The sequence below is a fragment of the Lonchura striata genome, chromosome 2 (assembly GCF_050655825.1).
Source record: "Lonchura striata isolate lonStrDom1 chromosome 2, ASM5065582v1, whole genome shotgun sequence".
In the NCBI taxonomy this organism is placed as follows: domain Eukaryota; kingdom Metazoa; phylum Chordata; class Aves; order Passeriformes; family Estrildidae; genus Lonchura; species Lonchura striata.
Genome location: NC_140704.1, coordinates 151885717 through 152029895, shown reverse-complemented (window position 1 = coordinate 152029895; position 144179 = coordinate 151885717). Strand labels below are relative to the sequence as shown.

The window sequence follows — 144179 nt, the reverse complement described above, 5'->3', positions numbered from 1 at the left end:
GAAAACCTGGGTAATCAAACATAAACACACTTGGATGCAATTAGAGCAGCAAATGATTGTGTACAGTAAATCTGTGTTTAACCTAAGCCATGCAATCACCTTCTGAACCCTTTCCAGTATCTTATTATTAACCTCTTGTCTATGGAAAAGCCCCTCTCAAAATGAAGGAGCAATTGGGAGCAGTTTTAATAGGAGGCTTTAGATCTTAGTTGGGCCTTTATTGTGTAGTCAGAGTTCACAGTGCAGCCCATAAGGCTTCCCAACACTGCCACTTCTGTATTACTCTTCTTTTTGAAAGTTTTGCCAGATTTTCATGCAGCCGTGGAATAGCTTTAATTGCCTTAACTGAAATACTGTGTCTGCCTATTTATGAGATATGTCTTTCTGGGTTATTTTGTTATTGTTGTTGTTGTTGTTTTTAATTATTATTTTGTTGGTTGGATTTTTAAAAAAAATATTATTTCTTTCCCCAAAAACCTGTGCCTGAATTTTAGCAAAAATTATTTGTCTGTAAGATACAAGGAGGAAATGGAAAAACTGCTTTTTTGCCCAGTTACCTGGGATTTGTTGGGAAGCAGAGCACCCAGATGTTCCGCAGTAGACATGATGTCCCCCTTGTGCCAGGAATGTGCCTTCTGCTATTGCTATTAAAATTCATCTCCATTAATTTTAATTATTAGCTGCTGAAATGTGTTTGCACATCCTCATGAGGGATGTGTTGGAATCTGCCTGCTACAATACCACCCACCCTCAGCATGTTCCTCTCTTGCACTGGGTGTAAAATCCCCTAAAATGCATGTGGCTAAATATGTTAATCTGCATTTCAGCCATTCCATCCCCACCTGAGCAAGCCCCTCATCCTCTGAAGGTAGTGCAGAGCTGTCCCATATTGTCAGTGGAGATCTGGACATGATAAATTTCACTATCCTTGGTGCAATGATCATCTTTGGTCAGAGCTATCCTGAACCCTGAGCTCTCCATGGGAGGTCAAACACTTGGGTGCAAACATCTACTCTGTGAACAGGAAAACTTAGTGGAAATGAATTTTGTCTGAATTTTGTAACTGATTAATCCAGTACTGGAGGGATTGAGCAGGAACGTGTCCTGGGAATCTGTCATGATGAAGTATTTAGAAGGAGAAATTTCTTGCCTGAACATTTGTTTAGCATCACTTCTGTGTGGAATTTTTGACATTATTTCTTCCCATATTAACTCAAGCTACTATGGACTTCAGGCCAATTCCAACTTTTTTAATGGAATGAGCAAAAGAAGACAGAAACTGCAAACCTCCAAAAGCATCATGCTAGCCAGATGCAGTGAAATGCCAGTGGAAAATTTATATTGTACAAGGATAAAGAGAAAAATATACAATGCTATATAAACTTAAACCTTTAAACAAGGACACATACTTCTGTGATAGAAAAAAATCTGTGATACATAAAAATTATCTCTCTCAAAAAAAGAAAGTATTTAAAAAAAAAAGCTAAGAGTTAAAATAGTTTGAGAATTCTCATAGAAATTGTTTCTAGGGGGAAATATAAGACTTAGAGTCACATAAACTCAGGTGGGATTGCCTATGGTTACAATAGATGTCTAAATGGAATATGACAACCAAATTCAAGTATCAGCTTATATTGTGACTCTGGACTTCCTAGATTCAAGTTCTGCTGATCCTCTTGTCGTGGTTTGACACAGAAAAAGAATTTTCTCGGAAGGAAGAGGTCAATCTTGATATTGACCAATTGAAGGTGGACACGCCTCTGAGAACACAGAGGGGTTAAAAGCAGAATTCCCAGGAGAACTGGCTCTCTTTGGTTCTGGTCAGTGGAGAGTGCAGACCTCCCCTGCCCGGCCGTGGCTGAGTGGGGAGGGGAAGCCCCATGGCCTGGATGAGGTGGGCCCAAGGGTGGAGGGACTGGAACCGGGCTGGCCCCTGTAGATGGAAGGGTGGAGAAAATCTGGGATGTCTCCGTTCCCCCCCAGAGTCTCTATCTCTCTCTCAACAGACAGCAGCAGTTTTGTCAGCAGTTCACCGCGGGGAAGGAGAAGAGCGAGGGGGCCACAAGGTGCCCAGCCGCCATGGGAGCTGGAGCCTGGGCAGCGAGCCATCCTTGGGAGTCAGGACTTTTAACCCTTCCTTGAGAAATGAAAGCTTTATGAAATTTTTCTCCTCCTCGGTTTGAAAGAGAGGAAGAGGGACACCTTGGACCCTGGGATGTTAGAAGGAGAAATTCTAGATGGGAGGGGGACAAGGAGTGGCTTTTGGCTAGACTTTTTCTTGGTAGCCACAGACTGAACAGATATTCTCCTCCAAGAGAAACTGTATTTTAGGAGGATGCCAGTGAGCCAAAGAGACCTGCTTCAGCTGGGAAAAGACAGAAGTGGAGTGAACAGAGAAGTTAGGGGGTTTGTGGTGGTGCCCCCTGTCTTCAGAGAAGAAGAAGAAAAGAAGATCTCTGTTCTTGGACCCTCGGCCCCAGGGGAAAATGGGGGGGGACTGTGGTCCCAAAAATGAAAAACTGAACTGTTGTGTTTTTTTCCCCTCTTGGCAGGGCATCCTTAAAAGGAAAAATCCTCAGAGCAGTCTGTCCATCCATGCATTATGGTGAGAGCACTGTGCATAGAAAGGAGAAGGGTCACCATGGCAAACTTCTCAAACTTCTTCTCTGGGCCGTGCCATGTGTGACATGGAAACACAGGATGTGGCATCTGTGTTTCTTGCGGGGTCTGTGGCACAGGAGGGACTCCTCTCTCCCTCGATGGACTGAGTATTGATTATCTGGAGGGTGGGAACCTGATGGGGGTCCAGGTTGTGTCTCGCTGTGGTTTGTTGGAGTTGGGTGGTGGGAGGAGGAATGCTTTGCAAGGTTTTAATTTTGAATTTTGTGTGTTTTTTCCCCTTTCTTTTTCTCTTTTATAGCAGTATAGTAGTAGTAGCTTAATAAAGTTTTTTTCCCTTGTTATTAAGCTTGGACCTGCTTTTGCTCTGTTCTCGATCGCATTTCACAGCATTCAATTGAGAGGTTGCATTTTCATGGTGGCACTGGCATCATGTGCCAGCATCAAACCATGACACCTCTGAACTACTAGGCTTGTTAAATTAACTTGGATGTGCCTTATTAGCAGCAGACAAGCCTGCAGGTAGCCATTCTCTGCATATGCACTGACCTTCCCTAGCCCATCTGCTTTCAGAGTGGGCATTACCCAGTGCTCAAAAGGCTGAAATGGCACTCCAGAGGTAATTGGTGAAGCACCAACTGTGTCTCAAGACTCTACATTATCCTTTCTCCCAAACCTGCTAAATTAAATTCAGTTCCTTCCCCAGTTTCTGTGAGCTCCAGAAAGAGTTAAGCGTGAGGATGATCCTCTCTTCTCCAACAGGCAGGGAAAGCAAGAACTGCTAGGTGCAGTTTGTTTAGAGGTGGACATACTCCTACCCCCTCAGCACAAGAAATAACTGTTATTGGATATTCCACTTAAAATCCAATGAAAGAGCAAAGGACAGTCAATCCACAGAGATACTTCTTAAAGATCTGCTAAGGACAACAATAAAAAATGGGTAGTTCTGTGAGTTTGTGAGAGGCTGAGGATGCAGATCCACAACCAGCAAATTCCCTGGTCTCCTTACACATGGCTTGTGCTCCCCTGTTGGTTTTCATCACTGCATTTCAGTGCTGGGGGACCTGGGCTCTCAATGAGCAGCATCTGCAGAGCAGGGAGAGCCTGGGAGAAGAGAGCTCTGCTGACAGACAGTGGTGCTGACCAAACTGGTAACCTGTGCTGCAGCCTCTGTGAACTGCTCATCCAGAAACTTCTCAGCTGTTTGTGTGCTGCTGTGCTTGGGAACATGACAACCCCTGGTGCTGCTGGAGAGTGTTTACTGCTGCAACCCTTAATTGGGTGCAGCATGGCTCTGATGCATGTTCTACCAGCCCTGACTGCAAAAGGGAGGAAGGGGAACCAAGGGGAAGGGCTTTGCTCCTTCTTCCTTTTCCCATTAGGATGGAGGGAAGGAGGGAAACAGTCTTCAGTTGTGAATAAATGCTGGGCTTCACCAATCCCTTCAATATCTCCACAGTTTGCCCCAAAAAAACAAATGAAAATTCTTGACTTAGGATTCAGTAGCACTGGCCAGTTCTAGGCATTTTCAGCAGTCTCAACAAGTTCATCACAGCTTTATAATGTTTGTCATTTGAATGTTGCTGCTTGTCATGATGCAAACAATCATCATGGCTTTGAGAGTTTGTGCAGGATGTCAAGGAAGTCAGGGAAAATATCTCCTCACGCATTTTATTTCGAGGTCCTTTCATCCATGGCGTTGTAAGCTTGGAAGCTTGAGGAAGAATTAAGACTGAAATGAACTGCTGCAGATGGTGAAAGATCTCATTTATTGATCACCACGAGTAAAGGATATGCCTCAGACTTCTGCTCTTCTCTACTGCACTTGCCTGCTCTCAGGTTCACGGGTAGAGGTGAAGATTGTTCATTTTTAAAGCTGAAAAAAATATGCTGAGGGGTTTCAGGGGAAGAAGAGTAATAGTTTTGACATGATTTCTACACAGGAAGACTTTGCAACCTGATTTAAATACAAAGCTCAGTAAGCAGAATGAAGAATAGGAGGAGGTGTACTCAGAATTTGTGGTGAGTTAGTTTGGTGATTGTGTGTGTGTCTGTGTGTTTATGTTACTCCTTCCTTCCTATCCATGAAACAGACATCCAAAACAAATGACTTTGGCTAGCCCAGGCTATATTCTTCATGCCTTTTGAAAAGGGAAGACAGTCCATGTCCAGAACAAGATAGTTCATTTGAAAGTAAAAATAACTGGTTTTGTCCATCCACAGGGAACAGAAATTATCTTAAAGTGTATCCTCTTCTCTAGCAGCCTAGAACTTGTTCCTTTATCTAACACTTGATCTTTCCTGTAGCTCTTTCTACTATTTTCCTCACTTTCACACTCTAAACTTTTCTTCATTACTTCACTGTCTCTCCCTATATCTCCTTTATCCTTTTTATTTTCCCCAGTAGCAACATCCTCCCCTAGCTCCTCTCACATGTTTTTCAGAGTTCACAAGACTCCACAATCCTCACACTGCCATGTCCTTACTGGTAGTTTCTGACAGGGATTTTTTGCAGGTCAATATAAAGATCATTGGGAGCTAGCAATGACCTTATAGGTGTAAGCAGGTGTGTTTTCTTGGGAAATGTAATTCAGATCCAAACTGCCAGCATAGCAATAAAATAATAAGCAACCCAGCCTGGATATGTGACATCCACACAGTACAACGTGTCTGTAGACTGATCTCACAGATTACCATTTGTGGCTCAAGTGCCTGAGGTTGTTCAGCTCTTCTGGTTCAGTTTAATCTAAAATTAAATAAATTTCAGGTGCAATTCCATTCTGTGTAGGGAAGTGCAGCAAGTGTGACTGAGAAATTCACTTTCAAGGCAAATCCTGATCTCCACTACAACTCTAATGTGGACAAATCCAGTATGACCATCTTTACTACTCTAGTACAAAGGTGATAGTCTCTAGTTATTTTATTATAAAAGGCATTGTAAAATGTGTTACGGGTCAGTCCTGAAGGTTTCAAGGAGCTGTAATTGCTGGAGTACATATTTTAAAACTATAAAACAGATTCTCTTGGCAATACATCACAAAGGTATCTCTTCTGTTTTGAAATTCAGGTGCCTTGTGGCCTGATGTTTCCCCCTTAGATAAGCTTCTTGTGATTGCTTTTATGAAACTTGATACGGTTCAGCTCAAGAGATGCTCCAGACTTTCCAAACCTGCAGCCAGATAAGTTTGCAGATATGGGCTGTTCGTCCCAGTTGCTTGGTCTTTAGGGCAGAAGCAGCCAAACAGAGCTACCATTTGCTGAGCTCTCAGCTTCTCTTTAGCTACCTACCCTTACTCTGGTGGGGGAACACAACCTAGTGGTCTCCTCTGTCTCCCCTCTTGGTAAGCTCTGCCTTTTGAGTAGTCTAAAGACCAGGGTCCAGAAGTAAACTGAGAGCTAAGTAATCTTCTGATGGCTCATCCACCCACCACTGACGCACATGTGAAAGGGAATTTTTGGAGCAGAAAATAAGAAATGAAGATGTTATAGGATTTTTTTTTTAAATTAAATATCTATAGGGCAGGGGAGAAAAACACCTTAGAAGTAATGATACTGTAATGGCAGATGTTTTACTTTTTACTAAGTTTTCTAATAGCTTCTTGTTGTTTGTCCAAAGTTTGTCCTAGTCTGCTTAAACTCTTAAAGAGCAACACAGTAATTCTGCACTGATCTGTTGTTGGTGAGTGGCTAAATGTAATTCAAATAAGTATTTCCAGGCCAATATATAAATGATATTTAACATATAAATGATAATTCAACATATAAATGATATTGATGCATTTTTTGGAAAAAAAAAGTAAGCATTTTTTTTTCTGCAGTCAAAAATATCTCTCTCAGAAGATTTGCAGAGATGTTACCTTGAGAATGAGGAAAAACTTGACCTAACCAACTTGGCTTTATCCTAGAATGTGCAATACCAGTGAGGAGAAGGGGTTCTCTCTAGCTGAGTGGGAAATTACAGCTCTGAAGAAAGTCACTGCATCATTCTTTTCCCTACTTTTGATTTGGCAGAAAAGATCTGCATAACTACTAAGCCTCACAGCCACCAATGTACCCACAGGGTTATTTTACAACCTAGGAAGTCCAGTTAGGTGGAAGATATTCCTTTGATTTATGACCCTGAGGTAGTCAGCTCATAAATTAATGTTTGCATTGGCAGCTTCAAGTTGCCTTTTGCATCTGAAGGCTGTGGGTAGCAGAGAGTGACAGGAAGGCATCAGACTAAGATGCATAAAACATACTGAAATTATGTTTATTTTCTGTGTTTCAAGTGAGAAGGCATTTCACTATGAGTGTTATACTGTGGCTCTTTAAATGCTTTCTTATTTGCAGACATGACTTGGAAATTATTGAAAGCAAGACTTCTGGGTAACAGGAGTGGGCGAGGAGAGGTAAACATGAAGAACAATGCAGTCAGACACAGAAGGTCTTAGATCATTTAAGTAATTGGGCAAAAAGGTGACAAATCCAGTTCAATGCAGATAAATGTAGAATAATGACTCTTGGAGCAAAGAAAATAAAGAAGAAAATGTTGAGCAGGAGATTGCAGCACCTTCCTGACTGGCAAAGAAACTGGGATAGCTAGGGGAGGGAAATCTCCTTAATGATTGGGATATAACTGCTTGTGAATGGGTGGAATTCAGTGGAATAAGAAAAAGGTCAAAAATTTAATTGTTCATAGACATAGAACTCTCTTAGGTTATCTTGTCCATCCTCTTGCATCAGCTGAGAGATATTTCTTTCTGCAAAGAACCCTATTATGTTGAATTATGAGGACTGTCAAGGTGATTTATAGGATAGATTTAGTTAGTGTGAACATTTTTGCTAGCTAACACAAAAAGCAGAATGTTTTGGATGAGATTCTGACTTCCCTGACAGATGTAAATAAAACCACCTGTAAAATCTTCAGCAGAATCTCTCATGCTCTATAGAAGTAAATGAACAATTATTCTTGCAACTGGAACTTTACTGCAGGGATTTGCAATACTAGGATTTTAGCTACAGCTGAAACAATGCACAATCCAGTGGAGATGGGTTTTTCTCCAGGGAAATTCATCAGACCTTTGAAGCCCAAGCTGACTTAAGGCTGTTGACTGGAATCCTACTTCACCTCTTCCATGGCTGCTGCCTGGTGATTCAGTTCAGAAGTTGATCTGAATAAAAGGTTATCTGCTCTCTCAGCAGACTCACTGATTTCAGAAGGTACTATTGGACAGTGAAGAGTTGGAGTTGATTCTTGCAGTAAATATATAAACATGGAAGGCAAGATTCCAAGCCCAAAATTATGAGCTTCAAATCCCATGCTCAACTCACCCCAAAACACACACATCTATCGGTGGCTATTTTACAGCAATGTTTTCCAGGTTCTGCTCTGCTGCTGGAATCTCACCAAAGTCCATCTGGGATCCAGATCTGGTTGTGATCTTCCTCCAAGGGCATATCACACACTTTACATTTAACAGGCACAGAGGCAGTGAGAGGAGCCCAGACCTCCCCTTTCCTCATGAAATGAGAGCAGACCAGTCCTCTTGTGCTTTTACACAGCAGGCCAATAAAGACTGTGCCTCCTCTTCTTTTGACAATAGGGGTGAAGACTTCTCCTTCTGAAGCTTGAAATTACAGACATAACACAAAGGGCAAGATACATGTTGCTTTGAGGAAAACACTGATCCCAACACCTGTATTAAAGAGCATGACATGTGTGAGAGCTCTAGCTTTGCTCTAAAATGGAAAGAGCCCCCTGTCCATGGCTTTTGGATGATGGACTATATTGCTTCTTCAGGGAGGGTTGGGGGGCTTCAAGGCTTTCAGTTCTGAGAAGACAGAAGAACCCCTCACCACCATGTGCTGAGTGAAGAACCAAAAAAAAAAACAAGGAATCAGTGCTGTCTGCTGGATCTGGGATCCTGAAAATCAGGCAGATATTTTGTTGCCTGAATTTTCATGAAAAATCCTGAGATTCACAAGTGACTTTAGTGCAAAACTAACAGGACTATCTAATCAGAGCACTGTCATTTTGTTAATTCAGCCTTGGAGAAACTTACCCCTAGGTAAGAAACAGCAGTAATATCCTTTTTTCATGTCAATGAGGTGCATATTCATCTGCACCATTTGCCTCTGCCAGTTCTTATTTCCAAACCTTGCTGAGGCACCAGAAATTGCTTATGCCGTTAAGTACCAGCAATTTAAGATGCTAGCACTCCACTAGAATTTGAGATGTTAATTAAATTTTGATTTTGCAACCTCTAGGGATTTTTTTTTTTTCTTCTTTTTGCATCAGTCTGTGCTGTACTTCTGAGGGGATAAAGATGAGGCTGGGTGAGGTAGAAATAAGCAGTGCACAGTGGGGTGGAAACAGGATGGCTGTGCTACACACATCACACTGTGGTGGGCCCAAATCACCTCCCTTTGTGTCAACAGGACTATTTTGACAATGATTATCAAATAGATGGACATGGAAAATGGAAAAGAGAAGATGCAGAAACATGGCAAACCTTTGATCCTCTTCAAGGTTTTCCATTACAAAGGTATTTCTGTTTCTATATCACTGTCTGTGAAACATATCCTCACACAAACACCATGTATACAGAGCCCTTCCCCATTTCCCAGAGCCAGGATAATGATAAATGCATTAAAATTTCTGTTTCTGAGAGCTTGCCCTTAAGAGCTGCTGTGACCCACCCCTGAAGGCAAGAGCAAGCCAGGTTCTTGTTAATAGGTCCTTGAGGTGGATTAGAGTGAAAAAACACTGAATGATTTGTGCTTGTAAGTATATGTATGTAGGGTTTATTTGGTTGGTTTAACAATTTGGTTGCAATGAAAATCAGTTATGTACCATTTTGTTATTATTATCTATAGTAATGTAGAAATATAAAAGCATAAAAATATCTCTTTAAGAAATGTATAAGGAATAGGAGCATCTCACTACCCATGGACCTCACAATGAGATTTGGTTGTTTCAGTTTCAGTGCCTGTTGGTCAAAGTGATGGTCACAGACTCAATCTGTCAGGGGTGGAGTAAACCAAGGGGACACTGAAGTTACATGGGTTATAAAAACTCAAGTTCAGGAAGGAATATCCAGGAATGCAGGGAATGCCAACTGGATGATGTAATGCTGTGGATCAGGGAACAATCCCTGAGTCTTTGAGGTCCCTGACACCCTCCAAGGTGCCACAGCTGCCTCTCAAGTCAGCAGAGTTTGAGGCAATGGGGGCCCATCAGAAGGGAGGAGAACCTTCAGGCTGGATGGAAGCTTTCACAGCTGAGCCATTTGTGTAAGGAATTTGGCATGATAAAAAGCATGTCCACCTTGAAGGATCTGCCTCTTATCAGCCTCTTCCCTTACCTTGCTCAACACCCAGCTGTAGCCTGAGGTGGGGCTGTGTCCTCTGCACCTGGGTGGTTACTTCATACTTCATTAGCAACCCCCTAATTGAGTGAGCCATCAGCATTCCAGTATTTCTCAGGAACCTCCAAAGCACCTGGGAGAGATTTTCAATTCTTTTTTTTAAGACACATGCTCTTTCAGTAAAATGTGTTGTTCAGGGGGAATCAGTAGACTTCCTGGAACCACCCGCAACTCTGATATTTTTGGAAAAATAATTTTATTTCTAATGAGTTACTGTCTTTCTCGGGCAGTGCCAACAAAATTCTATTTTATTTATTATTCTCATTTTCTTTCCAAGCTGGAGTTACTGTCAGTATCTACTAAAGCTGCTAATAAGCCTTTACAACAATTTTCTTCCTTCTGAGGCGTTGTTTGCAAGGCCTTTGAAAAGTGTGACATCACACTGGCTTTTCAACATATAAATGAAATATTTTTTGGTGCTCTTTGATCTGCTATAGCTTCCAAATGCCTTTATATTTTTATCAAATGGATGCCAGTGTTCAGCTACATGATTATCAGGTATTCATTTAACCTTTTTGACACACCAAAATGTCAAATGCTTCACAAATGCCTTTTTGAATACAAAAGGCTACAGAAGTTTCTTCTGAATTCTGACATGTCTTAACAACTCTGAGTTTCTGTTGTTTTAAATGCTATTTATGGCTTTAAAATTAAATCCTACCCTGCTTAGTACTACTCATAGAATCATATAATAATTGAATTGTTTGGGTTGGTATAGACATTAATGATCACCCATTTCCTACCCCAATGCCATAGAACACCTTCCACTAAACCAGGTTGCTCAGAACCCCATCCAACCTGGCCTTGAACAGTTCTAGGGATGAGGCACCTACAGCTTTTCTGGGCACCCTGTGCCAGGGCCTCACTATCCTCTGGGTAAAGAATTTCTTCCTGAAATTGAATTTAAATCTACTGTCTTTAGTATGAAGCCATTCCCCCTTGTCCTGTCACTGCATGCCCTGGTAAAAAGTCCCTCCCCATCTTTTCTTTTGGCTCCCTTCATGTACTGAAGCCTGAAATTAGGTCACCCTGAAAGCTTCTGTTCCAGGCTGAACAATCCCAACTCAACCAGTCTTTCCTCATGGCAGAGCTGCTCCATCCCTCTGATCATTCTGGTGGCCTCCTCTGGACTTGCTCCAACAGCTTCGTGTCCTGACAGGGGACATGAACAGGCTGTGAACCTTGGGTTTCTATGGGTATAGGAAATTACCTGATCTGATGAACAAAATGGAGCAATTCTCCATGAGGTTGTTGTTATTTACCATCTTGTCCATCAGTTAACCCTTTCTGCAGTGCTGCAGATAATGTTCCCCTTTTCAGAGGCGAGGTCCCAGCACAAACATAATCTCCAGTGCATGGTGATATTCACATAGTCACATCAAGATCACATCCCACCAGCTCAGACCCTGTCAGTTGAGAAAGAAATCCCACACCTGAAATACACAATAGGATCATCCTAAAAAAAAAAAAAAAAAAAAAGAAAAAAAAAGGTCTGATATGTCTCTGTAGGATGATATACTGTGCTGAGGGAGCAGGACCAAAAGGGAATTGAATACACAAGGATACACAAGATAGCAATATCTGCAAGATGGATGTTTGTCATGTGGCATATTTTACTGCAAACAAAAAAATGAATCTCCAGCAAGTAACTACTGTAGTTACAGTAACTACTGTACAGGAAAAATGGTGTCCTTTCACTTTGATTTTTTCAGTCAAGACTGGATATCTTCCTAAAAAGTATTGTTTATTTCAAAGAGGAAGAAGAAATTCAATGCAGTGTTTGCTGCCTGGAAATTATCAACTTGAGGGACTAACCCTCAACTTGAAATTCCTGGGTGAGGTCCTGGTTTCACTAGAACAGATGGATATGGGATTTTACTACATCAAGTGATGCCTTGTACATCCAGAAGATATAGAGGCACATATCTGCATTTTAGATTAAACCAAAATTTGAAACACAGTTAATTTGGTTTTTATGACTCAGTGCAGGGAGAAGTCCAGAATCAGCTGTAAGAGGCAAGTACAACCAGTATTTGATGGAAAGTTGTCTGCTATCATCCCAGATGGATAAAGATAGAAGTTGCTGAAATGCTGGAGTTGAGTCAGAAAGGCCAGAGGATAACATCCATGGGACTTGCTTCTGAACCTTGATAACAGGCTCAGAGTAGGACTCCAAGAAGAGCTGTTGTAGAGGAGGATCAACGTGGGCTGATTTTTGAAAAAAAATGGGCTGAGATCAGCTGCACCTCTGCTTTTAGTGTCAAAGCAAACCTCAGTCTGGGACTGTGGTAGGACATTATCATGCATCAGAATATTTACAGTCATGGAAATTGCTGTAGGCTTGAAGGAGAGTGAATAAAATGTGCTACAAATTTAGTTTGTGTATCTGTATGTATGTATGTATATATATATATATATATAAAAATATAAAATTTGGTTTGTATTGACTATCTGGTATGTTAAACACTGAATATGAAATGAATGTTACACGGGGCATTCAGACTTTTGCCTGTCTCATAGAAGAGTGCATGGTGCTCCAGTGAAAATGGGACTTAGATGGGAGGTAAATTCAGCAAAGGAGACCTGAATTCTCCTACAAGCTTTGTTCAGACAACCTGACCTATGGAAACACCTCAGACAAAGTGAGTGCAAGCCTGTGCCCATCATCTTTGCAATCGATAAAATGGGGACAGAGCAGCATGCTCAGTGAATGCAGCGAACTCCACTGTGACCAAACCTTGATGTCAAACTCAGAAGGGATTTATGGTGCATGGCCTTAAGGATGAGCAAAGGACACACTATTCACTCCAAAAAAGGATTTGAACCTTCTTGTGTCTTTTACTTCTCCAGCAGGACACTGCCATTGGTGAAGCCTCTGATTAAGAAGCAGTACTTGAGAGATAACAAATTTTCAGTGATTACCATGGGAACCACAAATGATTTCATAAGGGTGGAGAAATTATAAAAAGTTCTAATTGAGAGAGAGGATAAGGCTTAAAACAGTTTCTATGGAAACCAGAGGTGGCATCCAAAAAAAGTGTGTGTACTAATCTGATAGTTTGATTGGCAGGTAATTGGTGCAGTGCTGGAGTGAGGAAGCCTTGGGATGTGAGATGAAATGTCCATCACACAAATAGATAAAACAAACAGCCTTCTGAAGAAGAGCTGGAGCTTCAAACTCTTTCCCTCCCAGTAGAACAGACTCATCACTCAATGGTGATTCATTTTCATTCTTGTCCCTGTTCTGAGTGCATTTTTTTTTAATTACAGTATGAAGAACTTCAACAGAGCTGATGGATGGGGCTGCTCCCTCACCTTACCCAAACACTAGAAGTCATGAAGGTGCATTTATGCAGACATGACCTCCAGTCTGTTTCTTTTCTCAGGCAGAAGAGGGAAGTGAACACAGACTTCCAGTAAGCTCTTTGAATAGCTGGACAAGATACTGGCCTGAGCTTTCCAGGACTTCAGTTTCTCCTGGATGACTGGCTAATATCCAGCCAAGCTCATTTCACAGAATTCAGAATTTCTGCAATAATTTTACTTGTCAGATCCCAGTGGAAATTCCAAGGACACAAAGTCCAATATCACCTGTGAAGGAACTTCCAGGCATACATTAAACCAGATAACCAAGTATTTCTATCTACCAGAATTATTTGGTTTAGGGCAAGTGAAAAACTCTTGTCAAGAGTTTTGTGGAAGACATGGGATGAACAAATCCAATCTTTGCTCTCTTTCACAGGGCTGCAGCCCAAGTACATTATGATATCTTTCAGTTTGATGCCTAAAGAAGGAAAATATTACTGTTGTCAATAAATTAGCTAAATAACAGGCCTTGGCCAGCCGCAAGTTGCTGAAGTCCTCAGCAAATTCTTTGCCAGCTCAGGGGCTTGGAAGACACAGATTTTTTTCTCCAATATTCTCTGAGCTCACCAAATTGATTTCTCCATACATCAGATGCAGAAAGAAAACCTCACATTTAGAAATAGACAAACCCCACAAAACAGAAATATTTTGCGGATCTGAGGTATTTTGAAAGATGATAAGCCTTTATGTTGAAAGATCTAGAAGGCTGGTCTGCAATCTCTGTGACACTGAGATTCATGGCTCCCCAGTGTTATCCAAAATAATGATTTAAATGAAATATTGAAAATTATTAAGGGAAAAAAAAATAATCTTTTCACTTAGAAAATGTGCATTTAGAGAACTTTGCCCATTTCCTGATCACAGAACTACCAGTGCCAACATGATCTAGGCTGGAGCCATCTGCAGAATGTCCACACTCCCATGGTCGGTGGCAAATTCGTCTCCATAGTGGCTGCCATGTCATAACCTCTGCATACTCCAGCAAAAACTGGATTTGAAGAACAGTACACAAAGATAATCAAGGAGATCAGGAAGAATTCTAGTTCCACTTTTGTTCTGACAGTTTAGATGAAGTCTGGGTCAAGCACTAATCTATTTTGTATATAGGACTAAGGTTAGGTGAGTCTTATACATAACACACTTCTGCAAAACTTTGAAATGTCTGCCTGGGTAAGAAGCTTAAGATGTAACCTTTCAAGGATTCTATCTTTATAGTGTAATAAAAAAAAAAAATGTTTTCCATAGACTGAAAGGCTCAGAGATGCTCTGAAGAGATGGGTGACATGCATTTAAAGAAGGCTCAAAATTAACCACATTAATAGTTGTCATGTAACTGAAGGGGCTCTCAGGTGGTCACCTTGCTTTGTGGTTCACTGAATCCATCACTGCTTATACCACATCTTCTTTTTAGTAATATTTGACAAAAAAAAGAGGGCAGTGAACTAAACATAGTGGCTGAAGAAAATAACAGATGTAGCTGAGTTCAAGAGCATCCAGAGTTCCATTCTGCTCACTCAGCCTGGGTAGTGTTACTGTTGGTTTTTTCCTCACAAAAATTCTACACTTTTTAATTTTTACATATGTTTTCATTCCCACTGCTGCCATTGGGCAGGGAGACAGAGAAACAAACTTGACCTTGTTATACTTCTGGTTGGTTGCTTGCACATCTGCTTTTTCTGATTCTTTCATGGATGATGTTGGTCTGTGCCCTCTTTGTTATGTACCATACAGAATTCTGGCAACTGAATCATTAATCCATATTTCATTTATTTAATTTAGTTTATTTTCATTTCAGGTCTTGCAAGTGCACTTCTCAGAAATGTATGTCTATGTGGTGGATGGTATGCAATAACCTGATTTATACACATGTTCAATAAAGAGAAATAATATAAGTTTCTGGTTCAGGCAGTTGAACATTTCTCTGTGTGTTTTGCAGGTGGTATTCATCCTTTCCATTATAACATGCCAGTAAGTTTTAAGCCTTTCTGTGAAGCAGCACCTCTGGAAGCTTTCACTTTTTTCTATGCAAAGAAAATATTCCACTAACTACAGATATATCAGAGTTCTGTAGATGCAAAAAGGTAGCAATCAGCAATCCTCCACCACTGTGAACAGAACACGCAATTTACCTCCTTCAGCAGCTAAAGAGGACTAGCAGAAAAGCTGGAGAAGGATTTTTGACAGGGGCTTGCAGTGATAGGATGATGGCTTTAAACTAAAAGAGGGAATGTTTAGATTAGGAAGAAATTCTTTACTGTGAAGGTGGTGAGGCCCTGGCACAGGTTTCCCAGAGAAACTGTGGCTGCCCCACCCCTGGAAGTGTTCAAGGCCAGGCTGGATGGGACTCTGAGAAACCTGGGATAGTGGAAGGTGTCCCTGCCCATGGCAAGGGGGTTGGAACTGGATGATCTTTTAAACCCTTTCTAACCCAGACCATTCAGTGATTCTGTGATTATGGGGGATCAGCCTGCAGGAATAACCACTGGGTCAGGATTAGGATAACTAAGTGAAGGAAAGTTTGCAGGGCTTAGACAAAAAGTGATACAGAATTGTTTGAGCATGTGCAGAACAGTTGATTATTTCACTTAGAAGCAACATTTTGAGAGTAGAGGAAAACTTTGCATGAAAACATAATTGCGCTGCTCCACAAGGTCAAAAATACAAATCATGTGTTGGAAAAAGGAGTTGACATCCTAAAAGAGAACTTCATTGTACTAGTGTGACCCCACATTATTTAAATCCTGATGACTGTATGGGGTTGTGTCTCATCTATCTCAAAAAGGTGCAGTAGGCCTGAATTTCTTGGAAAGGGTGACACAGCAAGGGATAAATGTGTGAGGCATGATTAAAAGACTAAGAATCTTCTCCCTTAAAAGTGAACAGCAGAGGAGGAATTTTAAAGAGGCCTTTTAAAACCTGAGTGGTATGGAGAAAATTATAGTTTACTTCATGCTCTCTTTCAATACCAGAACTAGGGGATAATAATGAAACTACCAGGCTACAAGTTCAGAGCCAAAAACAAGAGGGTATTGTCCCTCGTGTAATATATAATTAGGCTGTGAAATTTCTTCCCATGGGATGCTCTTATAAGTTTATGTGGGTTCAAGAAACCACATTATGTGATTAGGCAGATTCATAGAAGAAAACATGCTAAGGACTATTAAATGTACACACACAATGCCTGTTGAGGAATTCCTGGATGAAAAGTCACAGAAGATGGGCAAATGTCAGCACATGCTGGCTCAGTTCTTTCTTAGGAATCCTCTTCTGTCCAGTGTCTGGAATGGTATAATGTGCAGAAGAAAATTTGGGTCCCACCTATAAAAGCTGCTGACTTCTGAAAAGAAATGGACTTGTACAGGGATCTAGCTGTGAGAGAGACAGGCTAAAAATGGAATGTGAAGCAGAAGGTACTAACATGGGATAACAATGACCCACTGATGAGAAATGCAGTTCAGGAGTACCAGATCAGCTATCAGAGTACTGCTTACTTCTGCTTGAGCTGGAAAACACAGAAACTGCACTGCGAGTCCCTCAGAATTCTTGGCAGAATTGTGAATGCACAGTCCAATAGATTAATGCTTTGCTGCAATTTTTGGAGCTCAGCTAAAGACATATTCAAAGACCCTGATGTTCAGATCGTGAGTGAATGATGAGAGAGAGAGGGAGAGCTCTCTGTTCAGTAATGTCATGAAGCTCAGGAATAACGAGGATCCTGCGAGGAAATTCTGTTGAAAAGAGCTTACATCCAGATGTTTGTCTGATCCATATATCCAATGAAGAAATTTTATTGAGTGTCTTCTTTTTTGACTGTATTTTCAGTTCTCCTTTAAATCACAGTGCAACCTATGTGTCCTAGGTAAAACTTCATTTTCTGCCAACATCAAAATCATAGAATCGAGTTTTGGAGGAAGGCAGAGTGAAGCAAAGTCCTCATGTATCTTGGCTTAGATAGAACAGATGCTCTTAAAGTGCAAATACAAAGTTGCCTATAGTTTTTTCTGAACTTAATTGTTATTTAGGCCTTAATGACCTAATGATTCCATTATAAATATTTGTCCAGACTTAAGTGAAAAGCAAATAATTTTGCTTTTTATTTAAAAAAAAAATAAAAGGCAAACACGTGTGCCCACAATCAAAGCAATGATAAATCAAATTTTAAATTAAACCATGCCAGTTCTATTTGCCAACATGCCAACAGTTATTTGAGAGTGAATTCAAATGCATGTTCTTGAAGATTGCTTACAGTGATCTGCTTGCAGAGTTTGCAAATACAATGATTTCCTCATTTGTTGAGTGACAGCTAACAATGTAGCCTGGCTAATATACATCAGCCTTCCTTTCTCCAATCTCTGAGGTAGGGTAACGCTAATGGAGGATATAAAACAGGCAGTTTTGGGAGAGCAAATTGCCATCAATAATTTCTCTGCTAATTGTTCCTTTCTCTTTTTTTTTCTTTTCTATACAAATTGTCGATTAATAGGTTATGACTAACATTATGTGCTGAAGCGGAACAATTTCTGCCACTGTGTCTATCATGAACTCTTTTCTATGAATGTGTGATTGACTAAGGTCAAGCAGCTTTGCCTACACACATATGTTATGTGCATTGTTTCTTTTCCATCATTGGTTGGCAGGAAATCTAAGAGTAAAATCTTCTGGAAAAACAGCTCTGAAACCAAATTCTGAGTCTGTCTGCTGATTGATTCAATTATATTTTGTTGTCTAAGCTTTTTGAAGTGCATTAAACGTTGCCTTCCAAAAGACATCATTCACAAGGAACCTGGTAACTCCTAATCTCAAAGACTGAAGAAAATAATGAGCTCAAATATAGAAGCCTTCAGATCCATCTTCCATGCCATTTAAAATTAGTATTGCTCTTGGCCTAAACACTCTGGACAATAAATTTTTCTTGTGAATATATGTTAGAATCAGGGGTTACTGTATATTAGGAAGTATCTCTGTAGACCTCTAGGTCAATCTCCTGCTCTATGCTCTAAGACTCATTTTATATCTGGGTCAGTTTGCTTGTGGGTTCCCTCTAAGAATGGAGAAATCACAGCCTGCCTGGACAACCCGTTCCAGTGCTTAGCTGGAACATTGTGAAAAATGCTTTCTTGCAAATAGCAGAATTTTTTCTTACTGCAACCTGTGTCTGATGCTTCTCATCTTTTCACTCTGCAGCCCTGAAAAGAATCTGTCTCTATCCTTTCTATAAGCACACACCAGAAGTTCATGAAGTCTTTGGCCTCAATAAGAGCAAATATGAAATATTGGAAGCAATACCTGTCTGGATAAAATTATGTCAGAATGAGAGCTACTTATAAAATTAATCACTGGAATATTATCCTAGCTTCCAATGGCAAAATTCGTCAGCACAGATACCATTGTGATAGGACACATGAAAACATAAAAGTAAAGAGAGTAAACAGACATATTTAATGCATGGTATAGTTTTGTCTCTAAAGCTTCTTCTTGCAGCAAAGTTATTCTCCTCTCCAAAATGCCACTACTGTGTGCATATGCAATCCTCACAGGACCTGTCTCAAATATCCTTGACTTTCTATAACTTCCAATACTACCATGGCATTAAAAGATTCCCATATAGACCATCACAGAGAAAGAAGCAAAACCCCACCCTGTCCCACTGAAACTGCAGTGCCTTTGTTCTGTGGGAAGCAAATCTTCTCCACAGGCCATAGCACAGGCAATGTGATAGCAGGATAATTTCAGAGGGGTTTTCTGTAGTCCCTACAATTCTTGTAATTGCCAAGGAGGATTTTTCAGATGAGATTAGCATAGACTTTGGGGATATACACTTACAGAGTTATGGGCTCTAATGGTGCCAGTGGTGCAGAGCACTCTGCCTGCTGGCTGACACTGGAGCCCTGGGGGACAGGGGCTGCTGATGCTGCTGTAGGGCACTGGGGTGGTAGTTTTCCATCCTCCTAAAGGCAGCTGAACACCAAATTTAGCTGTCCAAGGGACTTCTCAGCCTTCTGTCCCAGCTTCCCTTTCCCACACTGGGAACAGCAAGACCTCAATTTCATCATTAATATTCAGACTTGTTGGTGTAAAATTAGTTTTACACTTTATGGGCAATACTCAGAAAAGGACACTGAATGTCTCAGAAAGCACACTCAGCTCAGTTATTGCTATCAGTACTTAGATGTTAATTTCTGAAAAAAACAAGAATCAAGTGATTAATTTCTGCATAGGCAAAGATTAAAAAACCCTGTTAAATACCAAAGCCCTTATTCTCCTGTGTGTGCTAACCTAGCCTTTCAAGGAAATTTTTGGCACATGTGTGTCACTAATCAGACCCATTCTCATTAGAGTACAGCTGTTCTAGCATCTTTCTGTAACCCTCATGGATCTCTCCAAGGCACTGAGTCAATAAGTGATTTTAAATGGACTGCTCTATCCAGATCATGCATTAGGGGTCTGTGATGGGTCTCACAGGGAAAAGGAGGCCACAAGCAGAGCAGTGCTGGCCCTTCATGGACAGTTAGATCTCCATTACTGACATTTAATCTCTTTTAACCAACACTGTGAGCAGAAAAAGGACCACCACATGAACCGGGGTGGGGTGGAAAGTGGATTAAAGCAATCTTGGTTCGTATCATTTGTTGTGGTGAATTCAAGCATCTGGAACAGGAGCTAAGACAAATTGTGTTATGTTGTTGAATGGAGGCACTGGAATACTTGGCCCCAGAAACTAAACTCCAGCAACCAATGTAAAGCATTCTCTTCTGGGTCAGTGGTGACAAATTATTTCAGTTAGGTTCAGAGCTAACTGGTAACTATTCCAGCTGGCATGTGTTAAGTGCTAGGCACCTTCATTGCACTGCATGCTGATGTTAAATTATACTAAAAGAGGGGCTCTGTTAGCAGTCTGGCCATGGACTTTAATGAAATAGCTAATTTGATCATTGTAATTATGAGTTGAGGCAAAGCAAGAGCATAAATGTTAAAATATCATTTCATGTCAGTAGAGAAAGAAGTTGACATTTACTTTAACTAAGGACTAGATTGCTGAGAATGAAGGGAGAGATAATGAGCAAATGCAAAGGAAAATAGGAATGAAAAGGTGAGACAATCTGAAAGCTGACAAGACACTAGAAGGACATGACCTGGAGCTAGAAAGGGCTGGAAAAACCTTCAGGCTGGAAGAACATGAAAAGTTTAGTGAAAAGGTTCCATGTGCTTTTTTCAGTCAGGAAGAATCTCGGTGCTGAAAAATGGAGCCTCTATTTCCTGCAGTTCTGAAACAAAGCATTGGATATCATATAAACAACAATATCTCTGGATTCTCTTCTCAATGGAATTATTTCTGCATTTGTAAAGCTAAATTTGATCAAATTCCTACAGGAAGAGAGGCAGGCACACAGACTGTCTTTTTGTTGGTTGGTTTGTATAAATAAATAAAGCCATATTTTCACTGTGACAGGCAAACAGCTACAACAGGCTTCCAACACTGTTAGCAGAGAACAGGTTTCTAAGAAAGGAAAATAGGATTACACAGTCCCTTTAATACCAGAGGCAGGGCAGAATTTCCAAAGTACTGCAGTTGCAAACCATTGTGTCACCAAAGTACCACCTCCTCCCCAGGCTGAGCTCTTTGTCTGCTTTAGCCCTTTATGAGGTGTGTGAACTTTAAATTAATCATCTTAATTCCCTAAGTGAACCTGTGACATAGAAATTTTGACACTGGTCTCACTGAAGGTCAAAATGTTGGTGCCCAGACTCGGCAGGGGTGTCAATCACTCCCTGTTTGGTGCCCATTTAGAACTTGGGTGGACATGGGGCTGTGAGAAGCCTGGCAGTGTTTGGAGGTGGATGAACTTCTGCTTTATAAACCTTATGATAGAATCATATTTTCCAATATTTTTTTTCTTTTCAACCATTTTTTGTCTTTATTGTAAAGTAAGTTGACTGCAGTGAGCTGTGTCAACACCTTTACCCAAAAGCTGAGAGGTGCAAGTTATCATAAGAGCTGGGGCCTGGTGTTGCCATTCCATAGACAGACCTAACACGGGTCTGGGAAGGTTTCTGTTTATCAGCACCCTGATCAGGAGATCCTCAATGGTATCTGATGGGAATTCAGAGCTGGAGGAAAGTTTCTTCATCAGAAATTTCTCATGAGAACATGTTTCCTTATAAAAGAAATTCCCTGTTTCTAATAAATTTATTAGCAATATTACAAAAATAGTTGCCTCACATTAAGAATTTTTGTTCTTCCCAATCCAGCAGAGAGAAATTCCCCAAAATCTTACATTCTAGAGGACTGCTTTGCTCTTCCATTAAATGTATATAATATCTGACAATTTCAGTGGTTTATCGTCTGCGTAATTGGATGCAGTGAATGGATTGGGTCAAATTCCCAGCAGGTGTAAATGACACTGTTGCCAGCTTTGAGGCTTCATTTTCAAGCTTCTGTCAGCTAAACATTTTGGTTTGGCTTTGAGTTTATCACGTAGTTGTTTGAAATCTTGTTTGTGTGGGCCTGACTGGGGAAAAGTCTCACGGGAATCTGGTTCCCATAAGTGCTGGAGAGGTACTCCAGGAAGCAGATTTGGCCTTTGTGTCTGCATTGCTTTTGGTTGAGGCTTCTGATCTGCACACGTTTCCTGTGGGCAATGCTGTAATTTCTCTTAAGATGCAGTTTCCTGTCTGTAAGATGAGGGCAGTAATTCAGCACTGAATTTCTCCTCAGTCAAGTGATGCAAGGAGAAATCCATTAATGCAAGGCATTTGGGTAATAGGGTAATGGTGACTATGAGCATCATGAATACCTGGATTTAGTCCTGCAGAGATGCACTATTATATTTATAGGGAGATAAGAGCCATGATTTTCTATCTGTTACTGAACCATTTGACATTCTGTGTTGAAAAAGCACAAGACAGGGAAATAAATATCCTAATTGCAGTTCCACAGAAGAATCACGTGGAAATAAAGAATGGAAAATTAAAAAGTGCTGTTTTAACTTCTGTTGTCATTTGTTCTGCCAAGCTATGTGAAGGTTTTGAAAAATAAAAGTGCTATTTTGTAGCTCCTGCTCTCCCTCTGTAATCATCCCCTCTTCTCTAAAGCATCATGACAGTGTGTCAGTTAATAGTGATCTTACATAGAATTAAATCCTCCCTCTCTCCTTAAATCCCCTAGATTCAGCTCCAGGTCAGGCCTGGAGCTCCTACTCTTTTCCTTAACTGCAGAAGTTGTGCTAGGATGGATTTAATGACATATTCATAATAGATGCTTTGGGCTAAATGCTAAATGTCTTTTCATTCATTCCCAGTCTCTGCTCATGCAAACTGCCAGTGAAACCAGTCATTTGCACCAAACCCAGGCTTTGATTTTCCAGACTTCAAGACACACAGAAAGTCAAGGCCTGAGTCAGGTTGTAAAGTTCTTGTTCCCATAAATGAAGAGGCTGTAGCCCAGAGGAGTGCAGGGAGCTGTCCCCTGCTGCAGAGCCAGGAACACGGACCTCTGCTGGCACCCCACGAAGGTTGTCATGTTGTGTCATGACAGAAGTGAGGATTTGTGTGAGCTGGTGGCATCAGGGGTCAGCAGGCAAGCTGCATCCAGGCAAGTGAGAAGCATGGAAAGAGGCATGGAGTCAGGAGAGGAAGAGCAAGATAAACAGAGTACGAGGGCCAGAGTAACTGCGAGGTGGGAGGAGAAGCTGAACGATGGCGGAGGATGTGATAACAGATGAGGCTGCTATAAGAAGCCTTAACTATTAGTAGTGTACCAGTCTTCTGTTTTACTTAGCACTGTGCTGGAAATTGTGATTAATTCAATCTTGTGTAGCCTGTGGAGGGATGGTGCTGTGTACGTTTGAAATGCAGAACGTGCCACGGTCTGGAGTGTACCTCAGCCCCAGTTTTATCTTGCACACCTGACACTTGCTGCAGTAGGAAGTGGAGTGTGGTTTATTTCACAATATATGAAAAACATTCAATCATGTGCCCTGCTGTCTCATCCTCTTCTGTGCTAAGAGGATGAGATTGATAGTAAGTGGTCTTATGAAGCTATCAAGCAGCTTCATATTCAGAACTCAGATTTCTGTCTTTTCAGTCTGCTCAAAAAAGGCCTTTGCAAGACTTTCCAATCTGCCCAATGGGTCTTTTCAATCTGCCAGAAATTATTTAACCTTGCCAAGGCATGATCTTCAGAGAAAACCAAAAATTCCTGAGCCCCTCCTTCTCCATCTCCTTTTAATGACTCAGCAGGCCAGAAATATAATTTGCCATTGTCTCATAAACTTTTGACCTGCAACTCCTGTGGGTTATTTCTTGTGGCTTTAGAGCAGGTTCAGTGAGGAAGAACCCAGCAGTGCCCCAAGCACACACTGCAGAACCAGGGCCAGCACCAGTCAGGCTGTTTGGCCACCACTAACCACAAGCTTTTCACTGGCCAAGCAACATTGCTCCAGGGTGTGAGGAGGTGTGAGCAGTCACTGTCTAGCTCAGCTGGCACCAAGTCCTAAAAGCAGTGTGGCTATCCAGCAGAAGCTATGTCTGCAGTCAGACAGCTTGCTTTGCTGGTGGGGAAAAGCTCCTAAGCTTATGCAAAGCTCTGCTTTGCAGGCAGGCGTCTGCAGACACTTGCTTTTCCACTATAGTTTAGCAGTAGAGAAATGAATCCACTACAGACATAAAATTAATCTCAGGGAATGTCTGTTTAAACAGCAAATTTCCCTCCTAAACTGTCTTTTCAGGAGACTGGCTGGGAGGTGTTTTAGCTTTAATGCCCCTCAGATACTGGCACACACAAGAGTTCTTCAGCTGCACTAAGAGTGGGAACAGAAAACTGAAGAGCTGGTGGAGATCTGACTCTTTATTTTCTTCTCACATATCTTCTCTTGACACCCAAGCACAGGCAAAAGTCTCTGCAGTGTGATGTCCATGCAAGAAAAAAGCCTTAGCAAGAGATGTGCTCAGTAATCTTCAAGGCACACAGTTCAGGACAGAGTTTGAGCCTGAGAGTCCACTTTATTATGCCAGTATCATGCCAGTGAGAACTTCACTGGACATAATGTGCCTTTCCCAAAAATCCTCTGTGTTTGGAACATTGCATGACAGACTGCCTGTCCCCCTGAGGAAAATAAAATGCGGGTCCTATCTGTTCCCTCCTCTATTTTGTTGCCTTCAAGAAAAAATGCCAAGAGGATTCATCCAGAGTCTCCAGACAGCTGGAAAAGCTGCAGACACAGCTGAAGTGAACATTGATAAACATTTTCTGAGTTCTGACCACAATTTTTTTCTGCCCAGTGTCAAATGACTGATTGTACCATCTCCATCCTAGCCTCACATCCTCAGCATCCAATTTCTCTGTTCACTTCCCTCCTCAGTCTCCTACATCTCCATCCCAGTCTCCTTTTCCTCCCATCTAGGTTAGATTCCCTGTATGATGACCTTTGCTGTCATTCTTTTCACTCTCTTTGTGCATTCTGCCCTTATCACTGATCTTTTTTGTCTTGCACATCTATAGTGTGAGCCATCAGTGGCAGCCATCCCTCTTCTTGACTGCTCCTTCAGGATGGACTTACAGAGCCTGGCTGGCAGTTAAGCATTTCTAAACCTTCTAGTAGGCACAGTTTTTAAAGATCTATTTCAGTGACTTAAATGCATTACACAGAATCACAGAATCACCAAATCCCAGAATGGGTCAGGCTGGAAGGGACCACAGTGGCTCATCTGGTCCAGCCTCCCTGCTCAAGCAAAGCCATCCTAAAGCACAGGCAAAGATTGTGTCCAGAGAGTTCTGGAATATCCTCTGAGGGAGACCCCACACCCTCTCTGGGCAATCTGTTCAGTGCTTGGTCACTGCACAGGAAAGAAATTATTCCTTATGTCCAGGTGGAACTTCCTGAGCATCAGTTCCTGCCTTTCCTCTTGTCCCTTTGCTGGGCACACTGAGCAGAGCCTGGCCCTGCTCTGAGCTCTCCTTGCAGACACTGACAGACAGGGATGAGCTCCCCTCTCAGCTGGAGCTTCTTGAGGCTGAACAGCCCTGACTCCCTCAGCCTTTCCTCGTAAGAGAGTAATCATATTTTGTTGTTCTCCAGTGGCCCAGATCCAGGAGCTCCATGTCTCTCTTGTCCTGAGGAGCCCATAACTGGACACAGAACTCTGAATGTGCCTCACTAGGGCTGACTAGAGGGACAGGATCACCTCCTTGACCTGCTGGCAATGCTTTTCCCAATGTACCCCAGGATCCCATGGGCTTTCTTGTCCACAAGGGCCCTGTGGCTCAGGGACAGCTGTTGTCCACCAGGACCCCCAGGTTCTTCTCAGCAGAGTGGCTTTCCATCAGATCAGCTCTCAGCCTGTGCTGATTATTCCTTCCCAGGTGCAGGATCCATTTACCTCTGTTGAATTTCAGACAGTTCTTCCCTGCCCATCTCTCCCACCTGATGAGGTCTTTCTGCATGGCTGCACAGCTCTCTGGGTATTGGCCACTGCTCCCAGCTTTGTGTCATCAGAAAACCTGCTGAGGAGGCATCTGCCCCTTATCCAAGTATTTTAGGTTTAAGTTAAAAAATACCAAGCCCAGTATTAGAGCCTGGGGGTATTGTGGATTGTCAAAAAAACCATGGGTCTCAGGATGATGAGATGTGGCACCATGAAGATATAAAGGCAGCAGTACCGTGCTAAGCTGTCAACTTTTGTAGCCAAGAGACACAAAACCACAGAAATTCTTGCTGTGTTGTGAGCAGCCACAAGGAAGAAATGCTGTCCCAAAGCAGTGCTCTGTAATAATCAGGATATAGCAATCTGCATTTGGTTCATGCTCTGCCACTAATTCATTTGTTGGGCTTGTAGCAATATATAACAGCATATAACAATGCTGTGCTTCAGAGCAACCATCTGCAAACTGAGTGGAGTACTTACTGAATCACAGGCATGTTGTGAGGCTTCATCCATCAATTGTGGTTTTAAAAGGAATCTCAACTCCTAGCCCAAAAGTATAAATCATCATAATTTATATGCTTGTTAGATTTTTTTTATATAGGACTTCTTTTTCTATTCTTTTCTCATAACAAATATATACCAGGTCAATTCTCTGTGGGTTATTCCTGATTTAAATGTGTGTAAGAGAGCTAAGAAGGAAATCTCTCATCTTCAGACAGAGAAAGGCTCTCAATAATGTAGCCATTTACACACCCTCAAGAATGGAAGGTGTTTTAAAGCTTTGTTTGACTTCAGCAGCAGGAAAATATGCACAGCATCAATCCTTTTTAAAGCATATTGTGTGTTTACAAGCTGTCTTGAGCACTGAAATTGGTTTTAGATCTGGGCAGTTATTAAAGGTTCACTTTCCTTCCCTCCTCCAGTTTTAAACTAAGTGATAATACGAGGTGGTGGGAAATTGTCTCCATGAGCTGGTTCTGCCTTTTTGTCCTGACTCTGAGTTTCTCAGAAAAGGTTTCCACTGCAGTAAATATCCTGCCTGATCTCTACCAGTAACACTATAATCTTCCTTTCAAAGAAACAGTTCTGCTTTTTGTGTATATACAGGTTGGAATTTATTTTAGAAAATATCTGTAAGAGACCCTGGCACAGCTAAATGTAATTGAATTAGCTGAGGTTTAAGCTGCTGCTACGGTCTTACTTCCATTTCAACACAGTCACATACAGTAATAACAATGTTTAGCACCAGCTTTTTAATTGCTAGTCAGTCCAACCACTGTCTGAATTTGTAGAGATAAAGCTGGCACTTCCAGCATGTCTGTGGAGATGAGGGAAGAAGCTTTTCTTCCACTTGCTTTACAACAGATTGGCTTGGTTGGCCTTAAGGCATTCTAGGTAGAGTTCAAAGTAGCATCCACAGTTGGAGTATTCAGGGATTGGGTTGGAATATCCAGGCCATGGGCCACTGAAGCAGCTTGGCAAGAGCTGCAAGTGGAGGCAGAGGGACGCCCCACCAGGTGCCATGGAAGACTGTGTCAGATCTAGGCTGAGATTACTCAGCTGGGTACCCCAACTTCCACAGGCTTTCTGTGCAGCTTTGGTGAAACTCCCAGCTCCCCACCTCAACAATGGTATATGCAGGAGGAAAACGTTGGCTGGGAAAAGTGTTTCCATTACTGGGAGGCAGTCAGGTCATAAACGATGGGAATAGAGGCCAGAAAAAATGTTAGAACAAAATGCACTGTGGAAATTATGGAGGTAACTGAAGGGTGAGTGCATTCATGTGTCCTCAAATAGGAAAAAAAAAAAAATAGAAGGAGGTGTGGAAGACCCCACTCAATCTCTTCCAAATAAAAAGGATGAGTATACATCAACCATTTATTCCAAGGAGATAAAAGCTGGACTCTGTTGCACAAACAATCAAAAGAGAGAAGTAAAATAAACCAGAAAATTTAATTCACATTTCATTCAGCATTGTTCTAAACATTCTAAGCAATTTTTTTCTGGACAGAAAAGGACAATTCCACAGCAAATATACATGTCAGCTCTTATTTTGCCTTTACTGTGGCATTCCATTAGTAACAGTTGCAGCTTATTGCACTAGCTAGCAAGTCCTCTCCACAACTGCTTTCCTTCTTCAGTGGTGACTTTAATGAAATGCACATTTCCCACCAATTCATTCAGAAATTGTTGCACCAAAATACAGTACCCGTTGCTGCAGGAAGATGTCTCTCCCAGAGCTCTGCATCTTTGCAGCTCAGTTACCTCTGGTGACAACGGTGTGGGCTATACCTGTTCAGGGATCTTCCTTTTTACCTTGCCAGGGTTTTCCTCAAAGACTTATTCTCCATCAGGGCAGGTTTGCTATGGGAATTATTCATTTAAAATATGCATTAAATATCACATTGAGGCATCAGCTGCAGTAAATGCAAAAGTGACAGTCAAACTTGTGAGCATTTGGTAATCTACAAATAGACCTGGAAGTCACAGTGGCTCAGGAAACTTAGATGGAGTCGATTCAGTAACAAATGCATCCATACTCAACACCTTTGCTGCATTAATTTCTCCAAGCAGCTCACTCCTCTATAGTGTGCCTACAAGACGTGCATACATTACCGTCAGTGACTGATGCTGTCCCCGTGGCTGCTCATGTTTAATGAAAGCTTTGTGCCTATATATAAATTCTGTGCTTGAGTGAAATATCTTCCAAATCCCTCACAGCAGTTCTGGAAGAGACCTTTGGCTTGCACACTGAGAAGTGAACTCACCCTTTCTGCCACGCACAGGCTCTGCAGAATAAAAATGATACATGAGGATAAAAATAGAACAGAAGAGACTATTTAGGTTGGACCAGATGCTCACATTCCTGCCACCTAGGTGGATTTAATATTAGTGAATTCCCTGTGAAAAGAAACTAGTGTGGGAAAAATACGAAGCGTAGGTCTGATTCTTTTTTTTCTCCCACGTGTGAAGTTGCTCCACACAAGCACCCTCTCCCTAAGTCAATGAGACTCTTCGTGCATGTTTTCTGTCACTGCTGATTACTTTCAAGAGGACTGTCATGTTGCAGGCACAGGGGGGATGGAGGCAAGAATTAAAGCACCAGTCCCCTGTTCCACCTGCCTCTGCACAAACACTGCCTGGAGAAAGGAAGGCTGTTGGATCATGTGAGCCCTGCCCGAGTGTATCCAACAGAGGTTTCACTCCTTTGAACATCAATGGGAGGAAGGTACAAAGAATAAAATGAGAGCTGCACAGGGAAGGTTCCCTCCTCCATCATTTTCCCGAGCTACTGCTCTAAGGACACAGGTGCATTCACCCAGTAACCCGAGCTCAGCTTCCTCTTGCTCTCAGCTGACTGAGTCCATGGTCCACAAACACTTCAGTGACTGTGCAAATGCACACAGCTGGTGGAAGCAAAGGACACGAAGAGAGCCTGTGAAACTAAAGGGAAGTCTGACTCCTTACAATCCAGTCACTAATACTTGTCATCATAATCTTTGTATTCCTGAAAACAGCCTGATCCAAAGGCCACCAGAACTGATAGATATGGCTATGACAGGCTTTGAGTCAGGCACTGTATTTTTAACTGAGCCACTTCCCAGTTCTTAAATTTGCAATGTTTACTTCACTGCTGCAGCTGCATTGTAAAGGACAGACTTCATTCATGAGCAGATGATTTAATGAATGAATTTTGTAGATTGCAGGGAAGAATTTTTATGGGGGACCTCTGGTGAGTCTTAATGACTGAAATTGCAGTGCCCTTCTTATATATTGCCAGTCTCATTAGATCTTGGAATCGCTACGGATTTGCAGCCCTCCTCTCATGTGAACAGCATGGCAACAACTATTCTTCATGTGTGACCACCTTCCATGAATTACCACTTAAAACAACATCCACAGCAAAAATCAACACAGTGACTCTTTTATAGTAGTAATTCAAAGAAATCCCCCAAAGGGCCAGAGACATTTTATAGGGCAAAGTGAGCCAGGGCTACACCTCTGCCTTGCTCACCTGCACACATGGATACTCCTCCTCTTATATAATAGAGATGGAGATGTCATTTTATGGCTCTGCACTTGGAAAAGTGGCAAAAAATAGGGCTACCTTTTTGAACTTCAAAGTCTTTACCAAGCCCTGATGGCATGGAGAAAGCAGTGTGTTCTTTGTTCCAGCCTGGGGACCACTGAAGGAAGCTTGGACAAAACAGATAATAGGGAGCATTCTTCCTGCTCTGAATAACAGATTCATGTATCCATTCATCTTTGGGAAGGATAAGAATTTTTCATAGAATCATAGAATGGTTTGGGTTGGAAGGTGACCTTGAAGATCATCTCATTCCAACCCACTTGACATGGGCAGGGACATCTTCAATGAGACCAGAATGCTCAGAGCTTCATCCAACCTGCCCTTCTCTTGAATTTTGGCTGAGGAGGCATAAAGTTTCAGCTGGATTCAGGAAAAGGAAGGACAGCTTGGGAGAATGATCTGTCATGAGTCAATGGATAGAACAACTAAATGAGAACTCAGAAAACCCACTGATTTAAGGCAGTCTGAGGTTGGGACAGTATTTAAGGAGATGAAAAAGAACTGCACATACTTGATCCATTTGTGATTCTCCCTTGTGCCTGTACAGTCTCTATGGATGAGGGGCCTTTGGGCTCAATGAACCTTGGCCTGAATCAGAACTGCTGTTCTGGTCATCTTCATGCCACTATTTTCAGAGAAAGAAAATGGTTTCTTAATAACCTGTGTTGAAAAATAAAAGGTTAGGTATTTTTTCTAGTACTGATCATATTTTTCAGTTATTTTTCTTGTTTTGGGGGCTTTTTTCTTTTTCTGGTTTGTTGTGACTCCTGTGATTCATCTGGAAGATGCTTCATGGATTGGCAGCCTGTTCTTGCACAGAAACATTAGATTTCTCTCAAGGAGAACCTCTGTCAGGTCCAAAGGATGGACAGGAGAGCAACTCCCAATCCAAGAGCCTTGAGGCTGGCTCTTGCCTTTTTTGCAGAGTGAACTCAAGGTAAAACAGGAGAGAGGCTGTGACACAACAGCACCCATATCCTCTTACCTAAAACGTGGGAAATTTAAAATTTCACTTGGCTTTTTGTGGAGACAGTAGGTGCAACTTTGGGATAGCAGAGCTGTCAGCAGCCAGGCCATCCACTGCACATCTCAGAGCTGTCTTCCAATCTGTGTTCTCTCCCACAAATTAGACTTAAGCCAAGAGGAGCTAAGTTATGTGTTGTCCCTCTGAGTTAACTTTCCTTTTGGTGGCTAAACATAGTTTACTCCTTTGGTAGCTCCATCTACAGTAGAATAAAAGACGTTTTTTAAAATTTTCAAATCTTATGGAGAAAACTATTGTCCACAAATTTTTAGTCACTTCTGTCTGTATAAAAGAAAAGCTCTTCACTCACCACCTACCCCCCAGATCTTTTCCTGCCAGAGGTATTTTCTAGGTTCTTTACAGTTTCAGTTTCTTTTGGCCATAATGTACATCCCAGGTCCAAATCCTGCACTCAATCTGCAAATGAACTTTCTGTTCCTGGGTGTGTCTTTGCCTCTCATTTGGCTGAAATCTGCCACTTCAGCAGAGTCTGTAAGCTGAGCCATAGACCATCCTGCCCAACATCAATCCTTCTCTCTTGGAGTTTGCCTGACAGCTCTATTGTAGATGGAAGGATTGAAGGCCACTCCCCTTTGCAAGCTATTTTCTCTGTGGCTCAAATATGTATATGGTGTTGAGTCTGGATGAGGAAAGACTGGCCCTCAGAATGGTGGGTACTTCCTTGATAACAGGATCAGCAAAAAAGAAGAAAATTGCAGATTCTTATGGAAGTAAATAGATGTTCAAAAAAATGACTATTACTTTTCTCTAAGCAACGTTGAAACATTCATGAGTACACAGAACAGCATGCATTTTCTGTTCCAAAACCCCAGTAAAATGTCAATATTCAAACATTTCTCCAGAAAGCACGACACCAGTCAGCATCTTGTCACTGTCACCTGACCAAAGGAAGGCTCTGAGCTCCTGGCTGTGCCTGTACCCCCACAATGTCACACTGCTCTGTGCCCTAAGTCCCATGGAGCCCCCATCCCTTCCCAGCTGCCACAGGCCCCACTTTGGCCTCATGTTAACCATCACTTTCAGCTAAAGGTTAATTACTCCAGGGGACATTTCCATCCAAGCTGCTGCCTGCAGGTTGCAGTCCCTGCCTGAGTCCTATTTTTAGACCATCTCCTTCCTTGCTATTGATCCCAGTCACCCTCTGTTAATTAGATACACACAAACACACAGCATTTGCAACTCATTTATCAATTCTGTTCAGCACCTCCCTCCCCTGAGATGTAATTTGGAGCCCTCCTTGAATCATGCTATTGATCCTTCCCAGCAACTTTGCTATAGGATTCTGTGTGTTGCAAACTATTTATAGATTCCTCTTCCCCTGCTCTCCCTTGAGGAATCAGAAATGGGCAAAGGTAATCAGACTTCTATATTTAATGAGTTGATCGAAACCAGATATTTCCTCTTTTCTCCACCTTTCCCCTCCTTCCCTTTGTTGCTGATCTGTACACACTTCTTTTGGCAGGTGAGACCTTGCTCCATGATGTGCTGTAACAATTCTGGTAACTCTCAGGTGATGTGATTCAGAATTTGCCCTGGGTGAACTCTTGTTTGCTGAATTGATGAAATGAATTCTTCCTCCTCCCTGCATCCAGGACTCTCCCAAAGGGCCCTGTGACCAGTTTCATCCACTCAGCTTGGGGTGCACATTTCAGAGGGCTTCAGTCTTGGAGATTGACTTCTGACCTGATTCACCTACAAGGCACTACCCCCTCATATCTCAGGAAGGATATCCAAAGACTTTAGACAATGTATAGCCAGGAGTGAGACAGACAAAGTTGCTTTTATGGATTTTATGCTTTTATGAATTACAGTAATGAACCCTGTGGTCCTAAGATTTGAGAAAGACCTAAACCAAGGGAATGTAACCTGAGGCTCAGAGAAATCAGGACCAGCTCAGCCTTCATTGGTTAAGGCTGAAAAATTCTAATGCAGGAGGATGACTACAATTATGAGTGAGGCAACGCCAGCAGGGTCAGCTTTGTCTCAGGAAGGACATAAAAGCAGCCTCAGGCTCCTGTGGCAACACCTGCTGCTAGAAACCTGGTGAATGAGAGGCAGGATGTGGCTAGAGGACCTGAGGGATTGCAGCCTCCACAGGGTGGTGACTCAGGAGCCATGGGGCTGGAGATGGAACCCAGGCTGGCTCCTCTGAACCGTTGGGAACATTTTGCTGTGTGTATGTAGGTTGTATGCAATGAGCATAGAATCACGTCGTGGTTTCAGTTGGAAGGAACATTAAACATCATCCAGTTCCACCCCTGTGACACGGGTCTGAGTGCATGCCTGTGTTTTGGGGATACGCTGAGGCTGGGGAAGGGGCTTTGCTGTGTGGAGGGCTGTTGTGTGGGCAGATTTTGGAGTGCGTGATGCTGTGGCACATTTGGATGGGGACCTTGAGGGAGTTTTGATGTGTGGGGCTGTGGAATGTGTGGCTGTGGTGTGCCGAGGTCAGTGTGTCTGTGGGGTGCCGAAGGGGAACTGTAATGTGTGGATTTCTGTGTGCATGGAGTAATAGCACAGGATGTTCAGGTGTGGTGAGTGAATGTCGTGTGTGTGACTGTGGGGTGTGACACTCAGGGTGTGTAGGGCTGTGCAGCTGTGTGCATAGGGGCCATGGTGTGTGATGTTCAGGGTGTGCAGGGCTGTGCAGCTGTGTGCATAGGGGCCATGGTGTGTGATGTTCAGGGTGTGCAGGGCTGTGCAGCTGTGTGCATAGGGGCCATGGTGTGTGATGTTCAGGGTGTGTAGGGCTGTGCAGCTGTGTGCATGGGGGCCATGGTGTGTGATGTTCAGGGTGTGTAGGGCTGTGTGTGTGCGTGTTCGGGGGAGCACAACGCGGGATGTGCAGGGCGATGGTGTGTGAAGCTCGGGGTGTGCAGGGCTCTGCCTGTGTGTGTCGGAGGCGTGCGGGGCTGTACGTGGCGGTCTGTGGAGGGGCGGCGGTGCGCGGAGCCGCGGTGGAGCTGTGCGTGGGGCGGCGGAGGTGGCACAAACCCGTCCCGGCCGCTACGCGCGGCTCGGCTCGAGAGTGGGACCGGCTCCGGGCTGTCCCTGCCGGGACGGCACAACCCGCCCCGCCGCCACCCAGCCCCGCTCGGCGGCCGGGGCGTGGCCGAGCCCGGGGAAGCGGGGCGGGAGCCGCAGCCGCACCGGGGGAGCTCCGCGGCCGCTCCCTGCCGGGGCGGCGCCGAGGGGGTTAAGGCGCTCCCGCGGTGGGCCGGGGCGGGCTCCGCATCCCGCCTCCCGCATCCCGCCTCCCGCGCCGGAGCGGGCACGGGCACGGGCGCGGGCGCACACACACACACACACCCGCACACACACACCCGCACACACACGCGCAGGCGATGGCTGCGGGGCGCGGGCTCGCTTCTCCCCGAGATGATGTCAAGAGCCCGGGAGAAGGAGGAGGAGGACGGTTGCTCTTTTTCTTAACGGCTTTGTTCTAAAACCATCCTAAATAAAGCAGCCCCGGCCCCGACCGCCGGGGTAGCAGCCGTGAAAGTACCCTTTCCTTTTCCCCTCCTTTTCTTTTCTTTTTTTTTTTTTTTTTTTTTTTTTTTTTTTTTTTTTTTTGTGGTCTTATTTTTCTTCTCGCCTCCGTCTTTGTGTCCGCCTGGGGCCGAGCTGCCCTCACGCGCTCCCGGGGGAAGCCGCCGGCGATTCTCCTCTCCTCCCGGCAGTCCGCGGCCGGAGCCAGCGCCGGCCGCCGTCCCGCCCCGCCGCTGCCCCGGGCAGGTGCTCGGTCCGCGGCCGCCGCCGCCGCCTCCCCGCCCGCCGGCCGGGGCGGCTCCGCGCCGCTCCTCCCGCTCGCGGAGCGCCGGCTCCCCGCCGCCAGGGCCACGCCGCCGGCCCGGCGCCCCCGCCTCCCGCCCGAGCGGCGGCGCGGCCCGGCGAGCCCGGGGATGCTGCCCCCGGCCCCGCGCCCGCCGCCTGACACCGCCGCCGCCGCCCTCGCCGCGCCGGACGCCGCTCCGCTGCCCACGCCGCGGCCACCTGCAGCAGCAGCAGCAGCACAGGCAGCAGCAGCACAGGCAGCAGCTGCCCGGCTCCCCGCCGCCCTCCGCGCACCGCGGCGGAAGGAATAGAGCGCCCAGCCCGTCCCGACCCTCCCGGCCGGCGCTCCCGCAGGCAGCCGGGGCCGGGGCGGGTCGGGTCCCCGGCGGCCGGAGCCCGGGAGCCCTCCTCCCTTCGCCCCGCTCCTCCTCCGCGGATGGGCGCGCTGCCGCCGCCCGGCTCCCCCCGGCCCCGCCGCTCCGCCTGAAGAAACTTGGGACGGCGGCGGCCTCCGCCTCCCCGCCGCGCCCCGCCCGGGCTGCGGGCGACCCTTCCCCGCGCCGCCGCGCCAACTTCGCGGGGGGACCCGCCCGCCGCAGGACTCCGTGCCGGGGCCGCCGGCCCCTCGGCGGGGACCCCCTGCCCCTGGCCTCGGTGCTGGGGAGGAGCGGGGGGTGCCCTGGATGGCCCTGCGCACTGGGACGGCTTGGTTTGGGCAGGTCCTGCGCAGAGTTTCCCGCCTTCAGGGCACCTGGTCCCGGCGCTCCAGCAGCCTCCTGTGCCTCTCTTCTTCCCAGGAGCCCGAGCAGGCGGGCGGGGAGCGACCGCCGCCGCAGCACAAGCTGCCCCGGAGCAGCGGCAGCGGCGGCGGGCGCCGCCGGCCCCCCCGGCAGCTGCTCCCCTGCTGTAGCTGCTGCGGCCTGTCGGAACCCCGGGCGGCCAGGGGGGGACATGGTCCCCTCACTCGCCCCTTGCTGGCGGCCATGAAGAGGCAGAACGTGCGGACCTTGTCCCTCATCATCTGCACGTTCACCTACCTGCTGGTCGGGGCTGCCGTCTTTGATGCCCTGGAGTCCGACAACGAGATGCGGGAGGAGGAGAAACTCAAAGCCGAGGAGATCCGGCTCAAAGGAAAGTACAACATCACCAGCGAGGACTACCGGCAGCTGGAGTTGGTGATCATGCAGTCCGAGCCGCACCGCGCCGGAGTCCAGTGGAAATTCGCCGGCTCCTTCTACTTTGCCATCACGGTCATCACGACCATCGGTGAGTGACTCCCCTCGGGGAGGCCCTGTGAGGCCAGGGCCGGGGCAAAAACTTCCCGGGCTGGAAAAAAGGCAGAGGGGCAGGGAGGCTGTGGCATGCAAAGGTGTCTGTGCTGGACGAGTCTTTTTCTTCCCTCCCGTTTTACGTAATTTAATGCTCTTCTTGGGCACTTGTTGGACTTGATCGTGTCCTGCACCTCTCCTGGAGATGGATCCTCCATCTCTCGTGTGTGACTGGAGAAGAGTGGGGTTGGTTTGGCTAGGGGCATTGGCACTGGCCAGGTGGCTACCATGGTGCTGTGGCTTGCATGGAGAGGAAGAGGGAGGAAGAGGGAAGAGGCAGAGTGACACTCCTGGCGTTCCCCTCAGGAAGAAGGCCCTGTTGTTGCACTCCTTCTTCCACCTTAAGAGACACAAGAAAAGCTTAGGCAAAAAAGCAGCTGGAGGAGAATCAAAATGATGAGGGCATGGGAACTGGATCAGCTGGGAAAGCCCTTAATGTAGCCAGGCATGGATAGACCTGCTTTTGCAAACTTTGTTTTGGAGTTGGCAAGGGCAGTGGTGGTGGTTCCTACAGGTGTGCTTAAACCCTGGGCAGTGACAATGTGTTCCTGGAGTTTTTATTGCAACTGGAGCATCTGATGTGACAACAGGTCACAGTCTGCATTTCCCCTTTGTGGGCACATAGTCTGACAGGCAAAATGATGCCCGCTGTCACATCCATGCTGCCCAGCTTCCCAGATGTGCTGCTTCCCAGGACAGTTAAGGGGCAGTCAGTGGACACAGCCACAGGCTGTCATTTTGTACTTCCCTGCTTCCCGCAGCTAAAGGCGAGAATTTGTCACAAAGTTTGCTTTTCTGCCATAAAAATAAATACCACGGTGATTAGAGGCTGTGGAGTGCACACAGAACTGTGCTACAACTCTGGCTTTGGCTGGATGAGCAGGTTTACTCATGCTGGTTTTGTGTTCTTTAAGATGGGTTTACTATGGCAGTTAATAATGTTTTTCTCCCAGAACTTCTAATATCTGTGGAGGTCTGAAAAGACCCCTCTAACTCAGTGGCTGTTTGATAGTGCATTATACATAACAGGACATGAAATTAGCTCTCTTATTAATACAGAAGGACTTGGTCTTTTTGCCATGTAGGGATTGTTACAAGAAATTTTCACACTGCCACCAGAAGATACTGAGTTTTCAGCAGAACATGTTGCCCGCTGCCCTTTGAAAAGTGTCTGCTTATGTTTGTATTTGGCTATATTCTATCTGGGGCAGTAAAAAATTTCCTTTGAAAGACCATCTGACAGTATAAAGCCTATTAGCCCTTACAAAGATAAGATGTTTAAGGGTTAATTTCCTCTGCCTTTCTATTATTAGATATACTAATACAAATGCATATATTAACAGGTTATAGAATATAAAGTAGAATGCAACTTTGGCTGATGATTTATATTTCCCGCTGTTCGTTACAATGTCAGAACTTTCCTCCTTTGACCACTGAGTCTCTCTTCCTCAGCCCGTCTCTTGCCACTTGTGTGTGCTAAGTGAACACTGCTCTGTTGTGCTCCTCTGTGTTACAACAAGTCTTCCACACACATGCCTGTGTACTCATGGTGCCCTGCACTCCTGCCTAGGGGCTGCCTGCAATACTTGCTGCATTCTTAAGCTCTCTTGGTGACAGGTAGAAAGGGCTGTTTGTACAGCAGTTTTGATGGTATTGTACCCATAAACGAGTACAACCTGCATGGGAAGTTGGAGCATTTCTCCTTTAGAGGGCTGGGATTTCTTTAGGAAGCATGCAGAGGATAAAATGCATTTCTGTAGGCAGAGGTGCTTTGGGATGTATGAATTGTTTAAATTTAAAAATGTGTATAGCAACAGGGAACCACTGGGAGGAAGACTGATAATAAAGAATGGTGCAGAAAGTTACAGACATTCTGTAACAATTGTTCACTTGGGAAGCTGTGCTCTGGGAGGATATCTGATCCATCTTTCAAAAGTTTATTAATAGTTGCTCTCTGCATCTTGCCAAATGAAATTCTATTTTTTGTACCATCTCTTCAGTACTAAAGTGGCTTAATGATGTTATCTGATCTACTGCTAGTCTGTAAAAGTCAGCATGGAAGATTTTTCTTTAATTTTGCATTTATCCTAAACTAATTTGTCTCACGAATCGAAAAAAACCCTCAAAAAACGACTTCATTTAAGTTCTTAGAAAAATAAGAGTTCTTATCTATGTTTCTTTTACAGGAAAGTGATCTAAAATGTTCATATTAATATTTTATGCTGGTAATTTATTTTCAAATCTCTGTGTATGTTCTCATATACATCTTTCCCCCTCTAAAACCTTCTGGACTTCCAGAAGCACATACAGTGGGGTGTGCATTGGTGAACCTGCTGTACTCAGTACGTACTCCTGCAAAAGTGTGTCTTAAATATCATTGCAGGCTGACCTTTAAAAGAGAATGAACAAAAGACCTTGCCTAATCTGGAAGGGTACCTCTATCTCCACAAAACATCCCTTCAGACAAAACAGTGATAGGAATCGGCGGACCACAAAGTCGAGCAATATGCATATGGTTGCAGACTAATTTATGTCTAACTTAATCGTACTCTGTGATATTGCCAGGCTAGCAACATGTCTGGAGCGATTACCTCTTTGCTGTGCTGATTTCAACTACTGTGGCTTTAATTTAATCAAAGGTGTTTATGGTTGGCTATGGCCCATCAGTAGCCGGGAAGAGGCTGGCGCTTCCCTTCCAGTGCCGGGGACAGGTCCAGCAGTGTCCCCAGACCATGGAACAGGTGTCCCATTGCCCCTGAGACGTGGGGCTGAAGGGACAGCTCTGAACTCCGGCAGTGTCCCCAGTCTGTGGTGCTGAAGGGACAGCTCTGGTGCTGAAGGGACAACACCATCAGTGTCCCCAGTCTGTGGTGCTGAAGGGACAGCTCTGGTGCTGCAGTTACAGCTCCGGCAGTGTCCCCAGTCCGTGGTTCTGGAGGGACAGCTTCGGCAGTGTGCCCAGTCCATCATTCTGGAGGGACAGCCCCAGCAGTGTCCCCAGTCCGTGGTTTTGGAGGGACAGCTCCGGCAGTGTCCCCAGTCCGTGGTTCTGGAGGGACAGCCCCAGCAGTGTCCCTAGTACGTGGTTCCAGCACTGTCCCCGGTCCATCATTCTGGAGGGACAGCCCCAGCAGTGTCCCTAGTACGTGGTTCCAGCACTGTCCCCGGTCCATCATTCTGGAGGGACAGCTCCAGCACTGTCCCCAGTCCATCATTCTGGAGGGACAGCTCCGGCAGAGCCCTCGGGCAGTGCTGCTGACAGTTCGGCTCCCATCCGTCGCTGCAGCTCCGGACTCCCCTCCTTGGGCAAGCTCTGCAGCTTGTTGCTTCCCGTGGAAATGCATCATTAAACATCTGCTTGGAAGGGACCATGAAAACCTGAAAATATCCTGAGTGAGGCAAAGCACTGAGATTTGGTCAAGTCTCTCATTTCCTCTAATCTATGGTATTTAGGTTTTATTGGCGGGTGGTTGGGGGCTGTTGCTCACTTATTAAGCTGAGTATTAAATAAAACAGTGAGAGCTAATCAAGTATATGGAAACAGGTGGTTTTGTTTTTTTTTTAACCTGGGGCAAAACATGTGTTTCTATTCCTCAGGTGCAATGTTCTTGTTCTTTCTTTCTTTCCTTTTTTTTTTTTTTTTTTTCATTTTCTTTTTCTTGTAAACCAACATCACAATGGAAGGGTTGACAACAGCAGATGCTACAACACTTGATGAGTCTGCTCTTATAATCAATTAGCAGAAAATCCTCTCCCCCTCCCCTTCTTCTCCTCCAGCTTCTAGAAAGTTTTGGCTATGCTTGAATTGTGTAAAAGTTTTTAGGTGATTAAAAAAACCCCAGCTAATAAGCTCTTCTTGGCTGTCACCAGGTGCTGCATTCATTTCAGGATTGGTCTTGTTTCAGAGTGAGCTAGTATGAATTCATATCCATTTCCACTCACACAGTCAAAATGATGAAAAAGGGTGGTTTAATGAAGTTCTTCATACAGCTATTTGTCTTTTACAAGATAGGCTGTAGAATATGCCACAGAGTTCATCAAAAGGCTTGATACTATGAATGAAAACACAACCTTCCAAAAATAAAGGTTTATTTCTAGGATTTCTAGCAAGTTTTAATGCCCTTTTCTATAGGTCATTAAACTGCTTCTCTGTAGCAGGTGTCAACACTGTCAAAATGTGTTATTGGTATGATATCGCTTTATCATTTAGGCCTTAAAGGGTGATAGTTGTATTTGATTTAACATCACCAAACTCTAGTAAACACTCAATATTTCTGGAGGCTTGTGCAGAATGCAAAGAACTGAAAGCTGCTTGTGTCACCCTAAAATGAACTGAAACAACAAACAGATTGAAAATTTTTATTAATTTATTTTTTCCTGAGAAGTGACTGTAAGTGGAACAAAATTAAGACAGTCTGTATTGTGAATTATGAGTCTCTTTTTCTAGCTTTTAGGCCTCTGTTTTCAGAACCTACTATGAGCAGTGAGTGAACTATTCAGATAAAATACTTTTAAAAAGAATGTCGTGCAATACCTGTAATGGTGAATGGAACATCCACCTACTGACAGCTGGTTGGCTGCTGAGTAGCCAAACACTCAGGAGCTGTCTGCATCCAGATGAGGACATTTCATACTTCTGGCAGATGGTGTCCTGACAGGGAGTTTGAACTGCATTAATGAACTAAGCAAACACAAGCTTAAATCCATTTTGGGATAGCGGTTGAGTCTCTGTGTTCTTTCTCTGCATCATTTTACCCTTCCATAAAATGGGTGTAAAAACACCAACTTGGTAGGACAGTGATGTCTCTAATTTGGGTTAGAAAAAGATTGAAGTGTTCTCACAAGTGAATTATTTTGTCCGTTGCTCCTCTTTTAATACTGACCTCTGGTATTTTGAGTCTGCTGTTGTTTTTTGATGGATGGTAATATTTAGAGCCATTCCATTGAAAAGGTTTGAGTAGGGAATCGTGGCAGATGGACAACCTGCAATGGAAAGGAAGAAAATAAAGGAAGAATATAAGGCATGTAAGGGAAGCGATTAAGAGTAAAGACACAAATGTTTTGGTCAATTAACTGTGGCATTCATAACTTGTCAAGACCATGAAGGTCATATCTTGTTAAAAACCCAAACAAGCACAGAGTAGATTAAGCCAATCAATTATTAATGAATTCAGGTGAAAGCAGAGAGCAAGACTTTCTGGTGAGACAAATGCTTGTAGATACATTGAAGTACATTCATACCACCTGAAGCTTTAGTGGAGAATACTGGACCTGGATATCTGCTGGTGGTATCTCCAAAGCAAGAAGGAAGTCTGCTACAGTGAACCCCATGAAGATGGATTGTGTGTAGGATTTTTCTCCCCTGCAAAACTAGAATAGTCTGGAAGATTGTTTCATACTATATTCTTTGTCTGATGAAAATTAGAAAAAATCCTGAATAGTGTTCTGCCAACAAAGGAGACTTCGAAGCTACTTTGCTCATGTTTGTGGATAAAGTTCTTGAGTTCTTGAAAACTGGTTTTGCAATGATACCTCAGATTCCTGCCAGAGGCACTTTGGCAAAAGCTTTTTAAAAATCACTGATAAACTAGTAAACATTACAGCTCAGAATTATGTTGAGCTGTAACTTCCCACAGTACGGCTTATTGGCAGTGTAAACATAATAGTAAGAGATGGAAAACAGTTTGGGGAAATGTTGAGAAACCTCTGGCCACTGAGCTAGGTGTAGTTGTCTGAAGATTTCTTTAATGTAAAAACACTGGAGGAATTAGTCTCTTGTAGTTTTTTAGGATTTGGTGCTCTTTCACTTCCTCCTAAATACTCATAACTTCTTACTTTACCTGAAGCAAGTGAGATTTAGAGGAACCATGAAAAAACTCTTCCCTGCCATCAGGATGGTTGTGTGCAGGTAGAGACTGCCTAAGTTTTAAAAAGAGATAACACAAAAATTTCCCAGGAATGAATACGTTGCAGCTCCTTTTGCCTTTGGGAAAGAAAATGGACTGGCTGACCTCTTGAAATCGTTATCAGCCGTATATTCTATGATTTTCTGAATCGTTCTTTTCCCCCTACTTCTTGAGACCTAGTAGTTCTTGGGTTAACTTTTTTTTCTTGAGAAAAAACCCCAAAGGTATTTGAAATTCTTTGTCCACTTTATGTCCACTTTTTTGCTTATTGATGATTTTTCTAGCCAGTAAACCCATGATTTTTCTAGCCAGTAAACCTACTTGACCCTTGCAAGTGTCAGAATAGAAATATCTGTGTTTGCCCACAGTCAAGGTTAGAAGCTAGACATGTTGGTAAGTGTTTTGGGAAAGAAACTAGCTGAAGGAGAAGATGATCCTGCTGATAAAAGGACGGCAAGCAGAGGTTCACAGGGCAGAACTGGAAGTGAAAGAGGTATTTTTGACTAAGAATAAGGAAAGAAATTTAGCTGTTGGCAGTGGGCTTATGTCTGCTTCAAATAAAAATAATAAAAACATTTTGCTTTTTCTTGGGACAGCTTCACAGCTATGAGGCTTGACCAAAGGAAAACTGATTAATGGAGAGCTTCCCTGTTGGACACCATGAGTTTTGGGACAGATGGTGCTGGTCTGGCATGAAGGACAGCTGAGAATGCTGTTGTGTTTCCTCGAATGCCATGTGAGCTGAGGTGTTCAGTTCCTTCGGTGTTGGAGCATATAACCCCAAAAATGCTGAAATCCTTTCTCATGGCTTTGAGCTGGAGCTGCACAGAACTTTATATTCAGAATGCTGTACTGACATTAGGTGATTCATCTTCACAACACTTCTGTGTAAAAATTATCCTCAGTTTAGAAACAAGAGGAGAAAATGACTTTCTGAAGATTCAGGTTGGGAGCTATTTCTCATTGCCAAACTGCTCACTTCTCTCTCTTTTGGACAACATGGCATGAGTTTGCAGACAGATTGAACAGTGGAGATGAACCAAAGGCAGAGATCCATAAGGAGTTCAAGGTGATACTGGCAAAATCCTGCAGCCTAGATCTTCTGACATGCAGTAATAGCAGAACCTGGAGCTTTATTTCATGCAGGTTCATGTGCTATTCGGGCTAATTATCTCTGTTATTACTCTATGTCTTCTGTCAAAGGCTCTTTAGGCTATCAGGTATCTACTTGCTATGGATTTTACTGAAGATCCTTGGCTGGATATAGTTAGAGGTCACATGAAAGATCCCCTTCCCCTCTAACAGACATTAGCACATTAGCAAGGACATTTACTGGTGATGCAGAACTAACAAGTCCTTGATGTCTGTAAGTCAAACTAAGAGGTTACTGTGGACTTGCAACAGATATTTGCTGTGTGTAGCAGGCCCGTTCTCCTCTTTTTGGATAATTTGGATGAAGCTGTGGACTCCTTCAGAAATCTCACCCATGGGCATTGCTGCAATGCAAATTAGTTATAATTTGTTATTTTCTCAGGATTATAGTCCTTGGAATCTGCTGATTTTAGGTAGATTACCATGCTACCCATACCCACCAAGTATCTCTGACTTAATTAGCTACTACTAAAATTTATATTGTTGGTGTTGCAGCTAGGGCACTTCCTTTGATTAAAGTGAGAGTGTCTATGGACACCACCTCTATAAAAGAATATTTGGAAAAAAAAAAAAAAAAAGAAAAAAAAAAACAGATGGAAAACCCCAAACCCAGAAATAAAGGCCTGATCCAAGGTTTATTATAAGTAACAGAGAAAATATTTTGAGTCATCTTGTTTTGGATCAGGCCATTATTTGACAAGAATTCTCCAATGTAAGGAGCTACATTCTATAGCAAACCAACTTATGGAAAATATATTTTAAAACAGTTTAGAGATTTACTTATTTTTAGTAATGAAGTTGAAGTTGGACATTTATAGTGATTTGTGTATTTTTAATTGAAAGTGAAACGCTGAACTTACATGTCTACTGCATACCTCAAACTTGAGCAAAGAGAATTCTTGAGGAAGAATGTTGATGTTTTGATTCTAGTTTTTTTTGGTGGCGTGTGGTTCTTTTCTTGCTGTTTGTGTGTTTTCCTTACTTTCATGACTCCCAGACAATTAACAACTTCTTCTTGTCTATCATCTTCTGATCCACTGAGATGCTTCTTTTTTCCTTAACTATATGTAATGTGCAGTTACATTTTTTCTGTTTCAGGGGAAGAATCCCTGAAGTTTCTTAGCAGTATTTTTCTTTTTAAGGAGTTCATTGACTTTTTTTCATTAATACCTGGCCAATTGCCACAGGAGGCTTAGGCAGTTATCAGTTGGTTAAAGGGTTCAATATCCTCTTTAACTGCTTTCATTATGGAGGTGATTAGGGCATGCCAGTGAAAGGAATCTCTCTATTAAGGGCTCATGTATTTGTTACTTATTAGGATGATTAGGAGGGAGCAAACTGCTTTGTCCTTTCAATTCCCTGCACCAGAAAGAAAAAAGAGCTTCAGAGAAAAGCAAGGCAAGTAGTGGGGTTAAAATGTGTCTGATGGGAAGCTGATTGTCTCCTTGCTTTCCCATCATAGAAGAGGACCTTCCTTCTCAGGCAGAAAAATTTCACAGAGGGCTTGAGGGCACAGATTGATGAATGAAATCTGCTGCAGCTCTCTCTAATTGTGTAGTGCAGGAGATTAGCTCTAAGGAAATGCTCATAGACTTCCAATTTAGGGATATTCTTGACATATTGAAGGGAAGGTAGAAATACAGAGATCCACTCCCAAGGCAATTGGCAATGTCAGCAATTTCAGCTACCATTAACTCATTGCAGGGTGTTTTGGGTGGAGATAGAATATTTTATTTCTTCCACCCTCTTTTCTTTTGATGTCCTCTGGAGAGGATGACCTCCTCCTATGTTTAAACTAACACAGGCTATGGGAACTGTGTCAGAAATTAAATGTTGTAACAAACCTAAACTACTTGAGTGTTGATTTGTCACTGCTGCATTTCACATTCATAAGGAACTTCTCAGGACCAGGCACAGTAGGAAAAGGTGTCAAATATGCCTGATTCAAAGGTATATATCTCCATTACTTGAACTAATGAACAGTTGCTGTTAGTTGTTAGTAGTTTGAACTGTTATGGTGAAACAAGGCTGACTTCACTCAGTGCAAACAGTGTTTGCAGCAGTAATAATTTCTAAAAAATCTGCAGTTTGGTGCTTAATTTAACTTTGCTCTGGATACATACAAAATACTGTACTGCAGTAAAATGAATTCCAGCACCAGGAAGGACGTGGAGCCCTGACCATAAGGCTCTGCATGCAGGCTGTGTCATGTAAGATACTGCATCAAGAATATTTAAAAGCAGTTCATGAAATAAAGATGATTGAACTCTCCATTACAATCTTGCATCAGAAAAATATCTCATACTTGTAGAGGTGATTTGAAGTCTCAATGCTTGCTCACATTTTTTTCTGGCCTTTGGGGACTTCTTGGGCTTCCAGAGTAAACCATGAATTTTAGAAGAGTTCCTTACAGAATAAAACATATTGTATTTCCTGCTGAGAACTAGAACAGTAAAATGATGCTCTTTCAGCATTATTCAGGATCATCACATATACTAAGCTTTCAAAAAAAAAAAAAAAAGCCAAAAAAAGACTGCCAAAGAGGAAAAAACCCTGTATTTTGGGATGTGGTAGTCTGGAGACCAATATTTGGGGAGTGAAAGTATTTTCCAACAATTAAAGTTATCCACCCACCATGAGTTTTACATGTTTTCTAAAATAGTTCCTGATCTACTGTTTGTTTGCTTGTGGACACCAAATATGTCTTTTTTCTTTGGTTTGTGTGGGGTCTCTTCTCTTCTCTTCTCTTCTCTTCTCTTCTCTTCTCTTCTCTTCTCTTCTCTTCTCTTCTCTTCTCTTCTCTTCTCTTCTCTTCTCTTCTCTTCTCTTCTCTCCTCTCCTCTCCTCTCCTCTCCTCTCCTCTCCTCTCCTCTCCTCTCCTCTCCTCTCCTCTCCTCTCCTCTCCTCTCCTCTCCTCTCCTCTCCTCTCCTCTCCTCTCCTCTCCTCTCCTCTCCTCTCCTCTCCTCTCCTCTCCTCTCCTCTCCTCTCCTCTCCTCTCCTCTCCTCTCCTCTCCTCTCCTCTCCTCTCCTCTCCTCTCCTCTCCTCTCCTCTCCTCTCCTCTCCTCTCCTCTCCTCTCCTCTCCTCTCCTCTCCTCTCCTCTCCTCTCCTCTCCTCTCCTCTCCTCTCCTCTCCTCTCCTCTCCTCTCCTCTCCTCTCCTCTCCTCTCCTCTCCTCTCCTCTCCTCTCCTCTCCTCTCCTCTCCTCTCCTCTCCTCTCCTCTCCCCTCCCCTCCCCTCCCCTCCCCTCCCCTCCCCTCCCCTCCCCTCCCCTCCTCTCTTCCTCTTCTCTTCCTCTTCTCTTCCTCTTCTTCTCTTCCTTCTATTTTATTTCAGTACTACTTAAAAGTGTTAGAAATGACATAGAGCTGGTTCTGGGCAACTGATAGTTAAAACAGCAACACTGGATCTGTGCCATTGGAAGCACCAGGAAATCCCAGTGATTTGACCTGAACTCTTTAGTGACTTTTCAACTGATATGTTGATAATTCAATGATCTTTCCAACCTCTCTACTTAGGAGTTCCTCCCCTGTTTTGCTGTTCCATGCAGGGATGAAGATCCCAAGAAGAGGAAGGAGGTGCTTGCTGTTCAATCTGTACTGATGCCCTATCAGCTTTTTCATTCATTTCTGGTATTTTTCTCTGACAAACAATAAATTATTATCCAGTCTTTTGGCAACAAAGGCTTAATCTCTTAAAACACATCCTGCCTGGTAGTAAAACGCCTGTTATTTAAAGGGCACTTTTGAAAACAATTAGTACTTCAGCAGCAATGTGTTTGCCTTAATGAGTGCACTCTGGCAGTCAGAGGAAAGAGCACGAGCTGATACCTAGAGATGTAGGCTAACACAGGCAAATTAGCAGTGCTACAAGTCAGTTACTGAATGTACTGCCCATCTGAGAGGTTTACTTTTATGACTGAAAAGCACTAGGTATTATTCAGAATGGTTTACTTTTTCTTTTCTCCCCAGATATCCACCCCCTTTTATATCTTCTTTCAGAAGGTCTTGTACCACTCCTGTACTTGTAATAGTTTATGCTCTGTGGGTTGCATTCAGGTCTGGTTTGACTTGCTGGACTGGCACCAGAAACAATTTTTATAAAGTCTCAGACTTGCTTCATTGCTGTTGCTGTCTGATGTTTGAAATCAGTATCCTTATGATGTTGGTGTGCTGCTGGCATTTTAGTGTAACATAGATTTGTTTTTAATGGTTTGAGGAGGTTTTTCTTTTCCCAAGATGGATCACACACAGTAAGGCCTGGTGGTATTGAAGAGGAGGAGGCATGGGATGCAACCTTGGCTCTGAGTATCCAGCAATAGCTGTCATGGTGAAAGTTGCTGGCTCTTGGGCATGTGTGGTCCTGAACTGGATAACTAGATGGAACCTGACTGCAGGTGGGGTGTTGAGGAATTAAAAATTATTTTCGTGATCTCTTTGACAAGAATCCAGCCTGTGGACCATTTAAAATCTGATCAAAACTCCAAGTCTGTTCCTGAAGACCTTGGATGTGGCACAGTGAATAAGGAGAAATGTTAACAGCGAGGAAGCATTACAGTGGTGACAGAGAAAAAAGACCTTTCTAGCAGTGATACTTGTGAAACAGAAATGTGTTGATGGGGGGTGCCCTGGGCTCCTCTTTGCTAGGTCTTGCAGAACAGGATGGACAAGCATCTGTCAGGAATGACCCTGGCATTCTGTCCTGCCTTGCGGCAAGGTATGGACTGGCCTCCCTGTCCTGCATTTTTAATGGTTCCCTACACACACAGGCTGTTTGAAGTTTGCCTTGGATCTTGCTTGGGATCTATCTATGTTTATCTTGTCCTTTTTTTTTTTTTTTTTTTTTTTTGAAGATTTGGGCTTCCCTGAGGGACTATCCGTGCATTCTACAATTCTGTCTTCAGCTGAATATCAGGATAAGAATCAAACCTCTTTTCTAACAGCAACTGCTTGGTGTTAGCAGTGTCACCAGCTTTTTACGGCTGCTGTTTGAACAGCTCTACCAGTAGCAGTTGCAGGGAAAAACAAACATGCTGCCTATCTTTAAAAAAGGGACAGGAGAGAACATAGGCAGTTAATGCTCAGTCAGCCTAAATTTGATCTTCAGAAAGATATTTGACCAAGCTGTTAATCAGCATGAAAGTACCTAGGGGATAACAAGGGACAAGCTGGAACAACCCCAAGTTTTTCTTGAGTAACTCCCGCTGGACTTCTCTGGGTTGTTTTTATTCCAGCCGATAGCTGATGGAGGGGGAACCAGTTGGTTGTGACATTTATTACGTATATGGCATGATAATAACAATGGGTTCTCATAACTGCAGTAGAAAATCCTAGACTGGGTTGAGCTGCAAGGTGTATTCAAAATCTGGATGGACACACATGGTGGACCAGAGGCTGGACAGTAACTGGGCTTATTACATGTGTGAAAAACACATACACTATGCAGGTGTAAATGGGGCAGAAAATACAAACCCACAGATCTGCTAAATCTGCCACCAGATAATTTCACAGTAGGATAAAAATACAGAAATACTTATCACTAGTTTTCTGTCAGATTGGATGGACATAACATATGCAGTCATACAGGGGTCTGTCCTGTGGCTGGTACTATTCAAGTTTCCCATTAATGGCTTATCTGGTAGAACAGAGAGTACACACATTAATTGTGAGGGGTGGCTAGCACTGCAAGGGCAGGAGCAGAATACAAAATGATTTTTAGATTGAAGAAATGGTCTGGAATCAATATGATGAAATTCAATAAAGTCAAGTGCACAGAATTATACCGAAGAAGAAAATATCAAAGACACATAAAAAATGATATAAACTGACTAGATGCAAGTACTACAACATCATGCTGATAAAGTGGTAAGGCTTCAGCCTGGAAACTGAGTCCAGTTTTGGGCACACAGTGTTTTAAGGAAGGATGAGAAAAATCAAAATGCTGGAAGAAAAATTAACCTGTATTTAGTGTGAAATGGACAGAGATTGTTTAGCCTATATGAAATACATGAAGGAGGGGAATAATAACAACTTCAAACATGGGAAAGGTTGTTTTAAAGAGGACATTGATAAGTTTTTTTCTGCATACATACCCAGATGTATGTTGATCCTCAGCTGTGAAAACAGCTGTAACATGATCTGTAAGGGACCTCCTGAGTGCCAGTAGTGGTATATTTGTCAGAAGTGGTTAAACAATTGTCCAAAACACACAGGTTTGGTATACTTCAGCCTGACTCAGTTTTGAAAGGGCTCAGTTACCTTTTGAGGCCCTTCCAGCCATATGTTCCTAGGAATGGGTGGCTGAGAGCTGCTCTGCAGGAGCTGCCTGCTGAGTTGAGTAACCCCTAAGTGATGGATTGAGGATCTGAGCATCCTGCCACAGGTCAATGATTTATTGAGGTTTTTCCCAACCCTCAGCTTCTGGGATTATGCACTCAATGGATGTTTCTAAATGCTGTGCTGAATGTACAGCGACATTTACGGTCTGATAGTGGACTTTGTGATGGTCAATGCTGAATTTGGCTTTAAGAGAGCTGTTCTGCTAGGACAGGCATCAATATTCATCTTGCAGTCTCTGCTCACTTGGCACTTTGGGTTGAATATTCTGTAATGCTGAAACAAAGAGGTTCCTCCTCTTTCCCTAAATTCCATGCATACAAACTAGAAATTTCCATGGCACAGACAATCATCCAATCTGTTATCTTGGCAGACACCAATGCCTTTCTACTTTGGAGGAAGGAAATCTATCCCATAATACACCTGTGCAATATATGGCAATGGCGATTTTGTTGCTAACCCCCGCAGCAATCAGTTTATGCCCTCAAGCATGAGATTTGATTATCCTTGTCATTATCTAAGCTACAAATGTTATTAGCAGCCATAAAATTGTCCATTAAAGTGAGAGGAATTACTTGCCTGCACCAGGGGGAGAACAGATAATTTACCATACATATTTCAGCCCAAATGCACTTTTTTCCCCAGAAGAACCCTCTAAGCCTTTGTACAGCCTCTATTTTTGCATTTCAAAATCTGTTTCCCCCTCCATGGCCTTCAAGTCTGGGTCTTTTACCATAAGAGTGGCATAGATACCTGCTGTTGAGATAACCTCAGAGATAATGACCACGTATTTCTTCTATCTTCCACAGCTTGGAATGAATGCTTTCCTAGTTCTGGAAGTGCAGATGCCCAAACTTTTGTTGGGTTCCATATTTTCTAGACTTCATCACTGGGCTGAACTTCATTTACACAGAAGCATTCTGGACGCCTTGGGTTGACTTGGCACTCATGGAGTGACTGTGCACCACTGGCTGGTGTAGGATCAGTTGATTTGCTCCTAGCAGGGCCATTTTCATAGGTTTTCTTGATCCTGCAATACTAGGTTTTTGTGAGAGGAAGAAGTGATATATCACAGGGGCCAAGAAAAGATGCTGTGTCTGAGTGGGTGAGATCCAGGGTAGTGTCTGAAAAATTTCTTTGTCTTCCCTGGGACTGGCTGATTCATCCCCTTCCCACCACCCTGTTAATTCCTGTTCATATATCAGTTCACCGTAAAGCTGCTTTTTTATTCCCATGTGGTATTGTGTTCCCACCCCCTTCCAACAACAGAGAGTGGGAGAGAACACCCACAGCTTTCCCAACAGACAAAAAATGGTGGATCCTGACAGACTGGAACAGATTACAATCAGTTTTTCTCTGTAAACTCTGCAAAACTTGGTTGTTTTGGTGTATTTGTTGACTTTAAACGAAGATAAATGTGTGCAGAATATGGTCTGGAGAGCCTGTATTTTGAAGGAAGCATCTCCTCCTACTCACCCAACAAATTTACACACACATGGTGGAGCATCGATATTAGCTCCTGTAGCAAATGGAAAATATGTCAGTAGCCCAAAAGGAATAGAAAATGTTCTCAAACAGGGCTTAAAAAAGTAAACAAAGATCATATAACCAACAAAATCAATATGGTTCCATATTAGCCATTACAGATATTGCTGTCTTTGTCTACATCATACTGTGCACGTTTCAGTGCTGTGGAAAATGTAGAACCCAGGGGATCTAATTTCAGAACTTGGAGAGGGTTGTATTGAAGGAAAGGCCTGGGATAGAAGGCCTGAAAGAAATTTATGTTAAATAACAGAAGAGATTTTCCCCTTGAACCCAAAAGAGCATTAAAAGAGTCAAAGACATGTAAATATACATACAAAATCAATAGATATTAATTGGTTTTACAATGTTAATAGAAAAAAACTCCTTGAGAACTCCTTTTTTGAATAATTTCCACTAACTTAAAGAAATCACTTTGTGAGAACTAATGTTCTCACTAATGTTAGCTTCAGGATGTCCAAGAGGAGGGGACAGCATTTCAGCTTTCTGCATTCTAGAAGCTTTGTCTTCCTTAGCTGCTCTTCTGCTTGGAGGGAGTCCGAGAGAGAGAAATGTCCTAATGCTTTCCAGCCTTTGCCTCACGGCCTTCCTTTGCTCTTCATGTCTTCCAAAACAATCAGTAGTATTCAAGCGATTCTCGTGGTTTTCCCTATTGAATTCCTTCAAGCCAAGCTGCTGTAAAGCTGTAAGCATTCCCTCTTCTGTTCCCTTGAGAACTTGGTACTCTTATTTATCCAGGAAGCAAGAGTTGAGGCTGCAGACTAAGCAGGTGGTTGATGCTCTTCCTAACCAGAAGAGCATATCTCAGTAGAAGCTGAGATTTAACAGGAGGAAATGCTCCTGTGACCCAGTGTCATTCTTTGGTTGCCTGTCTAATATACTTAATATTGAGGGAACATCCTGTGTCTTTTGGATGGTGACTTTTGCTTCCATTCACAGTGCAGAGCTCTTTGGCAAGGAGGGGCTGGCAAGATTTCCTGAACAGGACATTGGTAGAGACTTTGAAGAAGAGGAAGAAGCTGGAAACAACTATTAGGACAAAATGGACCATTGCTTGGAATCCTACACTCAGGTGATTTCCTGAAAGAGAAATGTTTGGTTTTGGTGGTCTTTGGTCTTCTGGAGTTTTAGTGCCGTGCATCATCAAAGATGTGCTGAGTGTGCTGGAGAGCCACAGGAGCTGTGCCTCCCTGTGTTTGCTTTTCCTCTAGAAAGATAACATTACTTGAAATACAGACTGATTGATTGATTGATAGATAATTTATTTTCTTTTAATGTAAGGTGCTCCAACCCTTTAACAAGTGTCCGTAGGCCCTCTGGGAGGTCCACAGCCTTTCACCCTGAAGGGGATACAGAGGGTTTTTATCTCTCCTCTGCCTTCTGTTCCACCTCCCTGCAGTGCTTGATGTTGATCTCACTGCTCAGAGTGCCTGCAGCATGCACGAGACTCAGGGGCCTGGGATTCTTGTCTCTTTAATGGCATTCTATGGGCTTGTGTTCAGAGAGGGAGACAGAAAGATCAAAGGCTGTGCAAGTGCACTGTGCTTGATTTTGCTTACACCAATACAAATCGATTGACTTCACCGAGTTATGAGGGATTTACAGCTAGGGGAGAACAGATTCTGACCTAATGGCTCCAAAAGAGGCTTTTCTTGGATGAGCAATGTAATTAGAGCACTGGAACAGACAGATTTTGTGACTCATCTGTGGGTCTGCAGTCTTTTCTTTGCTTCTAGTAGGGTGTTCACTAATGTCACCACACTTTCATTTCACCCGTGGGCTGATCTAATGAAGGACCAACCTTTACTTGAACAGAGGTCTCTGTTCAGCTGCAAAGCATCCTCCAATCTTCATGTTACTGTGGAGACTTCAAGCTCAGAACCAGACACTGGGGTAGTGGAAAATTTCCACTCTCTTCCTTTGTTGTACTGAAGCAGAGGATTAAAATAACTAGAAAAAGCAAAGCAGGGGCCAGGGAGAATGGGCTGGTGACTGAGTTCACTTACCAATCTGAAACATGTGTCCTAGCAAGGGGAAAAATCATGTGCCAAGATCAACCTGCTCTCTATATCCAGCTGGACAACAGTACATGAAATCAGTTGCTGCTTTTCACAGATGCTTTTCAGAGCTGGATGGAGGTCTGGGAATGAAGTATTTTTGTTAGAAGATGCCACTTCACTGAGACTGCAAGATACTCATTTGGGAAAATTGGTTGAGAATGTTTCCTAAGTTTGGGAGTGAGGAGGTAGTCATGGATAGTGTACATGGACTTGGCTTGGATTTGGGAGGACTGGAGCTGAGCACAGTCACAAGGCTCAGGCCTCCAGGTGTCTGGGGGCTGTGTTGGGCACAAGGGCCTGGCAGAGAGCTGACAGCACTTGGGATATGGAGGTGGTGCAGTTTTGGCTGCTGGTTCTCGTTTGGTCTTAGTGCAACAGGAATTGGGGTCAGGGTCCAGCTGTTGCATGGGGGCAACATGGCTGGTGGCCATGACCATGTCAGCAGTAATGGCAGGGTGTGTCAGGGCAGAAGCTGTCACCCTGCTATGTGTGTAGTGCCACCTCTTTCTCACCCACCACTGGTTTCGTCTTAGCTCAAGCTGTGAGACCCCTTCAACACAGTAGTTTCAGGAAAGGGTAGGAAAGCAGTGGTGCAATGGACTGGAGTTAAGCATGGGTTGGGAGAGGTGAGACAGTCACACCAAATCTGGCATCACTGATGGTTCCTTCAAAAAGTTTGGGGGCCACTGATACAGGGAACTCAGTGCAGGCACCCGCCTTACATGCAACCTTGTTCTTTGTGTCTGTGCGCTCTCTTCTAAAGCCTTCCAGGTGCCAGAGTACATCTGCACTCCAGAATCACAACCTGCTGCAGCCATTGCTCTGCTAGATGTAGCCCTCTGAAGTGGGCTGCTGCTAGTGTGGTTCACATTCAGCACAGACTGTAAGGCCCACCTGAGAAGAAGGTGAACTTCTATGTGCTGAATCATGTGCCTCACCACTTGGCAGTGACAGTAGCACAGCTATATGTGCAATTGGATTTGATGTCAGTTTTCTTCTGATTTGCCACTCATTGGAACTGAGAGCCAGTCATGATGATTGGTCCTGTCCTTGGATTCAAGCCCTGCTGCACTGGGCTCCCTACCAGCATGAAATTCAGAGTAATTTCAAAAAAGTGTTTAGAAGACCACAGAACTAAAGCTCCATTTTCAAAAGTAGCTCTTGCACTTAGGAGGCTGCTTTCCAAGCTGAGGAACCTCATACCTGCCAAATATGGGTTTAGAAAACATGTTGGTTGGAGTGTGAAGTCATTGAAGAACATGAGAAAAATATGTCTTTCAGGACAGTTTATAAAAAAAGGAGTCAGGTACCTGGTAACTCCAAATCCTTTGGTAATCCACTTCTTCAGCTATTTGTCACACAAACATTCATGGGAAGACTTTTGTCTTCCGTTGCACCTGAGGAAGTAAGTCAGCTTGTGGAGTATTAATGAAAGCTACTGTCTCTTGTACGTAGACATTGAAACTGCTCTTTCTGTCTGCTGACTCATGAGGTACCAATTCACATTGATTTTCACTTGATGAGTACCTGTAAAACACAGGAGTAAGTCTATGCTTTAGAAAAATTTGTTACTTTGAGACACATCACAAATGAGTGTAACAAGTAGTAGGATGAAAGGAGAGGAAAGTAATAACAGTTACATTCTGCTAATTGCTCTTAGTTGCCACCATCACTGATCAGATGAAGAATTTATCCCAAGAAAGATACTGGGCTTGTGGGTTAGTTCAGGGACATGTTTTGCATCCAAGATGCTGTGAGGAAAAATGCCTGGAGATGTGTTTTGAAGAAACCAAAAAATTTCAGTCACAGCTGGCACAAATGGTATTGCAGATGGGAAAGTGGGTGATGAGAAAAGAGAACTGGGAAAGATGGGACAGGGTTGTGTGGCCATGAAAAGCTTGGAGATGTAGGAAAAGGAGAAGTTAGTAGAGAGGAAAGGGGCAAGTTCTTGAGGTTTTGTGCTGCTCAGAATAGAAGTCTTGGCCTTGGTTTGCTTTAAAGTTTTTCCAAGATATTCCCCCCTGAACGGAGTAGCCTGCAGGTATAGATCATCCCAGCTTATGCAAGTGCAGTTTAGAACAGTCATGACTTGATTGACCTTCCCTGGTGGTAGTAATTGGACTTGGCTGAGGGTTTTCTTTATGTCATGTATGATTGTAGGGATCTGGATGCAGGATGCACTGTCCTTTCTGAAAGAGTCTGAAGCTATGTATTTTATTTTTTAAGCCTCCAGAGATAAGCACTACCATAAGTCACCAGGCTATTTGCACTGCACAGCTATCTGTATTATGGCCTCATACAACATAAGAGGTTCACACAGCTCACAGAGTTCCAATACAGGCAGGATCAAAGCATCCCAGCAGTGTTTTGCCTACAGGTTTTGTGGGCTCTCTGCACTGGTTTTAGCATCAGCCTCATTAGTAGCACAGCTTTTTTTAATGATTACCGACGCTTTAGCAAACTTTGGGGTTAAAACTCTGGTGAGAGAGTCATAAAACTCTTTGTGCTGTTCTGACCTGTAGAGGTATTTGGCTTTGGGAACAGTTATGCCTCAGCAGGATTAGATAATATGGAAATGCTAGACCTATGTCATTAAAGCCATTGATCAATAATCTGCAATACTAATTTTCCAGCCTCAGAGGTTTCTTAATGACTTCACCTGAATTTGTGGCCACCTTCCAGCTCTGGGTGTTTCGAAACACATCTCTAAGGAGGGAAGCTGCTGCAATGTGTGGCAGACATGCTGATGCTTCTATCTTCAGCCTGGGCAGGGCCACACAAACCTTTCTGGAGCTGTTGTCTGGGTTAAACCACGCTCGGGGAGCACTGAATTTGTCACTATTTCTTGTGTGACCGGAGGGAGCTGAATTACCCTGGGGTGCAAGGAACCGGCCTCTGGCGGCCGCACCGCCCCGGAGAAGAATTTTGATGGTGAGCACACAACTCCAAAGTGCCTGTGATGTTCAGCTGCCCTCAGTGCAGTGCTGAGGCAGACGTGCTGCCTCCTCCCTGGATTGTGGATTTTGAGCACGTTTCAGTAGTGCTCTAAGTTAACATTTTTTTTTTCTCTTCCTCTACAGTGCCAGTCATTGCCTTTTCTTCATTTTAGTGATTAATTGCTCTAAATACTCCTGCTCCTGGACTGCAGGAGTACAATTTCTGTGCTGTATTTCATCTGAACTTGCTATGCAAGTACAGGCGAACTTGGGGGAGTGCTCACACCCACGTCTTGCTAGGTAGAGATGGTTGCCAAAAGGACACCAAGTAAAAGAACAGTTAGTTCTTAAACAAGGGTATAATCTAATAAGAGAAAAAAAAAAAAACATACTGGAATATTCAGTGCCATTCCCTTCCCCCCAGTTTCAAAATTTACAGCTAGTAAACCCCTGACTAGAGCAGTGATTTAAATATATATAGGCATCTGTGCTTCTAAGAAAAGGAAGTGTGTCTGTTTGGGGAGCTGTGTGGAATGAGTTGGTGGATCTCAGTCCAACTTCTGGCAGACAGGTTTTCACATTGCTCAAAGTCACCCTCTCACCCAGCCCCCCTGCAGGGCTCGTGCCAAGGACTTTTTATCTATTCCTCATATGATCCCACCTGCCTTAGCATCTTCTGCAGAGATGGAGAGTTCCTCATGCTCCACTGAGTGCCTTCTGGGCTGGGCACTGTCAGCCCTGCAGGTGGAGGGTAGGGTTGGCTGTGCTCTTGATTCTCCCCAGCGTAGCTGCTCCTTTGCATCTCACTCCACGTGATCCCCATGTGTTAGACACTTTTAGCCATCCACATGACTGGTTTCGCCTGGCATGTGGCATCATCTTTTCATCGTGCTGAAAAGAGGCCAGCTAGAAGGCACAGCAGTGTCTCCTGACAGGACCATGGCATGGCTGCTGTCTTGGATGTGCTGACACACACCTCTCCTGGGGCTGCCCTGCCAAATGTATCAGGACCCTGGAATTCATCTGGGGTGTTGCAGCACAATGCTTCTTCACCTTTTCTATACCTGGCTCTGTTGTGTTACAGACAAAAAGCTTCAGGGCTTGCAACAAATTTAGCAGCTCAAAAATAGATGGTTCATTTGTACTGCCTGGACTTTACAATTTCCTTTTCAGCTCCTGGGTGGAAAATCCATGGCTTGCTGCTGGCCCCCTTCACCTGCTTTTAGGATGTGCATTGCCAGGATCCTCAATCTGGTCCTGTTTATGTTCTGCCTTCCAAACCTCACTGTGTGAGTTACTTACAAAGCTTTAGCTATGCCTGTGTGTATTCAGCTATTTCAAGGATCCTCTTTGCCCCTTGAAAAGCACAACAGCCTTTTATGATAGCAGCCACACTCTTCAGGCTGAATGCTTTTACCTTGACTCAAAAAGTTAAAGAGGAAATGTTAATTGCTTTGGCAGTGGTATTTTTGCAAAAGGCACACCAGGTTGAGTAGCTTGGAAAGATGAGTCCTGTTGCTGGTAAGGGAGACAACAATCTCTGTGAGTCCATGAAAAATCTGCAGTGCCTAAGGCAAACTCAGAAGGGGAATAGAACTACCTCAGTGCTTGGTCCTTGTTGCCTTTGTCTGGAGACGCGGAGCTGACTGGCATCTCAGGGCTGCGTTGCTTCTGCAGTGATTTGTCACAGGCTCTGTGCTGCTGCCTGTGCTGCTTTTCCCTGTTGTGGCACATGGCCAGCTGCAATGGAAATGTGAAGGGAAAAGGGAAAAGAGACTTTTTAGGGAGCACATTAGTTACAGGGCTCATCGAGAACATGGGCAAGGTGCGTGATTGCTCTTCTCCTAGACTTGGAGATGCTGTGGGTGGACCAGCACAATCAAATTCAATATTCATTCAGCCCTGGGGATGGAGTAGGTCTAGAACAGGTGGCACAACTCTCTGAAAGCCTGGGTCCAGAACTGGGGCATAACACCCCAGGAAAAGGAGGGTGGTCCCAACAAGTTCCCTTTCCCAGCTCCATCTGCCATCAAGACAAACCAACATGTCCTTGCAGTTGCTGGTTTGAGTTGTAGGTGATGTGTCCCCATGTTTGGGCTGGCTCTCTTTCCTGCTCAAGCAAGCTTACCTACACTCTTCTGGTGCCTCTGCTGTTTAATTTCTTTTTTCTTGAATTTTCATGAATTTTTGAGCTCTTCCAGTCACAACAGCTGCAGTTTGGCATGCGTGCAGAGCCAAGCCAACACTCTTTTTTCAATTCAACACTTAACACACATTAGGCATCCCCAGGATCATATACAGAGGTTACTTGGAGTAGAAGAAGGTGGGAAACGAACACTTAATCTATGTTTGCTGTTAAAAATGAGCCATTCTATCAGCAAGGATCCAGCAAGAGAAAGGAGAAGAGAGGGAGCAGGGATGCTGTAGAATGGTGATCAGATGAGGAGGAAACCTTTCATGGTTTTTGTACCCTGAACTGGTTCTCAGTTTTTAAATTTGAATAAAATACTGTGATAATCATGACAACCACATCTTTCAAGCCCCTGAGAAAAGGTTTTGAGTTTTACTCTGTAAGCTTGACAAAAAAAATATGTACATTTCTGTACCTGGTGCCACAGGACCATTCTGCTTCTACCTTTAATTTGAGTTATCTACAAGTGATATAGTTATTTGTGCCTTCTTCTCCCCCTACATGTGCAGTCTACTCTCAGAATGAATCCTTTCCTTGTCTTTTGCTGCATTTTTGGAACACATAATATATAGATGCTTGGCTGGGGATTTAGAAGCCCAACTCAAATCCAGTGAACTAATGTGTTATTTCAATTTCTGTATGCACCTGTTACTATTCTCCAAATTCCTGGATTTTTTTTCCTTTTACAAATTTGTGCTCATTTTCCCCATAGAGGTTTTAATGGGAAAGAGAATTAAGGTAGACAGCCTGTAAAAATCCAGACACTTAAAAAAGAGCAGCAACCTAAATTATCATCTCAAGCTATTGCTGTGCTGTGTTAGTGCTTACACTACAAAGTGCTTTGAGCTGTGAGGAAGCAGCTGGTCTGGAACAGTGCAGCTGATTTCTGGGGCAGGTAAAGCCAGAAATGCCCCAATATGTGCTAGGCAGTAATGGGGGTCTTCTGCATGAGAGCATGATGGAAGCTCTCTTGCATCAGAGAAATGCCTGGTTTCCCATGTGGCATACAAACAGGTTATAAATGACATTTACTTAATAGTATCTCCAGCTCATACACCAGAATAATCAAAAAGATAGCTTATTATCAGTTATTCTTTATGCTGGCTTGTGGTTCAGGAATAAAACAGCATAGAAATCATCCTACTTAACAAAGCATGAAGGAAAGAATCTGTAGTTTGTGGAGTAGGAGATAGAGTGGTCTGAGCCAGTCTTGGAAAAAATGTAGCCTTGTGGTCTGCAGGCTGTTTTTTCTTGCTTTCTTGCTGCAGCACTCACTAACAGACTCATTCTCCATGCATAACTCTGTGGGTTTTTTTTGGGTTTTTTATTGTTTTGTGTTTTTGTTTTTTTTTTTTTTTTAATTATATCTCAAGCCAACTGCTCCCCTTCTAACCCTCCAAACCCTCCACCATCCCAATCTGCCTATCTGCCTTTTTGACCCTTAGCCTATGTTGCATGAATTTCATAGAATTTCTACCTGGGCTCTGCTGCTGAAGGGTTAATACAGCACATAGTAGGTGAACAGTGGTGGCTATAAATAAGTGCCACTTAATGCTTTCTTGAACTATTCAGTAGCCTCTAAAATTCATAATATTCCCAGAAAATAATATTCCCAGAAAAACGTGGGCTTCAGGTTTCACAGACAACTGAGAGTATTTAATCCAACATAAGAGAATGCTTTTCCTGCCCTGTGACTTTTTATTCCTGAGTAATGAAGACCTGTTTTCCTAAAGCAGTGCTTTAATAGGACTGTGGCAGAATGTGGCTGCTTGAGTTTAAGAGCACAGTTGTGATGGTGTTTGCATGAGTTTCTCTCGGTTTTCATGTCAGTCTCTTTTTCTGGCATGGTCCTTTGTACCTGTCATCGTTCCAAAGAGAACAGGAGTGGATGGACCAGTCGGGTAGTAAGGACAGACTTGGGTGAGATTCATGTTATCACTCTGCTAATGACTCAGTAAGATGCAAAGTGAGGAACAAGTTCAAGGGATAGGGAAGGAAATAGTATTTTTGGAACCTTGATGGTGGGATCAAGTCCTTTGTGAATGGAAGACAATCTAAGGATAGTGCTTTTCAGCCTGACATTTCATCCTGGTCCAAAGGAATGCTCTATGACAAAAATGGTGTGTTCCCAAGCAGGGAAGGCAAGGACTGAACTGAGAGTTTAAGCAAAAAATAATGGCTGCATATTTATTATCTGTCCTTGTTGCTGCAAGGGAATCCAGCTGTGTATCCTGTGTGTATCCTGTGTGTCTCCCAGCTGAAGCAGCAACGCTTTCTAGAGCTAAAGTTAAGTACAAACCCAGTGCAGTCAATTTTGCTCCCAAAATGAGTGAAGACTCCTTAATATGTGCCTGAAAATGCAATGGGAATTCAGAAGTGCACCCTGAGTTCTTCGTTATTTGGTAAAATCTAAGCAGGCAGAGAGAAAGAGAAAAGAGTGAATGCCTTGTACAGCTCAAGTGATGGAAACAGGTCTGTCCCTACAAATTTGCTGTCAATGTGTGTAGGCAGAACAATGACTGCTCCTGGAAGAGTTGATACTGCTGGGCAGTCCCAGAAGGTAATCTGAATATGTCTCATTATTACATCTGCTCGAGGAAGTTACCTTTTAGGGCCTTTTGTAAGCCATGACAATCCTGAAAAGAGCCTAAGAAATTGTTTTAAAAGCTGTGGATCAGTGGCAGGGATCCTGGACACTGGTGGAGGCAGCTGGCAGGTGAGACCTGATGAGCAGATGAGAACTCCCCCAGAACATACCCATGGCTATTGAAGTAGGAACTTCATTACAAAATACTTCAGGGAGCCAAGTACTCTGTTTCAGCCAGTGTGAAGTAATTTAATGCATTTTCCAATATTCTGTGAGCAGGAATAATGTCACTGTAGTGCTTTTTCTTTTATCTCTGATATTCATCACAAAGATGAAATCAATGATGTTGTGACTCAGCCAACTTGAACGAGCCTGACAGTTCGTCTCTCTGATGGGTTTGGACCAGGTTATGATATGGAGTCATTTACTCTTAGTTGGCTTTCAAGCCATAAGGACTCCAGAAATGTCCCTGGTGAGGTAGGGATGAGGGCACTCAGCAAAAGCTGTTGCTTCTCTAACTGACCAAAAAAAAAAAAAATCAGCCGTGAGAAGCTCCTTATTCCTGGTAGAAACATAACATCGACACAAAGAAGGTGGAGTGGGAAAAGTGCCTCATTCCAAAATGTGTTTATCCATGATAAAGTGCTTCTCTAAAAGGCATCTTGGGACTCCAAGTTTATTCCCTCTCAATGACTTCTAGAGGCTGGGTTTGCTCTGTTTTCAAGTCAACAGAAGTGATGCTATTTTTCCCTACTGCCAACCACATAAACTTAGCTGGGTTCTGGAAATAAAGCAGTGCTTTCTCCCTCACAACTGTTGCCTCCAGTAATATCCTGCAATCAGCACATGGGAAGCATCTTTATTGGTGATACGTGAGCCAGCTTAGATTCCAGTTCATTCCCCCCACTCCAGTGACCTTAGTCTCCTAAGGATAGTAAAAACCTGTCCCTCTGAACAAAATCAGAATGAATTTCCACCTTGAGAAAAGGATTGTTTTTTACTTTGACATGGTGGTAACTGTTGGCTTACCTGTTTTTTCCTGGTTCCTGCACTCATATTTAAAGATCACTGTGGTGGGTTGTCAATGCTGATGCATCTGATGCATCTGTGCCTATTTTGTGGTGAAGAAGAAGGCAAGCTCCTGTTTGAATGTCTGTAGGTATTCCTCTCTTTGGAGGGTTGTCTGGAATTCCCACTCGTATGATATAGAATCTTTAGGCTGGGAAGTGCTGTGTCCTGAACGCAGCAGCTCAGAGAGTGATTCTCAAAGGTGAGCATGCAAAGGTGGCATTAGATTTCCATTTGTGCCTCTGAGATCTTGGGTGGATATTAGGGTCATTAACAGTCTCATTTCTTAGGGTTGTTTCTGATGCAGTTCTAAATCCATTTTGTGCTTCTGAGTCCAATTGCTCCTGATTTTGCTCTGGTTTGGTTCGAGTGAGCTCCTTATGTGGAACCACAGAATAGCTTAAGATGGAAGGTCCCTCTGATGGGCATCAGTGCAAGCCATTCCTCCAGTTAGCCCAAATCCTGAGTTAGGTTGGAGCCTTATCTAGTTGTGTTTTGTTCATCTCCAAGGCAGATTTTTACCCAGCTGAGATGGCACAGCTTCTCTGCCCCTGTCAAGTGTTTGTCGTAAAGATTTTGATCCTTAAACTTGAGTTTCTCTGTCTGTAATTTGTCACCAGTGCACCTCTGGGTACACAGCTGTCCTTTCTCCTGACCTGCCCCTTATGCTTTCAGTAATGCAACTGAAATGGTGTGGTTAACCTTAGCTGCTGCAAGAGCACGCTGCTGGCTCCTCTTCAGCTTGCTGTCCACCAGGACCCCAGATTCTTTTCTGCAAAGCTGCCTCCTAACCAGCCATGATAGTTTTCAGACCCCTAATGACTGTCTCCAGCTCTTTCCCTTCCGGAGGATCATAAGGTCAGGAGAAAGGGACTGTGAATCCATCTGGAGGAATATTAAAATAAAGGAATGAAAAGACCCCAGTGAGGGATCTGTCACTGATGCTTTCTTTTGTAGCTGGAGCGATGTTTTTTTTTTTTCCTCCCTTAGTGTAGAGCTGCTGAAAAATTGCACAGTATCAGTTGTAACAGCAGCATTATAATTTGCAAACATGCTATGTTAAGCAGCGAGTGTGAAGCTGCACGCTGGAGTCTGAAGGTTCCTCTGCTGATTCTGGCTGAATCCTCGCAGATGTCAGACTGTTCTTAGAATCTACGTTTTCATTAAATTAAATCTTTGCTTTTGCTGGGAGAGATCGCTTTCCTCGACAGACTGTTCCACTGATGCATAAACCCAGAGTTGGGAGGCAGCTCTTAATTTTTATCTGTCCTTCTGTATTTCATAAATTCCATCAGTTCTTGGGAGTTTTACTGTCTCAAGTAAAGTGTTTGCATGTTTCCAACATTTAGAGGCTGCTGTAAAGTCCTCAGCATAGGTTATATTTAGTTCAAGAATATGTGTAATTGGCTGATTTAATCTCCCCTTGTTAACCGGTTCTTTCCAATGCTGAAATAATTTCTGATGTCTTTCTTTGGAGTTCCTTATCTCATTCAATTTGTTATCCTCCCTTTTTGGGCCAGGGAGTACTCTGGGTAAACAATCACAAGTGAGAATTTAGCCTCTCATTTTTTTTCACCAGGACATTCACGCTGGTTATATTTCATCAGTGATTTAAGATTTTAATTTTGCCTTTCCTGATGAAAGTGTGCGTGCAAGAGTGGTGCAATTACATCAGAAAATGTCACAATGAATGGAGGACTTTGGGAATCAAAAGCCATGTCTGTAGCTGAGGCTGAAGTGGAGGAAGAACGCACTGGCCTGTAACCCCCTGTTTTCCTCTGCTTTTTTGGAAGCATGGATTTTCCCAAACTCAGTTTAACTAGCATCAAGGACCATCAGAGTTAAATCCCACAGATTTAACTATCCCCAAAGTCCTGGCAAGGACTCTGGGGATAGGAGGGTCACAGGTTCACCTCCTCCCTTCTGTGAGGGGGTGCTTCATGCATATTCCCTGTAGACTTTTCTGAGCAAGAGGTGTTCAAGGAACTTCGTGTCACCGAGGCAAATGAACACACTCCTCTAGTCCTCAGTGACAATAGTGATGGAATTAGATGGGATGGGTGCCGAGTGATGAGGGAAGAAGACTTTGAGATCGATTAATTCAGAAGCTGTTCAAAATTCCTGAGGCTCTGAGAGATGACACAGGAGCTGATGCTACCAACTTCAGTATCTCTGCTGGTACTCATGGCAGTGCTTGGGGTGTCCTGGGGTGCCCCGGGGTGCTTTGGGGTGCCCCGGGGTGCCTTAGTCCCCTTGTGCACGATCTCAATCACAGGCACAGCTGGTACAACCCAGCTGGTACAACCCTGTTGTTGAGAGCAACACTGTAGGGGCTGAATGGGGTTTGCTTAGCCTTCCTTTTCCTATTTCTTGCACGCAAGCTGACAAAGCGCTGTCAAGCAGACACCTGCTTGTGCAAACTGAATTTCCAGGGGAAGAGGCCGCTTTCTTTTCTCGAGCGAGAGGGAAAGGGGCAGAGGTTCCCCTCCTCTCCCAGCTCCACGGCGGAGACGGCCCCGGGGCAGCCGCGGTTCCCGAGCTCCCCCCAGAGGCTCGCCGGCACCGCGCCCTGCCCGCGCCGCCCGCCCCGCAGCCTCCCCTTCCCTTTGCCACCTCTTTCCCCTCTCTTTCTCTCCCCACTAAAGCCATAGGTAAGTAAAGATCCTCTGATCTTCAGCACAAATGTGCCCCCTCCTCCGTTTCCCCTCTCTATGGGTGCTTTGTAGAATATTTTTGGTAGATTATTTCGGGTTTTGTTTGCAGAATAAGGCGTCCATTGCCACCTGCAATACAAAAAAAAACCTGCAGCGCCAGGTACTCGCTGTCAAACAGTGGTTGAACCTGTTGTGGACTCTGGGATAACAGGAAAAAACCCCAAACAAACAAAAAGGGGAAAGGAAACAAAACACCTCAAACTGTATCTTAAACAATTTTATCTGCTTTATTTTTGGTGTCAGTTTTTTTAGGAGACGCTTCAGGTTAAAAGAGATTTGCCAGTGGCTGAGAGTGGCTGAGACACTTGTCATTTAGGCTGCCTGGTTCAGTACAAGCCATGACTGAAGGGAGGGTATAGAAGGCAGGAGGGACACTTGTGCTTAGTCCTTTTGTGCATCCTCCTGTTGGATGTTCCTATTAACTCTGGATTCCTGGCCAAACCAAACTCCCACTTCTTGGGAGTGCATTCTCATGTTTCTAGGTAACGCTTATTTCTGGCTGGGTTGTTAGGATTTCTGCAGGTTTGAGGGATGTGATTGATTAAGCCTGTGTTTTTCTTCTGGATTTTCTGGGGAATTTTGGATCAATTCCTCCTACCATCCCACTCCTCTTCCCTTCTTCCCCAAAAGGGTGGGTTATTTTGATAAAGAAAAACTAGTTGCAGAGAATAGCAACATCACTTACACTGCAGTGTGGGGATTGTGGGGTCAGCCTTGAGGGTTTTTTTGGGCAACCCAGTGGGTGCTGTGGAGGAGAGGGATGACACAGCCACTAAACTGGTGTTTTGTAGGTCTTCAAATTACACGTTTCATGTGAAGGATTATAGGAGGAGGAGGATCTAATCCATTGTCAGAACTCATCTCCCAAGCCTGTGTTGCTGTGTTGTTTGGTGAATATTTAGAGTGACATTTAGGTGGTGTCACTGGCCTTGCTGAGATGAAGGAGAAAACAGAAATCTCTATGTTGTCAGCAAGGCCTTGGCCAGGCCCTGGTACGTCAGTGAGCAGACAGCAAAGTGCAGCTGAGGAGCTGTGGGGGTGTCAATTTATTTGTAAAGAGCTCCCATTTCAGAATGGTGGCATTTTCCTTTCTCAGCTTCTATTTGCTTTGCCGTAGACACAGTCTTTCCTCCTTTTTAATGTGCTGTGTATTCAGCTGGGACATGCAGAGACTGATGGATTCTCTATTGGATTTGTTTTTGGCACCTGGGCTAGATTTTTACAATGGACTGCGTACTTACCAAGGTTTATTTTCTTGTATTTCCCTCTCCATTTTATGCAGCCTGACTGTGCCTTTTCTGCTTGAGCAAAGGCTTGAAATCTCTCAGCCAGTATGATTTAAGTCACTTAAATGCTTTTAATGGGCAGGGAGTATCATTTGGGGTGGTTTCTTCTTGTCCAGTGAGGAGTTTATTCACTTGATAGTAAATTGATTTAATCTAAATTTGAGGCAGAGTGGGAGCCAGTGTGAGACCATCTGGGGAGTCTGAGTTCAAGCTGTGATGAGCAGCCCTGTCAGTGAAAATGTTCTCAGGACTCTTGCATGCTCCATGTGGCAAACAGATATTTTCTGGTGGAGCTCCATGCTGTGTGTGCCACCCAAGGCAAATCTCCAAGATGCTCTCGGGAGGTTCTCCATCAGCATGAGAGGCACATTATGTTTTCCCAATCAGTGGGAGTTATGTTGGAATTTTGAGTGCTGGAGCCTGTTCTTCTGCCACTACTTTTGATGTCATTCAGCCCCCTGAAGGCTGTGCCCTGGGGTCACTGCAGCTACTGGACAGCAGAATAATGCTGGTGGACATCAGAGAGGCTTTGACATCTGTTGCAGAAAAATATCTACTGGAGCAGAACTGATCTGAAATTGGCTGGTCTGGCATTTCTTATCCACCTCCTTCTCTGTAACCATGGAGCTCAGTGGGGATGGAGTTGGAGTGCCTTGCTTTTTCTTCTTTAAAGTATCTTTTCTAAATTTTTGGCAAATGATAAAGAATTAACAGACTTTCAGGCAGTGATGTGTAAACAAGAAATAAATAGGTTGTGGTGACGACATCCACATATCATAATCAGCAATGCTGTGTTAGATTAAAAGGACAATGATACCAAGTAAAACCTTTTCAGTATATATGGATCTCATTCATGATAATATATTACCTTCAAAAAGTGCTTTTTGTTAGCCAGTATCTATTTAAACTTGGCCTATGTAATGACTATGAAAAAACTCCCAACTCCTGTACCTCATTGAATGTGTAAGTACAAAGCATATTTTATTCTGGTTAAAAAATGTTTAATAAAACAGAGTAAGAAAATGATGCTTTAATACTTTTCATCTCAAAGACTGTAGAAAGCATAAAACAGTGTGAAAAATACATATTTTAGATAGATACACTGCTTATGACTCAAGGAGGTTTTAGTATAAGAATAATGAGAAAATATATGTTGAATTATTTCCTTTAAGTATTTAGTAAAAAAGTGTTCAAAATAACCAAAGAATTCCACAGGAATGATGCAAAATTAAGTCTGTATTGATATTTTGTTAAGATAATGATTTTTTTTTTTTACTTTACAGACAATAAGGTTTCAATAAAAGAAAGCAAAATTGAAGCACAACAGTGACATTCACATTCTGATGGAATTGACTTAAATAATCAATTCCCTTGTCTGAATCATTCAGTTTTTCATCAACAGATTCATTTCTCTTCTTTTTCTCCTTTGATTTGACTATTCAGAAGTGCTGCTACTTTATCATAATCATAAGAGACCATTTTTAGTGTTTTCAGGAAAATGATGTTTGGTGGGAAGAGGAAATTAAATAGTGAATCCTAGCAAAGACAAACAAAGAGTTTTGATATTTTTCTTTTTTTCTTTTCTTTCTAGTAAGGGTGCTACTACAGTGTTAGGTGGAAATTATTATATGTTTGAAATTGAAATAAATCTTGCAGTTTGCTTTTTCAATTAGGAGTATCAGTGAGTCATGTTCTAACTCCCACCCCAAGTTCTCAGTAGGAACCAGTCCCACACATGGGATCAGTAGTCCTAGAAGGACCTGCACGGACACAGAATCTTAGAATAAGATTATTAAGTCTTAGAATAAACTCAAGACTCAGTTATGAAAGGACTCATAAAGGCCATTGATTCAAACTCCTTGCTCCTCTCAGGACTATCAAAAACTGAACCATATAAGGAAAGATCATTTTCCAGACACTCCTTGAACTCTGACATGTTGGTGCCATGACCATTTCCCTGGAAAACCTGTTCCATGACTGACCACCCTGTCCATGAAGAGCTCCCAGGACTCAGTGCTGACTCACATTCAATTTGCCACCAGCCCAAATCTCTTTCTGCAGAGCCGCTCCCCAGCTCCCTAATTTATATTTACAATAATAATGACTTCTTACACAAATGGGTGACTAATTCATTGTTACCTTATCATCTTCATTTTTGGCACTTCTTGCCAAGCTCAGGAAGCCTCACAGGCCTTACAACTGCATCCCCTGGAGTCCTCTCTCAGGACTGGAGGATAGGAAAGGAGACTGGGGGCAGCCAGAGCAACTCTGTGCTCCAGTAAATCTGTCCCTCCCTATAAAAAGAGCCTCCTGCACCTGCAGCAAAATTAAAACTTGTTCTCAAAATCTGAAAGAGGAGGTTTCTCCTGGAAGCCATGTGAGAAGTCAGAACTGCCAGAGTAGCTACACTGATGTTATCCTGTCTTTATTTTTCTCTCTATAAACATTTAGAGGGACAGGCAAACCTTTCTGAAAGGTCAGACTCTGACCTCACAGTCTGGTTCAATGGGTAGATTTGGGATGATAATCCTTTTAGTTTAGCTCCTTCTCTCCTTTGTTTTGTTGGGTCATTCCAGACAACTGGCTTAAAACTGCTGCCAGTTTCCTTCTCTAATTGTGTCAGTACCCACTGCCTGCCTTCCTGAATCCTTGCTGAGGATTGTTAATGATTGTTAATGCTGGGAGTGAAGAAATACCTCCAGAAGTGCTAGCTGTTAACTCAAGTAATGAAATGCTGTTGTGTGTACAATAATTCTGCACAATAATTTTGCATATGGATGAATTGGCCAGTGGCAAAATCAGCTGATGTTCAGAACAATTCACTCCAAGGCCCTGCTTAGCTGGGTTTATCAACCATTGAATTATGAGCCTGGGGTATTGTTAAGTGTTGCACAGTGAAGGCATTATATCTGCACCAGCAAAGCCTCTGTTAGCAAGGCAGGCTGGGTGTGATGCTGTGAGCTGCAGCCAAGCCCAATTACCACGCGAGAACGCCTCTCCTGTTTGGAGCCTGCCAACCATTGCCTTTGCATATTAACCATATTTATTCTATTTAAGTGGCTTTGCCATCACGTCTCCAGCTCCCATTCCTCTGGCTGCATGGCTGTAAGCAGTGTCAGGCATGGGCAGAGGTTGTTCCAGCTTGAAGGTGGGATTAATTGTCCTTTGAAGACAGGGCAGGGGTTTGGGATTTGGGGTTTTGACTGTCTTTAGTGTACTCAGCAGCACCAGCCACCTCTGTCATTTGCATGGGGTAAGAGTAGCAAGGTTGGTCTGTCGCCTTTTCCCCCAAACTTTCCTCCTCACTCCCATCTTGCCCCAGCTTTCTGCACGGGGCTCTTTGGAAGAGCTCCAGCTTGGCTGCTGACCAGAGGAGCCTGCAGTCGGGTTTCTCTGTACCAGCCTTTTCCAGCCACTGTGAGGTGACCCCTGTGATGGGGCTTCTCAGTCTCAGCCCTCTGCCTGCTGCTACAAAAGAGGGATTAGGCCCACAGCTGATCCCCCCGGTAATCTGGGGAACATGGTCTGTTCTTTCAAGAACAGTTGCTGTAGAGATTTTAAGGATGTTGTCACAGCTACACTCACGGGCAAATGGAGCAGTTCATCTGCTTCAGGCTGTGAAGATTTAATTGAGCTCCAAGGGAAGGCTTGAAGCTGAATTAAATCTTTTGCTGATGGAGAACAAGGTCTGTCATAAAGAAATTCTCCTGATCCTTGTCTTCCCTGAGTGCTGCCATACCGACCCAGGACCAGCTCTGAGACAGTCCAGAGCAGAGCTGGTGCTGAGAAGGGGCTGTTTACCCTCCTGGAATTACGTCCTGCAACCAAATAAAGTATTTTATTCTCTGTTCAGCATGTGTAAAAGACATCCAGAGAAACTGAATGACATTTTTTAATTGCTGACACTCTGTAACTAGAGATTGTGAGATTTGCAGACTCTCAGTTGAAATGTCATAATAAGATTATTCCCTGTAATCGTGTAAGAAGAAATAGCATGTGTGAGAGGAGACAGACCAGGAAAGAATAGTTTATCTGCTTTCCTTAATAATGTAAGTATGACACATATATCAATTTTGGAGCAGACTGTGGAGATCTGTAGTGGGACCCTACGTTTTTTACCCCTGTATTTTACTCTTGGATAAATAAATACTCAAGTTATAGCACATTATGAGTCTCAGGCCGTTTTTTCAGTCTCCTTACTGCCAGAGGTACGTGGTTAGTCCATCTCTGTAAGGATTGCACTTGGAGATCTTAAGGCACAAATCTTGTGCCAGTTGCTTGGAGTCAATTCCCCTGGATTTCTGCTCAGTAAACACCTCTTAAAATGACTTCTAAAAAACACTTTCAGCGCTGTGTTTCTGTTGGTAGGTCTGACAAAGACATTCTCAGCAGCCAGGAGTCCCCTGTGGGATCATCTGGAGATAGATTTACTCCTGAGCCTCAGAGACCCCACAATATCTTTAAGACTATGTCAGAAACTGCTTCCATGGAAGGAAATATTTCTGCAGACTGTCATCTGCTGCCTTGGGTTTTTCTGTGCTTTTTGGACAGGAGAATTTGGGTTGTTCTGAGAAACAGTGTTTTTGTTTAGGATCTGTAATGTTTTCTCATGAAAAAAGAAATACTGAAAATCTCTTAGAACACCAGGAGAGTCAGATGTCTGAGTAAGAAGTAGAACTACAGGATATTGGTGGTCCTCAAACTTCTGGGAATATGAAAAGTGTAACATTTTATTACTTAAGAGAGGTGCTTGCTGAGAAGATATTTCTGCAATAACACAATTATTTTCATGGATTTTACAAGAATTCAGTGGGATCTCCTGCTATCAGATCAGTTCATTAACATACCCCCAAACATCATTGTTCTAGACTTCATGTATTTTTTGCAAATCCTCCCTTTTGTAATGTGCCTGAACACATTTTTATTCAGATATAACCAGCCTGGGACCAACACTAAGGTGTCAGACATGTTTAAACTAGAGAAGAGTTATTGCAGAATTCAACCTTGAACTGCCTGGGGTTACAGGAAAGGACAGAGGAAGCCATGAATTATGGGGAAATAGATGTGAGGTGAGTGACAGGTAATATTCTTGGAGGCTTTAGGATTCCAGGAAAAAGGGAAATGTGAAATGCATGGTGAGGCAAAATAAGAGACCCTTCAGAGACACTAATAAATCTGATGGGTGTTGATTAGTGCAATGCTTGTGAGAAGCTTCCCATCTTTTGTGCAATCAAGGGAGAACTCTTTCTGAGTCAGTGCATGGTAACCTGGTTCTCATCTTGTACCATGATTTTCACAGGCAAAAAAGGTGGTATAAGTCACAGAGCTGATTTGTTTTAATAGCATTTTACTAATGTTCTGGACAGGAAAAAGCTAAAGCAGCCACCATGGCAGCTATACTGGTTTTGGTTCCCTGACTGGGATTTCATTGCACAGTCCTAGGTCTTAATTCTTTTGCCTTTCACTCACATAACAAAATGAGAGGAGTCTAAAGCAGACATAGCTTCATCCATATCTAAACTTGAACCAAATCCAGTGCAAAACTGAACAGACTGATATCTGTGACTGAAGCTTGTGGATGCCTCACCCCTTCCTATGCTGAAACAGCTCTGGGAAGGGTTTGCCTCTCCTGTAGGAGGCCTGGTCTCCTCTTGTGCTCTAATTCCTCCTGGTGCTTTAGATACGCCATCAAGTAACTGATGGAGATGATTGCTGGAGCTGAGGCTCTCTGTGACCTTGCTGAGATTAATCCTCATGTGTGCTAACATGGAAACAGCATCCAGTCCATATGTTCAGCCTTGCCTGTGGCTCTGGGCAGTGCCTCGGGTGGGTTCAGTATTAAAGTCATAACTCTGCCTCCTTGGGTGGAGGGAAGCTTGCCAGGACTGGAGGGGGAAATGTTAGCTGATGCTCCTGAAAGCAAGGACAGTTGTGGGTTTTCCTCCTCCCACCTAGGTTAGAGACTTGGAGAACCTTAGGACTTTTCTCTTTATCTTTGTTTAACAAGCATAGAGAAAGATTGATTTTGATTTAAATGTCAGATGACAGAATTACAGACTTGCCAGTGTCTTGGGTTTTGCCTTTTATTTAAACGAAGCATCTGTGCAAGAATTGGTACCCGCATCAAAGCCAAGGTCTCAGCCAGCAAAATTAAAGTGAGTCTAAGAAACTGGTAAATGCAAAGCACAAAGATGCCTGAATTTGCCTCAGAAACTTCAACTTCTCTTGGAGCTGCAGGATGGGGGCAAGAGAATTTTCTAGTCCTCTGACTCACATACCAAATTGTTCTGCAAAGCCTGTGAGCCACAGGATGCAACATTGTCTCTAAGAGATGAAGGGATGGGAAGATTTGGGAATATTTTACAGTGGGAGATGATGCTAGTTTCCTAGGGGTCAGTTGGTTATTTAACCGTGCTTGGTAATCAAACAGGGCTGGTCTTGAGTTGGGGGAAGTTTCAGGGGTCCTGTGTCTGTTTTTAGTTTCCCTGGTACAGAAGAGGCACAGACATACTGGAGAGACTCCAGAGAAGGACCACAATTGTGATTAAGAGACTGGAGCTTCTCTCCTATGAGGAGGCTGAGAAAGCTGGGAGCTCAAGGGGAGTTTCATCAAGGTGTATAAACACAGCAAGGGAGGATACAGAGGGAACAGAGTCAGGCTCTTTTCAGTGGTGCCCAGTGACAGGACCATGGGAGGGTCTATCTGAACATCAGGAAATACCTTTTTTACTGTGATGCTGACAAAGTGCTGCCTGGGTGGTTGTGGGCTCTCCTTCCTTGGCGATGTTCAAAAGCCATTGGACTTGTCAGCTGGCTCTGGGTAGTCCTGGGAGGGGGGGAGGCAGAATGACCTGCAGAGGTCCTTTCCCACCTCCACCATTCTATGATTCTTTGTAAAACTAAGGGTTCAGTTTACCAAAAGGAATTACATCTATCTAACTACAGGTGTGTACAACCACGCCAATATTTTCCTGTAAAGAAGTCTCTGGTAGAGGATAACTCAGGTTCCAGAGCTCCACATGGAAACATGAAGCTAGTCCAGACTACAAATTGAGGATGTACAGGCTGGAGATGAGCTACAGGTTCTCTGAAGTGATGTTTCACTGTGCTTTTCTCCTGTAAATGGGCTTTGACAGAGGAAGTTTCCTGCAATGAGGGAACCTGGCAGAACCTCAGGTGGGTAGTGGCAATGTCCTCATCCGAGGGACAGACTCTCAACCTCCATACCATGTGGACTTGCTTGGAGCTTTGCAGTGTACCCAAAATAGCAGCACAACATGTCTGACTCATTTGCTGCACCGCTGAAACACTGTGCAGCGTTGCAGTTGACCCAGCAGTGGCTTAATAATATCTGCAATTCTAGTGATGTCTCCTGGAGAGATCTGAACTGCTGACACCATGTAGTGCAGTGGAATAATGGGAAATGAGTTTTGATGGGAGGGAGGGTGACAGTCAAGACAAAAGTCCCTTCTAGTCAAGAGGTTAATGCAGGCCAGGCCAGTGAAGTGCTGCTGGTGGAGGTGCTGATAGGTCATGGAAAATTTACAAGCTGACATCCTGGGCCACTGTCAGACTGCAAAACATAGACCTGAGTCCTCTAGGCCTGTCCTGCCATGGCCAGGCAGGGGACACTGAGTCTCTGCAGAAGATGAGGTTGTGTGCTGATGGTCAGTCAGCTTTCCCTGCAGTGTTCTTTTAGGATCTGCTGATCTCTGCACGCACTTGGTGTCATCCCGAACACGGCTGGGTGTTGGATCTGCTTGCTCTGAAAACGCAGAGCTGAGGCCTCACTGGAGGGCTGGCAGGAGGTTGGGGGCTGGCTGGTCTCTGTGCTGAGCTGTGGGCTTCACTGGAAACATGAAGAACGCATCTAATCTTAAAAGGTCCTTAATCCATCCAATTTCACATCAGGTAGGGGTCTCTTTGGCATAGCAGTGACCTTATAAGTGTTCAGCATTTCATTCTCTTCATTGATGCCTTTCCTTCATAAAATTGCTGAGTTTGCTTATTTTGTTTGAAGGAAGAAAATGTTCTAGCTCTTCTCCATTAGGTGAATACTAACCTAAAGAGTTCAGAAATTCCTGTGAGGATACAGGTTTTATACCATGTGTCTTCTCTAAGCCCTGCACAATGTGCCCAGTGGAAAACTGGGAGTCTCCTCAGATCCAAAGAGGAAAGACTGGTTGTAGCACCAGGCTAAAACTTATCTCAGCTGTGTCTTCCTCTTACTTCTGATCTTGACTTATCCTGATGGTTGTAGAGGTGCTTTTCTCACCCTCCAAAGCAGCTCACTGCCTTCCCTGGTGCAAGAAGGTCTGGTTTCCTGGTGTTTATAGAAATTGGAAGTCCTCCAGGGAAAGGTTGAGTGCTGTTTCACTCCTTTAACAACCCACCATTCTATGTGAGCTGTAACCCCCATGACAGCCATATGGCAGTCTTCTTTTAAACCTAATCTGATATAAATTTGCTTGTACAAAAGCAGAGAGAGAGACATGAGGAGAGCTGATCCCCTCACATACCTGCTTAGATTTCCAGTTTGAAGACAGTGTAAGTAAATAAAGACTAAAACCTGAACAGGGTCTTCAGAGCTTGGCCCCTGGGCAGCCCTTTTCTCCCTGATAAAATGAAAGTAGCAGCAATGGGGGTTCCTTGTCCCACATCTCTGGACCCACCTCTTCCTGTGCCTGGAGACACAGGTTGTTTTCACCTCTCTGGGATCCAGCCCTCTCCACCATGTACTGTCTCACCTGTGCATCACCAAGCTGGGACACAAAAAGCCAAATCCAGACAATGCTTTGGGGCCAAAGCTGGCAACTTAAAGTTGTCAGCTTAACTTAAAGTGCTGAGAATTTGGTGTCCTTCAACTGTGTGCAAGGCACTAGCACTGGAGATTTGGGCCGTGCTACCTGACAGAAGGGTAAATGGGTGAAAATGATATAGCCCAAGCCAGCTGGGGTCTGATTAGTGGTCTCCAACCCTCAGAATGGTCAGGCAGCTGTTTGTCTTATGAAAGATGGATCATCTGCTTGCAGGGTAAATCAGACAGCTAGTTGTGAGATATCCAGCTGAAAATTCTCCTAACACCTGCTGATTGAGTATTGGCTAATAAAAGCTTGGATTGTCTGGCTCCTGTTGAAATGTGCCACCAGAAACCTCAAAGACTTTACTGCTAGAAGTCAGGGGAAAACTCGGGTACATAAAATGGCAATAAATCAGAGCCTGAAAGGTTTTTACATTTAATGGGGCAGTGAACATCATGCAAACAGGATCAAGTATTTCCCCTTCTTCCATATTTCTTTCTCTCCTCTACTCCCTTCAGCTTTTGTGCTTTGTCATAAGGGAGTACTGAGGGAGGCTGCACAACATCACTTTTCCTAAGATGAAGTCCCTAACTGTTGTGTTTTGTTCCATTCTGCAGCCACAAAATTTACGATAACAATAAATCGAAGGTGGTAATGTGCTCCCCAATTTATCGGTGAATTCATGTATAAAAATGCATGTGAAATACAACCCTCCTGCTGCTGACTTGGAGTGTTATTGCAAGGCAGCCAGAAACAACAGATCCCCTTTCCATTGCAGTGGGGACCCCTCCTAGTGGCTTCATTCATGCAGAGGTGATCAGGCTTCTCATAAAAAAGCCTGATCACCTCTCATGTATCTTCTTCCAAGAGAAGCCTTCAAATTAATTTCCTGCTTGGGTTAATAAACACTTGATTCATCTCCTTCTTCCCAGTCACAGACTGGTTGTGGTGACACTAATACTAGACAGTCAAGGTGAAAGGGAGGCAATCATGGGCAGTACACAGACTGCAGAGGAGCTCAATCACTTGTTTGCATCAATCTTCACTCCAAAGCTGTGTTCATGGTGAGAAGAGATGTGTGGGAGGGAATCCCTTTCCTCTCCTGAGTTTTAATTTCTGAATGTCATTGAACTATTCCCACAAGCAGAGCTCTGTGAGGCAGAGTGTTTCTGACACAGTGTCTCCCCTGTGAGTGCATCACATCAGAGCAACTAAAAGACTTTCCTGACACTGGGGCTGTAGGTAATCCAGGATCCCATTTTGGGGAATTTTTCCTTCTTTGCTCGTGCTTTGCCAATAGGATAATTAGAGGAGGAGGACAACAGAGAGACAGAAAGGGAGCCAAAATCAATATGGCACTGGAACAAATTGGGATTTTAAGGCTCCTGCTCAGTAGGGAGCACATCATGGGCACTTCTCTCTTGTACCCTGGTGAAGTTGGCTGGGTGCAGCTTTGGTTCCTAAGGATCAGGTCCCAGAAAAGAGGCACAGATGAGGGCAGTGGGGAAAATTGAGGTGTTCTGGAAGAGCTGAGCCATTCAATATCACATGGAAAATGCACAACCGTGCATCAAAGGCAGCTGGAGAAACAGAATAATGCTGCAGTTAAAATACTGGGCTTGGGTTTTTGTGACTGAGCTCTGATTTCACTATGCTTTGCTTGGTTCACTTAATGTTGTTTGCAAGTATGCTGAGAGCCCCAAAGGATTTGGGAAGATATCTTCCAGTCTTCAATTTATCAGTTTAAATTATTTTCAATCAATTTATCACTGATCAATGATTTTCCACTGCAGTTAGTTGCTTCTCTGATAAAGCTGTTACAAAAGACTGTGGACACTGGGAAACAACTAGGAACCAACCATTAAAAGTAAAGAGTAAAGGGAAATTATTTGCAAATGTCTCTAAGTCTATTTGCCAAGTGCTTATAAAAAAATCAATACATTTAAAGAAAATCAGGATGATTCCCAAACATTCTGCTAACCAAAATTCGGCTTTATTCATAATAAATACTATTTATGATGAATAATTTGACTAGGAAGAACTGGAGAGAGGCCAATGTATCCATCTATTTAATATGAACAATGGGTGATCCAAAGAATCATAGACTTCTCAGTCTTATTTCAGCTGCTGAAAGAATAACTGTGAAATTAATTAAAGAACAGGAAGTAAAACACCAGGGCAAATATAAACTGAAAGTAGCAAAACTTCATGGATTTTAAGGGTAAAATCACATTTTCTTTCATTCTCATTTCCTGGTCAAGGTAGGGATTACTCCTTTCACTGGCATTTCTGTATCTACTAAGATCATGAACAGAGATGTGGGTTTTCACTTGGTGTAAGCAGAGCTTAGCACATTGCCACCTAATCTTTGGTGATGTCTTAGAAGGCAGCAGCACCTGAATGCAAATAATGTTACATGTCTGATGTTAGTAACCCCTCAATTTCTTTGGGAAGATTAAGAGCAGAGAAGATAATGGATGACTGGCAAATAAAGTTAATTTAGATTTTCAAGATGCTTTTGAAAAAAATGCATTACAAGAAGCTATTAATGGGATTTGGTGAGTACAGAGGAGGGAGGAAGGCAGAGGCATAACTTCAGCTGTGGTGAAGAGGAGGGACAGAAAGACAAGGGCCAAGAGTTCAATTCTCAGCATGGGAAGAGGTTAATAACAAGTTCCACCCAGAATCAGGTTCATGAAGATTTGTGAGGAATAAAAGCAACTCCATAAAAGCCTAATAAACCATTAAAATTGCCAATGTGAATTTCAGTATAACCAAGCAGAAGGCAGTGCTGCTCAAAAGGACTGATTTAAAGGTTCCATACATGCTGATGATTTTTGCATTCAATTTAACCCTCTAGACATAGGGACATAATTGCTAGCAACTGAAAGAAGGGATTCAGGCAGCACACAGCAGGGCTTGCAACAGTGAAAAGCCTGCTCAGCTGAGTTAAGGAATGGGTGGAGGAAGCTGTGTCCAATAATAATGATGTGTCTAATAATAATCCGATGAACTAATGCTTCATCTGTGCCACCTGCTGTATCGAGTCTGATCACCTTTTTGTTGAGAAAAAGAATGGTAGAATCAAAGAATCATGAAATTGTTAAGGCTGGAAAAGACCTTTGAGAGCACCGAGTCCAACCGTTAACCCAGAAATGCCAAGTCCCAATGCCAAACTATGTCCCCAAGTGCCACATCTACATGTCCAGGAATGGCGACAAAACCACTGCCCTGGGCAGCCTCTTCCAATGCCTGACCACCCTTTCAGTGAAGAAATGTTTCCTAATATCCAACCTAAACCTTCCCTGGCACAGCTTGAGGCTGCGTCCTCTTGTCCTGACAACTGTTAGGTGGAAGAAGAAAGCAACCTACAGCTACAACCTCCTGTCAGAGAGTTGTAGAGAGTCAAAAGGTCCTTCCTGAGTCTCCAGGTAGAGCAACCCCATTTCCCTCAGCTGCTCCTCACCAGCCTTGTGCTCCAGACCCTTCCCAGCTCTGTTCCCTTCTCTGGATGCACTCCAGCACCTCAATGTCCTTCTTGTTGTGAGGTGCCAAAAACTGAACCAAGAATTTGAGGTGTGGCCTTCCCAGTGACCAGCACAGAGGGACAATCCCTGCCCTGGCCCTGCTGGCCACATTAGTGCTGACACAGAAGCCCAGGATGCCACTCTCCTCCTCCCCAGCTTGGGCAAACACCGGCTCACATTTGGCTACTCTCAGCCAGCACCCCAAGGCCTTTCCTGCCGGGCACATTCCCAGCCACTCTGCCCCCAGCCTGGGCCACAGCAGGGGCTTCTTGGGACACAAGGGCAGCACCAAGGCCTTGCTCTTCTTGAACCTCACCCCGCTGGCCTCACACCACCCAGCCAGCCTGTCCCCATGCCCCTGCAGATCCCTCCTGCCCTCCAGCACATTGACACTCCTGTCCAGATGGGCGCCATCTGCGAGCTTACTGAAAGTGCCCTTGATCCCCTAGTCCAGATCTCCAATAACAACATTAAACAAGACTGGCCCCAGCACTGAGCCCTGGGAGCAGGAAGCAGCAGTGAGTGGCTGCCAACTGGGTATAGCACCATTCACCACCCTTCTCTGGGCTTGACCACCCAGCCAGTTTTTTACCCAGTAAGACCATGTCCATCCAAGCTGTGGGAATTCGGTTTCTGCAGGACTATGCTGTGGGAAATGGTGTCAAAGGCTTTACTGAAGTCCAGGAAGACACATCCACAGCCCTTCCCTCAGCCACCAGGCGGTCACTTGATCATAGAAGGAGATCAGGTTGGTCAAGCTGGACCTGTCTTCCATTAACCCATGCTGGCCTGATCACCTGGTTGTCCTGAAAATGTCACATGGTGCCACTCCAGATGGACTTTTCCATAATCTTCCCTGGCACTGAAGTCAGGTTGACAGGCCTGAGGTTCCCTGGATCCTGCTTCTGCCCCTTGTCATAAATGGGCACAACATTTGCTAACCTCCACCAAACTGGGATCTCTCCAGTTAGCCAGGATTACTGGTAAATGATTAAAAGGGATTGGTAGTACAAACAGGAAAAAAATTACAGTGATCAGCAACATGTAGATTTTCTTTACAGGCTTGAGGGAAAATGTTGCAATTTAATCCATAGGAAAAGAAGATAAGTTAGACCTGACATATTTTCTAGGGTTAATACTCAGAGAACTTGTCTGACACTTTCTAGTTTTGCTCTTTGTATTTTTATCCTTTTTATTAAGTAATGAGTACAGAAAGCTACAAAGACAGTAAAAGGCAGTTTGTTTCACAGAACTGTTCAGAAGCTGCATGACAGAGGCTGTATTTTAAGTTTGTGGACCTCAGTGGGGGAAGTTTTTTTGGTGGCAGCTGTATACTTTCATAATGTATGCCTATGTATAATAATATAATATATATATGTATTTTTTTTTAAATTAAGGATTTAGTACTTTCAGGATCTAGAATTTTAGTACTTGAAAGGAAAGGAAATGTCTTGGGCTGTGAACATTCAAGCTACAAACCAATCTCAAATCGGGAATGGAAAGGGAAGTCATGCCGTGGAAATACCACCCTGCTCACGAGTGCTGCTCTGCACAAAATCATTTTCACTCTGCAGTGATTGTAACATGGGTTGTCTCCTTCCAAACTGCACAGGGTTCAGATTTGCTGACAGTTTGGGGCTCTAGGTCAAGCTTTCTTGAAGTTGCCCAGTGTGGTGTCCCAGACCAATATGAAATGCTTGGGCAGGGCTGTGAGGCTTTGCCTGTCTGTGACTGCAGTTTTCATTCAGTGTGAAGCATTTGAAACTGGGAATGAAACATGGACAGTTCTGTTCATCCCAGCTCTTGGGCAGCAAAACTTCTGATTTTTTTTTTTTTTTTTTTTAAGAACTGCGAAGTGAAATCCTGCAAAGCTGAAGAATGCCATGAGAAATTGCCTGTGACCTGGCACTCCTGGGTGTGGTGACACAGGCTGGGATGTTGCTGTGCACACACAAGGGCTGGTCTGGGAGAGGCAGCAAGCTGTGAGCTGCTGCTGCTGTGAGAGAGATGTCAGGGCCCTGTGCCTTCAGTGAGGATCAATTGCTGGAGAACTGAACATGTGCTCTCTATTTTTCTCCTTTTTGCTGAAGTCACTTGATGTGCATGTTAAGACGTGACCACCTGAGGCACCTGATCTGCTTGTTTTCCCATAATGGTGCTTGCTGGCCTAGTCCTACACTAACTGGAGTCCTCCAGCTAGAGCTAAGTCACCTGCTGTCTTCTTGCCTTACCTCCTTTTTCCACAGCACTCTTAATGGCAGAGGTAGCAAACAGGACAAGAAAGAGCTATCTGGATGCTAAATAAGCACTTAAGACACTGATCAAATGTGACACAGGGATCACATCTCCCCTTTGCTTGAGAAGGCAGGAAAGTGCTCCAGCCTTCAATTGTCACTGGGGATCTCAAGCACAGAAAATTTCCTGGTCACACCATGAAGAAATTCAATGGCAGCAGCTGATTCCAGCTTTCCTGGAGTCCAGCCCCAGCTGTAAAGCAATCACCTGACCCTTCCAAGAGGCTTTTTTATTCCCCTTCCTGCCTGTTTGACACTGTGCCTCATTGTGTCATGCTTAGAATTAACATCCACACATGCTGTGGACAGGTCAGGTGTTTTTGGGGTGCTCTGTAGGGAATAAGCTTTACTTCAGGGCTTTTATGCAAATTCATGCCAGCAATGATGCAAAAATAGTAATCCTTAATCATGGTTAATTTCTAAAATGAATCAAGCACATTCTTTTCCAGTGAACGTTTCTCTTAATAATGATAAGGACTTTCTAATGTCCCTAAATATGTTTTTAAAAGGCATCAGTCTCTCCTTTTAATAAAACCACTTTGGAAATATTGTGTGCAATTTGAAAACGTTAGGAAAAAAGGAGAATCTGGCTGAAGGCAGTCCCTGTTCTTCAGCCTTAATCACATCAAGGTGTTTTTTGTCTGCAGATTTCACTGGTGTGTGTGGATGTATGGCTCAGACCTTTCCTTAGGCATGCACTAACTTGATAAGCTGTAATGACCATGTCAGTGACCCACAGATGATGGGCCACTGGGAGATTTTGAGCATTTTGAAACTGCACCTCTCCATCCACTCTGCTGCACCTTTGGGGGGATTCTGGGGCAGCCAGAGTTGTCCAGGATGCCGTGAATTTGTGCCCACCACAGAGCACCCTGAAGACACCTTGGGCAGGGACTTTCAGCCTACCCCTGGCCTTTGAGCTACTCTGAAGGACAACTCTAAACTGCAGGAAATTGTGCAAAACCAGAAAGCCAGGGGAGGTTGTGCAGGACCACATTGCCTTGCAGAGGTATTGCTTTGCCAATTGGGCATAAAGCTTCTGTGGGCCTACTAAATAAGCCTAGCAGAAAAAGGAGGAGCAGAGTCTGTCCTAGAGGCACTTCCTAGAGATCCAGGAAATATCAGGCTGGAGATGTTTGCCTCAAAGTGACTCTGAGAGGGGGCATAAGTGAACCAGACCAGAGAGAGAAGATAAGTCTCACCTGTGCCACATGTGCATGTGCCCTCACTGACAGGAATGTAAAACTTTCAACTCATATTGGTCTTTCCTTAGCATCCCCTAGTCTTTCATTCTGCCAATCTAGAGATAAAAAAAAAGCGTTGATTGTTTCCTTAGAGTGCTGACATTGTGAATGCTCAGTTCTATTTCAGGGGAGCACAGTTCCCCTCAGGAGTTCCTGGCACTTTGATTCATACTTCTCCCATAGGATACCCTGACCACCTGTGCAGTCATTATTTTACCAACTTATGCTTGGTAAGTCAGAAGTAGGAAGGTGTGGAATTGCCAAGAGAAAACCTTTATTCCTTCTTGGAATGTGTTTCACCAGGAATTGAGAGCTTGTCCTAATGTGCAGTGCCGTAGACCCAGGGCAAAGGATGCAAAACTTCCTGCTGCTGCAGCATGATTGCACTAAATATCCAGCACGAGCAGCTGATTATGACTTTTCCTTCAGTTTCCAAGGTTGTCCCATGGACAGAAGCAAGATCCGTCCAAGGCAATGCAGCATTAGGGTCGGAATCTTGCTCTGTGCTATTGTACAGTTCTCTCTTGCATTTACAAGAATATCAGCAGGGGGGACCCATAACTGAGAGTTAGAACTTCCCTTTGTGCCTCTGCTGAAGGGCAAGCAAGTTTCATGGAGATGTGAAGAGAAAGCTCCTTGTCTGAAAAGCTGATCTAGATAGACACCATTCAAAAGCAAGGAGTATGAGGCAAGTGAACATCCAAACCAAGACCTGAATTTGGAAAATTACTGCTCTTCTAGCCTGTCCAGTGTTGGTTGGATGTGGTCTCAGTGTTTGGATCACTGGAACTGGTAGTTTTTAATATACAAAATATAGGAAAGCTTACATAGCTTTAGCTTTTAATATATAGCTTTTTTATAGCTTTAGCTTTTAGCTTTTAGCTAAAGCTAGCTTAAAAAATGTATATGCCTGTGCTTAAAGGTGAGGGAAAGGTAAGTAGGTTATGGCAAAATCATGTGGTATGATTGACTTGTTTTTATAAACATGTTTGTTTACTTATCCTCTTAAAAGCGTGGGTGCTAGAACAGAGGAACTGTGGTGCATCTTGTAGCAGGAAAAGGGATGGAGGCAGGCAGGCAGAAATATGTGATGGAGGTGTGGAAATGTTTTAAACTGGATTTATCTCTGGTGATGTGACATGAAACTGCCGCCTTCAACATCAGTGTACCAGGATGGTTGTCCTCCTTCCCCATGTCCCTTGGGACAACCCAACTGATGTTGCAGTGGTTTGCTGCAGCTAAACAGCAGCAGCCCCTTGGCTTTTCATGTGCTGCTTCATGCTGCACAGAGCCTCTAGATCATTCCTGTTCTTGCCTCTGTCCTCTTGTGGCTCAGTTCCCTTTGCCTTGCATTGCTGTCCTTGGGGTTCCTGTGGGTTCTCTGCCTGGGTCTTCTCTCTATCTGTTTTCTCCCTGCCTTTGACAAAGAGAACCTTTAACTAGCGGAGTTGGTGGAGTAGTCTGACTGAAAATTATCCTTTGATAATTCTAATATGGATGTCATGCAAAATCCAAGGTGGTTCTACAGAATGAAAGAGACAGCACACTTTGTGGGAGCCATGGGTTTTGTACTGCATGGGGCTTAGAGTTGCAGAAGGTAAATGTCTGCTGAGGAATTCTTTGTATCCCATAATCTAAATTTCATTCTGTACGTGCTTCCTTACAGAGAAATTTTTCTGCAAACACTATAGAGAGCTGTAAGGCATTAAAATTGGATTAAGGTTAGCATCCTCCCACCTGGAAATCCAGGTGCTTTACTTATCATGACTTGAGCTCTCCAGAGTTTGGAGACAACCATAAAGCTTCTGTGAACATCCTTAAATAGCTGTTCTGCATGTATAAATGCTGCTCCTAATTTCCAGAGCAAGTGATACATATTGCTGTGCATAGCTCTTTCTTTCCCTGGATATTAATTACCCTATTCTTCTGCTGAGCACAGCAGTAGTAGTGGCAGAGTTTGTGTTACATACTTCTGTCTGGTCAAATTCTCCTTCTCCATTTAGTAGAAGGTGCAAGTGAGCAAGAGAGAAGAAATGTAGGAAGGAAACAGAGTGTGGAAAATATAAAAAACAATAATCAATGGTAGTAGTCACTGGAGGTGTCCAGATAAGGTGGTGGAGGGGTAACATCACAATGTGTCTATGTTTTTGTAATCCTCAGTGTTATGCTAGGAACTCTCATCACAGGGAAATAATTTCCCTGCTGTGGAGTAGAGCAATTATTTTTAAGGCCACGCTAAAATCGAAGCTCTGTTTTCAGCTGGTGTGGGGTGGTGTAACTGCGTGACCTCAGCCAAGCTCAGAGGATTCTTTGCAGCCAAAGTCCTGGTTTATGATCCTACTGCCATCACATTGGTTCTAGATGGTGAATACAGGGTGCGGCAGCCAAAGAGACATTTCAAGGGGAGTATGGATAGCACAAAACTCACTCACGCTGCTATGGTGCTGGGATTTAGCCAGCAGATGCTTATAAACAGGGTGGATGGCCCCTAGTTGTAGCTTTCTCCTTAATCCACACAGCACTGCTTCTCCCAGGAACCTCCTGAGCCTTGGGGTCAGTGCTGCTTCTGGGGAAGAAAAGCTGACAATTAAGGGGCTTGGCTGCCCAATGTCCTTTTCTGGTTTATGTGTTGGCAGGCTAATTGCAAAGTTGTCATCTTGGGGGAGAAAAAGGTAGAAAAGACAAATGGGGAAAGGCTGGTTGGATTTTCCTCTCAGCCTGAGGAGGTGCATAGTTGGAGTGTGGAGTTTATTGAGAAACGGAGGCCTAACCCAATGGCTTTGGAAATTATTAAGAAGCCTCCAACTGGCTTCAGTGTCTTTTTGATCTAAGCAAACAGAAGATTGTGGAAATAGGAAAACAAAATTATAGCAAAGCTGCAGAATGCACTTTTATCCTGGGCTCTGTGGACAGGCAATTACCTGTCTAGGCTTGTGGAGAGACAAAACAGTGATGTTTCTCTTAAGGGAAATGACTTAAACAAACAGACAAACAAGCCAACCCAAATAACGCATTCAGGGGAATTGCACGGAGGAGTCTGCAAAGGAGGAGTATTAAAGGTTTGGTCCTGCCTGTTGCAGTCCTACCCAAACCTGAGTTTAAAGGCAATGTGGAATAGCACAAGGAGTGGAGGAGGCAGCCCCAGTTCTACAAGAAGATGGTAGATTCATTAGCCAAAAGGTAAAGGAGAATAAATAAAAAAACAACTAAAAACTTACTAGTGTAGAGTCAAAAAACTGAGACTTGTTAGAACTGTATAGAAGGAAGAAGACCCAAGTTGGCAATAAATTAAAACCAAATAGGTTGTCTTGGGAGTCTTCAATCTATCTGGTTCTCTGTGAATGTATCTTATACCTGGTTCATTCTGTAACTACAGTAGAAAATCAGAATGGTCCATGATGTACATGAGGGTGTTGCTTTGCATATGTATTCCTGAACAATGCCTGGTTACTATGGTGATAGGTACTATAGAAAGTGTTCATATGGAATCCTTGACAATTTGCAATCCAGTGGGGAGAGTGATGGTCTGAGAAGGTGTCTCTGCCAGAAGGACAACCTCCAGAAATCACCCCTACAGGGACTAATAGGTCTTCACTGGAAACCTTTGATTCAAAGGCTGAATTGACATATTTTGAGGGAAATAAAATGAGCTCTACACACCCAGCCTCTGTAGCTTTGCTGGCTAGACATTGACGCAGAAATTTATGGACACACCTGCGTAAATACACTGGATTTTGCATTTAGTGAGGCCTACAAGGTATTTGAACTCATATCTGCTTTTAAGCAGCTAATTCCATAATATGTCAATGATATTAAGAATCTTGAAGAACCAATGAACTGGGGTGAGACTCGTGAAATCAGAGTAATGGAGGCTTGAAGGGACCTTGGGAGACCACCTAGTCCCAGCTCAAGCAGGACCAGCTAGAAAGTGGTTCCTGAGTGCCACATCCAGGTGGAAGTTAAATATCTCCAAGGAAGGAGAGTCTCTGAGCAACTTGTACTAGGAGTGACCATTCTCATAGTAGGTAAGTTCTTAGTGTTAAAATGGCATTTCCTGCATACCACTTTGTGCCCATTGCCCTCTGAGTGGGAACCACTGAGAAGAATCTGTCTTTGTCTTCTTTACATTCTCCTGTCAAATACTGATACACATAGATAAGATTCTCCCTGCCCTTCTCTTCTTGAAAGCTGAACAGTCCCAGCTCTCCCAGCCTCTTCTGTGCCTGATACTCCCATCCTTTATGGCCCTTTGCTGGATTCACTCCAGTCTTCCCATGTCTCGCTGGTATTGTGGAGCCCAGCCTTGGAGAGCTTGGCCACGGGCATTGTCCTTTGGACACCATCCACATTGTGCATCAGAAAATGATCAGAAGAGGCAGGATCCAGACCTGTGTGTCCCAGCTCTCGGCTCTGACAGCCAGACCATGCTTTCTAGCCAGGCTCAGAGATGGTTCCCTTCTCTGGCTTCTCTTCCTTGCTGCAGTGAAAGCCTGGTTGGAATGATTATCAGAAGTGGAGAAGTTGATGAGTCACTGTCGTGTAGAGCAGTGCAATTTTGTGTGGAGCACTGCGCTCATCTGCCCACCCATCTCGGGTGAAGATTTATTTATGGTGCTCTCTGAAGTGATACTGTAATATCCTTTCCTAGCCCACATTCCCGCTGGTGCCTGCTCACTATGAGATTTCTTTTTTTTTTTCCCTCCCCCCAATGTATTAAATAAGATTATAGTGTATTGAGGTTGAAGGGAGCAGGATATTATTAGGATTTTTATCATCAAATTACTACTTTAGACAATTTGGAAGTCTCTTATCAGTCATGTAGAGCACAATGTACTGGACCTGGCCTTGACATCCTCTCTCAGCATCAAGGCAAGATTCAGTGATCACCCAGAGGTTACCCAGGGTAAAGGTGAAAAACATTTTGGTGTGAACAGCTGTTCCTGATGCTGTCTGCTTTACTCTCAGGGAGGGTTCAGGGACATTGCATTTGTCTCAGTGAAGCATTTCCCCTGCTTGCTAAGTTGTGCTTCACTAATGTACTCATCTGCCAGGAGGCTTTTTTCAGTTTATGCCCATTCCAAAAAGGAGAGTACATCTCCCCACTCCTCCCCACCTCCTTGCTCTGCCCAGGAGGGCTCCAGGGGCATCTGATACCTGCAGGGAAATGTGACTCCTTTGCCATCTTTGTCTTCCATGCAGTGTGAGATAAGTGATCTGTTGAGGGGGTCTAGGGGAGGTAGAGCTGCTCATCGACCATATTCTCCTCCTCTATTGTAGGCATGGAAGTGGTCAAGCCATATTTAATTCTGGTATGAAATTAGATTGGGTTTAGAGGCAAATTCAGTGTGTTGCCAGGCAGGGAACCTGGATTACTCTCAGCACTGATAAGTTTAAGTTGCTAAGTGCAAGTTATAAAATAGTACCTTCTCTGTTTCAAAAGTTAAATATCTCTATTTCTGATAATGTATAAATTTCATTCTATACTTCTAATCTAAAAAAACAATAATATTTGATAAAATCAATGGTGATAGACATGCAACAATGAGTTTTGGATTCCCAAATGCAGATATGTTTGTGTTCTGAGAACTGCTCGAAGGTGGTAAAAAAAAAAAAAAAAAAGACAAAGACTGTTTCTTTTCCCTGGTCAAAGCCAAGCACAGCTCTCCTTATGCACTGCATAGAGCAGTGCTTAGAGCAGCTGCTTCTGGTTTTTGCTTTGATGACATCCCTGGAAGTGTCCAAGGCCAGGCTGGATGGGGTTCTTAGCAACCTAGTGGAAGATGTCCCTGCCCTTGGCAGGTGTGTTGGAACTAAATCATCTTTAATGACCCTTCCAACCCCAAACCATTCTATAGTTCTGCAGTGGGCTGGTATGAGAATCCTTCCTTCTGCTGAAATACTAAATTTAGACTTTTTATTTGGACTCATGACACCCTTCAACCAGTTTTGAGGGACTGTTTAACTAACACTCAAAAATTAACTCCGAGGGCAGCAGTGAAGTGGTTAACAAGAAGGGCAGGGGAGCACCATGATGGAGAGGAAAGGGAGATGAGACAGGATTATCCAGGACAAGTTTGTGTTTGCCGCAGGGGGATGAGTCAGTGGTGACGATGGCTAATGTAGATTTTGAGATGTGAGGGATTTTTTTCCAAGTGAGATTTTCAATGGAAAATACGGTTTTAAATGTGGACTAATGTGAAATGATACAACAGGGACAGTAAAGTGCATATGTTAAAATGGACAGCTCTGTAGCAGCCACCCGGCGAAAGGATTGATGGGTTATTTATTGTAGATTATATGACAGGGAAAGAAATCTGGCTCATCAGAGGTCAGGGGAATTAAATGTTGTCCTCTTGTCATGGTAGGTGCTGAAATCGATCTGTTACCTCCTGTTATATCTTTTGATAGGCATGAAGAACAGCTTGTTGCTCAGTGGATGAGGTCAGGTTTGAGAGTTATAGCTGACTAATTTCTAGGCCAGCAATAACATTTCTGGTTATGAATCTATCATAAAATGATAGAATGGTTTGGGTTGGAAAGGACCTTAAAGATCATCTAGTTTCAACCCCCTGCCATGAGCAGGGACACCTTCCACTAGACCAGGAAGGTGTTTTCTCAGAGCCCTATCCAACCTGGCCCTTGAATACTTCAAGGCATGGGGTATCCACAACCCAATTTTGGGGCATAAAATGCTTTCTCCATAGATAAAGAAAAACAGCTTACCAGATAGAATATTGACTACCCATTATGGAAGTGTTTTTACATACAGACAGTTTATCAGTGCTATCAGATAATGGTGCTACTACAAGCACGTCAATGAAGCAGACCTGCCTCTTCTTTTCCCCTGTTTTGTGCAAAATTTTGACTTCTATAGGTTTCAGGAGAGGTCACCCAGTTTACAACCTAGTGGAGCTTATCCTCTTTACATGTTATTTACTGTGCCAATGTGTGAATACTGTGTCTCTACTTCCTTTTGAACATGTGACAGCACTAATCAAAGACCAAAAACATGTGATGGGAATGTGTTAACCCAGACAGGTTAAGTCCTGTGCTTAACATTCAGTCAGCAGTACTGCTCCCCAAACCCTTCTTATGCATTTAATGATGGAGCTGTTCAAGGCCAGGCTAATGAGGAGTGGATCACCTTGGTCTAGTGAAAGGTGTCCCTGCCCATGGCATGGGAGCTAGAACAAGATGATCTTTAAGGCCCTTTCCAGCCCAAATCATTCTGTGAATCTGTGATTCTGTAATGAAAGTTCACACACAGCACTGTTGGTGACTGATTTAGCTGGCCCAAGTTTTCTAAAAAAGGAAAACTCTTCTGCAAACAGTAGTCATTTCTTTACTCATCTGCCAACATCTGTCAGTGTGTGCCAGGCACAGTTTATGTGTTTTAATCCAAAGCATGCCATGCTCTAGCACTCACAAAGCCCCAGGCCTAAAAGGTCTTGCTTTATTATGCCTGTGGCTTTTGGAGACCATTGCTAAACAAATGACTAAAAGTGACAGCAATTATGCCATGGCCCTCCGTGGCTGTTGATGCCAATATTTGGCAGATTTTGGCAAGAATGCTGAACATTGAGGGTTTTGTCTTAAGGCTACCCTTGATGTGGTACTTGGCACAGATAGTGCTAACAGGTACCTAAGCAGGTAGAGCTGGAGAGAGGTGACTACAGCTTTTCCTGTGTAGAGGCAGAGTAGAAATCCAAATCTACCTTATGGTAACATGCAGCTAAGTTTTTTGGGGGGACTTTACGTGTAAAGTCATTGCTTTTCACTGGAGAGACATTACTTCTGTTATAAAGAACCTGGTGGCTGGTACCTGACAACAGGGTTCATTGCATTGGGCTTAAAAAAATACTGCTTGTATATCAGCAAAGATTAAGGACCTGAATCTGTTCCCACCAAGACAGCTGTGAGGTTACCAAGCAAAGAGCACTCAGCATTACAAAATGATTTGGTAAATCTGAGTGAGATCATCAATCACTGAGAGCAGCCTAAAGAACAGCACAGAGGAGGCAAGCTGAGTGCAAGCTGGATAGATGCTGTTGCTTTGTGCAAGAGAAAGTCATCTGGAGTCAGGACATGGGCAAAAAGCAAGGCTAACCAGCTTAGTAGACAATTAGGCTGTGGCTGAACCAAAGGAAATGCTTGTGTGATTTAAATGCCAGCAAAATTGTCAGATTGAGTTCTGCTCCTGACTTTGCCAGAGGCTGTCAGACTCCTTCATTCACTGACAGGGCTCCCCCCTACACAGCTTGTTTCTGCTTCAGAGCTGCTGAGATACAGGGGTGGCTGTATGGGCAGAAAAATATTTTACTGTAGACTTTGAGCTCATTGCAACACCAGTCATGTCTTTGTTGAGAGAAGGATGCTGGTGGCAAGGCTGGTTCCTACAGTATCTATAGCTATTTATGGCATATATATGTATATATTTGTGTTTACATAGCTATGATTGTAGGTATATATATATGTGTAGCTGTAAGGTTGTCATCTTTGGTTACCACAGACTTGGAAGTGCTTTTTTGGAGCTGGTAGAGGAGGCTGGAATAGGAATGTAGCTGTAGACTGATCTTCTTCACCCTGATCTCTCCTGGTGTCTTTGCCTGGCCATGGAGAGAACATGGGGGAAGCTGCACCAGGGTCTCTAACAGGCTAAATCAAAAGCTGAGTGCCTGCTTTGTAAAAGCAAACTGTTGTAAACAAGGAGTTGGTGATCTTTTGGGTAGAGGAATCAGCCCATCTAGCAGAATGGTGGTCCTTTTGAAGTCATCTGGAATGTGACACACCCCTATTGGGAAAATAGATTGATCTATTAGATTAATAGATCAATCAAGAGATTGATCAATAGATCAATCTGTCAGATCTACTCAATAAGCTGTATTGGCCTCAAGGTTTTATGCCAAATTATCTTAGTGTTCTGCAGGTGAGGAGATTCAGGATTTGCCTGTTGAAGCCTGTCACTATAGGACACAAGAAAGCACAACATGAGCCACTGCAATGGCAAGGTAAAAAAGAAGAAGGTTTATTTTCTGATTACAACTCTCATACTTTTCCAAAGGTGACAGTGGATTGGAGAGTGAATGGGCCACCTCTCCAATGACATTGGACAAACCACCAGTTCATCAACTTCCTCCACCCCCACGAAGGAATGCAAAACAATATGTTGTTTATAGAAAATGTGTGGGAAAGTTTTCTAACAGAATGTAAACTCAGAAGGCTTTAGAAAATCTTAAGAATCAGGGCGACAGAAGCCCAGTAGCTGGTACAGTTCAGGGGCCCAGGGACTAGAACTGGTCCTTTGGAAGGGGCCAGTTTTCCTGCCCACCTTGAAGGGGCTGAAACCTTTTGGACAATTACCTCAGGAATCTCAAAGTCACTTGTGCTTGTCTTGTGTGCATGGAAAGCACTCTAGGAGCACACAGCTTGCTGTGAAAAGGGGAAGGGAAAGGGAGGGACAGATGGGAAAGAAAGAGGTGGGAGCAAGAAAATGGATGAGGGCAAATGCAGGCCAGACTTGGAATCAGTGGTGGCCAAACCTGCTAGCCAGAACATGCCAGGAAGAAGCAGAGATCATGCTCAGCCATCAAAACATCCTTGCTATTCCTTGCCAGACATTTCTCTCTGGAAAGACAAATAGGAAATTTGAACTGATTTAATGTCATCCCAGGAGCCTTCAGCACAGCGTCATCATCATGGCATGACAGCGGCTGACCTTCCCACCCTGAGTCAGACTTTGTCCTCGCTTGGTTTGGAGTCCCTCTCTGAGATAGGCCAGAGAAGATCAGACTGCCAGGAGCCAGAGAGTGAAGGGCTTGACAGGCTGTGACAGCCGTGTCCTGCATGGCCAGGAGCAGCAAGGAATGTGACACGGCCCTCCAGATGAAACACAAAAAATGTGAGAGCACTGTCCCTAATTTGTCAGTTGGGAAGAGCTCTGGTGATGTGAGGAATGGGAGGTGACACCCTTTGGCACAGCCACTGTTAGGGGCTCAGCCCTGATCTGCATCAGTGGGTGGTTATTTCCTACTGGTCCCCTTGCCCACAGACACACCTGATCGATCTGCTAAAGATGCTGAATTATCTGTTTGCCTATAACAGCCAGTGAAGTAGTAATTTTGGCAAAGAACAGGTTTTCAGGAAATCAATTACCTAAAATTCAACCTCCAGCTGGGTAAAGTCCTGCAGATTCCAGTACAGTGTTTATGGTGCCTAATGCATTTCTTGTGTTGCAAATTGCTCTCTCCTCATTTTTATTATGACCACTTTCAACAAATGCAGCAAAGAACACTCTTTAAAACCCTGTCAGTCAGCTCTTCCCCATGCACCTTTCAAAAATGGGCAATGAGGCCACTGATCTCTACCTTGTTACATCCAGAGATCATAAAATGAGACTTGTGCTTAAGTGGATTATGTAGTTTTGCTCAGTGGCTTCATGTGGAGAGCAGAGACTGTGAGCCAGGATTTCTGGATCCCTGCACTGCCTGTTGGCAATGGCTGGGCACTTCCACAGTGTGTGGCATGGCCACCTGTTTCATTATTTGGTAGGAAACTGGGGCTTCCTTTGAAGCCTTCCTAGGGGACTGTCCTGGATCCCTCCCACAGAGCTGGATTATTTCCTGTTTATTCCTTTCCTTTCATTATATTATTTAGTCTTAAACTCTGCAGAATGCAAATGGGAAGGTGATACATAGATGAATTTAGAGGTTCCAGCTTGTATGTGAATCCCCCTGGACTCTTGGCATGACTTTAAGCTATGCTGTGGGTGCTGGGAAAGAAGTAGATGTCTTCAGACCAGGATATAAAATGTGCTACACTCCCTGCAGGCACAAGCAGAATGGGGAGATGAAACCACCAGTACAGCCACTGGGAATAAAAAAGAATGAGACTGAAGGAATTGTATCCTATTAAGAAAGGGAGTTCCTCATTTATAGTTCTAAGTGAAGGCAGATATTTAGACCTTCTTTTGTCATTAGCATAAAAAAAACCCTGGAATTGCAGGAAATACCAGGAAATGCACAAAAAACCCAGCCAGAAGGCACTGTAAAATACTGGCTAGGGATTACTGGAGATGCTGGAGAGCATCTCCAAGGGATGAGCTAAAGGGCTTGTGCTATCTAGCTACAAAAATTTAAATTTGGTGTAAAAACCAAACAAAGGGGAGAATGATTTGGCTTAGCAGTAATGGGGGTGGGGAGGAGAATTATGGAAGATTTCAAACAAAACCAGGCTGAGTACAGGAGAAATCTGCAGTCAGGTGTGTTATGTGGGAGAATAAGCTCCCATGGAGATGTGTGGCACTTGGTTGGCAGTTTGTGACTAGGTAAGTGCACGGAAGGGATGAGGGCAAATGGACATCTGGAGAAAGAAATCTGTGTGAGCAAGTCTGGTGGAATATGAATGCATGTGAAGCTCTGTTTTGAGTACCCCTGGGTATTTTGTCCATAAATAATATGGACAGAGGAGTTGGGAGAATCTAGTGCGATGGCTTTCCAAGCAGCTATCACAAGGAAGAGTCTTACGAGAAAAATCACAAATCACCAGGGTTTAACTGAGCATTTTCATGTCTAGTGCTTGCTGTTCAGAGATCCTACAATTGTTTTCACTAACTGATGGACAGACACTACTCTTCTTAATATATAGAGACAATAAAGGGAAGATTTGGAAAGGCAAGACTCTCTATAGTCAGTTTGTCAGTGATTGACTTGAAATAAATTATTCTTATAATTTGGCTTTTTTTTGGTCTGAAGTGTACCATCTGTGAAGCTCATATATACATATGCAATTTATATACTTTTCTTTTTTATCCTTTTCCAATGAGTACTGGAACCTGCTGTACCCAAAGTACTGGGAAGTGCTGGGAAGTTGTCTCATGGTTTGAGGTCTCTATCTCCATCTGAATCACAAGAGATATTGTACCTGTCAAATTTACTTCACAGCTTTGGAGATTTTTCGCAATTTTTCAAAAATATTTGACATTGTAATTGTTCTTCAGACCCAAATGAAGAAATGTCTAAGGTCTCTTTAGCAGTCACTTCAGCAACTCCAACCAAACAGCAGATTTCTTGGCTTCTTATGTTGCCTGTTGTTAAAATCAGTATGAAGAAGTTGCTGTATTCTAAATTTACAGAAAGCCACAAGTTCATGTGTTCATTCATTTATTTTTCATTCATGCACTGAGAAGGAGTCAGCCAACAGCTGTTGCACCAGGATACAGGGACTGAGAGAACAGCAGCAAATCAGGGATTACAAATAAGTCCCTTGTGAACAAGAAGCAAAATTTCCAGGTGAACAAGTCAGAGACAGAAATATCTGTAACTGTTAAAAAAAAGTAGTTCCTAACTAAGAAGTTGGTTTCATGAAGAGTTAGCCTGGAGCTCCAGAAAAATTTCCTGAGAAACAAAACCATTTTAAATCTGCAAATCTTGGAGTAGCTGTGAATTTGTCCTGAGATGGATAGGTCCAGTGGTGACAAGAGATATTACATTTTCTTTTCTTAACTCTCTCATTTGATGTGCCTATTTATTCTTAGCCACAGTCATTTTCCCAATCTCTCTAACGCCCCAGGATCCATTTCTGCTCATTCTTCATTCTGTATTTATTTAATATATGCAAGAAGAAGTTGGTTGATGAAACATACTACTGAACTGAATGCGGCCATCAGAGGAACAAATGCATTTATTTTTCTCCATAATGACAATTCAGATAAGTAGGCAATGACTCTTGGAGGATTTTGCATTGAGATCATGGAGTTACAGGCAGTTCTCCTTCTATAGCTGCACTCAAAGCCTCATCCTTGGTCCTAAGCATGGAATTGCAGTGATTGATGTTGAAAGGAACCCCAGTGGTATCATCAGGTCCAAGCTCCCTGCTCAAGTGGGGTATTCTTGCATGGTGAGGGACACTGGTGTGTGACATTCGTGAGCTTTGTCCTCTTGGTGCTGATGGCACTGAGATGTACTTGGGAATTGGAACCAAGCATGGACCTGATGTTCAGAGGTCCCACGTTGGTTCCCAGACCCACAAGTCGGTAGAAAAGCACCTCCCAAACACCACACCTAAACCTGAACGAAACCACAGAGCCAAGGCCTTCCTCTCCATCTGGGTGGAGCTGATTGATGACGTGAAAGGAGGCAGTACCTGTCTTCCTTAAGGCCCAGGTTTGAGCACAAAAGTCTCCAAATTAGCAGCTGGAGAGCCAGGGCCCCAGGTCCATGAGGATACAAAGGTGCTGGTGTGATGCTGGTGTGAAGATAGGCTTTGTCAGACATCCAGTAGCTGCCTCCATCAGCCACCTGCTGCAGAGGGGGTGTTGGTGGTTGGTGTTGTGGCCACCAGAGCAGAGTTTAGACAGCTACACAAGGTGAAGTTAAAGAAAAGCTACATAATGTTAAGACTCTGTACACCTGGCTGTTGAAGAGTCTCTGTAACACACATCTGTATGTCCCCAGACCTGTATATGGCTGAATCTGCCATCCTTTACTGCTCAGTTTAACCTCCAGACTTTGCAGGAGCAAATATCTTAGGCATGCAAGGAGCAAGATCTCCTTCCTGTCTGAGATGGGATTTTTTTCCTAATTTGGTTAAAGCCAGTTGCCTGTACTTCCTGATAAGCTGAATAACTGCAGTTGGGATCATCTTCATGGAAATTTCCATGTGCCCCTTGCAGAGAAGCCAATAACCAGCTGTCAAGCAATGAACCTCAGCCCAAACAGGATGGCTGTTAGATGGGTGTGGAGGGAATGATGACTCCACATCCCTATCCAACTCCTGCCTCTGTGTGGTGGCAGGGTTGTGGGGATGCATGAGTGCTGGGGCTGCTGTGGAGTGGCTGCCCCACCTATGCAAGAAACTTCCAAGTGGAGAAATGGGAACTGCTGCTGTCAGATTGCCCATTAATTCAGCCCAATTGTGGATAGAGAGGACATCTGCTTCTTTTGGTTCTCATCCCTTTCCGTGCAGAGGTGGAATGAAATGTTGTGATCAGTCCTGGCATATTGTAGCTTTTCTTTTTTTTTTTTTTTTTTTTTTTTTTTTTTTTTTTTCTGTGTCCAGAGTCTCCAAAGCTGGTCTTTCCTCCTTCAGCCCCTAGAGTACCCTCAGGGTGAACTTTGCTTTTGTTACCAGCTTCTCAGGAGTAAAATGTGTTTTAGAGCTTTGTTCTTTCCTTGAAACACGGGATGGTGTCTCCTCTTTGCTTTCTGCTGCTCAGGGAGTAGTAGAGGTGGTGGACTTGAAATATTTAGAGCAGAAGTTTACAGTTATTTAATCTGTAGCTTGAGCTAAGTAATATATGTCATTCAGGGGTGTAGAGAGTTGTTTTGTTATTATTTTATTAAAAGTTAATTTTTTGGTAAAGGGGATCCTTAGCCAATAATCAAGTAAGAAGCAGCACATCATTAGAAAAACAATAAAGGATCAGACTAATGACTCTTAGGGCCTCATTTGCTCTCCAGTTAATTAAACAGACAACACAGATGCTACTGCTGTTAATAATATCATTCAATTACTGTGCTGCTAAGTATTATGATCCCTAGGAAACCATTACCCAGTGCTGATTGAGAAGAGGAACTGTGAAGGGCTACTTAGGGGACAATAAACCATGTCTCTGTTGAAAAGGGGGCTGGAAGCAGAGTTTTCTGGAGACAAAAGGTGCTTGAGTACAAGTAGGTGCAAGGTTGTTTGAGGTGATGGAGGAGAGGAATCTGAAAAGTTACATTCCTACCCCAGGTGTGCTGATGAAATTTGGAGCAGCCAGCTGGGGGTCACTGGAAGGCATTTTGTGAAGAAATGGCTGGGGAGGAAGGTTTTTTGTTTGCAGAGACTGTGTGCTTATAGCAACCAGGAGATGGATGGGAAATAAAAGAGAATTGGAAATGGAAATGAATGCACCTCAACACCCCAGAGTGTACTAAGCATCTCTCCAAGGGGAACAGGGAATATCATAAAAGCCTCATTGAGCAGTGCAGGTAAGAGATTCACTTCTCCGATATTTCCACTCATCTACTTCAAAGGTAAGTGAAAAATCCAAGGCTGGCAGGAGAAGACCTCATCTCAGCCACTGGGATTTTATCAAACTCAGCTTTCCCATCCAGGCAGTGCAGTGACAGGGACTATTAAGCTGAAGGAGCACAGCACAGCGTGGTCCCAGGTGGTTTCCATTCATGGCACATGCCTGCTTCCATCAGCATCCCGGGAGGGCGATGCACAAAGCTGTGAGAGAGCAGAGGATGGATGTTGAAAAAAACCTGAGCCTTCCCCAGAGTCCTGATGTCTCTTTGCACCATTTCCCCAGTGCCAATCCATTGTGTATCCCTCATTTTCCCCACAAGGAATAGAGGGTACTCATTTGTTTTCCTTTTTTTTCTTCCTATATTTTTTTCTTCTGTGTTTGCTCATGCAAAAGGAACTTTTGTAGTATTTATATATACTGTGGTAGCACCTGAAGACCCTGACCAAGGATGTAGGGAATCTTGTATGCTGTGATGCTCAAACTGACCATTATCAGTCTGGGATTAATGGTCTGTGTGCTCAGTACATTCAGCTAATCTCTGATCCCCAGGAAAAGCCTTGGGTCGTGGCCATAATAGTTAAAGTAATATGAAGATATGTGCTGGAAAATGCTTGGCAGTAGCTCTGTGTAAGAAAACCTCTCCTGCATGTCTGTCCTGTTATTTCAAGCACAAGGAGGAGTTTAGGTCTGTGTCAGGCTTCTTTGTGTGCTCTCAGGGTAGGAGTGTGGGTCTGGGTGTTTGGGGTGCTCCATCTGTAAGGAGGTGTTGCAGTGACAGGGCTGCACTGCCCCTTGGTGACGCCAAGCTGCATTCATTACACCTGGCTTTGCAGAGAGATCCTTCAGTGAACTCTGCTGGAGCACTGTGCCAAGATCAAGGTTTCAATTTGCAAATTAAATGCTAAAAAAAAGAATTTATATTTGTGTGTGGCTTCCCCCATGATACAAAATTATTCAACCCCAAACCAATAAGAAGGGAGTCATACTCGATTTTGAAAGATGCTCAGGGGAATGTGGTTTATTTTCTTTAAATCTCAAAAAAACAAAAACAAAACCAAAAACCACTTATGTAATTTTTAACTAAACATACATTTATTCATTCAGGTTCTCCTTTATCACTAGATTAATAGAATAATAGAGTCATTTAAGTTGGAAAAACCTCTACCATCATCCAGTCTGTTAATAACCCAACACTGCCAAGTCCCAGTGCCAAACCATGTCCCCAAGTGCCACATCTACATGTCTTTTAAATACCTCCAGGTATGCTGACACAACCACTGCCCTGGGCAGCCTCTTCCAATGCCTGACCACCCTTTCAGTGAAGAAATGTTTCCTGATATCCAACCTAAACGTTCCCTGGCACAGCTTGAGACTGTGTCCTCTTGTCCTGACAACTGTTAGGTGGAAGAAGAAAGCAACCTACAGCTACAACCTCCTGTCAGAGAGTTGTAGAGAGTCAGAAGGTCCTTCCTGAGCCTCTTTTACTCCAGGTGAAGCAACCCCATTTCCCTCAGCTGCTCCTCATCAGCCTTGTGCTCCAGACCCTTCCCAGCTCTGTTCCCTTCTCTGGATGCACTCCAGCACCTCAATGTCCTTCTTGTTGTGAGGTGCCCAAAACTGAACCAAGAATTTGAGGTGTGGCCTTCCCAGTGACCAGCACAGAGGGACAATCCCTGCCCTGGTCCTGCTGGCCACGCTCGTGCTGACACAGAAGGCCAGGATGCCACCAGCCTCCTTGCCCACCTGGGCAACAGCCTGGGCTCATGTTTGGCCACTGTTGGCCAGCATTCCAGGGCCTTTCCTGCTGGGCAGATTTTCAGCCACTCTGCCCCAGCCTGGGGCAATGCAGAGGCTTCTTGGGACACAAGGGCAGGACCTGGCACTGGCCTTGTTGAACCTTGTCATGGTTCAACTCCATCTGGCAACTAGGACCACACAGGTGCTCATTAACCCCTGCTCCTGCCACCCCAGTGGGGAGGAGAATCAAGTTAAAAAGGTAAACCTCATGGGTTGAGATAAGAACACTTCAGTAGTTGAAACAAAATAAAGCACAATAATTACACAAATCATAAGAAAAACTACAATAATAATAAAAACTGTAATGAAGTTGCAATTATTACAAATGTAATTGTAATGAAATGAGGAGGAAGAGAGAAATAGCACTCAATATAAATAAGTGATGCACAACAACATTTCTCACCACCCACTGAGTGATGCCCAGCCTGTGCCTGAGCAGCAACCAGTGCCTCACAGCCAATATCCCCCAATTAATAAACTGGGCATGATGTTCTATGGTGTGGAATATTCCTCTGGCCAGTTCAGGTCACCTGTCCTGATTATGGTACCTCCAGCTTCTTGTGCACCTGCTCCTGGCAGAGCAAGACACACTGAAAAGTCCTTGACGTGGGACAAACACTGTTTAACAACAACTGAAGTATCAGAGTGTTATAAACATTATTCTTGTACTAAATCCAAAACAGCATTGTCCCAGCTATTAGAAAGAAAATGAACTTTATCCCAGCTGAAACAAGGACAAAACCTCATCCTGTTGGCCTTGACCCATTGATCCAGCCCATCCAGATCCCTCTGCAGATCCTTCCTACGCTCCAGCACATCAACACTCCTGCCCAGTGGGGTTTTATCTGCAAACTTACTGAGGCTACATTCCATCTCCTTGTCCAGATCATTGATAAAGATATTAAACAGGACTGACCCCAGTTCTGAGCCTTGAGGAACCCCACTAGTGACCAGATTCCAACTGGATGTGATTTCATTCACCACTGCTCTCCGGGCCCAGCCATCTGGTCAATTTTTTTACCCAGAAAAGAGCACACCTGTCCAAGCTGTGATATACTATGCCCAAATATATAAAATACATTATCTATGATATATAATTGATGTGATATACTGTACATGATATATATATTATATATCTGAAATACTATAATGTAATATCCCCCAAAAATTTCAAATGGCTTTAGTCCCACAGATACCTGCACTCCCCCCTCAAATTCAGAATGCAGAGACTGTTCTGCTTCCAGGAAGTTTCATCATGACAAGGCAATTGGCATCTCTGCACTTCTGCCATGAACAATGTACAAAATTGGGAATGCACCAGGATCTGAGACCTGGGGTATAACAGGACCACAAAGACTGAGGCTGACCCAAGGCTGGTGGTGTTGCCAGGGTGCATGTTCCTTGGGCCAAGGCAGTGGCCAAGGTCAGTGCAGTGTGAGACTGCATCTCTCAGGATGTGTCCTAGCACTGATCAAACTCAAGCAGAGACAAGTTTAGACAGGAGGAGACATTGCAACAGTTTCAAATGACATTTGAACTCAGTTCTGTGCTTAAAACATGGTAAAATGGGACTAATGGCAATCAGGAGGATTAAATGCAAGAACAACCCAGGCCCTTGCAATTGCCAGTGCTGAGAAGGGAGATTTACTGTGAATGAAATCCTCTGGGATGCTTTGATATAAGCAAAGCATCTCCTTGTTTCCACACAATTTGTCATTTTGTGGGAACCTCCTGGAAAGGGGCTAGCATCCCCCCAAATAAACCTCCTGTATGGGCAGGGGTGTTTGGTGATCAGGTAAACTTCCCCAGTGCTCCAAATTCCCTTTTTGGTGGTATCAGCCACAGACCCTTCCTTTACTGCACAAGTATTCATGGCTTCCTATCTGGCTCATCTCATCCCTGGCATCCTGCTTTTGTCCCAGTAATAGAAATATTAATTAAAATCAGCCCCACTGTGAGTAACTCCACATGTGCTTGCAGGGATGGGACCTCTTTCCTGCAAGGCTTTGGCACTCCTGCCAGTTGCCCAACCATTGTCCCTTGTCTGCAGCCTGCTGAGATCTGAGATTCCTCATTTTCATGGGGGGTTCCCTGTGGAGCATGTTAATTAATCTCACTGAAGTACAATAAGAAACACACCTGCAATTTTCTTTCTTTCCTTCTTTCTCTTTCTTTTCTTTCTCTTTTTCTTTCTTTTCTTTCTTTCTTTCCTTTCTTTCCTTTCTTTCTTTCTTTCTTTTCTTTCTTTCTTTCTTTCTTTCTTTCTTTCTTTCTTTCTTTCTTTCTTTCTTTCTCTCTCTCTCTCTCTCTCTTCCTCTCTTTCATTTCTTCTTTGTTTTCTTCTTTCATAGGGATATTTAGGTTATACATTTGAGAACATGGGGAGTTTTTCAGGACTTGTTACCAGTTTCTAGCAATAATAAAATTTCTTTTTGCTGGAAACAAGAACAACTCTTTATTCTAATGTAAAGCTCATACTCATCCTGCCCTTGTCACCCAGATGCTTTCTTTCCTTACATATCTAAAGAGCCCTCTTCCGTTGTTTTAATGTTTCTTGGACCGTTGTCATATTATTCCTACATATAAAGACTTGGACATGGATTTGTTGATTTATCCTTTTCCCACTCCTCTTAAATGTCTCTGACAATTCTTCCCTTGCAATAAGTATTACTGTAATCTTGCAATAAGTTGCAAGATGTATTGCAATAAGCATTATTATACTCTAATCTTGGTATTCTTTGTGAATTTGTCATGGAGAAATCTCAAACTCTTTTGTTACCATCTCTGCATTCTTAAACCAAGTGACTCAGTTACTAATCCCTTTAATTCTTCACCCTTGTGCTTCAGAAATTAATGACTCTGATACCTGGTTTTACTTATCCTTCCTGTAATTTCAATAATAGTAGTGAACATCTGATCAAACACTTTTCCATAATGTCCTCTCTGTTGATCTAAACCAAATATAAAATAAAATTGCTTTTTGCTGGTTCTGATGCTATTTTAGGGTGAAAATATGTATTGCCTATTACATCTAGAAAGTGCTGAGCTAAAGTATCACTCATAACAGTAATTCTTTACTTGCCATCTAGAAAAACACAGAATTACACATTTTCCAAATTTATTTTCTGAATGGCTTCCAAGAGATCTCATGTCATGTCTGGATCCAGTAGCAGAGATCTGCAGTGACTTCCTGGAAAAGGAATTATATTCAGATGGATCCTGTTAGGTGCATGGTCCCATCTTTTAAACCCATATGAGGTTTATTCACCTGTGTTATTCACTGGCTCTGCAGCTTTGTGGTTACTGCCTTTATTTCCCTCTCAGATCATATCCCTCAGCCCTGTGTACTGACCATATCATGTTCCTGATATTACAAAAATACTCTTTCACATCTGGTACCCAGAATTCTTGTTCTTCCAAGCATCCACAGTGCATATCTGCTATTTTTAGTGGGCAAGGTTCCCTCATTTTCTTTATTTCCTTCTTACTTTCCCTTTTCTTCCTCTTTCTTCATATCTCCTTTCTCTTTCTCCCCTCTTTGCTCTGCCCATTTAATCTCCTTTTTATACCTTTCCCATTTTGTTTTTCTCTTTCCCCACCCTTCTTTCCCTTTTTCCTCTCTCACTGTGAAAAAACTTCCATGTTTTTATAACTCAATTTGTGCTTTGCTTGCTACTCCACATTAGCCTGCAAAAGAGTAGCAGGGAATCATGCTTTAAAGGCATTTCACCTCTTAGTCTATACAATATGGAGCACTCTTGAACACAGTGGTTCTGTCTCTGCTCACATCCTGGTGCCTCAGCAAGAGATGATGTGCACAGCCTGGGAAATGGAGGACAGTGTCTAAGAGCTGATGAGGAACGGGGCACAAGAAGAGGCTGGAAGATATTGAGGGTGGAAAGGGGTAATAAGCAAAGAAAGTGAAGAACTTTTGGGGAGAACCATGATGGTCAGGATGGGGTAAGAAGAGCCATTTGGGCACCCAAATGGTGCTGGGGATAATGCCATGGCCAGGACAGTCCTGTGCTCAGTTGCATTCCTGATGGGAATTGGTGGAGTTGGGCTCTTCTCCCACACAACCAGCAATAGGACAAGGTAAAGTTACTTCAAGTTGTACCAGGGGAGGTTCAAGTTGGATATTTGTGTAAATATCTTCACTGAAAGAGGGGTTAAGGAGTGGAACCAGCTGTCCAGGGAAGTGGTGGAGTCACCATTCCTGGAAGTGTTCATAAAACAAATAGATGCGTCACTTGTGATAGGGTTTAGGACTTGATCTTTTCCAAGATTAGTGATCCTGTGATTCTGCATTCAAGGCAAGGGAAGGAAAGTGAGCAGAGAGTGAAGAGGAGCCAGTGTAGGAAGGTAAAGGAATGGGAAAGGACCAAGAGTTGTAATATGCACAGAATGGGCATGAGGTGAAGGAGGAGCCCCCCTGACTCCCCTGCATGTGTCTCTCACCATGGGAAGCCACTGTTCTCCCCCCAGGTCCCACTTGGTCTCTGGAGATGCTGGCACCTTTCCCTGCCCACTGCATCTCCCTCCAACAGCAGCAAAGCGCCAGAGTCAGCTGCTGGCAAACTGCTTTGGTTAAATAACAAAAAAACAACAACAAAAAATTTATATACATAAGAAAAGGAAAATGAAGCAATGATGGGTTGGGCAATTAAACTAAAAGCATTTTAGAGTGTAATCCAGCTCTCTCTATCAATAATTCAGGAGGCCAAGATCAGTCTAATTGATTGAACACCTTCCACAGTAGTCAGCCACTAATAAGACAAATGAAATGTCTTTTTTATTGTCAAATCTCCATCTCACATTTGCTTAGGCAAAATCCTGCAGGGCATTTCATTTGAGGAGCTTGGGTATTTTTTTCTCTTGATGGAGATGAATTGAAGGCCAGCATCTGTTTTTAAAGAGCAGTAAATTAAGCCTGTCTGCTCCTTTGGCCATGGGTGGGTGGAGAAACAGAGCTGTGCTGAGCAGGATTCACATGTAAACCTTGTGTGGGTTGTCAGAAGTTGAACGTGGTTCCCAGAGGATGTGTTTTCAGTGTGTAATGATTTGAGTGCCTGGGACACTTGGCCTTGACAGACTCCAAAGGACTGCAGATCCTACCCTAAAGCTGGTGTCTCTCACCTCCTTTCCTCTAAAGAACTTCATTAGGATCCCTGTTTCCCTGATGGTGATACTACTGCTTGATTTTTGACATGGCACAAGTGTTTAGAAAGTGATGAGCAATTGTTTAACTTTTTTAATTTACATGAACCAACCCTGTCACAGGTTCTGGGGGAAAAAAATACAGGAGTAGAAACTGGTTTGTGTTTTATAGCTTTCCTCCAAAATCATGCCAAATGCAATGATTAGGGGGACATCCGTGAAGACAAAGTAGGGCATGCCCAGAAAATTTGCTTGATTTTGTTTCCTTTGGACTGTATCACAGCATGAGGGGTGGTTGCCCCAGCAGGATGGAGCTTGTGGACACCAGTTTCAGAGCATTGCCCATCTCTAATCAAAAGCTGATATCAAGAAGGGGTAAAACTTGAGCTACCACTGATGCACATACAAGTGCCTGTCTTCAGGATGTAAATCTGTGTGTGAGAAGGCTTCTTTAAGCTCAGATACTTACCAGTTATTCTAAAATATCCTCTTTTGCACAGAAGCTCTAGTACTGGATTTTTAGCCAATATAAATCAAAGTAGCTCCTCAGGGCATTCTGCTGACTTATATGAGCCAAAGATCCTGCCCTGGGGTGAAGAAAGAGCTCTGATTATGGTGTATGTGTGTGTATTTAATTAGGGAGGACTTCAAGCTGTGTCTGTGCTCTGGAGTCCCCACTGAGTTAACCCAGCATGGCACAAGTAACCTTGTGAACAAACCCAAAATCTGGAGGTCTGGTAATGACTTTCCTCATTTGCTATTATGATATATGCTTCCTAACAGCCTAGATTTGTAGGGAGGGAAGGAAGCAAAGTGCCTGAGAGGTTTTGTTTTGCCTGTATTGCCTTTGAAATATTATATAATGTGTTTGAATGCTTGATCTAAGCAAGAAGTAGTTGTTTTACTTCCTAATCTAATAACTTCCTGATGTCTGTCTCCTCTTAGCTTTGCTGTAGCTTGACTGCACAAATACCATTTAATTGCGTTCTTGTGGAAGCTAAAGGCCAGCAGCTTTGCCAAGAAGGGCTAATTTCATAATGCCCCATCCCAGAATTAACTTGACGGCTGAGATAAGGCTGATGGTTTATAGTTGGCAATTATCATCACAGGAGAACTGTTGCATAGGGTGGTCACAGGTTATGGAGTTCTCTTAAATGCTGTGCATTGCCTTTGGAAGCAGGTGTTTGCTGTAGGTAGACAGAGGAGAATGAAAAGGGGCAGATGGGAATGAAAGCAAGTAGGTGAGAGGGAGGAGAAAACAGAACCAAAAAAAGGTGATAACAGCAAATGAAAACAAATAGGGTGAAGGCATGAGAACAGCAATGGAGTGATCTATTGATGGAGCAAGCAAGGAAGAGGAATGGATATGACCAACAAAATGGGTGAAGTGTGGAAATGAAATTGAAAGGAACTGATGGGAGAATCAAGCCAATGAGTACAGAAGTCTTGAGATTCAGTGTAGTCAAAGACTTTTTTGATGTTGTTGTTTTTAAGGAAACGTTCAGCTTCTGTCTTTAGGCCATGTCCTTGTCTGCCTGGTAAGAAAAGCAGCTTGGTTACCCAGTAGCTGTGCTGGTGCTTACTGGAGTCTTCTCCCTGGGACAGGGAAGAAGCTGAGAGCTGGTCCTCTGCAGAGATAAATGAAACCTTGCCAGGTTTATAATAATGCTGCTGCTGCTACACAGCCAGGGAGTCAGAGGTTTTCAGGACTCAGGAACAGCTTCAAACTCAGCGTGAGCACTTGAAGCTGCTGACAACAACTCTATCAAACTGTTTATGGCTTTGCAAGGCAAATTGAAACCCATCAATGAATGAGGTAGCAAGTCTGAAAGTGAAGTTGTTACTTCCAAGAGTTGCAAGCAAGCAACCAAGCAAATATAAAATAGCTATTGATCTGTATTTGGTTTATGTGGAAAGGTTTTGGCTGCAGGGGTGGCTTCTGTGAGAAAACACGGGGAGCTGTCCCCATGTTGGACAGAGTTGCTCCAGTCAGCTCTACAATGGAACCCACCATGGCCAAAGCTGAGCCCATCAGTGATGCTGCTGACATCTCCTTGATATAAGAAAGGGTAAAAAATGCCAGACAGCATCGAGAGAGGAGTGAGAATATGAGAGAGGAGCAACTCTGCAGACACAAAGGTCAGTGCAGAAGTCTGGAGAGGAGGTGCTCCAGGTCCTGGAACTGAGATTCCCCTGGTGCAGACCATGGATGTCCATGGGGGAGCAGAGATCCACCTGCAGCCCTTGGAGAACCACCCCAGAGCAGATAACCCATGCTGAAGGCTTTGGATGACTCTGTGCTGGAGAAGAAGTATTTCCCTGAAGGAAGCTGTAGCCCTTGGCAGGCACACACAGGAGCAGGAATTGCTGGCAGGAATGGCATGGAAAGGAGCCCAGCTGGAGCAGGTTTGCTGGCAGGACCTGTGGCCCATGGGGGATCCACATTGTAGCAGTCTGTTCCTGAAGGACTGTGCCCTGTGGAAAACACCCACATTGTAGCAGTTCTTGAACTGCAGCTCAGAGAAAGGACCACGCTGGAGCAGTTTGGTAAGGACCATATCCCATGGGAGGGACCCTGTGCTAGGGCAAGAGTGTAAACAAGAAGGAGTGGCAGGAACAAAGTGTTATGGACTGAGCCCCAGTCAACAACCCCCCATGACAACCCCCAATCCATCCTGTCAAACAGGGAGAGGAGGAGAGAGAAGAGTTGAGAATGAAGGACTGAAGCTGAGAATGGGAAGAAGGAAGAAGTAAGGATATGGTGGTTTGGGATTTGCCTTTTTTCTCACTGACCTTGCCAGAGTGTAAATGGCAACAAATGAAATCACTCTTCCCCAAGCTGAGCATGTTGTGCCCATGAATGTAACTGTTGATTAATTGAATTGTCCTCACAAGCCACAGATTTTTCAATCCTGCTTTTTCCCCCCGTTCTGTTGAGAAGTGAGAAAGCAACTTAGTGGCCAGCCAAGGTCAACCCACTGCATAATAATATATATTGATTCCCAGAAATGTACAGTTGAGGAAACTTGACTTCCACAAAACAGTTCTAATAAACTTGCAGATAGTCCAAAATTGAGTATGAGTTTGCATCTCAAATCCCAGACTGACAAGAGTGAGATGATAAATCCCACTGTAAATAAAGGCCCCTTGGAAATGCAAGGGGCAAGTGGAGATACATTATGTCTTTTAGATCTCCAGTAGGTTCTCAGCAGTGTTGCTCCTTATTTATATAGCCTTCAAAGCCCACAAATGAGGCTGAAATAGAGACTTAAATCACAACAGGTATAGTTCTGGAGAATGGTTTAGTCAAAGAAGTTTTAAATAGGACAAGAGGGAATGTCTTTAAACTGGAAGAGGGTAGATTAGAATAGATATTAGTTAGAAAGTTTTCACTGTGAGAGTGGTGAGGCACTGAAAGAGGTTGCCCAGACAAGCTGTGGATGCCCACCCCTGGAAGTGTTGAAGGCCAGGTTTGATGGGGTCCTGTGGAACTTGATCTAGTTGATCTGGTTGGTGGAAGGTGTCCCTGACCATGGCAGGGGGTTGGAACAAGATGATCTTTGAGGTCCCTTCCCACCCAAACCATCTGTGATTTTATGAAATAACCCTTCTAAGTGCTTTTTTCTCTCATTTTGCATAGGCTAATAACTTCTCTCATTGCAAAACACTTCTTTGTGGGGATATGAAACTGTTAGACTGATCTGTATTCCTCATGACCAAGCCTTCTCCCTCTCTGGTATCCATGCTTGGAAAGTGCAGATGGTAATTCTGTGTGTCAGAGCAGAATTGTGAATAGTTAGGGAACATCTCATGTGTCATTGATATAGCCCCTGCCACTGCAGGGGCTTGGATCACAATGGAAGTTCTCAGGTATAAAAACTGTGCAAATGATGTTTATGACTGCTCAGAAATCTTCCGTGAAGTACTTTGTCGGTCTGATTTATTGAGCCCCCTTGTATGGAGGAGTTCAGCAATGAAATAAAATAAAAAACACTGGTTATGATATTAAAATAATATAGTAGGTCATTGTTTTCCACCCAGCAGAAGATAAATGGTGAGAGGTTTGAAGAAGTTTTTCTAAGTGACTTCCCATTTCTTCCCACTCAGTTTGACTATTCCCATTGGCTGGGAATAGAAAACTGAAGTGATGGATGGCTCTGATTATGCCTAGTCAGGTGCATTAAGTGGTGTCTCACTCTACTGCCTCCCGTAATCTCACTGCTTGCTGTGCTTATCAGGGCTGGTGGGGAAAATGTAGATGTCTGCAAACAACAAAGAAGTAAAAGGGGAGGTGAAAGAGCTCAGACTGGTCTCAGCAAAAGGATTTTCTGGGCACTGGAAACGTGTTGAGGAGTTTGAACAGATCCACTTTTAGAATAACTAATTGGGATATGTCTGTCAGCTTCAGGACTCAGTATTGCACATGAACCCCGTCCTGCTTTTCATGGGTCATTTCATGGGAGAGATGCTTGCAGTATATGGAAAGTTTCTTTTTAGCATCCATCTGTTTAATGCTACATGGAGCTTAGCTCACTTAGCTCACGCTTGCCTCTGGTTAAATCATGAAGTCATGTGTATTTGAGTTACAGTGCTGTGAGTTCACAGACACCAAAAAAAATTACTCTATTTTCATCACTGTAAGACAAAATAATATCCTATGGATTTCTAGCTACAAACCAAGGACAGGTAGGTTTGAGATGCAGTATTTCATTTCAGGTTTTGTGTCAGTGCTATATACAAGAGCTGTCTAAAGTTGTATGAAATACAATTTGAAGTCTGTACAAATGCAGCATTGAATTTCTGTGGCTCTGTATCTATATTTGGGTTGTTGATGTCCAAGAAAATTGAATTCAAGCTGAAAAGGTGAAAAATGCTACCAAAGTGACCCTGTCTAATACAACAGACTAGCCATGACTGGTTTATTCCTCCTTGGAAAAAACAAATAAACAAACAAGGCTGGTGAGATACGGCTCATCTTTATTAGTCTGTAGGAAAGGCAAATTGGGTGGATTGCTGTTTGAGCTGAAAACTTTCATGAGAAGAATCAGACCTTGAACAAATTTGGATTGAACACAGGAAAGCTTTTAGCTGTAAGAGTAATGAGTTTAGGGACAGCCTTACAGCTTGATTAGTGGAGATGGGAGCCCTAACTGAGGTGTACCTCTGTCTTTTTAGGAAGGAGATTTTCAATGCACAATGAGCTCAAGTTCTAGGTTTTATATCTCTTAGGCTCAATTTCCTGACTTTAGTTGGGCAGTTTCTGATGCCTGGAACAGCATCCCATGAGACCTGCTTTTGGCTTTGTCTTTTGGGGGAAGATACCAAAGTCTCTATGCCCCTGGTGTGTCCTTGCTTCTGCGAGATCAAAGCTGCTATCAGAAAAATGTATGAGGTTGCTTCATTTCAAAGTGCCAGCCCAGTGAGTTAGGCTGGTGTAATTCCCTGATACAGCAATTCCAGCAAATCTTCCCATAGCCAAAGCTGAACAACGTTGCAAAGCTTTGACCTTCATGTTTTGATCAAAGTTAGTACTGGCTCAGTGGAAAGCTGGACAGGACAGTACCACTGGGCAATATAAACTTTCTTGGTTTCAGCTTCAAAAATGCTTTCTCAATCAGAATTGAACTTCTTCCTTCACAGAAGTTTTGATTAAATTATTTCAGTTTTTCAAAAATAACTGACAGAACAGACTTTAAAATTTGTAGGGGATAATTGAGGCATCTCTCTCTTTGCTTGTAATTTCAAGCTAAGGTTTTTTTGGGGAGAAGAATAGCAAGAGAGAAAAAAAAAGCCAAACAAAACATGTACCTTGGTAAAAGAAATGGAACCCAAAGCATTTGAGCATTATATTTTTCTTTATTTTTAATGAAATCCATGTAGTGCTTTCAATGAAATATATCTATAAATCCAATTGAATCACTGCTCAGCCTATCTGTGATGTAATAGGGGAAATTACAACAGATTCCACTGACTTTTGCTGTTAGACCATTAAAGCCAGGTTTCAATTAATAAAACTGCTGCAAAATAAGAGTGTCTGTAGGGAATATAATCTTGGCCAAAACTGTAGCCAGACAGATTCAGTAGATATGTTTGGGGACGCTTTTCTTCAGAGAAGGGGACAATAAATGCTGTAACTGATGTAAAGATGTCTATGATTGCAAAGTTCTAGAAGCAGGAAAACTTGTGTCATTGTGGCTAATTTCTTATTATGGTCATTAAGGAACAGAGAATCACAAGCAAAGGAGAGGAAAGAGGAATGTTTGGTTCTTTAAGGCTTGGCTGTTCATCTGCCAACACAGAGACTTCTCTGGAAGAAGCGATTTTATATCTGTATAACTTTGACTAAAATAGAGAAAACTCTGATCTAGACAAAGTTGTATCTCTAAATCGATTTGCTGGCATGTTTTCCTAGCAGGGACTGAACCCAAGCACAGTGGGAATAACTAACCCTCTCTTTAGCTTCCCTTTAGGAAGGGGAAAGTCCTGGTTTCTCAAAAGCAAAAAGGAGAATCTGTTTAAAATACCATGGACCTATTAATATTTTTTAAAAAGTTGGAAAAATATTCCTTTTTTATCTTCTGCATGGGAAAAATCTGCTGCAGAAACAGCACAAAATTGAAACAGGTCTATAAGCAAACTCATGGCAAGTTGTCTGTGCTCTTGTGTGTCTCTTAGCTGCACAAAGGGGAAAGTTGTGGAAGGAAAAATGCACTTTTTTACTCAGTGCAAACACATCTGAACCACTTTCCTGAGTGTCACCCCATGTCTCTTGCTGGGTGTGCTGTGTTTCACCAGACCTGGCAGCATTTGATGTCACATGGATTTATGAACATTACTCTGTGAACTGCACTGGACAGTGACATCACAGCTTCAGAGGACGTGGGTGCTACATCATTAATGATCTCAGTCACTGCTCTGTGCTGGCCTTTGGTAATATTTGTTTAATCGAGTTTTTGTTCAGATACAGCTTCTCAAGCCCTGGCAGTGTCAGACTGAGAGCTGAGAGCAGGATCCTAGGATCCTGTTAACCCTGCTGAGACTCAGACCTGGTAGTTTGAAAAGAACTAATTTTTTTAATAAAGTGGAATCAGAAGTTTCTCATGCTTTTATTTTTATTATCACAACATAGAAGAAACCCATTAGATTTTGGTCTTTTGTTAAGATATGATTCCTTATGCTTCTTCCCAATATATTTCCCCTGGATCCCTCAGAGTGCTGTTTGGGTCATCCTCCCAGCTCTGCAGGTGGCGAATCCTTCATCTTCCCCCTCATGGAGAAGACTCAGATCACTGCCAATAAACTGTGAGCAACAAAAATCAGTTACAGAAAACTATTAACATTTCCCAATAAGTCAATTTATATAGGTGAATGCTTATTGCAATCACATCCATAGAGTGCAAAAAGCCTTTGTGATGTAAAGAAATGACAGCATCAAGTAAAGTTTGCTATACAGTGATGGTCAGTCATATCTACTTATGCAAAAAGGATAATATTTTGCAGTCCGGGGAACTGATAACCCTGATATCACAGTTCTACAGCTAGAAAGGCTATGCACAGCTCTAGCAAAGATTCTGAATGTTTTTGAAGAGCAAGAGTGGTTGCAGACAAGTACAATAAAAGTTATCATATAAGGAGCTGCTTCTAAAGAGGAAAAAATATGAATCATGTATACACTTGTGTTATGTGTTGTAGAATGCCTCTTGTCTTTCTTGCTGCAGGACTCTGCCTCCAAGAGCTCTGTTTATAACTCATATTAACTATGGAATGAAGCTGTGACTACCTCCAAGAAGTATAAAGGAGTGAGCAATGATGGAGAGAAATGGGGCTACAAAAGAACAATATCATAAAAGGCAGCATAGAACAAGAAAAGAACAGGCTGTGCATCAAAAAAAAGAACTTCCTAATAGCTGGATCTACTGGACAGGGCAACAATTTCCTAAGGGAGAGAGCAGAAACCCTGTTATTTCAATCATTTAAACAAAACTGGACAAAGCCCTGGAGAATATATTGTAAGGAATAATCGTATGCCCTGGGAATGGATAACATGACCTGATAAAGTCTCTTCCTAGTGGTTGCAACGATTCTCTGCAGATTGAGAACTTGTTCTGGGCATGATTTGTATTGGGACTAGATATGATGTGAGCCTCAGGTCAGTCCTCTGATTGATTCAGAGAACCAAACAGAGAGGAGGAAGGGGAGAAAAAGAGTGCAGGGACAGTCAAAAATAGAGCTCATGGGAAAATACTGACTCAGAAGTCAACTGTCAACTGCTGCCCAGCTGGAAATCCAGCACAGAGCTGCTGTTGATTTTGGGAGGAGTCAGGAATGGTACAGCAGACACAAATCTGGTATACCAGAATCACTGCTGCTTAAATGGCTGCCTCCTCACAGAACTGCACAGGAACCTCTTCTCTCTTTCCGGCCTCTTTTCTGAAGGAGAGGATATTTTAGGGATGAGCTGAGATACTGTTCTATCTGTTACAAAATGAATTGGAGATTGTTAGCATCTTTGATTTCTTGGGAGGTGGTAAACCAGGTGGAAATTACCTCAACTGCTCTGTTATCTTATTCAAAAGAATTGCTAGGGACTGCAGACATCTATCTAAGCAGTAAAAATAGAGGCTAAGTGCAACAAGAGGAGGTTTGAGATAATCAGATCTTCTGTGTCAAATAGATGAGCAAGAAGATTGTGATTTCATTGGGCCATAAGAAGTTTTCCACTTTATTTTACATACTTTTTTAGTAAACCCCTTTATAGTGTAAATGTTGAACAGAAAAAAAGTGGGAAATATTCATATTCAAAGGTAAAACAATAACACAAGCAAACAGATGTCTCAAATATTTGTGGTTTTTTTAAAGCAACATCTTCCAAATTTTGTCTTTTGTGAGAAACAAGATGTTCCTTGATGGGCAGCAGTGTCAAGTCTGGTTTCCTGTAAACTCAAAAACATCCCCAGTTCTCTTGAGCCCTGACTTGCAGGGTCCATCCTTGCAGGCAGATTTCCATCACAGACTGTTTTATAAGGTGATGGAGACCTCTCATTCCTGCATTCTTTCTCATGCCTCTACATCTGACCCCACCTTGCAGGACCTCCAGCTCCTTTTTCTTTGCAGTAACTGGCCAGAGAAAGAGCTGATCCCAGCTGCAGCTGAGCCTACACTATGTGTGTGTTGATTTTAGGCCCTTTTATGTGTATTCACAGATTGGCCAGATGGCAGGCCCAGCAGAACAGTTCACTATCAAGTTCATATTACAGTTTTCTTCTAAGTGGTGGAAATTGGTGAGCAGCTTCAAAGTTATTGTGGAGGAAAAACAGATGGGCAGAGATATGGATATAGATGGCTCATCCTTACCAAGAAATGAGGAAAAACACTGAACTAATTAGAAAAATGAAAGTTTTTTAAGCCTTGGTTTAAACCCATAAACCTGTTCCTTACCACCATAATCCAGTGGGTATTTGAAAGGCCCAAATGTGAGCAAATATATGTTTTTGCATTCTGCAGAAACAATAGGTCTCAAAGGAGGGGAGCTGTGTCCTGCTGGAGTCTAAGTCCAGGAGGAATACAAAATCTTTTCCAGGGGAAGCAAAGAAGTCCCCAGGTCTTTCCACCTGGGGGAATGTTGAAACTACCTGGGCACAAGTCTCTGACAAGAAGGGTGCTGAATAAGCAGCACCTTCAACTGCTCTCCCCCAAGGAACTGAAGAGATTTGTGTCCTCACCTCCCCAGGGAGGCATCCAGCAGGGAAGAGGAGAGGCTATCCCTTGCACATGCTAGTGGTGGAGTCCAGGCAGGGAACAAGGAGGGAAGTGCAGTCTTAGCAGTCTGAGAACCTCTGAAACACAATTTTCCAAAGTGTCTCATGAACATGACCTTACTGAGAGCCTTGCAGGGATTGGGATACATTATTTTCCTTGATCCTTTGAGAATCCAAAGGAAATCTCTTCAAGTGGGTCAACTTCTTACAGAGAACACCTGAATGTATTGCATGTGATCTTCAGCTGAAACCAGCCAAACCAGAAGTCTTAATTCCTACCCTGAATCAGAAATAACATGGCTGTGTTTCACTAAATTTCTGCCTTTGGATCCCTATAGCCAGTCAGTGTGAGAAACATAACTCTCTTCCCAAGTGCCACCCTCCAGAGGACTGCCCAGAATGGTGTTACAGATGATAGCTTCAGTTCCTGCTCCATTGAGGCTGTAAGAATTCAAGGCTGTGTTCTTAAGCAGTTGCCCAAGCACTCTTGGTATTTTTCCTATAGTTAAGTCTTCCAGTGGAACATGGTTTAGCCACATCTGCTAATGGTCAGGGCTGGGAACTGATGCCAACAGACATTTGAGGTGAGGCAGAGCATCCACCATGGCAGTATTTTACTGCAACTTGGTGTGCCTGGAAGAGAAGCTATGGGAAAAAATTGCTACCACTAATGCTCCAGAGCAGGAGGTTCAGGTTCCATAAGGAAGGAGATAATGTGGTGTTGCACTATGACATGAAATATCTCACACACTCATACTAAGATGAAAAGAGCAAAAGGAAGTAACTTTTATTTCCAACCTTGCAATATATAGAATTCTAAAAGTGACAGTGGATTGGAAGATGAAATTGCTACCCCTCCAACCACACTGATCAAACCAACAGTCCATCAATTCTCTCCTCCCACAAAGAAGAATGCAAAACAATCATTATTAACATAAACAGTGAGTGAGAACTCCAGTAAAAATATGTAAACATCAGAAGGCATAGAAAACTTTTGTAGGACCTTTAAAACTTATAAAAGATCAGGGTGACAATGTGGGATGGCTGCAGACCAGAATAGTAGAGGGAATGTGGCAGAAGAATGAGTTGTAGCAGTAGTTATGTCTCATCAGTTTTGGGTGAGTCCTTCAGGTCTGCTGCTGGCTGTGCTGACAGGCAGCAGATTCAGCATCCCTGGTGAGCTCACAGGAATCACTGCTGCAGAAGCAGTCCATGAGGCCAAACTCTTTGTCTGTCCCACCTCACAATGTGCATGAGCAGCCTTCCACCTGCAAGACTGGCTTTGGCTGTGTCTTCACCTGCTGCTCAGCAGATCACAGAGAGCTGGCATTTCTTCTTTTTCCTCCTCATTTTCTTGCTGCATGTTGCCTGTTCCTGCTTCTCCTATCAGACTGATTTTGAAGCTGTTTTCCCTGAACATCTTGGAAGCTTGATTTCAAGATCAAGAAAAAAAGAAGTCTGTCCTTGTGGTAGGGAGAAAAAAATCAGAGGAAGCCTGTTGTATCCCTGCCACCCAGAATAGGAGATCTTCTGCAGGTTTGATGTAAAATAAAGCAGTGAGTGCAATCTCCAAGGTGGCATGACCTTACTTCTGCAGCCAGGACATGGAAGCAATTGTAACAGGCCAGGGATGAGCCAGGATGAGAGGCCATGCCATGCTTGTTGAAGGATTTAGGATTTAAGGTTGCATCTGGGCATGTCAGATTCTTTTTCCTCTCCTGTGATGTCCCTGTCTTCACAACAGGAGATGATGTTATCACGTATTGCTGTGTGTTCCCGTAGGGAGACATGTGCCATGCTTTATCCTGACATTAGAGACTGTCTTTTGAGCATGGAAGGGGACGATGTCTTTGAGGTTGGAAGAGGATGTGCAAAACTAAGAGAGATTGTTCAGCTGAAGTCTACAGTGAGACCAACTGACAAGGGAATAAAAGAAGAAAGAGGTCCTGGAGAAGTTTGAAGAGAAAGGCAGCAGTATTCAGGGAAAGGCCAGACATGGGAGAGAGAAGAGGGAGAAGTCAGCAGTGCCCATGTGCCAGGAGGGTGGTGTATAGTTACACAGCAGCTCTCATCCAGGTAACAGCAGCTCTTGATTACCTTACAGGAAAAAGTCTTGTCCTGGTGAATGAGTTACTACCAGTTAGCTAGATGAAGTCTCTCTCTGATCCCTCCTGAAAATCTCTTTCATCTGCACCACAAAGGCCACCTTGATTCTCCTCTCTGCTGAAAGCTGGAAGCATGAGCAGCAAATCCAGCAGAGACACAGCCTGATCCTTGTGGCAGTTTCTCTGACGTAGATGAACCTCTGAAGTGAAGTGTGTGACATCAGGAAGATGTTTTAATCTGAATTACACTTGCCCATCTGAAGAACAGGTGCCATTATCCTCTCTTCATTATCTTCTGGCCTGGGCTGCTGCCAGCATGAGTAAGAAGGGTTTGAGTCACAGGGATGGAGAAGTTAATTCCTTTCCTGGCCCAAATGCCCATCCTGGCGATGAATGATGTGTACATGAATGAGGAGAGAAACCTCCTTCTAAGAGAAATAGAGCGTCCCTCATGAATAATGTAGAGCATTGCTCTGAGATTCAAGACATCTAAGACTTGTTGCACAGTGAGTGCAAATGTGAATGAGGCTCAGTTGCTCTGCAGATACACTCTGGCCTGAGCACAACCTATAACAAACTCACCACTGCCACGGGTTTTATTTTTTAAATAAAACTGTGTACTTGGCCTGGTACCAATGCACATCTAGAGACAAACCTCTCTCAATCTCTGACAGAGCCCAGCACAGAAAAATGCTCAGAAGACCCATGCACGTTCTATCTGTGCTACTAAGTGAAGCAGGACCTGTGCTTTGTGGGACACAAAGATGTCACAGTGAATGCCAGAAATAGATAAACACATGTACTGCACCAGAAGGGTGCTTAATTCCAGTGGACCCTGGCCAGCGTTAACCTCCATGTGTGAACCAGGCATGGACTTTGCCTAGGACAGTGCTGGTTATTCCAGGGGAGGCCATAATGGGCTGGGCTGATCATAGAGCGTGGACATCATGGGCTGGTGGTGGAATTCATCCTCAGAATCACAGAATTGTTAAGGTTTTAAAAGATGTTTAAGATCAAGTCCAATGGTCAACCTAGCACCAGTACCATGTTTACCATTAAACCATGCCCTCAAGTGCTAAATTCCCATGTTTTCGGAACACTCAGCTGCTTCCCTGGGCAATCTGTTCCAATGCTTTACATTCCTTTTAATTGATTTTTTTCCCCTAATATCTAAGCTAAAGCTCCCCTGGCAGAACTTGAGCCCAGTTTAGTTTGCTAGAGTAGATACTGCCTTGCAGTGTTGGAGATGGCTACTATGTAGATATAACACACTGAATATATTCAGGATTTTTCCCATAATGTTTTCTTTTTGTTATGGATTTACTTATTCCAAGCAGTCTGTATCATTACAGTAGCAAGAATTTGTTTAAGACTCTTTTTGCCCCAGAAGCAAAGTGTAATTTCAAGGAATTCATGTTGGAGGACATGACAGATGTTACAGACCTGTCTGTACCCTGCAAATGAGTGTGGTGCAGAAGTTACTGATCTAGATCTAAGCAAGCTGCTCTGTTCACATGAGGCTGCAAAGTTTCAGAGGTACTTGCTTGGGGCCTGAATGCAACATGGCATTTTTGTGGTTAAAAGGTCTATAAAGTTATGAGTGACACAAAGAAGGGGAATGGGGAATGGGTTCCTGGTCTCTTCCAAAAAGGAAGAGCTCCATTGCCATCAAATGATAGTAATGAAAGGGAAGTAAAGGAGCAATGGCAAATTTTTTAGAGAGTACATTATTGTTCTATGAACCTTCTTGCCACAGGATGTTAAAGACATGGAAGGGACAATGCCCAAGCTCATGCAAGAGAAATCCATTTTTTTGTTACTAAACCCAGCAAAAACTGGTTTAAGAAATCCCTGAGCACCAAATAATGAATCTGGGTACATGAATTCCTGGGACAAAACTCACACGTAATTGTAGCATTCCTATGCTGCTCTTCCTCAGCCATCTGCCTGTGGGCACTGTTGGATTCCAGGTAGCTGTGCACAGAGTTCCTCTGCATGTTCTGGTTGTGGGCTGGTACGCCAGGACAATGTCTTTTTACTGCCCATAGAAAAATAGTGGGGTTGTCCCTAGCTGGACCTCACGGAGATTGTAATGAGTAGTTTCTCTCTGTGTCTCATCTGAAAGGCACCATAGAAAAATTAGTATTGAAGAAGGCTCTAAGTGTTTTTTCTTCAGACTTTTATAGCTACACTCTGGCAAAGAAGAAAATAAAATTTCTTTTTTCTTCTAGAATTCCATGTAGGTACACATGTTCTTTGAGAGTTTTTCATCAGAGAAAGGACAAGGCCTGGCAAAACCAAAGGCAGGGAAGACCCAAACAGAATACTGATTTGGAGCTACCCCTTACAGTGTGATTCTTTTCTTCCCTTGCCTACACCTTCCTGCATTTCTGCTTGGTGTCTGTAGCCCAGCTGTTCCATGACTGGGAGGAGATGGATTTTGTGGTGTATTGGTGCTTCACAGTCCAGATCCGGAGTAACGCTGAAACATGACATTTCTCTGTGCCAAGCTATTCTTGGTGTCAGCCCAGATGAGCTCTGTCTTGAAAGCCTAAGCAGCTGGGAGGGGTTTTGAAAGTGAGGGAGAGTACTAATGACATTGCTTCCAGTCAGTGTGAGAGTTATTTAGGCTTTCCTTGATCATTCAAATGATATCTCATTAAACACCAGACAAAGCTGCCTGCTGTGGTCACTTTGCTGTATTGTGGTACCAGTTACTACACTAGAGTAAGATGGGCAGTGTTTGTTCAGGTGTAGTCCAGTGTAAAGCTCCATCTGTACCTTTCTCACTCTTACCTGAGTTCTGTGGCTTGTTAAGGGATGCATTTCCTGTATCCAGTACTAAAGTCTTCTGTTTGATCTTTCTTCTTCACCACAGAATAGAGAGAATCCCTGATGTCATCATTAACATTTCTGTTTTTCTTTAAGCCTTGTGTTTCTTAATGATGACACCAAGTCATCTCTTTGTACTCTGCTAAAGGGCAGTGACATTCGTGTAGAGGAGATCAGGAAGAATCTTGGTAGCTGGAATCTGCTACCAAGGCAGTTGCTTCTGCTTATGCCATTACTTAATGCAAGTAAAACCCAACTACCTGGAGACTGACTCTGTGACCTGTGTCCTTTCCCAGCATTATTGCTCCTTTGTGCCCCTCTTTTTCTGGCAATTATTCACCTTCCCCTTTTTCCCAGAGGCATTCTCTGATGTTAAGAAGCCAATGGTTTGTTTTAGATTTGAAAAATACTGAATTTCAGAGAACATGCCCTGCTGTAGTTTGCTTTCCATGTATTACTGCTGGATAGGTTCTGTAATGCTTAAGTAATGGAGAGTTAGGTCTGTCTTTGGTGTATTTTCATACCCCTCATTTCAGAGTGTTTAAGCAATGGCAATTCCTTAAAGCCTTGTTGTATAGGATAAATATGTGACTCTAATCCTCTATACACTAATCTATTCGTAGAGTCTTATTCCAGCTTCATTAATAAAGTCCTTTCTTTACCCCAGATTCATGGTGAAAATACAGTAAGAGACATTTATCTGATATTGGGGAATGTGAGTATGACTTGGGCAGGAATAGAAGTCAGAATTTCTGGATTTTCTATCTTCATACATGAATTGAAGGGAAACTAAAGCCTGCTGGTGTCTGTGCTTCCCTATCTGTAAAACAGGGATCTGGATATATTTGTATCTTATAGGATAAATAATTACAAAGTCTGTGACAAATCTTAGAAATCAAACTGTGAGATAACATGCAAACATATAATATTAATGTTTTATTATGTCCCTAAACTGTTTCTTGGGGATATATTTAATGAGAAAGATATAGTGAGAGCAAAATAAACCTTTTTTCACCCCAAATATTTTTTTAGAACCCAAAGTAAAAGTTGTTTCCACCAACTGCCATCTCTGCAACCATCTGGAAAATCACATTTTTTGAAGCTTTCCTTCTCTTTATCATCTGTAACTAAAGCTATAAAATAGGAAGATGTCCCTGGTTTAATTAACACCCCTGTAGTTTAAAAGCTGATCTTAGTAATGAGAGGCAATTATAGCCTTTATTGAAGGACCATCAGGTGGAACTAACCCAGCATCAATCTGGTGAAGACACTTCCCTTTCCAGGTAATTTGGAAACTGCTTTTTATGATGAAGAGAATACCTGGCTCAATACAACAGGTGAATCTCTTTCCTCTATAACTTGTAAAAGAACCTCCTATTTTGAGTTTTGTGCTTCTTTTGTAAAGTAATTTATACAACCTATCCATCAACAAATACCAACTGACCTAAGAATAAATATTTTGCTTTTTGAAGGGGATTCTTGCTGATTTTCTTGTTTTATTTTCCTTGTCTGCTCTTGCTTTACATTTTGAAGGTTGCCTGGTGTCCATATTTTAGTTCTAGTAAAAGTGCAGATTCTGAGATGCAGCCCCATCCTGAGAGGAAAGGCAGAGTTCTGGGTTCTGCACCTCAGCACTGGTGTGGCAGAGCTACAGAAGGTCCAGAGAAGGACACAGAAATGATCAAACAAAAGTGACTTCTGCTATGAGTTTAAAGGGCTGTGGCTTCAGTTTAGACAGGGAGAAGCTGAGAGCAGAGATAAAACTGAGTTTAGCTGAAAACGTGAAGGTGGTAGATAAGGAAGATTTAGAACTTCATTTTTGTAACTAAGGTGTTCTAGCTGAAACAAGGAGATATCCTTGAAATTAAAATGTACCTTTTTTACATAACAGATAGTGAACTTCTGGGATTTGTTGCCACAGGAGATTGAGGAGGTGTGCATTGTCAACAGTTTAGAAAAATAATTAGACTAATTCAGAGCAGCAGGTCCATGACCTGAGTCTGAAGGTGATGGGCAGGGCTCCTTGGTGGTCCTGCCTCAGTGGTATCTCATGTCAGGTCTGTCCTCCAGCTTCAGATCTGTATGAGTGTGGGCCTGCTGAATGCCCTGTGTTTTATCTGCCAGCACCTATGGGTATCCTGATATCTCAGGGGTCTCGTATAAAGCGAGATGATTGTTTCTGGAAAACTGATTTAAACCCTCAAAATCTCCAGTGCAGGCACCTACTGGAGACAGTCACTCAAGGTGACTATCATGATTAGGATAGCTTCATTTGGCTGTTTACAGGTAGCTGTCTGCCAGTGCTGTGGGTGCCTAAATTCTTCTGAAGTAACAGATGTCTAGTCAGTCTAATGGGGACATAATGAACATGATCAATGAACAGTCAGAACTGTCATTTCATCTTGCCAGACTTGGGATGGTCAGTGAAATAACTCACTACTGCCTGTTTTCATAGAATTTTTATTGGCTATAACAGGAGTTTGGATACATAGAACACATGCAGATACATAAATGTAGGTATATCAATCTTGAACAGAGTTCTGTCCCAAGATTTCTATTATAATGATTGTAGAGAAATAGTTGTGTCCTAAGAATAACTCACTGGCCTGTTTTAGACATCTTTGTCATCTCACGACAGGAACTGCCCTTGTGAAGTACATAGTTCCACTCAGTGGCTGTAAAGGGACTCTAGATAGTGGTACCCACATGGTGAATGGACACAAAGGCTAAGTGGGTCCCAGACAACTCCTTTTGGAGACTTTGGTACAGTCTCTTAAAATCTCAGCTGTAAGAAATGTAGATTTTTAAAGCAATGTAATCTGAATAGGTATAATTATAAAATCAAAACAGCCCCTCACTTATGGTTTGATTTAGAATAAAGGCTTAGCCATGATTTTACTGCCTGAAAACTATGCTATGAAATGTGGTACATCGTCTATTCTTGGATTAGTTTAATATCCTGATGAAATTGCTTTTTCCATACTAACTGTCAAAGCTGTAAAAGTATGGCACAAGCTGGTAAGTTGTTTATTCTTCCAGTAAGTAAAGGTAGAATGGGCATTAAATCCCTACATCCCTATGGCGTTCCAGCAATGAGTCACTTTCATTAGGTGTCTAGGAGAAAGGCTTATTCAGTATGGGAGAGCTTGAAAGGGAATTTCTTTGGCTGGTGGGACTGGGTTGTTGTTAACTCCGTGCCATCACAATACTCTGGTTTTGGGACAGAGCAACGCCAACTACTCTCAAAAACACTGGGAAAGTCCATTTATGTCCAAAGCTTCCACTTTTGCCTGTGACACTAAACAGACATGAAATTTTTTCAGTTAACCAATGCAATATAACCTTGTTTAGGAGACTCAACATTGTTGAGGTAGAACATTGAGGTAGAATGGGTTGCTCATTCTTTCACCTTTCCCACTCCTGCATGAACATTGTTGTTCTGTGTCTTGTTTACTTCAGACATAGGGTGTGGGTGAGGAGATATGGGGAAGTGGTGTGACTGCAGTGTCCCTTCAGCTCGGGACCTGGCTGTGGTGTCAGAGCGATTTGCGTGGCCTGCGTGATGGGGGAACCATGGCCATCACCTGCCCTGCTGACTGTCGTGTGTTTCCATCCCCCCTTCCAGGTTACGGACACGCTGCCCCAGGGACGGATGCGGGGAAGGCTTTCTGCATGTTCTATGCAGTCCTGGGGATCCCACTGACACTCGTCATGTTCCAGAGCCTGGGCGAGCGCATGAACACCTTCGTCAAGTACCTCTTGAAACGCATCAAAAAGTGCTGCGGCATGAGGAGCACCGAGGTCTCCATGGAAAACATGGTCACTGTGGGTTTCTTCTCCTGCATGGGGACACTCTGCATTGGAGCAGCAGCCTTTTCCCAGTACGAGGAATGGAGCTTTTTCCATGCTTACTATTACTGCTTTATAACATTGACTACCATAGGGTTTGGAGACTATGTGGCCCTGCAGACCAAAGGGGCCCTTCAAAAGAAGCCTCTCTACGTGGCTTTTAGCTTTATGTACATTCTAGTGGGGTTGACAGTCATTGGGGCATTTCTAAATCTGGTTGTTCTCAGGTTCTTGACCATGAACAGTGAGGATGAGAGGAGGGACGCCGAGGAACGGGCGTCCCTGGCAGGGAACCGCAACAGCATGATTATCCACATCCAAGAGGACTCCCAGCATGGTCGGCCACGGTACAAGGCCGAAGTAACAGACCTTCAGTCAGTTTGTTCCTGCATGTGTTACAGGTCCCACGAGTACACCAGCCGGGTGGTGTCCCACCAAAATTCGTTCAGCTCGAAGCTGAACCCCCAGTACTTTCACTCCATCTCTTACAAGATAGAGGAGATCTCGCCAAGCACATTAAAAAACAGCCTTTTCCCATCTCCTGTCAGCTCCATCTCACCTGGGTTGCACAGCTTTACAGATAACCACAGGCTGATGAAACGGCGAAAGTCCATTTAAAGGGATTTGTCTTATTTTACTTTCCTTGTTTTTCCCAGTTCTTTGTTGTTTTGGGTTTTTTGTTCCTTGAGTGAGACGGAGCGAGGCCAAAGGGAGTAGAGCAAGCCAGTCCTCCTCTGAGACTCAGCTCTTGAGCATGAAGCATGGATTATTACTGTTCCAGCAAAGTATGCCTTACATTACCCCCTTGGTGGATGTCAGAGGATTCAAGGTGACGTGAAGTGGGTACCAAATCCAAAGTTGCACACACAGCTGGGAGCCTTCATGTGCCACTGGCACTCCTGACCTAACAAACTTTTTTCCTCACGAGCAGGTTGCAGTGTGTGTGCGTGTGCCTGTGTGAGTGCCGGGTGCGTGTGCGTGTGTGTGCGCGTGCAATTCCACAACCAGTGCCATGTGACAAAAATTAAAGCATCAGGAATTATTTTTTTCTGTTGCCCTTGAAGCAATTGTGTTCCAGCCTGCTTTTTTAGATTTGCTTCCAAAAGGAACGGGGAGGGTGGGAGGGGAGCCAATTTGTTTTGTTTTGTTTTTTTTTTGCCAAGAGAAGCATGCGCCATAAGCAGTCAATATACTAGGTGTATCATGGTAAATTTTTTAATGCTAGATTTTAGATTGTATTAACATTAAAAAAAAAAAAGGCAGGAGAAGATCAATCATTTTAGCTTGCCAGTTCAAAATTAAAAAAAAAAAATAAAGCATGCACTTTGTAAAACTGGTATGCATAATAAAAACACAAGAAAAACTAGCAATGGAATTAATAATCAAAAGCAAATAATCATATTAATTTAACTATATTTAATTTTATAATTTTCAACTGTTCGAACAATTTGCAAGAAGAATTCCTAGGATAAATTGGAAAAATTGTTGGAACAGTAGAGTGTATTTTGTTATTTTAATTTTATTTATAAATTATTATTATTATTATTATTATTATTATTATTATTATTATTATTATTATTATTATTATTATTATTATTATTATTATTTTGTGCAGCAATTACCTGCATGAATAGGATTTATATTTTTGGAATGCTTGGTTAAGATGGGTATAAATAGGAGGATGTCTATTTTTTTCTTATATAATAGTGACAGGGCATTCCTTGTTTTAAATAAAAAAATACAGATGATTGTCTCTAAATGCTTTTGATTTGTAAATAATGGAAAGCCTTTGTTGGTCTCAGGAAGAATTCAAGGGACAGTATCTTGTGTTTGGCTCACTGGGAACTCGTGAGATTAGATGTGATATTGCTTTTTTTGCTAGGCAAAGGCAAAATGTATTTAGCAGTAACAGGCAAAAATAGCTTTACTCCAGTGTTTGAAGGGTAACAGCGGGAGCAGTTGTGTTGGCAAGTTGTATTGGAGGATGTTGAGACCATGTCATAAAGTTGTTCCTTGGACATTGTCCATCTCTCAGTTGTTCATCTGGACCAAACAGACTTTACAGAACTTAATTAGAGGCCTAATCCAGCTCCCTTTTAAGAAAATAGGAATTTTCAGTGATTACATGGGATTTAGTGCTTTTGGAGATTTATCTTTGATTTTACAAGGGTAGGACTGGGAGTTTTATGAACCTGCACCTTTGTCTCTGATTTAATTCTGTCTTTTAAATAGCTTTCCGTGTTAATTTGCCATACAAAACCCATTTCTTTTTGGCACTAATCGCCTCCTGCTGATTCTACCATTTTGTGCTCTCAGTGTAAAAGCAATAATCCTTTCTTTACTCTTCAAACTAGATGGTGTGTGCCCAGCTCTGAGCTCTGTGTGCTGATGGATGTTGATATCTTCTCAAAGAGACAGTTATAAAGAGCATTAATAGGGAGAAATAAGGAGTGCCATTCCTCCTCTGTTGTCTACTCCTTGGCTTTAAATGATTAACTATCAAATATGCTCATGTTCTCCACATCTGTCTTTCAATAAGTAAATGACAAGCAAGTTATCCACGACTTTGACTCCGTTATGCAGCTTCCTTTGGGTGTAGAAATTGCTGTGGCATGAAATCCTCCATTAAGATTGGTGAAGAGCTAACAGGATTCTTAATGAGGATGGATGAGGATGGACTTTTTCAGAGTAATGTGTGGGGCAAGCTGGGTGCATCAGTGCTGTACTGCCAGTACCATGTCCTAGGGCAAATGCTGATAGCAGAAGGATCAAAGCAAGAATACCTAAAAAAGCAGTTTCGGGATGTGTTCAACCACCTCAATGTTTGACACCTCGAAGCTGCTTCCCCTGACAGCCCATAGGGTTCACAGTGTTCTCCAAATTCACTTTTTTCATCTTTGTTTGTTATCCTAGAAGTGAAAAAAAAAAAAAAATTATGTCTCTTTTCCTGCTATGGAGATAAGAAGTATGCCTGGAATATACACCTCTATATCATGTACAGATGCTGGGTGTATCTGACACTGGAGAGAAGCAGGAAAACTTTGGGGTTTTGCAGGATTCGAGTTGAATTCTGTGCCTGACAAAGGAGAATTTTGGTAACAAGACATTTATAAAAATCCTTAAAACATAAAAAAACAGTTGCATCTTATAAAACATTGCATAGATTTTTTTTTTCTTTTCCTTTGAGAAAAGAAGAAACTATTATTTCTGTTGCATATAGAATTCATCTTTAAATGTCCTGTAAAACATGTTGAACTGGAAAGGTTGAAATCTTTACATACTGTAGCTGGTTTGTTACTAAATCTTTCATCTGGAACCATAAATGAAAAGTCAATTTTAATACACAGGGTGTTTAACCAGGGGAGAAACTTACCTCAGCATATCATGGCTTATCTGCCACTTAGAGTTTCTGCATTAAAACTTAATGGCTTTATAATAACTCTGCTTTAGCTTAGTTGAAGTTTGTAGATGTAGTTCAAGAAATCTGTGTATGTTGATATGAAGGAGCCAGAGTAGATGTCCATAAAAATACTTTTACATTTAAAAACTATAATGAGTGTGTATGTTTGAAAATGTTTTGTCTGAATGTATCTGCATTCATTGTGATTTTCAAATAAGCTTATTTGTTTTATTTTTCTGGCTGAAGAGCCCACAAATCTGTCCAACCTATTTTTGCCACACAAGGGATTTTGAAATTTCAGGATGTTTCATTTGCAAGGAAACTCTTGCTAAACTTTGCTTTGTGAGCAGCCAGACAGAAGAACCCTCACATGTGCACAATCCGAACAAGAGGCAAAATCTGCCTCTCTCTCTTTAGTTGTTTTTATAGTTCTTGACTGATGTGTGAATAATGGCTTGGGCTGTCTGGAACTGGAACAGACTGTATCATGAAAGGGAAGCTTTTGTCCAAGGTTAATCCCAGCTTTTCACTTAAACATGAAAAACCAGTCAGTGAAAGGTGAGCTGACTTTTGTCTGTTCTGTCTCTGACTTCTTATTGCCCTACGTTTTCTTCTCACAACACTGCTTTTCACAGAATGCTTTGGTTAGTACATTATTGGGTTTATTCCACTTAAGATATTATCTCTTTCAGAACAACTTCCCTTGCTCTCTACTCGCTCTTGAAATTCAGCTATGAGCAGGTAGTAGTGATACTGCTTGTGACTAGACATCCTAATGTCTGCTATCACTTTGTGATGCACTCTCATTCCCCAGAGTCTCATTTCCCCTACCATTCCCTATTATTAAGCATTAGAAATAATAATAATAAATCAGATTAGTCTATTTATGTCACACTAATGTGTTCTTCATCAAAACAACACAAATTTAGCTCCCTGCTGTCGACTTTGATTATATAACAACCCTATTATGCTATAATATTTCATATTATCATCAAAAGGAAAAATCAGTTTGATCAGTGAAGCACCAAAATAGCTTTGACTGCGCGTGCTGTGATATGGAAACAAGAGGAAACTTAATAGAACAATGCAGGCACAAGTCTCCACTTGGTCTTCATTACTGTGTAAGGAATATCCTGACTGATCTAACAGGCACTTCTTTGCCAGAGATTTGTACATTCACCTGCTTCACAGGGATGCCTGTAGTGGGCAGCCCCAGAAGGGGTGTTTGGATGTTCCTAGAAGAGTCCAAAATAGTTTCTTGGTTGTTAGTGAATGGAGAGGATGAGCAGTGACCTCCAGCAATAAACTTCTGTTTGAACTGTCTGTAACAGCTCATTAGGATTAAATAGACATGAAAAAAAAGAAAAAGAAAAAAAAAATAAAAAGGAAAAGGAAAAGGAAAAGGAAAAGGAAAAAGGAAAAGAAAAGAAAAGAAAAGAAAAGAAAAGAAAAGAAAAGAAAAGAAAAGAAAAGAAAAGAAAAGAAAAGAAAAGAAAAGAAAAGAAAAGAAAAGAAAAGAAAAGAAAGAAAAGAAAAGAAAAGAAAAGAAAAGAAAAGAAAAGAAAAGAAAAGAAAAGAAAAGAAAAGAAAAGAAAAGAAAAGAAAGAAAAGAAAAGAAGAAGAAAAGAAAAAGTGAAGTGACCAAGTTAATCTACTGTATTGTACATTTTCTCATTAGCTCCCTAGTGTTTTGAAATGCCAGGGCAGTAATCAAGATTATTGTGAATCTGACCTAAGCAAGGTAATTCCTTGTTTTCTCTGACAGATTTGGAAGTTTTTGTTAAGGAAAAAGTAAAGCTTGATTTGTTGGTAAAAGCTTAAAAAGGAGCAATCAGTAAAACCAAGACAGAGCATGAAAATGTTCCAAAACCTTTTTGTGTGTGCAGACCAGAGGGCAGGGGTTTGGGTAGAATTAGCTTTCAGCTGAAGTTTATGTCCTCATTTAGCTTTATGTAATATTCCCGTTAATATTAAGATCTAATTAAGACAGTAATTTAAAATCTTTATGAGGAAGTTGAATGGGAGAGAGTGTTGGAGTGTGTCCATTACACTAATGTTATGGACTTTTTCATGCATATTTCAACAAGACACTATTACTGACTGGAATATTGCACAAATTACCATGAGAATCACACCACTTCTACTTTCATCAGCCAGAGATGTGTAACGCTCACGGAACTGAAAAAGAAAATAATACCTTTCTGACCAGCCTGCTGTCATCTAACTTTTTATATAAAACTTTATTTTTGGAACTTCAGCAAAATAAATTGTAAAAAAAGGATTGGCTATCAAAACAATTCACCAAAATTGAAGCAAATTGAATAATGACATTGGACACAGAGAAATGTGTTATGGATGAAAGGTGCCCTGGTACTTTTATGCCAGTTAGTGTGAGCTCAGAGGCTGAATTAAAACCATGAAAAACTGATTAAATCCTTTGCCAAAATGCAGTGTTCAGTTATTTAAGATGCATGTTATGAATATGGCAAAGCAACTTTCACCCCCAAAAATATAGTAGGAAGGCAAAAAGAAAGTTGGGAAAACAAATTGTTTTAACATCCACAAGATGTTGTGAAAAAAAAAAAAAAAAAGAGGAGTAGCAGGGGAAAGATTAATGCTGCAATTTTATTGGTAATTAATATTCACAGTTCCAAGCTACATTGTCTTTTAGTTCACTTTGAGAAATGCAGAACAAACAACAGGATGATAACATTTATCATAGCTGGCAAATTCACAAGTGGAGCTGGCAAATATAATAATTGAAACTATGCTCCATAGTGCATCTTCCTCATGCATGAGTTCTGATACCACCATCCTGGCTTTGATTCATCGTTTATCTGGCCTGTGGAACAGCTTGCAGTAATTGCTGTATCCAGAGCACTACAGTTGAGGCTAGAAGAGAGATCCATTTCACAGACAGCCACCCTCTGGCTTTCTCTACACCCTCTCCTCCCTTTCCCACTCAGACATTAATTCATTAGCTTGCCATTTCATAGACGTGTGTTCAGGCCCAAGATGGCCACATTCTGTGCTCTCCCCCCTCATCTATTAATAAAAAGCATTATGCTGCACAACTACACCCTGGAGAAGGAAATGTTCCTCTCTAATTACGACTGACAAAAGAAATCTACAGATTGACTAAAAGCAATATGTAGGGAATTAAGTAGGAAACACAACATGGATAACCTTGAATGGGTGAGATCCATTTCTTCCCTGGCTGGGATGCAATGCATTAGCCTACAAGGAGAACTTTGGAGTGTGTTTGTTTGGGAGAAGGCCATCAGGAGAATGGCCAGCACAAATGATATGAGCAGGTAAAGAGCCACAGTGGTTTGGCTTGTTGTCTGTAGGTCACTGGTGAGCTTCATGGCATAATTTCAGATTAAGAAAGTCATGGCTTTCTGGTTTTAGTTTGTTTTCCAGTCATCTGCAGGCGTCCTCCCATGCAGGAGTGGCAGGAGGTGTGGGAAGGCACCAGTGCCAAAAGGAAAGTAGGGAAAATTGTGTCTCCTAGAGCACCTTTCCTCTCCTATTTCATGGAAGAGATCAGTTACACCAACCCTTCTGCTGCCTGCAGCAAATTCAAAAGGCCTGAATTTTGGTATCCTTGTCTGTCTTTAATAGCACCTCCCCAAAGGCATAGGAATATGGGGGAAATTCTAATCTTCTCTAGCTGAGTTCAGGAGGTCACAATATAGCAAAGAAACCTCTTTGTATTGACTGTGTTTGGACAGTTTCTACGTGTCAAAATGTCATCTAAACTGACCTTTAGAGAAGTAACATTTATTCATTATTGCTGGCTCTCCCTGAAGACGGGGTATGAAGCTCCTAAATCATAATTATTGTTCCGAGGATAATTAATCTGATAAAAGTATTTAATTAGGTTCTCTGAAGTAGACTGTGTAAGTGATTTTGGCCTCCCAGAGTCTGAAACTGCAAATCTACAAAACAATTTCCAAATGACCTATTTGATAATATCACTTCTGACATGGGGGTCATTCCTCAGCTGCCCTACTGACAGGCATCATCTTGGCATCTTGAGTGGTGTTGGAAGAATCTGGGAAAGGGATTTTAGCTCAGCACCAATGCAGTGAGGCTCTTAATTCCCACTGAATTCAGGGCTGAAATCTCACTTACACACTGGGCAAGAGCTCAGAGCTGGTTTCTTCTTAGAAACCAAGACATGGAACTTGGGTGGCAGTGCCTTCAGATAGATCTACAGCTGTTTCTTTTAATGCTTCCTGTGAAGTATCCACCACCTTAATTCACCTCTCTGATTTGAAGCACTTCTCAGAACCCTTCTGAATGGTGAAGTGGGTGGTTTGAAGTTTCTTGTTCAGCATGCAGAAGTGGGCACATACCATTGTCTTCATTATGCCAGTCATCCAAATGGATCTGGGGGCTAGGTCGCAGCAATTCATTCTGGTTGTGACCACCAAAACTTTGACAAATTCTTCCAATTTCTCTAGCAGCTGCTGTCTTCCCAAAAGGCTGGCCAAGTGGGGCAAAAAGACATGTACGTGAGATCCTTCTAGCAATGCAATTAGTTGGCATTTTATCTTCACTGTACATTCCTTTCAAGTTCTTCAGCACTGAAGCTCCAGCTGCTCTGTGGTGCCTGATATTTCCATGCTACTTATTTTTTCTTTGAAGAATTCATTACTGCCATGTATGTTTACCAGAAAATATCCTTTCTAGCCTATCTTCTCAATACCCAACCTGGAGAGACATTGCAGTCAGAGGCAGCAGTGGGAAATTTCTCTTGATTGTTGATATTGTGCCCTTTTTATTCTCTTGGGAAGAGCAAAATCCTGTGTGGTCACAACTGACCAACACAACTGGTTTGCTCAACACAACTTCTCATGGCAATTTCCCTCTGTTTCAACTGTTCAGCAGCATTTATACTGTGGCAGATAGTTTCTGTATAAATTCTTAGTGCAGGAATATTATTCAGCTGATTGGAGGACAAGTGTAACACCTGAATTACAAGAGAGGGATCCCAGTGTCCAAGTCATAAGAAGTTTAAGACAGTTAATCTAGCAGTTGGGTTTATTAAGTAATTTCTTGGGTACCACTCTGAACACTGCTTTTTAGGGCTTCAGCAAATTTGGTTAATGCACACAAAATTCATTTGGGTGTAAGTACTGTTGGGTTGACCTTGTCTGAAAAAAAAAAAAAAAGCTAATATATGCTTCAGAAATAATCCTATCTACTACAAACCTTTGACAATTAAGAAATAAGCAGAAATTATGAGGCAATGGCTCTTCTTTAGAATGCAAACCTAATCTTTCTTTCTTTTACAGAATGCGCATTGCCTATAATACAACCAATAATCCATCTGTTCTTTTTTTTCTTTTTTTTTTTTTTTCTTTTTGGCAAGGTCAGGAGTGAACTGTGGAAGAAAAAAAATGCTTTTATTTTTCCTCTTCCCTTGACTTGTTAAGATTTGTGTGGTTGTTTATTGCCATTGAGGAGTATCAAGTAAAACTTTTGATCCTAGTGATGTGATGGCAAAGGAAATCAATTGGAGCTGGATAGGTCAATGGTGAAAGGGAGGGGGGTTAACATTTGTTTCCAGTAGGCCAAAAGAATGTGGATACTGTCTCTTCAAGGTGCAATTTCTTACTTCAACAAACTGTTCATCTATGAGAAACAGGGATAAAAGTGTTCAATTTGGGACCTAAGGAGTTTATATGGAAATTCTTGGATTTCTTCCAAACACACATACATGTTGAAACTAAATTGTGAATCCTACTTTGGAGACTGAGCCTTCCTGCTCAGAGAGAAGCGTGCGTGTATGCGTGTGTTTGTGAGTGTGTGTTGATGCTGTGTCTCTTTTGGATCTCTTGACACTTTTTGGTGCATTTTTGTACTTCTTTGAATGTGCATATGCGGACTTACCGACAGTGTATTGACGGCATTCTAAAGGCCCTCAACAGCCTGAGATAGAGCAAAAATCTAAATTTCTACCCTGGTTGATACATTTTCTGTGCAGCACACAGAGCATTAGGAGCATGGTCATCTAGAAAGAGGAGCTGCTTGGCTGTGGAGACTGCACTTGGAATTTACCTCCTGGAAGCTGTTTTCTCTGCTCTTTTCAGACCTCTAAACTTCACCATAGTTGTTGAGCTGGTCCTAGCAAATGAGAGCGATCAGGTCATAAGGCATCAAGATGTGATTTGTTAAACTAGTGATAACTTGATTACAAAGAACCAAATTAAAGACTCTTTTGTGTTTTCATTTATTTTCCTGGCCTTCTCCGTCATGGGAGAGGATGCCTTCACACATGGCCTTAGAATGCCGTACTGGAGTCAGAATGCAACAACAGTCAAATGAAAATAAGATGTATTGCAGCTTACTTAAGAATGAAAACTGTATCACACAAATGTTTACAAGTCCAAGTAGACAGCGAACCCCTGTACAATATGTAATTTATGCAAGGGATTGCATCTTTTTTTTGTAATGAATGCACTACGCAACCCTGTATATATTTTACAATGTCTTTACAGAGAAAAAAAAAAAGAATCATTTACTGTAGTGTTGTAAAATAATGCACTTTTCTAATTTTTTCATTAAAAATCCTATGGCACGTTTTCAAATGTATATTGTTTCTTTTATATTGAATGTGGAAATGTTAACTTCCTGTAAAATTGCACTACAGAAGTGAAATCCACTGATGGAACTTATTTTGTTAAAGAAAAGTCCCTTGACAACCAACAGATGTTTATGATTATACAATATGTATGTGTGTGCATATATGTGTATATAGTGTATATGTAATGTATGTATATGTATATGCACACACACACATATATCCAGTGATATGTGTATATATAAAATGATATAGGTCCAGATTTATATATGATTGTATTAATATAATATCTATAGATTGATAGATATATAGATATGTATATATATTCATACATACACACAAGAATCACAATGTACAAACCCAGAAAGGATTACTCATTAAATTTAAGGGGGTTGGGGGGCAGAAAGATGTCATATACAGAAGATATTTTGCATTGCAATAAAAGCTTTTTTGACAAAAGTACGTGCAGAGTGAAGTATGAACCTTCATCAAATACCCAATGATGCTGTTCCCACATGACTGCAGTTCAGAATAAGCAAAAAAAAATGGCTTAGAGGAGGCATAAGGGCAGAGTCAGTGCATCGGGGGCTGCAGTCAGCTGTTGATACTCCCCCCATCTCAACTTTGTGGAGCTAAAGGGCAGGATCTTAGGACATCAAACTGAGAAGTGTGACTTCTCCTGACTTGTGAAGATCAGTGTTCTGCTCACAAAACGATTCATCCTGTGCTGCCTAATAAAGGAGGGGAAGTGGGTCTCTGCTAATTTTAGCTGGCAGATATTGATTGCCTTGATGCACAAGCATGACTCCTTGTTTGGGATGGAGCATTGGGCAGGTCGTTCTGTTGTTGCCATCCAGGTAAGTCACAAGGGAATCCAGGGACAGGCCTTCACTTTGTCCTGATGATGTGATTTTGTTGTGAACAAATGTTTTAAGATCACTTAAAGAATCACCATCAAAGCTATCAGTAAAGACAGGATTGATATAAAATGACAACACCACAAAATTCATTGGCAGGATTCACTCTGCCACTAGACAAAAGACCAGAGTTAATCAATCCAAACCAAAGTAAACCCAAAACTATCCTTGTGGAGGTGGGGTGGGGGTGACACAAAAGGATAGAAGGGGTAAGGGTAAAGAGGAATATGCCTGAAGGTACAACAGCACCTAACAGTATCTAATCATAACAGTACTTAAATGAAACTTAACAGCACCTTAACACCTTAACTTTTAAGTTAAACAACTCAGCAAAGGATTAATTTAGGATTTACTGTGCCACAACAGTAACTTACAGGCCTCACCTACAAATCCAAAGTGTTGAAGAATCCAGGAGAGCAGCATTTCTCCCACATTTGCTATGGGACATGCACACTTGCATGCAGACAGACATGAAGAGCCTGTACAAGGTACCTGTGAAAAGTTCCCCTTGAAGGGAGCGAAATCCTCACTTCAGATGCCTTTGTATGTTCTCAGCAGGTGATGGGTTGAAGAATTGGGATATCAGGCCAGGATCTGTCATTGTTCTGTCATCCCCCAAGTGCAGCAGACTTGAGAGTCTCTGTTTCAGAGAGGTGTCCACTCAGTGGGAGGTGCTGGTCGCAGCCCTCTGTGGGCCAGGAGAGCTCAAAGGGTCTCACTTTGGGCTGATGTTTTATTGGGCCACAAGAAAGTCTTGGGCTTTGGTCATAACAAGGTTTCATCCTGGCAGCAATTCAGACCGATGGCTTTCTCTGAAAGTCTGAGAACAAAGATGTCATCCCACTTAGGCAAAAACACTTTTCCAAAGCTGTTCATTAAGAAAAAAGCAAAAAGCAGGGGCTCATTAGACAGCACAAGTTCCTGGGAGCACACAGTGTTCCTGATAAACTAAAGAGGGGCTCATCCCAGGTGCTGTTCATGAATACTGAGGCTTAATGAGCTTTTCTCAGATTGTAATGTGGTCTGAGGAGGAGGCACCACCACATCTGCTCCTATACGGTCTTCACTACACCCTGCTACTAATGGAAGGATTTTAAAAGTTGCCAGAGTTAATATTTCACATTTAAAAAACCTCTCACTAATGGGAAGAATCCCTTCTTTTTTTCTTGCTGATGCTGTGGCCAGAACTGATCCCAGCTGCACAGTGACAGAGAGTGAGAGGTTTTATATTTCCTTCCAGCAGCCTTAATGAAAGGAAACATCTACATGAACAATGAGAATAGTTAACCATTAGAATAAAAAGCTAGTTGTAGCAAATTTACCACGACATGCAGTGATAGAACACTGACCAACTACGTGTTATGATATAATCTGGAATTGTTTGAATTGGAAGGGATTTTAAAGATCATCTCATTCCAGTCCCCTGCCATGGGCAGGGACACCTTCCACATGACCAGGATGCTCCAAGACTCATCCAGCCTTTCCTTGAGCACTTCCAGGGATGGGACATCCACACATCCACAGCTTCCCTGGGTAACCTGTGCCAGGGCCTCCCACCAACCACAATGAGACTTTACAGTGACAGTGAGATGAGTTTGTTGTCATAGCTTTCATCTGCTCTTGCTGTTTATGAGTCTCACTTGCAAATGAGTGAAGAGCCAAGAAGTCCTGTGTGTTGGTACACAGTCAGTGTTGTACACATCTTTATTTAGTGCCTGGCCTACATTAAATCAATAAAAAAAGATGCATGTGACATCTTCATTTTTCTAGTGAAGACAGGAGTACTTATGGCATAGAAAGGAGAAAACCAGCAGTAACCACAGAGAGAAGATACCCAAGCAATCTCACATGATTTTTGGGCTGTATCAGGTAACAGTCTTTACTGGGAGAGTAGTGAGTGGCACAGGTTGTCCAGAGAGGCTGTGGATGGCCCATCCCTGGAAATGTTCAAGGCCAGATTGGATGGGGCTCTGAGCAACCTGGTCTAGAGAGTGGCATCCCTGCCCATGGCAGGGGGCTGGAACTAGGTGACCTTTAGGGTCCTTTTCAATCTATGAACATCTCTATTAGCTCTATTATTAGTTAAGATCAACTATTTCTTTTTTTTTCGAGTGGTATTTGCAAGCATATTTTATCACGCACAGAAAAGCCAAAGTGGTGTTGAACCCCATTTGCTCTTTTTCCAAAAAACTTTCAGATTCATCAATTAAACAATCAATAATATAGACTAGAAGACAACATTTTAAAGGGCTCCAGGTAGTGAAAGAGAATTTGAAGAGGACTTTGCATGTTGAGCTTAACAACTACATGAATGTCAGACTTCAGGGGATGGGAGTAAAAATGAAGGAAAAAACCTTCAATCTTTAATCTCTAGATATCTTTATAAATTTGAATAAAAGTCTGATTTTTTTTAGGGTTTGGCTGCTGCCATGTGTGCAGGTCATGTCTCAGAGGAGGAAAGGAATTAAGCATCCTGCAGCAAAATGCATGACCCTGCTCAGTACATATTTTGCTTGGCTGACAGCAAACCACACATTTCAGTCACTGAAAACAGGTTTGTGTCTGTAATCGTGCTGTGACCAAATCTCTGCATCTTTCTCACCTAAGGCAATATTGTTATTTCAGCTTGTCCACTGTAAAAACAGTGACTTTTGAGAGGGAACAAATGAGGGAATTGTGCTAGAAGAATACAAAATAATGAATAGTATAGAAGAGATAAATGAGCTCTTCCCTGTTGTGCTCTCTTGCTCTCCCAGGACAAAGCAATATCCAATTGAACAGAAACTAAAACAGTAAGAACTGAGAGAAGAAAATATTTTTATTTCTGTTATTAAAAAAAAACAAAACAAACATATTTCTAGGATCCTCAGAGCAAGGGAAAAAGCTGTTATTTGATTAAAAGGCAGAAAACAAAAACTCTGGAAGACTTAGAATCAGTGTGTCAGTCCAAATTCAGCCACTGAAAGAGGTATAAAAGACTATTTTGCTGCTGGGACATGATTCTGCCCCTGTACTCTGCTATCATGGACCCCACCTAGAGAACTGTGTCCAGCTCTGGAGCCCCAGCATAAGAAGGACCTGCTGGAGTGAGTCCAGAGGACACAAAGATGACCAAAGGGCTGGAACACTCTGCTGTGAATTCAGGTTAAGGACTTGGGATGGTTCAGCTGGAGAAGAAAAGGCTCTCAGGTGACTTTAGTGCCTCTTTCAGAACTAAAGGGACTACCAGGAGAGCTGGAGAGGAGCAAGGGGGTGATAGGACAAGGAAGAATGGATTTAAACTGAAAGAGATTTAAACTGATATCAGGAAGAAACTTTTTACCATGAGGGTGGTGAGGCCCTAGAAACGTGTCAGAAACGGAGTGTTTTTACTTGTGGCTTAAACATCTCCATGAGGGACCTTTGCCTATTATAGCAAAAGTGTATTACAAAAGCTGCAGAGAAGACCACCAAACCCTGAACAGGCCTTCTGACTGAGAACTGGTTGATGGAGATAAGATAAAGCAACAGCTCAGGGCTGGGGGAGAAGAATGCATTCCCAGAGCACAACCTCAGCACCTTCAGGTGGAGACCACAGCCCTGGGGCCATCAGCTGCCAGGCTCCCACAGACCCTCCCCCAAAGGGCGGAGGGAAGAGGTTTGGGGTGTGTGGTGCAAAAGCCTCTGGTCAGAGGCCCAGTGGTCCCATCCTGTGCTGTGCAGACCAGCTCTGCTGCAGGGGGCCCTTCCCCCCAGGGAAAAGCTTATCCACAGCAAAGGGGTGCCAAAGGCCCCTCCAAAGGAGTCCCCAGACCCTGCACCAGAGCACTGCAGATGATGAAACAGACCCTCAACGTTGCAAGGGACAGGGTCAAACCCAGCCCCCTTAAGGGAGGCACCTGGGTGTTCCTACCTGCCCAAAATTAATATCAATCCATGGGATTCTATAATTCACAGCTGGTGCAACAGGGGACCTTCACCACCACCAAGACCAGATGGAGAGGGGACACTGTTGAGGCAGGACGGGAATGAGGAGACTCTGAGTCAGAAGGCTGTGAATAGAACTCTGATTTAATTCAAAATACATCACTCTTCTATATAGAGCTTCATCCAGGCCAATTCCATTGGTCCTGAAGTGAAAGCACTTCAGACTATTGGTGTGCAGTGCATGACACACTGGTAGAGCTTAACTATAAACAATGTGAACAACAAGAGAGAAAAAGAACTTTATTTACATTCTTCTCAATACTTCCTCAGGCTTCTGCCTGGTTAGAAATTTTCCCTTTCTCTCTTTGACTGAATCTGAGACCAACAGAGACGAGCAACGAGAGGTTGCTGGGACCTAACCCCTGTCACTCTCTCCTTGTCCCCCCCACCCCCCATGCACACTTCTTTCCCAATTTCTTTCTTTATTTCTTTTTCTTTGCCTCTTTTACTACTAAATATATTCATTTTTTGGCACCAACATCTAACCTCATTTGGTTTTAGTCACATTTTTTAGGTATATTTCAAACCTTTCTGGGTCTGATACATTTTATTCACAGAGGCTTTGCTTTCTTTGCTCTTCTGGGTTTAAACCAATTCATAACAGGTTGTCCAGAGAAGCTCTGGATGTCCCATCCCTGGAAGTGGTCAAGGCCAGGTTGGATGGGGCTTGAAGGAACCTGGGATAGGGGAAGATGTCCCTGCCCATGTTGGGGGGATGGAATTAGATGATTCTTATGGTGCCTTCAAACCCAACCATTTAATGACTTTATATTCAGACTATCCTGGCCTCCAGCATTTTACTGTTGGGAAATGCTGACTGTTGAAGAAAAAGAAGAAAATGTCCTTGTAGAAGAAGCCAATGCATTGTGCCACTCACAGTGGCTGTTGATGAAAACTCTTGGCTTTAACTCTTGTCATGGATTCAGATGACCTGTCCTGACTTAGGTCTAGGGTTATTTCTCCCAGGTCTGGCTAAGGTAGAAATGTGTCACTTGGTTCCTAAGAAGGTGGCAGTGCTAGAGATAGAAACTACTAACCTATACCACCCCAGTTAATCGTTCTTTTCTACCTTCTAGTCAAGGTTGAGAGGCAGGAGAAAACCCTCTACTTTAATATCAATATTGCTCCTACATACCTCCTACAGTAATGGTCTTGTGTCACAATAGACCCCAGTTTCACTCTGGAAATTCAGGTCATATGAATGAACTTGGTATTTCCAAAGGAAGCAACCAACAGCTGCAATATTCAAATTTAGGTTTGAATAAAAGGAGAACTTATGTTGTGGTCCTTCTCTTCACAAAAGCCAGCAGCTGATTTTTCAAGGAAGAAGGGTTTACTCCATCTTCTGGTGCCCTGTGCTGCCCAGTGGATTGGGAGCAACAGCTTTTATCTGTTTTCACTGCTGAGTGTTACCAGCTGCACTTTGAATAGTTGGATGCAGAGGCAAACTGCAAGATGCTGACATCTCTGGAGTTTTAGGACAGAGGTTTGCTCTGTTATACACAGAAATGAGAGGGGAAAAGTCCAACTCGCAACCCAAGTGACTTTGATCACAGACTATGGGTTTTGTCTCTTGATGGCTCATATTTAGTGAGCACAACTATTACTGTGCTTTTCTTTTGTTATTTCTACTTCATAAAATGTAAGAAATTCCATGTATAAAAAGGGAGCTGCTAAGACAGTTGAAATAATTTTACCAAGAGATAAAAGGAGACAAGGAGCAGAGCTGAAGCAGGAAGAAAATGTCCCTCAGTTCTAGATTCATGTTGCCATTGTGAAACACTGCACAGTAGAAATGATCCCAGTTTGTATTTGTCTGTTAGTCTGTCTCTGTGCTGTGCATGGGCTCTGACTGACATGGTATGGGCTCTGCATTTCACAGTTATTCTGATAGAAACTAATTGAATTTATTTTACCGTAAACAAGAGGAATATTTGGACTGATGGGTTACGACAATCCATATTTTGGTGCAAGAGCCTGTGGGGTGCTATGGGACAAATGGATGGGTGGTAGTGTAAAAGCCAACACCACTGAGATAGGACTCAGCTGAATATATATGTGGTAAAAAAGAAAGGGAACTGTAGAGCAGCAATTAACAGAATCTGTTTCTCTTCTCCTTGGCTCTGATTTCATGCTCACAACACATTCTCTTCATAATGCTAATAGAATTTTCCCTACCCCTATTCTTTTTTCCTTCCAGAAATGTCTTCAGAAAAGTTTTTTCTACTCATGTCGTAAATTGACCTGTCCAGGAGTTGTGGTCACCAAGCAAGAACCCTCCTGCAACTATAAAATATGTAGATAGTGGATGTGGATGCTAATAGCTTCTGGCTCATTAGCACAAGAGCAAGTATCTGTGGGAGATAATTGCTGTAAGGGTAATAATGTAGGAAACAGCCAAAACATTGATCTCTGTGTGAAGGTTAATCCCCAGGTGCTAAATCATTTAAACTAATCACCCAGAGCTGCAGGCAATGATTAGTGTCTGCTCCCCCAAGGGAGAGGGATGGAGAAAGAGAGAGAGGGAGGAATCTAGAACACAAATCACAAAGTGTCTGTTGTCCTTTGGACATTCTCCACCTGCTTGCAGCAGCCTGAAGGCCAAAAGGGCTTTGCCAAGACTTGATCTTGTCAGGAGTCCTAATGCAAATAAGTCAGTCAAGTCTGGCAGATCTACTAACAAGAAGAGAAAGAAGTGACCAGATGCTGTTTAAGTGAAAGAGGGAGCTCTGGGAGGCCCCTTGGGCAGTGGCACCCCAAACACAGTTGATTGCACTTGGACAATTTCAAGATGATTTTAGCCTGCCTTTGATCATTTAAATCCATCCCATGTTGACAGTGGGAACAAGGGTCTTACCTTTGAGTGACCATGTAGTTTCTTTTAGCAGATGAATTTTCAAATTTGCCATTTCTTCCCTGTGCTTCATTAGATAATCTGACATCATCCAGGGCTGAATGATTTGGGGAGACAGAAGGATTCAGTCATCTTGCTGTAAAAAAATCATCATATTTTGTATATCTTGGCCTCTAGTGGAACAGCTGAAGGAAGTGATAACCTAGAGATGTTCCTGAGCTCCCTCCAGACGTCCCACAGCCAGAGGGACAGCACAAGGGTTCACATCCATCAAGGTCAGGGTCCTGCTGAGCTGCTGTGTAGCAGGTGAGCTGTGAACTGGGACTCAGGGCTCTCCTCAGCCCAGGGCCATGCTGTGTGGAGTTTCCAGTCAGTTCTGATGGAGTGTGTGTCTCCGGCCAAATACACAGAGACATTCTACTTCAGATTTACTGGGGAGCTACATGGCCTGCTCTACTCCAGCTAATCCTCTGTAGGAAACTGGTGTATAAGAAATTATATTTCTTCAAAGTCCTTTTCACAGTGTCTATCCTTACACAGGTTGAAAACCTAAAGGCAGTTTAGCCAACCCAGCAGGTTCCTAACAGGGAGATGTGGAGTGAAGGGTCACTAAAAGGGGCTGTGAAGGACTGACCTCAGCCTCATTCCCATTCCTCTCCTCAGGAGCTGGGAATGAAGAAGTGAAGGCAGGACTGGGAAAAGTATAGGGGGAAGATTATGTTTCAGTTTGTTTCTCATAATCCAAATTTACTTTTAACTTGCAAGAAATTAGTTACCCTGTTTTGAGTCCACTTTGCCCATGACAGTAACAGATAAGTGATCTCCCTGTATTCATTTCAATCCATAAGATTTATAGACCTTGGTTTTGGCTTTTTTTCCCCCCATTGTGTCGTGTTGAGAAGTGGAAGAGCAGCTGAGTGGGAGTTTTTCTCTCAGTCAAGGTTAACCCACCACAGCACCCATGTGGGAACAGCTGTAAACAACTTGGTCTGACTCAAGTTGTTCAATTTTAAGCAGGACTGTGGGCTAGAAGCCTGTTGAAGTAACCTCCCAGCCTGAACAAGACTGAAACGCTGTGTTTGAATCAGTGTAACACAAAGCAGACACCTGCAATCAAGACTTACCCCACAGATATAACAGCAGTGATTTAAATACAGTCTCTCAGTATCAACAACACTTCTCCAGACACAATGGATCTGTCTCTCCCAATGGACACAGTGGAAGATTTGACCTGGTGTCTGTGAATGAGGAGGAAGCTTAAACAAAGCATAATCTAAGCACGCTTAAAATAAATCTTGTGCAAACCTTAGTCATTTATGGACATTTTCATAGCACCCTGGACTTACCTAGTCATGATCATTCATAGCCATCTTCCAGTGGGCCCAAAACATTGCAAATGCAGCAGCTCCAGTGGCTGCCAGGGAGAGCTGTGCAAGCTCAGGTAGGGAGGCATTAATCACTGAGGACAGCCAGGTGACGGATGGCTGAGTGAACAGGGCACAGCAGGCTTTCCTTCCCAGACAAGCCTGTGATAAGCAGGAGCCAGGGTTGTAAGGACATGATTATTGGTGTAGCTGTCTGATTACCAGAGAAACAGCAACAGAAGACACAGCCTGGTTGCAGCTGCTTCCTTTTCCCAAAACAGCTCTGGGAGAGCAAAGTCAGACAGGAGATGGATGGCCCTGCAAAGGCTGCAGCCCCCGAGCTGCTTGTGAAGCAGAGCTGGGAGGCTGTGCTGCTTCCTCTGCTTCTAGAGGAAGTGGTGAGCCTGTACCTAAAGAAAAGTTGTAAGTCAGCCTCTCCTGGCCAACCTGAGCCCTTGGAAATTCATAAGGGGATATAAGCTTTATATCTTTAACCACTTATATAACTTTATATCTTTAACCACTGATTGGGGAAAGGGCTGTTGAGATCAGGGGCAAAGAAACAACTGCACTCATCAGCATTGCCACATCTTTTCTCTCCCCTGGAAATCTGTCAGAGGTTCAGTGGTGTGTCTGGACTCTCTCCCCCAGTGACAGGAAGTTTCTTTGTGTAGCAAAACACTGATGGCAGTGCAGAGAGCAAAACCCCACCTCAGAGAGACAGGTTGGTGACAGGCAAGTGTCTGGGTCAAAAAACCCAATATGCAAAATTTTGACAAAAGTTTTCTTCAGCAGAAATCTCAAAACAAGAAGAGAGATCAAGAATGTGAAAATAGATGGTCTTCCTTCTAGCCACCTCCTAACATGGACTTAGGTCTCTGCTGTGGCACTAACATGAAGGGAATCTGAGATCCTGTGCAGGTGTCAGCAGGAAGAAATGGTGCCTTACACAGACCCATCATCTACTCCAGCTAGCTGAATTAAATGTTATAGCTCCTTATCTCCGCTGACTTTATCAAGAACCATACTCTGGTGACCCTTATTAGAAGGCAGTGTGAATAAATCACAGTCACAAGAACTGCTGCAAACAGAGGACTCAGCCCTCCAGGTCAGTGGTGCTTGTCTCAACTGATCCACAAAAAAAACAACCACAGAGGGAAAAATGATACTGGTGTGTTTGTGAAGACTCTCCTGCACAGTCCTATCATAGGTAAAAAAATTACCTTTCCCCAAAAATAGCTGGGAGAGCCTAAATTCTGTTCCAGCAGCTGGTTTCACAGTTCTGCTTGTCTCCAGTACATGTTGCTTTCCACTTGGGTTCAGTCTGTTCTTTATCTGTTCCATCCCTGGCTGAAGGACAAGGATGCTTCTTATTACCTTAACTTCTGGACAGGAAGTTACACAAAAACTCATCGCCACCTCTAGGGATACTTCTGAGGGGATGCACTGTGGCAGTGATTTATTGCTCTAGAAGAAAGAAAAGAAATATTTGCATTCAATTTTCAATAAGCAGATGGCACACAGCTTTTTTTACACTGCAGTAAATTTTTAAGTCCCTACTGAAAAATAAGAAAAGTGAGTGTATTCGTTTTTATTTCAAACTTCCCCTGTTTCCATGGCAATATCCCAGTGAGGTACCAAGAGTAGATGCTGGGATATGAGGTATTAAACAGTTCTTTCTCTCTGCATCATGAAAGGCAATGCTGAGATCGATCCATAAAGAAAAGCAAGCTGGGAATGATATGGGGACACTGTAGAATTATTACACAGAGGAGGAGAAAATTTCAACGCCCTGTGAATCCACAGAAGGAAAAGGTAGATTTGTCCCTTTATTTTAGCCAAGGGCAATTCAATTGATTTTCAGTAGAGCTGTACCAGCACTAAAAAAGATGGGACCATTCCCACATGGAATGGGTGGTTGGATGGAGCCAGACTCCAGCTGGAGCTGTGCAGAAAAAGGATGAGCAGCAAGAGACATGAACAGCAGAAAGTGAAATCCAGGGGAAAAGTCATCACAAAGGGAATGGCCAAATCCTGGAACAGATTGCCCCAGTGCTAACCTTGAAATAATCAAAGTCTGACTGGAAAAGCTCTTCAGCAGCTTGATCTCATTTTGAAGATGTCTATGCTTTATTCAGAGGTTAGATGATCAAGTTCCATTTCCACTCTAAATTGTTCCATTATTTCATGTTTTCCTGTCATGGGCACTTCAAGAAGCTTCCTTTTTCCTTTCACACTGTATATTGTCTGTAGGAAAGGTAAATTAAATGACCCTACTTTTATTGCATCCTTTTGCAGATCATTCTGTTTCATAGATTTTTTTTTTTTATAATGAGTAGGAAAGCCAAATTTCTCCACTGCTCCATTCTCCTCACACTTAACATTGCCCTTGGCTGACACATCAGAATGCATCTGACTGAGCTCTGTATTTACTGTTTACTTCAGTAATTAGAGGCCTTTGATACCACAACAACCAGAAATGTGTCACCTCTTCAGATAAAATGTGTCATCCAAGCATCATTACCACTAGAGCAATATAACAGGATCATATGGTAATTCACTTTGGAAGGGACCAGAGGAGAGCATCCAGTCCAGCCTTGGTGAGAGTTGATTTATACAGACTCACTGATTCAGGGAAGGGTGTAGAATAGAATCAATGAATCAGAGGAACAGAGTTATAACAGATTGTTTTCTCCAGTAACAGTGAAGATATATGTAGTGATCTGGTGGTGGTGGTGGTAGTAGTATGCATTGAACTCCTAAGCCTTTAGATAGAAAAATATTTCCTTGTTATAATCTAGGTGGGAAAATAAACAAAATGGACATTAAAATAAGTCTATTGGAATAATAATTTTACAAAATCACAAATTACATGG

At 43.0% G+C, this 144179-nt stretch overlaps 1 protein-coding gene across 1 annotated transcript; it reads left to right on the top strand.

The window, feature by feature from the left end:
• The first annotated feature begins 35115 nt into the window (after window positions 1-35115).
• Window positions 35116-122966, top strand: KCNK9 (potassium two pore domain channel subfamily K member 9). The gene is made up of 2 exons (XM_021532469.4): window positions 35116-35992; window positions 121987-122966. The coding sequence occupies exons 1-2, from the start codon at window positions 35410-35412 to the stop codon at window positions 122826-122828; spliced, it is 1425 nt and encodes a 474-aa protein (XP_021388144.2). The 5' UTR covers window positions 35116-35409; the 3' UTR covers window positions 122829-122966.
• The last annotated feature ends 21213 nt before the right edge of the window (window positions 122967-144179 follow it).

Coding starts and splice junctions, on each gene's coding strand:
- KCNK9 (XM_021532469.4), top strand. CDS start 35,410: ATGGCCCTGCGCACTGGGACGGCTTGGTTTGGGCAGGTCCTGCGCAGA. Junction 35,993..121,986: donor CACGGTCATCACGACCATCG/GTGAGTGACTCC, acceptor CCCCCCTTCCAG/GTTACGGACACGCTGCCCCA.